Here is a 109387-nt window from a genome sequence, read left to right on the forward strand (position 1 = left end):
AAATAAGATACTATAAAAAAAGGAAAAAAATCCATTTTTTTTAAACAGAGGACTTAGGGTTCGTGAGCTCTGTATATGCCAAATAGGCACACACATGTCTGCATTTGCCATGTACTTCTATAGTAAATCTGTCATTGCGCCCCTTTCCTCCAGCCCCATCCCCTATTGTTTTGGGTTGTGAAGTCAGCTCTCGGTTTTCCAACTTATACTCAAAAAGGGAAACAAAGGCATACAGGAGACAGGAACTTGAGGTCCAAGAATTCCCCTCTTGCACTCCCTGGGCAAGCACTTGCTCTTCAGCAGGTACTTGTGCTGCGTCCTGCTTCCTGGAAGAGGGAGGGAGAAATTCTTATTTCCCCTTCACTGTATTTGGAAGTAAGTGAAAGGAAAACAATGACAAGGGAGCCCGGAAGTGAGCAAGAAAAAGATCGAGCTGGTGTGTCAACTCATTTTTTAGACCATATAGAGAGGTAGCTCTGTTGATAAGAGTCTGTCCCTCTTATTCTCAGTCAATCATCTGGAGATCCCTGAGTACATATACACTCCACAGTGAGGTGCCCTTTAGATGCCTTGAAACCAAAACCGATGCTTTGTAACCATCAAACTGGTGGACTAATCACGTTGAACAGAGACTTCTCTCAATCAACATCTTATTTGATTCCTCCCTGTTACATATTTTTGTCCCAGCAAATCAAAGTGGGGTGCTTTCAAGCATATTGGTCCAATCCCAATTCTGGATAGCACTTCGGCAACTTGGGGAAGCTTCAGCTGTTACCCTCTTTTTGTTTGCCTCCCCAGGGACTAGACACTAACAATATTCTTAAAATGACCCTGATACACACTTCTCGGACTCTCGCAATATTAATAGCCCTTTGTGAGGCCTCTCATAGCTGAAGAGCCCAGGGATTACGTATATCAAATTAATAAGCAAATTTTTTTTTTTTACAAAATGTCCATAGGTGCATGCCTACCTTGGTGTTTGTAGGAGCCATTCCAAGCCCAAAATAATTAGGAAAATAAAAAAAAGACAGCTAACAATGTAAATAAAAAGATAAGACAATTTTTAACCTAGATGCTCTTCCGAAATGTTTAAGGCTCTCCCTAAATGGATTTTGAACTTGGGGTCAATTGGAAATCAACCCTTCACCTTCAGGTAAAAACTAATTTCTCCCCATGGATCCCTACAACACTGACAGCAATACAAAATTAAACAAATGATCACTAAAGATATGTGGTGCTCCTGAAAAGAGTTTGGGCACTTGAAGGTAGATTGGAAATTAACCCTTCAGAGCCCAAATTAGCCACTTCACATAAGTTTCTGCATCTATAAAGGGGGTTGGGTTGATAGTCTCTAAGCTTCCTTCTAATGCTAAAATCTTATGATCTTTTTCCTCCTCTTCTTTTTTTTAATACATTCTTAGAAATGTCCCTTTGCTTTTCAGATCCATAGGGACTATGGACCTTGTTCAAGAAGTGAAATATGGGGATGGGGTTTGGATGGGAAAAGATGATGAGAGACCCCAGATGAGTATCAAACTGAGTTTTAAGGAGTGTCAAGAAAACCGTACCATCATCACATGTGTAGCAGAAGGGAAGGGGCCCATATATGTTGTGAGGGTTCCACGTGTGGGGTGGGGACTGCCAATTATGTGTAGTTCAAAAAGTTGTAACAGACATCTCTAGGCTCTTCTCCTCCCACCCTTCTCTAAGGGAGACTTTCATTCCTGCCAAAAGGGGAAGCAGGAAGTTGGGGCCAGAGGCCAACCACTCTGCTCTCCTCAGAGAGAGGGGGTACTGAGCTAGAATTGTATCTACCTGCTCCCTTAAATATTATTTGTCATAGCAGGGGTGCCCTCAAAGCCACAAGTCCTTTTGTTCTATGAAGTTTGGATTCAGTCAAAGGGCTGCACTTGAGGACCTAGAAGGCCACATATGGCCTCGAGGCTGCAGGTTCCCACCCCTGGTCTAGTAGATATGATCATATTCAATCTAACTTCTGATCCTTATGTAATTTTTGGGGGGAAGCAGGACCCCAAGCTCTATATTCAAGGCTTGACCACCTTCCCACCAAATAACAGTTCCACAATGAACATACATTGCAAATAGCCAAGAAACCCATTTATTCAATTCATAGCAAAACAGAAATCAGTGAAGATATACATAGGAAAATATATACCAGACAATTCAGCTCAATTAGGACAGTCCTAGATCTTGCCCAAGGGGAAACTCTCCATATTCTCTAGTGTGGCAAACTGGAGATAGGGACATGATAGAAACTGCAGCTCCTCCCATATCTTTTCTAGTCTTTTCTTAGTCTTCAAAGGAGCTTGGCTGGTTATGTCCCTCCTCCTCTCCTCTTTCTTCCTTCTTTGTCCTCTCAACTGGTGTTAGAATTATAGAAAAGCAGAAGAACTATAGATACTATAGATAGTTTGAAAGGACCTGTCCAGGGGACCTGAAACAAGAGATGAATTGTTTGATTGCTCTTGAAGGCCCTCAGCTACAGCATTAACATCATCTTTCATCTTTTTTAGTTGGTATCCTCTCTGTCCTGCCATCTCTTGGGTTTTTGGATTGTAGACAAAGCTATGTCTGTGCTGCCCACTGAAGATTTTGGACTCTATATGAGGAATTACACCTGGGTAGTTTAATCCAAGTATGACATATTTGGAGAAGTAGATTGAAATCTGGCATGAATATATGACTGATGTGATTTGATGTCCAAATAATGTCCCTTTCAAAGTAGCCCCCTTTGGAGGCCTTGATTTGCTGGGACTCCTCTCTAAGACTTTCCTTCAGAGACTGTAGTGAATGCTTCTGAATGTCCTCAATGGGGGCAAATCTTCATCCTTTTATGGTCAAAACCAAAATGTAATGAAATGGAGTATCTTATGTGATCCATAAGCTGGGTCATAGAGTCCAGGAATGTTGTATCATTACTCACTCACCTTTTCAAAGGGTGAACTTTAATTTTTTAATCAGCCTAAATAATATAGAGTCTTCATCTACTAGATTTTGCTTACATGGAGAGTTAAGCAGAGATCCTCCAGAAGAAATGCCAGGAGCAGAATGTCTGTACACAATGTTCGTCAATCTGACAAAGGCCTTTGATATTGTCAATCATGACGGCTTATGGAAGATCATGGCAAAATTTGGTTGCCCAGAGGAGTTCATCAGAATCATGTCAGTTTTACAGTGGCATGCTTGCATGGTTTCTGAATAAATCTAGTGCTCTCACACTTTCCCAGTCATCAATGGAGTGAAGCAGGAGTATGTGCTTACTCCCATGCTTTTTAGCATGATGTTTTCAGCAGTGTTGTCAGATGACTTCAATGAGGATGAAAATGGCATCAAGGTCAGCCTTCACACTGATGGTAAATTATTTAACTTGAAAAGGCTATAAGCCAAGACTAAAGTAGAGAGAGAGTTGGTATGAGACTTTTTTTGTTCAGAGATGATTGTGCACTTAATGCAGCCTCTGAAGCTGAGATGCAACAAAGCATGGATCAATTCTCTGAAACTTGTGCTAATTTTGGCCCAACAATTAACACCAAGGAAATAGAGGTTCCAGCACCACATCATCCATATGTGAAACCAATGGTTACAGCAAATGGAGATTTGAATGCTGTGGACAAGTTCATTTACCTTGGTAGTGTACTTTCCAGGGATGTTCACGTTGATAATGAGGTTGATGCATGCATTGCCAGATTTAGCTCAGTGTTTTGGAGGCTCCGAAGGAAGGTGTGAAACAGAAGAGATATTAGCCTGACTACCAAACTGAAGGTCTATAGTGTCATTGTGCTGACCTCATTGTTGTATGTCTGTGAAACCTGGACAGTATACTAGCGCCATACCAGGAAACTGAATTGCTTCCATTTGAATAGTCTTAGGAAGATTCTGAAGATCACCCGGCAGGATAAGATACCAGACACTGAGGTCCTTTCTCAAGCTGAATTATGAGCTACTTAAACTTTACTGCAGAGAGTACAATTCTGATAAGCCCATTTGTTTGAATGGCAAATATACATTTATCCAAAAGAGAACTCATACAAGGCAAGCCCTTACATAGAGGTCAGAAGAAGCAATACAAGGACACTCTCAAGGTCTCTCTGAAGAACTTTGGAATTAATTGTGAGACATGGGAGACACTGGCACAGAAGCCCCAAGCATGATGTGCCCGCATCAAGGAAAGTGCTATGCTCTATAAGTAAAGCAGAATTGCAGTAGCTAAAAGAAAATGTGAGATGTGCAAATTTAGAGACATCTTCACTTCACATGGACTATTTGTGCCTGATCTGTGGTAGAGCCTTCCAAGCTGGTATTGGTCTGATCAGCCACAGTCAGACACACTGTACCTTGACTCCAACATAGTGATGTCATTTGGGTCATCTTTAAGAACAAAGGACAACAACTCACAAACCAATCAGCTCTCATTTTCTTAAGACCAGAATACCCTAGAGATCGAAAAACAGAAGGAATGAAAAGAGAGATTTGAAACACCTGGCTGAACCAAGAGGCAGGACCTATCTATCCCAACCACTACTGCTCAGGTCTGGGCGCATTGTGGAAAATGGGGATTGATATTCACAATGAGGAGGGAAAGAGGTAACTACAAACTGGGAGGAATTCAATGGAGTAAAGTGTAGTCCGGGATGTGATTGGTTCTATCAGGATGTAAAAGAAACAAGACAGGTGCAGTTTGGGGGTTTTTTTGGCTAAGTTTAAAAGAAAGCAGGAAATATTTAAGGAAATTAGAGAGAAGAGGAAATGAGTAGAAAGTTAAGGAAAATCGTGTGGTATGAATGTTTTGGAGATTTGGAAAGAAGAGTGAGGAAAGGTTTTGATCTCATTCAGGTGAAGATAGAGGAAGCTTTATGTGATTATTCTTTCATACTCAGGTTAGAATTCCCACTCAGAAGCTAAGAAATGAGAACAGGAAGCTACTGCTTATCCTTATCTGCAAAGCTTTGGGGATATTACAGTAAAGAAGGCTGAGGACTAAGAGGAAAAGGTTATAGGGAGCTGGGAATTACCACCACATATCTTTTTTAAAAAATGAGTGTATTGGTAATGATGAATCCTCCTTTATGAAGTGCTACCATTAGTGATTATAAATCTGAACTTGATTGGATTTAGTTGAAATCTGTCCTAAAGAAAACCAGAATGTGATCTAAATGTGCTCCCCTATTAGGATTGTTGTAGTAAACCTGAACTTAATGTAAAAATACATTTACTATTTGGCATGAAAGTGTTAAACTGCTGGGAAAGGCATGGATCAGGAAAACCTGATTTAAAATCCAGTCTGAGTTTATTAGCTGTATGATTTCACTTTGTTTAAAGGGGAAAATGAAATAATATCACCCACCTCCCAGAGTTGTGAGGATCACAGGATTGTAAAGTGTTTAGCACAGTGCCTGGCATATGGCAAGCACTATCTAAATGTTCTTTATTATTGTTATTATTATTTCCTTAGCTGTATGTCATTACTCCATACTTGATAACTTTATACAGGTTTTGGCTGTGATAATTATACAATGCCAATGGTGATGAGATGAATGCTTTTCTATGGAAGGCAATTTGGTAGTGCATTCAACTGAATTGTGGTCACCTGACTGGTAATGGGTTTTGTTTCAAGTTTCAAATCCATAATATTGTTTATGATATTATGAAATTTGGCAAACTGTTGTATCAGATCTGCTGTTAGAAAAGCAACTTCTCTTATAATCTGGATGTTGTTAAATTATGAACTGAACTGGTAAAAGAAGGTAGAAAGTATGTTTGAAAACTGTTGTTATTTTATCAGCTCTGCTGATAAATATTCTGATGTACTATAATTTAAGAAACTGGAAACTCCCAGGTTTGCCTATGATGTGGAGGAAGTTTCAGCTAAAATTATTTGGCTGTCATTTATGAAAATTATGACATTGTTAAGTTATTTGGGGTTATTGTCATAATATTAAAACTTATCAAATATTTACATGGGTATATTTTTAAAGGGAAAATTCATAATTGATTACTGTGTGGGAAAAGGTACAAAGAAAAGACCTTGTAAATTCTCCTTTGTAAAACAAGATTTTGTGGGACCATCTCTGGTCATAAACTCGTTAACCCTGTATAAGAGTTTGCTGTGTTGTGGAATTCCTACTGAATAAATGAGGTACAAATACTCCTTGTACAAAATAGGGGTGAAAGTTTCAACTCGCTTAAAATGTAGAGTGAATTTCATCTAAGGTTATTTGCCTATCAGTTGTGGAGGTTGTGAAGTTATACCTGTAATAGTATATATATTAGTTATATCTTGAACCAACTTAGTCTTAAAAAACTCCAGTCCAAAAGAATAATTTTTCTTTCAGGGGTAAATATATAATACCCTAAGAGATGGATATATCTGTTAGTCTGGATGTTTATAGCAATTGGCCAGTATTGTTTTTCTAAGTTTTTGAATAAACTATCATACAGTGGATAGAGTGCCAGGCCTGAAGTCAGGAAGTCTCATCTTCTGGAGCTCAAATCTGGCCTCAGATACTTAATAGCTGTGTGACCCTGAGCAACTTACTTGACGCTGTTTGCCACCGTTTCCTCATCTGTAAAATGAGCTGGAGAAGGAAATGGCAAACCACTTCAGTATCTTTGCCAAGAAAACCCCAAATGGGGTCACAAAGAGGGACATGACTGAATTGACTGAACAACAACAATAACAAAATCATATATTCACTATCTGTGTGGGATATTTTCTTGATTTCTAGTGATAGATTTTATACCAGAGAGAGTTTAGATTCCAGGAAAAGAAGAAAAATAAGAACAAGAAAAAGATATTGGTCTTCTTCAAAAATGAAGAACAACCAAAAGAAATGCAGTCCCTGCCCTCAAGGAACTTGTAGTCAATGGAGGAAAACAACATATAAAGGAAACTGAAAAGTAGGAGGAGAAGGAAGGTACCTAGAATGGGAGTGTGATGGAAGAGTCCAAAAGCAATACAACTGGTAGGAAACAGGGAGACGACTCCCCTCCCCTCTACAGAGGTTTTGGAGCTCATGACTTTGCTCCACAGTCAGAGGGTCGAATCACAGTGATGTCGCAGAAGGCTCTGTCTTAGACTGTCTTCTTTCTCTACATTCTTTACCTTGGTGACAGCATTTGATCCCATAGTTTCAGTCATTCCCTCCATGCAGATGATTCCTAAATCTAGATTGAATAAAAATTAATCTCAACTCCTTAGTGTCAGTCCTTTATAGTGAATGAAGTCACCTATATGTTCCTTGGACATCTTAACTTCAATGTGTCCAAAAATGAAACTGCTTAGCTCCCTACCTCTTCTCCTCCCAATTCTCGGAGCTGGCTCTGTCATTTCCCTGAAGAAATCTGTTATTCCCCATTCAATAAACCCTACTACCTCTAGCATCCAATGTAATGTTGTTCAACATTTAAAGTTCTTCTTAACATGGTCCCTACTGACTTTTCCAGTCTTCTTATATTCTACACCCTTTCACACATTATAACACAACCATTCTGACCTAGTTGCTATTCTTCTTTTTCTTTTTTGTTTAGGCAGTGGGGTTAAGTGACTTGCCCAGGGTCACACAGCTAGTGTTATGTGCCTGAGGCCAAATTTGAACTCAGGTCCTCCTGAATCCAGGGCCGGTGCTCTATCCACTGTGCCACCTAGCTGCCCCGCTATTTGCTATTCTTCACACATACTACTCTGTCATCCCTATGCCTTTACACTGACTGTTCCACATTGCCTGAAGTGCTCTCCCTCCCGACCTCTGAACCTCAGAATTCTTAGCTTCCTTTAAGACTCAGTTCAAGTGCTGCCTACTCTAGAAGGCATTTCTACTCCTAGCTACTAGTACCATTCTATCTACTCTATGTTTATCCTGTAACTTCTGATTAATATATGTTGTCTCCCCTCCTCCCAATAGAATGTAACTGTTTTTGCTTTTTCTTTTTATCCCTAGTGATTAGCACAGTGCCAGGCACGGAGTATATATATTATAATGATGATGATAATAATATCTTGCTTTTATTTATTGCTTTAAGATTAGCAAAGCACTTCACATATGTGATCTCATTTAATCCTCAAAACAATCCTGTGAGGAAGATGCTATTATTCTCCTTATTTTACAGGTGAGGAAGTTGAGCCAGAGAGAGGTTGAGAGACTTAACACTTAACTGTGTGCCCAGGGTCACACAACTGATAAGTTATCTAAGGCAAGATTTAAACTCAGGTCTTTCTGGACTCCAAGGGCTGCACTCAACTCACTGTGCCACTTTCTTCTGAATAAATATTTGTTTGTTTATTTGTATATTTCTATAGGCCTTTATGTTTTTTAAACAATAATGATAGTATTTTATTTTTTCCAGTTACATGTAAAGACAATTCTTAACATTCATTTTTTAAAAATTTTAAGTTCCAAATTTTCTCTCTTCCTCTCTTCCCTTTCCCCTCTCTAAGATGGTAAGCATTTTGATATAGATTATATGTGTACAATAATATAAAACATATTTCCTTATTAGTCATGTTGTGAAAGAAGAAACAGTTTGCAAAAAATATATAGTTTGCAAAAGGAAAAAACCATGAAAGAAATAAAGTGAAAATAGTACACTTCGATCTGCATTCAGACTCCATCAGTTCTTTCTCTGGCTATGGACAGCATTTTCCATCATGAGTCCTTTGGAATTGTCTTGGATCCGAAGAGCTAAGTCAATCATAGTTGATCATCACACAATATTGCTGTTACTGTGTACAATGTTCTCCTGGCTCTGCTTACTTCACTGTAAGTCTTCATGTAAGTCTTTCCAGGTTTTTCTGAAATTTGCCTGCTCATCATTTCCTATAGCATAATAGTATTCCATTACATTCATATGCCACAACTTGTTCAGCCATTCTTCAACTGATGAGGATCCCTTCAATTTCCAATTCTTTGCTACCACAAAAAGAGCTGCTGTAAATATTTTTATACATATGTGTCGTTTTCCATTTTTTATGATTTCTTTGTATCTAGGGATACAGACCTAGTAGTGGTATTGCTAGATCAAAGGGTATACACAGTTTGATTGCCCTTTGGGTATAGTTCCAAATTGTTTTCCAGAATGGTTGGATCAGTTCATACCTCCATCAACAATGCATTAGTGTCCCAATTTTCCCACATCCTCTCCAACATTTATTATTTTCCTTTTCTGTCATATTAGTCAATCTGATAGGTGTGAGGTTAAAACAATTCAGAGTTGTTTTAATTTGCACTTCTGAAATTAATGATTTGGAACATTTTTATATGACTACAGATAGCTTTGATTTCTTCATCTGAAAACTGCCTGTTCATATCCTTTGACCATTTATCAACTGGGTAATGACTGTATTCTTATAAATTTGATTCAGTTCTCTATATATTTTGAGAAATGAGCCCTTTATCAGAGACAGTTGCTGTAAAAATTGTTTCTCAGCTTTTTGCTTTCCTTCTAATCTTGTTTGTATTGGTTTTGTTTATGCAAAACCTTTTAAATTTAATATAATCAAAATTATCCATTTTATATCTCATAATTTTATTTCTTGTTTGGTCATACATTCTTCCGTTCTCCATAGATCTGATAGGCAAACTATTCTTTGCCATTTTCTATCTCTATTCTTCTGTGATGAATAGCAATGTATTAATAATGTTTTGTAGAATTAGAATTTTAGAATACTTTGCAGAAAGGCTGTGGTTATAATACTAACATCATTACTGGTGTTACTGTGTTGTACACCTCCCTTGAAAGAAGAATGCACTGATTGAGCAGAAGTACTTTAGGTGACAGAAGTCTTGAAAGTTTGTACTGATAAAGCAGGTGATCAGGAGGGTAGGGTCAGGGTGGGATGGGAGAAAAAAGAGCCTTATCATGGTGGGAAAATCCTAGCCCCAGTCAAAGAACAATTGAGCTATAATTTTTTTTGCCATTCAATTTTATATTCAGTTCCAAATTCTCTCCTTCCCCCACCTCTTTCTTATCCATTGAAAAGGCAAGAAATACAAAACCCATTACAAATATGAAGTCATGCAAAACAAATTTCTTCATTAACCATATATTTATTAAAAAAGAGCGAGAAAATGTGCTTCAATCTGTACTTTGAGTCCCTTAGTTTTTTCTCTGAAGGTGGCTAGCATTCTTCATCGTGAGTCCTTTGGAACTGTGGTGGGCCACTGTGTTGATCAGAGTTACTAAGTCTTTCACAGTTTTACAATCTTTACAATATTGTTGTCACTGTGTAAATTGTTCTCTTAGTTCTGTTCATTTCACTTTGCATTAGTTCATATAAGTCTTCCTAGGTTTTTCTGAAACCACCCCTTTTATCATTTCTTCTAGCATAATAGTATTCCATCACATTCATATATCATAACTGTTTCAGCTATTTCTCAATGGATGGGTGAGCTATATTTCTCCATTAGCTCCTCCTCATATAAAACCCTTTGGCCCCAAAGAATGATAGAACACTTAATGTTGCATCATTGTCCCAGCTGGCTGAAATCCTCCTGCTTATCCCAGTTGGGAATCTTAGGATTCAGGCTAACTATAAAAGCTCATTTAGTTATGTCCTGATTTTGTGAACACTTGGAAAGAATTTTGCCCGAAACTTATAATCCTGAGTTCTGCACATGGTAATTTCCTAGGCCTCTATATTTTGTGGTACAGTGGGAAGCAGTATGATACAATGGAAACAGTGCCAGTTTCAGTCAGAGGACCTGGGTTCAATTCCCACTTCTGTTACTATTCTTGAGACTTTGAACAAATCACTTTAAAAACTCCACAAGTCTGTTTCCTTATTTGTAAAATGAAGGGGTTGTGCTAGATGGCTTCTGAGGTCTGCCATGCCAGCACTCCTCCTTGCCCCCGGACTGCCACCCAGGACTATGACCCAGATCCAAGCACGGGCAAAGCAAGAGAATCCTGCCTCAGCACCAGCAGAGAGATCCCCCCAATCCCCCTCTGGTCAGTCATATACTTCTGCTGCTGATAAGAAGTGTGGGAGTAGTCACTGTTTTGCTTAGCTTTTTAAAAAAATTAACTTTGTAAGGGAAGGTGCTTTAAGGGTTGTTAGGAAAGTGATCGTTGTATTAAAAACCCAAAATACATCAATAAAACTTCAAAAAAATGTATGTTTTGGTGAATTTTGTGACCTACCCTTATCCCAAGTGGACAAAGCCCAACATATTCTGTCTAGTTATGACTCAGTCTATCTGTATTATAAGTCTTCTCTTTGCATTTATTTAAGCTTTCACATGTTTACCTCTAATCTTTTTAATTTGGTTTTAAGTTCCTTGAGAACAGGGATGCTGCCTTATACTTCTTTATATCTATCATAGCACCTATAAAGCAACATTAGTAGCATGGATTGATTGAACTGTGCCTTTCCCAACAGAGACAATACTTAGCAAAGGGAATCCTTCAGTTATATTTTTTATTTTATGAATTTATTTTACACTTTCCTTCCAAAGACTAAAAATGCCATACAAAGAATTTCTGAATTTTCAGCAACCAACATCCCCAAACATTGTAATGCCAGAAAATCCTTGATGTGGGGAAGAAGAGGAGAAGCAGAACATCTCGAAATGGCAAATTTCAGGGTCCAAATCACTGCCCAGCAAATCTCTGAACACCAGCAGGGACCCCACCCTATATCCGGCAAAAGAAGGAGGGAAACTGATGTTTTCATCTTTCTTTCCAGACTAGCAGCACAGTCCTGCCCTCAGAACTGGGCTCAGCCTCCTCTTTTTATCCCTGCCTTCTCCAGTATCCACTGTCAACATTCCAACTAAAATGTGCCAGAAACCAGGAGATGTCTGGACTCAGAAAGGTTGTATGAACGATGAGCTGGTCTAGAAGATAGACTCCATGGGCTCCAAATTCATCTGCTCTCTCTCCAAGTTTGGGTCCTTGGGAATCACACGGGAAGATCTTAGACACTTAGTGTGAAAGAATTCCTTGTGGATGAGGATGAAGAGGATTGCTGGGGGAAAAAAGGCTAGAATAAAGCTTAGGTTATGGTAATCTAGCATCAAAGTTGGTGACTCACTATTAGAGGAGATGTCAGGACCCAGTGAAACCTATCTATTCCTAAAATGCACCACAGATTTACTCTTCTTTTCCAAGAAACTTTTCCATAATTACCTCCCTGAGCTTTTAACCCTCTACTCAGAATCATTACTTCAAGTTATTTCTGTTGGAATCTAATGGAGAGACATAATTAGGTTCAGAAACAAGGAGAAAGAAGTAACAGAGAAGGGGGGGAAAATTAGGAAAGACAAAAGGAAAGAAGCAGACAAAAAAGAGAATGAGGATAGTTGTACTCTCTACTTTCCATCTACAACTTTGCTTGGTTTGAACTCGAAGGAACAAGATGCCCCTTCCAGGATAAGCTGATCAACCTTGGATATCCAACACCTTCCAGCTCCCTCAGCCTCCCCTCTCCCCTCTGACTGGAGGACTGGAAGGTGGAGCACTGAACTTCTCCCACAGCTTTCCTTTATAGAGGTCAGGATCTGGACTTTCCAGCTCACTCTCCTGTAGCTTTGCTCAGTTTGAACTCCACAGCACAAGATGCCCCTGGTTATTTCCACTCCCCCTCCCCTTTCCAGCTAGCCTTGTAAGCTCCTTGAGGGCAAGGACTATTTCTTTTTCTTATTTGTGTCCTCATGCTCAGCAGTGCTTAATAAACGTTTATTGAATTGAACAGTCAGGTTTATTTAGTGTTTGCTTAAAGAGCAGGATCTTAGGTACCAATGGAAAAATAGAAAAGAAACAGAAGGTATAATTTCTGCCTTTGAAGGGCTTATAATTTAGTTGGAAAGATAATACATAGCTATGAAACAAATAATGTTATTAGGATGGAGTCAGTCCGATGAACACATATGGATATGTAGGAATATATACACATACACGTGGGGGAATAAAAGGAATAGTGGGTTAGGAGGGTGCCTTCTAATGGAAATTCTTTTGGAGAAAGTTTGATTAAGAAGAGAGGGATAGAGATAGGAACCAGCTCATAGTTCGGTTCAAATCTGGTCATGCCCATGGGTCTAGGGACACTCACCAGGATACAGGAACAATATGAAGCAGATAAACACGATGAAATAAGGCCATAAAAAGGTGATCCTTGGGTCTTTGTCTTTGAAACTCTTCATCTGTAGTGTATGCATTAGCAAACCAATGAATACAGTTATAGCTGTTACCCCCAAAAAACAAGAGGGTCGCTTAACCTCTGCAGGCCTGTTTCCTCATTCACATTTAACTACCAGGTGATGTTGGCAGCTATTCACTGGGGCTCTCCCATGCTCAGTTTGGCAGTTTGTACATACCTTGGTGGGGCAGAAGAATGAAGTCAGTGCTGAACTTTCTATCTTTACCAGACAGGTATCAAGTTTCTATCCCTCAACTCTCCTTCTCTGTGTGGGCAGCTCCTTGTCCATAGGCACTTGTCTAGCTAGGTGTGTGTGGGTCAGTAGATGTTTCCAACAACAACTCACTGACTTTTATTTTGATCAGAACTAAATTAGATGATGACTCTCAGCAATAGCCAACTATAAGCAAAGAGTGTCCTTCACCCTTCTGGGCCTGTTTCCTCATCTATAAAATAAGGGGATTAAGCCAGATGATCTTTCAGGTCTCTTCGAGTTCTAAATTATATGGTCCCTCTACTGAGGGTATCCCTGAAACTAATAGCTTTCCACTTAGGCAGTGCATATCTCATCATGCAATAAACTAGATAGTGTATTATAACCCTACCCTTCCCAGGCCACTATAGTCTCTTGGGCAGTCCTTCCTGACTCTCACCATTGCTTATGGCTGGAATTCTGTACATCAGTCCATGTGTATTTTGGTGCATGTCCTAAAGAGTGGCATATGCACGTAGGTGCCAAAATTGGCATCTATTAAAGCCAAAACTTAAGCTAATCACCTATGGAAAGAGGTGAGGTCTATTCAGCATCTGATGTTGACTCAGAGCTTTCTGAAATTATTCCAGCATATTTTAAAAAGCACCGAACCCATCAATCCCACCTAAACTCTTCTTGCTATCTCAGACCTCTGACAGAATTTAATTCCCTCTGCCCAAACACACTTCTAAATTACATTCATCCTTTCCCCTAGAATTCAACATCTATTTTTGCTTGACCTTGTTTCCCCACCCAAACTCATGTCTTATATTAACTCTATCTCTTAATCTCATTCCTTTCCTTGATTTGAACTCTTGGCTCAAATGCTCCCCAACTGACACCTATGGGACATTGACTCAAATTCAACCTCACTTAATCGAACTTCAAATGCAACACCCAACCCTTAGTCTTCCACCAAAGATCTCTTCTCTATTAGTCCAATCCTAGATCTCAAGGAACAGAATGAGTCTCAGCCATCTCTAACTTTGCCTAAAGGTTTAGTAAAAGCATACAAACAACACACCAAAAGGATAAAAGAGACAGATACTTCCACCATGCTCAGTTCACAGTCTTAGTTTGGAAATGAAGCTCGCATATATTGCTACCCAAGAAATCAGCTCTATCCAGAGTACAGCCTGTTTGGGAATGGTTTGATGGGGTAGGAGGTCTCTGCAATTTTATACTGAAGCAGACAAAAGCCTTTGACTAATGTACTAACTGAGGAGAAGCAGGTCCAAGGCCCCTTTGAATATATCAATCATGAATAGATCAGATAATGATAAAAGATAAACACGGTCTTTGGCAGAATTCCTTTAGTATGGAAACTGCACTAATGGGTTCATTAGTCGTTATCTGTCCACCTTACTTCTCCTAGGGGAAGTCTAACTAGTCTATAACACTTACCTCCCCCTGCCCAAACCCCCTTCCATTATTCAGTACCTACCCATTCACTAAAAAACTGAATTCACTGTCCATGAAGACTGACCTCCCTTTTCCACAAACACATCTCCTCAATTCACTTTACGTTTCCCACAAGTGCATTCTCCTGTAGATTACCCAACCTCTCCAAATCTCACTCTGCCAAATCTCACTCTCTCCCATCTAACTCTAACCCTAACCCTAACTTCAAAAGCTCTGTCTAGCCTCCTCCTTGCAATTTTATTCCCACTCCCATCTATATTTACTGCCAAATAGCCCACAAGGCACATATTTTAGAATGCCAGTTATATCTCTCCTTCCGAAGCTTAATAATAGAAAAAGCTGACAGACCTAGTTTCCAAAATGGGACAGGGAAATGAAATATACCTCTTCATGGACAACAGGCAATATTTCTATGACAGATGACTGGGAAGGGGAATGGAGTCTGATCTGCTGTACTGGGGTATCTCCCAAGAATTTGGGCATGTATGTTTTGGGTCCATGGAAAGAAACGTGTTCTGGCTGAAAGATTTGTGCTTGAAGAGGGCTATCCCTTATTGATCTCTGACTCTGGTATATATCAAAGATAATGGTGACTGAGACAGGAAGAGCCACCCACAAAGGAAGCTATAAAAGTAATTATGGAGAAACAACTTCCTCTCTCTTTATCACTTTTTGGAACACACTGCTTAGGATTCAGGCCTTTCACCTTTTAGCAAATGAGGGAGAGGACATAGCCTCTCCCCTTTACCACCAGCAGTTATGGCAGCTACAGTACATAGCAATCAGATAGATATCTAGGTGAGGGTGAGACTGGACCTCAAGTACTTGGCTGCCTTTTCTGCTTTGTATTTCTTTCCTTGAGCAAAAGTGACTGAACAAAGATTCTGAGACATATTAACTAATCTTGGCATGGACCTCATGAGCTAGAAAGCTGAGGAGTTTGAAAATCTGGTACTGATGACTAATGGGAGGTAATTCTTAAAACTGCAGTGCTGGTCAGAAGAGACTAACATCTTTGGGAGATTTGTGGGACTGCTGAAGAGATTTCACTTTCCTCTCAGCAGCAATTTAAGGTCCAAGGTCCAGATCTTCTAGCAAGAGCATGGCTTAGGCTTTAGCCCTTAAGCTACAGAATTCCAATGGCAATGTTCTCCTCTGAGAAATACTGCAGTTGGAGGAATCATTTTCCACTGACAGTCACACTTAACTCCAGAATTTTACAGCTCATGAGGTAGCTATGAAAGCTAGAACCTTCTATCTCAAGATCACTAATAAGTCATTCATGCTCAGGGAAATAAACACAAGCAGAAAACGCAGCTAGGGACTTGAGTGAGGTCCAGTCTTATCCCCATCTAGGCAAGCAAATATCCTCACTGCCACATGCCTATAACTGCCATATAATTGCAGGGTAGGAATAGTAGAGAAATTCCCTATCCCCTTGAGAAGTCCAAAGGAGAGACTGCCTGAATTCTAACTGACATGTAAAGAGAGTTGAAGAGAGAGAAGCTGTTCCTTCTTAAGTCTTATAATATACTGAATGGGTGGTTCTTCTTGGTGTCAGTCATAAATAATCCTTGACACAGTTCCACAGATCAACAAGAAAGTGCTATGTAATCCTAAAATACTAGTCCTCAGTGTGGAACTAGAGCATCTCTCCCCCCACTGAGATTATTCTCATGGTCGGCTCCATGCCCCACTTCCTTCCCCTGCCCCCCAGTAGTAAGCACTTAACAAATTCCTTCTTTCCATTCTTCTTTCCATTTTTCCTTCTTTGTAAGATACCCCAGTACAGCAGATAAGGGAAGATTCCCTTGATCATAACCCAGTTAACATTTCTTATTCAATCTGCCACCAATAGGCCCACCCCTTAAACTAGATACATTTCAAAGATAGGGGAACCAATTTTTCTCATCCCATACCTGTAATGCTGTCCATGATGGCAAAAATGAGACACTGCAGGGGAAAAGGGGAGCATAACTGGAAGAAGAAGCCTAGCAACATGAGGTTCAGGAAGAATGAGAAGACAACAGCGAAGACAATAAAGCACCGGCCATAAATCAAGTATCCTGTGGGGGGAAGTGAGAATCTGGGCTAGGGGTAATGGGGTCACTTCTCCCTCCCTCAACTTAACCCCAGACTTCAAAGAGAATAATAGCTAAAGGAGTAAGAGGTCAATGACTGGCCAGGGCTAAGAGAGGCAGGTTATAATAAGAACAGGGATAGAACTCCAAGTGACTAGGCCAGGAAAGGAGGTCTATGGAAGTGAGCATGACTGGGGATTGGGAAGGGATTGTGGGGGTGTTAACTGAGGGAGACAGCTCATCATGCTCTCCTAACATGTCAGCACTTGAGCTGCTTGTTTATATTGAACTTTGTTTTTCTTAGATCTCCTCCACCCCCAAACCACCGATTTATGCCACTTCGTCAATAGCCACTAGCCTCTTCAAGGGCTAAAGCCTATGGCAAAGTACAAACCACACCCTGTAAAGGACCCTGCTTACTACCTGCTGAGTCTCCTGGCTTCCAGCATGCTCCTTCGACACAGGTCTCCAAAAGGTTACTGAACACCATTTTGTCGGGGTATGAGATCTGTGTCCAGTGAGGGAAGACGGTGGCCCAGGTTAGCATAAGACTGCCCATGAGGTTGAAAGCCAGGGTCCCAACCTAACACAAGTTCTTTAGATCAGCGATCGAAAAGATAAATTCTCCCTAGTGAGGGAAAGAGATCATGATGGGACTTGTGCATACCTGCATGTATTCTTTTGCCACTCTCCCTCCCAGCCCAGGATTTGTTCTTCTATCTAGCTGAACTAGTAGTTTTGAGGCATAATGAGATTGGAGGTCTGTTTTCCCTCAAATTTTTTAAACAGGATCTGGCCCAGGGTGGTCCTTTACCCTTTATATAATCCTCATCCTGGCTTCCACCAAGTCTTTATCTAATAGTCCCACTCTCTAATAATATGCTCCTACTTCATTACTCCCTAACTTCTCTATACTTTGGCAAGATTAGTCAATATACAGTTCCCCATACCTCTCAACACACACACACACACACACACACACACACACACACACACACACACACACACACACACACACACAGAGTATTCATTTTCTCTTCCTTTTTTGCCACAGGTCATTTCCTATATCTTAAGTGCCCTCAACCATCCCTTCTAACAATCTATATCATTTGTAACCTGGTTCAAAATTTAAAGACTTTCCTGTCTGATCCCACAAGATCTCATGACATTCTATACTTCCTCAGATCTTAAGGGACCTCAGAGGTCATCCATGACAACCATCTACCCATTACTTCAGGAATCCCCTTTAATCACCATCGATGACAGTCAGTTAACTAACTTCTACTGTAGTAGAAAGAACAATGGATCTACAGCAGAAAACCAGGTTTCAAATCCTGCCACTGCTGATTACTGTGACCACAGACAAGTCACTTAACCTCTCTAGGTCTCAGGTTCCTTCTCTAAATGCCCCATGGTGGGGGTGAGGGGGAAGGTGGCAGGAAAAGTGGGAGTGGAGGGTTTATCATATACACATACAGTGAAAGGGCTGCAGTAGATGATCTCTAAGCTCTAACTCTTCCAGCTCTGAATCTCTGATCCTGTGACCTCTTGGGATGGGAACACATTACTTCATAAGGCATGCTATTTCACTTTTAGACAACTTGAACTGTTAGAAAATTCTTTCTTTTTTTTTTTGTTGAACTAAAATCTTCATCATAACTTTCATGCTTCACTCTCCAGGATCAAACTCTTAAGTCTAATACCTATTTGATACGGTAAAACTTCAAACACTTGAAGACAGGAATCAGTTTCTCTTTTCTGCCCACAAGTCTTTTCTTCCCCACTATATACTCAATCAATTATCATATGACATAGTTTTAAGTCTTGTGATATAAAGGCAGCATGGTACAGTGCCAAGAGCACTGGATTTGGAGTCAAAGCACTTGGGTTCAGATCCTGCCTCTGTAAATTGCTGTGTGACCCTGGGCAAATCACTCAATCCATTCGGGCCTTCACTTCTGCATCTGTAAATTGAGGGGTTTAAACGAGTTGGTCTGTAAGGTCCCTTTTATCTCTAAATCTGTGATCCTATATTGAAAATTTCTTCTCTGTACTGGTTACCTTTCTCTGGACATTTCTCAGTTTTTCCAGTCATTCCTAAAATGTGGCACTCAGAAATAAATACAATATTTTAGATATGGTCTGACCAGCACAAGGGTACAAGATGCAGTGGAACTACCACCTCCCTATTCCAAGCATTCTATTAATGCAGCCAAATATTGAATTACTTTCTTGAGAGCCACATTACATTATTAACTTATATTGAACCTGCATCAATTAAAAACCCTAACTCTTTTTCATATGAATTATTGGTTTTCTGTATTTGTATAATTATCTGAACCTAAGGGCAAAACTTTCCATTTATCCTCACTAAATTTAATTCACTATTCCAGCAAATCAAGAACTTTTTTGAATGTTGATTCTGTCATTCAATGAAGTGCATATTCTCCTTATCTTTTTGTTATCTACAAATTTGACAAGTCTTTATTCAGGCTCTTGATAGAAACATTGAACAGAAAAGGTTTGGGGACCTACAGTCCACCACTCTTACCTCCAGGCTGACTTTGAAATAACAATGTGGGTATGGTTATGTGGGTAACTCCCTCTGGTGGTATCAATGTCTTCTTATCCTATGCCTTTCTAATCTAAATTATTCTATAAATTCTCCACTGGGTGTACACCAAATGCTCTGGGGGGCTTCTTTTAGGTCTCTTGAGATTATGTTATTTCTCATATGTGTTATCTCTTACTCGCCATACATAACTAACCTGCCTCCTTTTCCAGTCATACATCTCTTTGATATATGTCCCTTATCTTGAACAATTTTTGGTTGGTAATATGCTTCTGACTTCTCATAACTATCTCTCCATTGCTCTGTGGGTTACTGTTGCTTTAAAGCCCCAGAACAATGAGAACTACAACATGGCAGCAAAAAGAACTCGATTAAAATAAGTGCTAGAAAAATAGTAAATAGGACCAGCAGCAATGAGAAGTCATGGCAAAGTCCCTGTGATGTAGTCATCAGTATTAGAAACTTCTAGCATCATAGTCTCCATCTGGGTATACGCTTCACTAAGCCAATTAGGACAGTCCTTTCTACATGAAACCAGGTTACACTGCCCTTATGTTTGCAACCTAGAGAATCATGTAGATCATGTAGGCAGCTGCAGAGTTAGATGACTGTTATTAGGAAGGAAACCAGCATTATTAAGCACTTACTATACGCCAGGCACTGTGCTAAGCTCTTTACAAATATTATCTCATATGATCCTCACAACAACCCTAGAAGGTTAAGTCTTATTATTATTATTCCCATTTTACAATTGAGGAAACTGAGGCAGACAGAGATTTAGTGACTTATCCAGGATGCACAAGTAGTAAGTGTTTTGAACTCAGGTCTTCCTAACTCCAGGCCCAGAACTCCATCCATTATGTCACTTAGCTGTCTAGGTTTGTCCAGTAGCTTGACATCTTGGATGTTACAAATAAGGGAATACTCCTTGATGGGTCAGATAGATCTTTCTACCTGGCAGAACAGCTGCTGTATACGTGGAAATACAGGGAACTGAGAAAGAGACCCTTTGTTCAGTCTGTCTTTCAATATAACGTTTTCAACAAATGATGATTTTTTACAGTGACCCACAATTTGGTTCTTGAGAGGTTATGATAGTTCATGACTCACAGTTTAGTTTCAGTGGAAGAATACTGAAAGGATGGTTTTTGTTCCTGGGAAAAGCTTAGGTCATAAAAAACCCTGTGGACTTACCAAATGCAATTCTGCCTGCTCTCTTCCTTTTACTGTGAAATATATGTACTGATAGACCAGTTCTATGGCCTGTTCACCCAACAGCATATCACAATCTAGAGAGTAAGAATTCTTTTTCCATGCGGTTCATACTGTACGAATAGTAAGGTTGAACTCCTGAGTTATTTTGGATCTCAGTAGATTCCTTCAATGTTCTGGAACTTTATGCAATCAGCATAATGTCATCTGCAAATAAGGACCCTCATGATTCACAGTAATCCCTCTTCCACTTAAACTGTGAATAGAACATTTTCTATGATAATTGCAAATACCTTCAGTAAGCATCTATCTCCCTCTTTTATGCTTTGCTTGAATTAATCACACGCTTTTCAACAAAATTATCTATTGTTGCGCCTGTCATGGAATCTTGCATGATTTTGACATACGATGAGAGATAGTTTATTGGATGACAGCCTTTACAGCTGTCCTTTGCTTAATCAAATGCTTTTTTAAAAAACAGTCAACAGTAGGATCTTGTATTTTCTGTATCTTTCAGTCAATTATGTGATTGTAAGGATATAGTGTGCTATAGAATATTGTTCACAAAACTCTACTTATTCCTTTCTTACATCTTCATACAAGATTCCCCCATTATATGTGTGAACTATCTTCATAAAGATGTTATAGAGAAGGATGAGCAGTCATGAATTAGTTCTGATTTTTAATTGCCATTTTTAGCAGTAATAATATACAAGAATTCCCCTCTTTTCCCCCACCAAACGTCTGGTATCCTTCCTTCTTTCACACGTAATTCAATTCAACATGCATTTTCTAAGCACCTACTGCATAGGAAGCACTGTGCTAGTCACTGGGGATTTAGACAAAAATAGTCCATGCCCTCAAGGAGCTTACCTTCTACTGGAATGAATCTGGCCAAGAGATGATGAGGGCCTGAGCTAGGTTTGAGTCCTGGTTCTTTCATTTATTGATTGTGTGTTCTTGTGCTATTCATTTAACTTCTTTAAACCACAGTTTCCCTATCTGTAAAATGGAGATAGTAATACTTGTACTATCTACCCACAGGGTTATTTTAGGAAGGAACTTTGTAAAGCACAATATAAATATAAACTATTACTGTCACTGATAATGATGCTATAATAATAAAGCCAAAAGCAATACTAATACTAATAACAAGAATAATGTTGAAAGAACGGGAGGAGAACGGCAGGGTGGTATCATATCTCAAACCACTCAAAGCTCTAAGGTCTTCTCCTAATTTCCTTGATTTCCATTCCAAATAGTCCCTTCTTAAGATTCTCTCTTACAACTGTCTTCTTGATTCTATTCTCTAAAACCACTCCTCCACACTTCAGATTTGACAACAGACTGGATATGCGAGGTGAGTGACTGAAAACCTGGGGTGACTACTGGATGATAGTGGTGATCTCAACAACAAAATAGAAATTCAGAAGAGAAAAGAGTTTTGGGGAAAAGATAATGAGTTCTGTTTGGGACAGAGTGGATTTGGACAGAGATACCTATGGGACACCCAGTTTGAGGTGACTGAAAAGCAGATGGTGATGAGAGATTAGAATTTAGGAGAGAAATTAGGGCTAGATATATAAATCTGGGAATCATCTGTTTAGCGATGATAGTTAATGGAATCAGAACTGATGAGCTCACCAAGCAATATAGTACAGAGAGAAAAGAGGGCCTAGGACAGTCTTGGGAAATACCCATAGTTAGTGGGTATGACTAAGGATCCAGCAAAGGAGATGGAGAAGGAGCATTCAGATAGATAAGAAGATAATCAGGGAAGAGGAACGACAAGAAAACCTAGAGAACAATGTCCAAGAGGACAGGGTGACAGTCAAAGGCCACAGAGAGGTCAAGAAGTATGAGGATTGAGAAAAGGCCATTAAATGTGGTAATTATGAGATTGCTGTGACTCTGGAAAGAGAAGTTTCAGTCGAATAGAAAGAACAATACCCAACTTCTGGGTCATGTGGGCAGTAAGGCTGTAGACTAGACATTTTCTATGATCCCCATGATCTCTTAGATGTCTCTAAAACAGAAATAATGCACCAAAGATAAAACAACTTCAGCCAGCTCCAGGACTTCCAGAATCCAAAAGACTACAAACAAACCCAGGAACCAAGGCTTACTGACCTTAAGCTCACCCAGCACCCCTAAAACCTACCCCCAAATCCCTCTCTCCCATCCGTTTTCCTCAGCTCCTGGTTATGGGAAATTTGCTCAGGGCTCTACAGCCAGGTTGGTCACATCCCTTCAGGAGCAAAAAAAAAAAAAAGCCTGTGGGGGCAGCAAGTTGCTTCTGCACCATAGCTGTAGAGTTCTGACCTGCTTGGAGCTGGGCCAGAGAACTGAGGGACAGAACATGGTGCAGAGCTAGGCACCCTGCTAAGGCCAGTTCTGACCACCCAAAAGTCAGTTAGGGCACAGACCTAAGCTGGAGAACCCTGAATCGTCCAGTGTGGGAAGAGGCTGAGACACTTTGAAATCTAGCCCCCAAGGAAAAAACATTACTCTGGGAGTCAAGAGAATTGGGTTTCATACTATGGTTAAGCCACTTGATAAGTGACCTTGGATAAATCATTTCATCTCTCCAGGGCCCAGATCTCCAAGATCCTTCCGAGCTCCAATATTCCAAGATTATGTGATCTACATGTTACAGGGATGATACAAAGATCTATGACTTAACCACATTCTTATTCTCCCTTTTCCTCCCTCCAAGCACCTCTGCCTACCACTTAAATGGTCCTAGCACTACATACCCAGGACATACTTTTAAAAGCCTTAAGAGTACACAGCCAATCAGTGCATGGAAACGTGGGAAGTATGCAAGCCTGTGTGTTTGTGGGGGGGGGGTAAGTGGGGGACAGGAGTTGCTAAAGGTCAGGTTTATTCCTGTAGAAAATGCTTGGGTGGTTTTAAGAAATGTTTGCCGCTGAACAGTAAGAATAAATCTTCACTTTTTTGGGGGGCGGTGGCTTATTTCACTCTTATGTGCAGCGCCCCGTGAGGACACCACCTCACCCCTAATCTCAGACAGCTGCAAGGAGCACCTGGAGGTGGAGTGATTCGCCCAGGGTCACAGAAGGGTCAGAGGAGGGCCGTGGCCAGTCTTCCTGACTCGGACGTCACCATTGCTGCCTCTCTACTTTTTTTCCTTTTAATTTTTAAACCACTCTGAAGGAGCTGTAGTCCCCTCTGTAATGCCTCACTGAGCCTAAGGCAGCCGTCGCGCTGTCGGGACACGACAAACCCCCACTGGAACCGGGAAGCAGCTAAGGCGTTCCTATCAACCGGTCTCTACAACCCCTCTGGTCACCTTTTCTAGATTCTCCAGCTCCTGAACCTCGTACTCTTCTTTCACTTCACGGCATCCGTCCATCCCCGGCGCCGCCGCCGCCCCCGTCTCAGTCCTTTTCCCGTCTTCCCGGCCTCGGGGGAGAAAAGCTGTGAACAATGGATACCGCAAATAGGATCGGCAGCGGTGGATGGTAGCATTCTCCCGGTAGTGAGATGGCGCAGAGGCAGGGACGACGACGGCTGACCCTACCGGTTACGGTCCTTCCTAGTCACCTGCCCTCAGGAGAGCCAGCTTCGAGCCCCAAGACAGACGCGCCCCCAGCCCGAGGGCTCCGCGAAAGCGAGGCGCAGCCTTTTCCCCTCATACTAGCATCCCCATTGGCCTAGAGCCTATGGAGGGGCGGGGTCGTGCGGCGAGGGGCGTGTCCAGCGGCCTCGGGCTGGAATCCTACGGGTCGGCTCTCTCCGGGCGCAGGTTGGGGGCGGGGCCATGCGGAACAAACGCAACCACTTCTTCTGGACAGTTAAACTGATGGGCGGGGGGAAGGAGAGGAGCGCTTCTGGAAGAGATGTCACTCTCTGTCTCCCCCTTTACCCCATGTCTGCCTTTCCCCGCCCCTCCCCTTAACCCCTCTGAATCCTTGAGGAAACACTGCAGAGCCTGGAAGGAGACAGAGATTACTCCCTTCTTAGCAGGAGGATCAAATGAAATACTTAAAAAGGCTAAGCCGAGCTGGAAGGAACCCCAGAGACCATGTACTCTAACTCCCCTCATTTTACAGATAAGGAAACTGAGGCCCAGGGAAGTTAAGTGACATTCATTGTTTTTCTCTCACTGAACAGTTTAATTGGGTTCAAATGTGTTGCTGGGTTGTTATCCCTGCGTAGCTGAGTTCATTAGCATATTATTTTTGAGAAAAGTACTACAGTCACATTGTGGAACATCTGCATTGCAAATACTGTGGAGGAGTGGGGAAATGAACCTATGTATCGTTGAGTTTGCACCGGAGGCAAAATGACTTCTGAGACGAAGGAAACAGCCTCTACCTCTTGAGATTTTCTGCCAATAAAGAGAAGACTAACCACAGAGAAATACATACATTTTCCACAGGAACAAACCTGACCTTTCCCAGCTCCTGTGACCCACACCCCAAAGTTTGCATTCTGCTGTGGAATGCTTTGAAGAGAAACTAATAAAGTATATGACCCAATCTATGCCATAGAAAAGAAGGTGCTCCTAGACCAAGCAGTGTACTAATAAATTTATTTCCTTTTTAGTCTGACTACTCACTTCTTGACTCCCAAGTCTCAAAAACCTTATGGTGGGAGAGAGAGTCTCCCTGGGCTCTCATGGGAGGCAATTTGGTGGGATGATTGAGACTCCACCAGAAAAGTGACTACCACCCATGACAAATAGAAAATGTAAGAGGTAAGATTTTAATAACTCATCTCTGGTGGTAACTGGTTTATTCTCCCGCTTCAAAGGGCAGGTAAGAATCATTTTCACTTTAACTTTGTGTTTGAGAAGCCAAACTGAAATCTGAGTTAACTTTTGTTTCTGTACGGCTTAATCCCTTTATCTCTTTGACCCAGGGACTAGAAACCTTAATCTTAGAAACCATTGCCTAAGGCTGAATAGCTACCTGGCGGCTGCACCTACTACCGGTATCTTAATCTCAGGGATAGTAGAGATCAAGTCATCTTTCAGTGGTAGGGACCCCTGACTCCACTGACTGCCACCCAGACTGGGCCTAAAACTTGCCCTGAACCCCATGTCCTGTAGTCTTTATTTTTCCTTTTGGACAAAGTAAGTAATATCTAATCAGACTTCTGTCTGATTATGTGAATATGTTGATATGACTGGATGGTCAGTAAGTGGTGATTGAAGGTTGAAAAGTTGCAAGATTGAACTCAGAGACTAACTCTACTGCTGTTTCTTTTCTCAAGTCCAAAGGAATATTGTGGAAAGACTTCCCAGGGGCTGAACCTCATCCTTAAGACACAATTCACTATAGTTTGGTCTCTGGCAATAGAGACTCTGATTTAGGATAGACTGGAAGCCAACAGAGGTCTAATCTGTTTTAAAGACAAATAGAACATGCAGGATATAAAATAAACCTGCATAAATCATCAGCATTTCTATATATTACTAACAAAGCCCAATGGCAAGAGATAGAAAGAGAAATTCCATTTAAAGTTACTGTAGACATTATAAAATATTTGGGAGTCTATCTGCCAAAACAAACCCAGGAACTATATTATATGAACAGAATTACAAAAGAGTTTTCACACAAATAAAGTCAAATCTAAATAATTGGAAAAACATCAGTTGCTCATGGGGAGTCTGAGCTAATATAATAAAAATGAAAATTCTACCTAAATTAATTTACTTATTCAGTGCCATACCAATCAAACTACCAAAAATTATTTTATAGAGCTAGAAAAAATAATAACAAAATTCATTTGGAAGAACGAAAGGTCCAGAATATCAAGGGAATTAATGAAAAGAAATGCTAGGGAAGGTGGCCTAGCCATATCAAATCTTAAATTGTATCATTAAGTAGCAATCATCAAAACTACTTGGTACTAGCTAAGAAATAGAGTGGTGGGTCAGTGGACTAGGTTAGGTACACAAGACACAGTAGTCAAATGACTGTAGTAATCTACTGTTTGATAAACCCAAAGACCTCAGCTTCTGGGATAAGAACTCACTATTTGACAAAAACTGCTGGGAAAACTGGAAACTGGGCATAGACCAATACCTTATACCATATACCAAAATAAAGTCAAAATGGGTACCTGACTTAGATATAAAGACTGATACTAAATGGGAGAGCAAGGAATAGTTTACCTTTCAGATTTATGAAGAACAAAAGAACTTATGACTAAACAAGAGATAGAGAACACTATGAAATGCAAAATGGATAACTTTGATTACATTAAATTGAAACGTTTTTGCACAAAGCCAATGCAACCAAGACTAGGAGACAAACAGAAAATTGGGGAAAATTTTTTACAACCAGTGCCTCTGATAAAGGCCTCATATCTAAACTATATAGACAACTGAATCAAATTTATAAGAATACAAGTCCTTCCCCAATTAATAAATGATCAAAGGATATGAATAGGCAGTTTTCAGATGAAGAAATTAAAGTTATCTATAATCATATGAAAAAATCTTCTAAATCACTATTGATTAGAAATATGCAAATCAAAACAACTCTGAAGTACCACATCACACCTACCAGATTGACCAACATGACAAAACAGGAAAATGATAAATGTTGGAGATGTGGGAAAATTGGAACGATAATGCATAACTGATCCAACCATTTTGGAGAGCAATTTGGAACTATGCTCAAAGGGCTACAAAAATGTGCATATCCTTTGACTCAGCAATACCACTTCTAGGTCTATATCCCAAAGAGTTCATACAAATGGGAAAAGGACCCACATGTATAAAAATATTTATAGCAGCTCTTTTTGCAGTGGCAAAGAATTGGAAATTGAGGGGATGCCCATCAACTGGGGAATGGTTGAACAAGTTGTAGTACATGAATGTAATGGAATACTATCATGCTATAAGAAATGATGAGGAAGTGGACTTCAGAAAAACCTGGAAAGATTTACATAAACTGATAGTGAGTAAAGCGAGCAGAATCAGGAAAACACTGTACACAATAACAGCCACATTGTATCTCTTGTCTCTTCTTAGCAATACAAGACTCTAAGACAATTCCAGAAGACTCATGATAGAAAATGCTATCCACATCCAGAGAAAGAACTATGGAGTCTGAATGCAGATTGAAACATACTATTTGGGAGCTCTCTCTCTCTCTCTCTCTCTCTCTCTCTCTCTCTCTCTCTCTCTCTCTCTCTCTCTGTTTTGTTACTTCTTTCTTGTGGTTCCTTCCATTTGTTCTAATTCTTCTTTACGCCACGACTAATGTGAAAATATGTTTAATGAGAATCTATATGTAGATCCTATATCAGATTGCATGCTGTCTTTGGGAGGGGAAAAGAGAGGGAGGGAGAGGGAGGAAATTTAAAACTCAAAAGCTTATAGAAGTGAATGTGGAAAACTAAAAATAAATAAATACATTTTTAAAATTAAAAAAGACAAATAGAATAGCATAAACAAAATCCCTAGGACTTCACTGGCAAAAATGATTTTTAAAAAAATAATACTTTTCAAGCTGTCCAGGAAGATTCTCTACAGGATTTTCCTTTAAAGTGCTTGATTTTTTTTTTAAGATCTCTTGAGTTGAAACAACTGCTTCTGCTGTCGAAATGGTACCCCTAAAAAAGGAGTTTTAGAACCACAGTAAAATATTTTTCTTCACTGAGACCCTTAGAGGTCGTCTAATCCAGTACCCTTACTTTACAAATGACAAATTGAGACTATATGTGTTAAATAAGTGGAAGAACCAGGATCTGAACCTGGGCTTTCTGACTCTAAATCTCTTCTGCTATACCAAACCATTTATTTTTTACACTGCAGCCCCTTCTTACCTAAGAAGTTAGAGTAAAGCTGAGATGTATTCCTGCAGGATGGGATAAAAATTATCAGACTATTCTTGTCCAAGAATCTTTGGGGGGCTGAGATCGCCTAGGAAAAGACAGTAAGCTTCTCCTCTCGTTCTGAAGAAATGGGAGAGCTGAAATCTCAGGAGAGGTAAGAAGTGTATAGGCCAAAGAGGGATGTTCAAGGAGCCTAGAGTAAATGTTGTTGCTGTTATTACCTCTACCTCTAGCCTAACCTGGCAACAAGATGCTAGGAAAGGAGAATTATCTAGCAGAATTGTGTGGGTCACCCATAGCAGAAAGCCTGGAGCTGTTCTTGTTTGCCCAGAAGATCACTCCTCTTCCTTTCCCCCTCTCCTATTTCCCTCTCTGATAATTATATAAGAGATCAAAAGCTAATCTCTATTTAAAATCTATTTTGTGTTTCTGTCTACCAAGTCTTTAAAAGCAGCTATTAAAACTATTTAACACAATGCTGGTCTATAGGCAATTCATTTGCTTAAAAGCAGCTGAAAAGGTAGGTATGAGGAGGGAGGGAGGGAGAGAGAGAGAGAGAGAGAGAGAGAGAGAGAGAGAGAGAGAGAGAGAGAGAGAGAGAGAGAACTTCAAATTTCTAAAAATATATGTTGGTTAGTTTTGTGTATTTTTCCCTCTATTTCTAAGGGATAGCCTTCTAAGACTGGGTGGAGGGAGGGATAAAGTAGAAAATGTTAACGATATAAAACCTATATAGATATATCTCAATTAAAATTTATGTTAAAAAGCTTCTATTTATACTTTATCTAAAACTAAGAAATTAAACTTTACTATCATTAATGAAGAACCTCACCCTAACTGCATTTTTGCTTTAAGATATTAGCTAATAATAGTATGAAACCATCACAATGAAAAAGACATTTAATAACTAAGCTTTTATTGCTAAAATGATGTCATCAGTAAAACCTTTAATATCTGCACACTTAAAAAATTTTGAAACAGAATTTTCTAACCTTTTAAAAAATCTTTCAAATAAAGAATTTAAGTGAGTTTTGGACTCATTTGCTAAAAGCACAAAAATGTTTGTAAGAACAATTAATTGGACATCAGGGACAGTGGAAATTTGCTAACCAAATTTCAACAAAAACCTCTGCATAATTGGTTGATGGGACAGCCAATGATATATTTCTTCCATTCGAATCTATGTATCTTTGTGAGGCATATTTTTCAGCTATGACAGCCATTAAAACTTAGCATTGAAATAAACTGAACTTAAAATCATATCTTCAAATTTCTATATTATAAAATATTAAGTCAAGATTTTAAAAAATAATGAAGCATATTTAATCACATTACCCTCACTAAATTATTATTAATATTACTAATTGTAAAGATGGTATAAAGTGTCAGTAATGATGCAGGGTATCTTTCAGGTTGACAACCATATTGAAGTGTCTGTTACTGGATTATATCCTTATTAATTTTCAGAAAGAAAATTGGGCTCAAGGGAGTATGCTTTAGTTTAGAATATTATTGGAAATTATCAGAATTGCAGGAACTCTGTCTAATAGGCTTGGCTACCATCCCAGAGAAAACCAAGGATTTTGCCATGATCAAGCTTCTCCTCTTTCAATATTTAACTACAAATAGGTTTAGATATAAATCACTGTAACTTATTAGCAGTATTAAATGACATAAAATGTAGGTAAATATTTAAACAAAGTCCATGTTCCACATGTGTTTTGTTCTCTCCCCTCAATTCTCCCTTCAGGTTCCCCAAACTTGTATGGAAATCCCTTTCTCAATGCCATTGGAACCTCCACATAAACAAAGTCCTCTCTAGTGCCTATGAATCCTCTAGTCTGAAGATTCTTAATCATTTCAAGAAGGTATTTGTGATCCTAGGGAAATTATCTAGTGTCCTTGTTACTAGTGTAAGAACAACTAACTACATTGCTATTGGGTCATGGAAGATACTTGGCCTCATCAAACAGACAAACCCAATTCAGTCCTTAACTTAAAGTTTAGATTTGACTCATGTCTAAGGTCTTCCCAAAAGGAGGGAGTAGAAAGTGTGATGGAAATAAAGAAAACAGTATACCAGTTTTTAAAATTGCAAGCAAGGGAGCTGCACAGAGAGATGATATCTTCGAGTACTAACTCAATGAAATTTTAATATAATTTTAAATTAATTAGTCTAATTTTAATCTAGTTAATTTTAATCAAATCTAAAAGCAACAAAATCAAAGAAAATGCTTACTCTACTTTGATTTATTAAATTTACACTAACAAGGTACAGGAAAACATGGGAATACAGAAAAACAAACTCAGGTAAGAAACATGGTTAAAAAGATATAAATGTTTTTAAAATGTTAAAAAGTTAAAAATTTAACATTAAACATTTAAACATGTTAAAATGCTTAAAATGTTAAAAAAAAGATATAAATGTTTTAAAAAGATATAAATGAAAGATATATGGTAGATCCAGTTAAGTATAGCCAAGGCATCTGTACAAAGAGGACATATGTGATATGTGGTACAGACAATTAACTTCAGCAAAGAAATATCTATTGGAAATGGACAAATAGTGCAGGATGTTTCTTCACATACGCAGTTTTACATTGTGCTTACTCAGTAAGCTACTGCAGTCCCGAATTTCTTAAATATGTAGTTACTTTGGTTTATAGTTAAATTCCATTTCAAAAAGTATTCAATGTAAAATGAAAATCAAGTATAGGACAACCATCTTCACACAAAAATGACATGAGGCTTTTAAGTGCACATTAACTTTAACTTTGACGAGTAGCAATAGCTTATAACTACTGTCATGCTCATAAGACTGAGACTTAAAACATCAAAACATGAACATTTTATGGGACTTTTTAATTGTCTTTTCACTTGGACGTCTCTCTACATTGTCCAAATAATTCCTTCTAGGTCCATGTTCTCTAACAGACCAGACCAGGGCTTTCACTCATTTCTCAGTCATATTCTCCAAGAAGGATGTAGTTGCAGAATACTTCACTTGCTGCCTATCAGCTTTAAATGAGGAATCCAAGATCCTCTGATCTCTCAAACTCATAAGGCTGCCTCATGGATGTGTCCTTCTCAAGACTGCTGTTCAGTTACATGAAAGGAAGCTGGGGACCAAGGCCCAGGCTTAGGCTCACCTGGGCAGAGCACGTGGTAGCAGCTACTATGCTTCCAGATTGGGAGAAGGTACTCACCCCTTCCTTTATTCCTAAAAGGACCTACTGGAGAAGGAATCTTCCATGCTGTACATTCTGAAGAGAAGAAAGACAAGAAAGAGGGTCAACACTATCTTTCCTTTTTAAACTGATGCTGTGCCCTGCCCTCCTCCAGCTGGGAGTGGGGGGAAGAGTAGGAGAGGAAAGAGACAGATTCTCTCTGTCAACCCCAAACTCCAGTCCCTTCGACTTTGAGTTACATTGTGTCTGGAAGCTGCCAGGGTAGCTTTGAGCATGTTCCATTGGCCGTCCCCATGCACTACAGGAGTTCTACAAAGTCTTTGTGATCCTGGTTAATTCGTTTTTGTATTATTTCTTGCATTATGATGTCAAGGTGTTTGACTTGTGTTCTTCTTGGAGATTCATAATCCTTAAGTTGCTTCTATGCATTCTGTCTTGAAATCAGGATGTCTTATTTGGCTAGTGAGTATATTTTCTTTCAATTTTTTTTTTGCTTTTCTTCTAGATTGTCCTTTATTTCTGTATATTTGCATTCCCAATTAATTGTTCTCTTTTGTTTCTCTGGTGAGACTTGCCATTGCAGATTCAAGTTTTTCTATTTTGCCCATTATTTTTGCTATGCAGACCATAAATTCTGCTCTCATAATTCTCATTTTTCTTTTAAACTACTCTGGAACAGTGTATTGTGATTCCATGTTCTTCTCAAATTCCACAGGGTTCTCTGTCTCATCAAGCGTTCAATTGTTTACCTTTGTTTTGAGATGCCTGAACTCTTTTACTAGATCAGGAGCCATACTTCCTTCTGTTCTTAATGTTGATTTATCTGCTCATGTTCAAGGTCTTTAAGTTTTCTTCCTCCTGAGAAATTTGATAATTTCAGTCTCCTCCCTCCTCTCCCCCCCCCCTCCATTGCTCATTTTCTGACTCCTTATCCTATAATAGTGGTTTCCCTCAGGGTTAGATTTCAAAGTTTCTCAGCCTTCTCTCATGGGAGGCAATTCATGGTTTGCTGGCCTAAGTCTCTGTCCCAAGTGACTTTGGGGTTCTAAAATTGGCCCCAACTAGCTACAGGGCTCTTTCTCTCAGGCTCAGTGGAGTGGCACACTGCCACTCCCTAGGTGCCCAAGGACATCTGTGGGCACACACTGTGACCTATCCTGATCTTTCTGTTCTTCAATTATGTTGCCTGACAGTGCTAATCACCCAGGGGTGATTTTTGTTATTTGGAGTTTGGTCTCCAAGCCTCTGAGAGAAGGGAGGGGTTGGGGTGTGGGGTTGAACTCTCTTTCAAGGTCAGAGACATTTCCTGCCTCTTTCCCTCTGTCTCCTGCAGAAATTTTTTGGTAGCACAGTGCCAACCAAGGCACTTGGCCACCAAGCAAACTTTCACAGCCTAGAGTTGGCTCCATGGCACTAGTAAGAGGGAGGGATGTGGGTTTGGGTTTTGTTGCAAACCTGAAGGTCAGACTGGCTAGTGCAGCCTTGCTACCAGAAACATAGTAACATAGGTGAGGAGGTACTGTGTGAGCTAAGGGTAGGTATCAGTTCATAGGGTGTTGTTTTGTTTTTTTTTTAACTTTCTTTTGGGTTCTGGGTGGGACCATGAAGACAGCTGTAGTTGCTTTATCTTTGATGCATAATTTCTGTTTTGGAGAGGTTTGAGAGATGTTGGGGATCAAAGAAAATACCTAGTCCTCCATCTCTTGTCATGTGACTGCCCTTCGCCTAATTTCTTAATTTTCCTGAGTCTCAGGAAAGGCTACATAATAATAATATTAGTAATTATGGTAATATGAGCAATATAGTACCCCAAGGCTACACAATAATTTTTCTAAAAAAAGATTTTTTGTACTATTAATAAGTAAAGTGAAAATGATTTAAATATTTTTATTTCATCTTTATTACACCCTTTTAAATTTCTACTTTTGTGTATGTTTTATAATATATAAAACAAGTAGCACATGAGTATAATTTATAGGTATTTGGGAGTGCATACTCAAAAAAATTTTAACTAGGACAACATAATCCCCAAATTTTGAATACCATTGTTCTAGTGACTCTCACCCAGAGTAGCATTATAAATTTAGATCACCATGTGGGTTCTTAAGGAAGGCATAAACCCACTGAAAAGTAGAGAAGAGGTGTCTGAATTGTTTATGAGTTCCAGGATGAGTTCTTTGCATTTTTTATCAGGTTAAAGGTTAATTTAAAAAATCCCTATATTTGATCACTATTAACCTGTGTGCTTTTGTAACACCATAATAAGAAGACCTCCTTGATTTGCTAGACTGAGGCATCTTCTATGGAGCTGGACATGTGCCATGGTCCCTTTTTAAAGGAGAACACATTGGGTTCCTCTGATTGGTCCCTAATGACTGGACCTGTCTTTTGCCTGAGGCCCAGGAGAAGGGACTCTTGTCAAGGAACATCTGCCCATCTCCTTCCTTCATGACTCTTCTCCAACACGTTCTCTTCCTGAGACTTCCAGAAAGCAGTGGGGTGAAGGTGAGGATGAGGGTGAGGTCGAAGGCATCTTTCCCTTCTCCCACCTCATTCCGTTGAAGCCATTGCAAAAAAACGGTCCAAAATAAAAGGAAATCTCATTATCCTGAGCCAATCATCAAGAAACAGCTCTACTCAACAGGGGCCAATCAAAGGACCTTCCCATGTCTTCCAAGTAAGGTTCCTATCCTCCAGCAAAGGACGATGGCACACGTCCAGCACCATGGTGGAGGTGCCCCAGGCCAGGATATCATGGCTTCCCTGGTCAATCCTGCTTCTTCTGAATGGGAACTGAGGACTGTTTTATGGAGGCGTAGAAACAGCCAGATTCCAGCGTGCCCATGCATGTAAACCCAGGGTGGAAGTAAAACTGGCCAAATTTTTATGTTACAAGGTGAAACCCGGGTGGGATCACAAGCCATATGATTGTGAAGCCTCCAAGATGGAATCTGGCCTGCTGGGAGCCCAGAACTTTGACAGAAATGTCATAGAGGAGTTGTAGATCTGCCCACTGCTGTTCACGAGCTGCACCAAACTGTGGCGAATGCGACTCGCGTCTGTTGAGCGGCTGGGAGGATCGAGTGGAAGACTACCGAGATGAGGAAGCCTCCGGGCATCCTAGAGCTGACAGACTCCGAGCAAGGGGCTGGTCTCCGCAGTTTACTTCCGGGGTCCTGGTTGTCAAGGGTTTCGGAGGCTCGTGGTCTGCGTCCAAGGGTCCCTCCCTCTCCAGGTCTGAATCTTCCCCAAACACCCCGGAAGCTCGCGGTGAGTGGGATAGTGTCCCTTTGGACCGTCCCAGGTCGGGGGTGCGGAGGACCCCCCTTCTCCTTCCGTCCCTCCCTCTGCAGCCGGAAGCGCTGCTGTTTCGGAGAAGAGGCTGAGCGGGCGGGGGCTGCGAGGATACCTGGGTGGGGCCGGGCGGGGGAGGGATCGGCGGCCCCCCTGGGGCTGAGGCGGACTACCCGCTCGAGCCTCCTGTCCTTCCTGTCGCCTGTGGCCGGGGAGGCCGGGCTGCGGGCCCCGGGCCCCGGGCACAGGCGTGGCGCCCCGGGACTTGGCGGAGCCTCGGTCTACTGTGGGCTTACTTTACGTTGTAAACAGGGCTAATTTGAATCAGTTTTTTTTCAAGCTAGTTTGAATGTAATTTAATAAAGTCCTACCTCGGCTACAGTTTTTATTATGATGCCTCATTGTAGCTTGGGGGTGTCTGGGTCTGGGGAAGGGTAGGGAGTGCCCGCAGAACACGAGCTGTTCAGGATTCTTCTCCTTGGCTTCAGTTGTGAGAAAATACTGAAATACTTAAGTATTTGTGTGTGTGAAGGACCAACCTAGCTAACTGAGGAGAGGTTACCCCCCGGAAATTATCCACCTGATGAGGAGTTTTTTCAACCATAGCAACTCAAAATGACCATTTCCTAAGATGGACAGAGATTTCCATCTCCATCAGTGGAGAAAAGAAACACCTGTGACATCAAGTATTCCAGATGTAGGAAGTAAATATTCATAAAATCACAGAGTGTAGGAGCTGGAATTTAGGTATTGTCTAGGGTCTAGGCCAGCTCCTTCAGTTGACAGATGGGAAAACACGGCAAAGAGGTTCGGTAAATTTATTTGCCCAAATTGATACAGTGTATTTGTAGTACAGGTAAGATTATAATCCTGGCCATTGATCCCCAGTCCAGTGTTCGATCTACTCCATCAGGGATTCTTTGGTTTTTGAATTTTTTTATCATAGTTTTTGTTTTTATGTCATATGCAGTTTCAAATATACTCCTTCCTCTTAGTGAACCTTTGCTTTGTAACAGCAATCAGCAAAACAAATGCATCCACTCCATTTCAAAAGGTATTCAGAGTAAAATGTAAATCAGGTATAGAATAACCATTTCCTCCACACAAAATAGATGCTTAACTGGAGATACTCACAAATGTACATTAAGGGAGATACTCACAAATGTACATTAACAAAGACCTTCAACAAGCAAGTATATGCAATATTCCACATCCATAGTTTCCCCGACTTTAATGAAAAAAGGTAAATTTTTTCAACTTTCCTCTGGGTCTAAACGTGGTCACTATAGTCGTGTAGTGCTATTAGTTATTATCTTTTGCATTTAATTCTTGATTTTTTCTTTTTTCCCCCAATTTTATTAATTTATTGATTTATCAACAATCACTTCCATATGCTTTTGAGTTGAAAATTTTTCTCCCACTCCCCCCCCCAAGAGGCACACAATCTGATATAGGCTTTACATTTACATTCCTATTAAACATATTTTCACATTAGTGAAGTTGTAAGTAAAAATTAAAACCAATAGGAGGAACCATCAGAAAGATGAAACAAAGCTCAACAGAAGGTAAAAATAAGTCATAGCGATTCGACTTCCATAGTTCTTTCCTTGGATGTGGACAGCATTTTCTATCCCGAGGCCTCTGGAGATGTGTTAGATACTAGTAATGCTGAGAAGGGTTCAGTTTAACAATATTAGTCACCACATAACATGGTTGTTATTGTGTACAAAGTCTTCTTGGTTCTGCTCACTTCAGTCAGCATCAGACCATATAGGTCTTTCCAGGTTTTTCTGAAGTCAGCCTGTTCATCATTTCTTATAGCACAATAGTATTCCATTACATTCATATACCGCAACTTGCTTAGCCATTCCCCAATTGATGGGCATCTTCTCAATTTAATTCTTCATTTTTTCCATCCTTTAATAACTAACTGGATTACCTCTGATCACAACCTGGTTCTCATTATTAATGAACAACTTCCCTTTGCTACTATGCATGGATGCTTATTCTCTTTTCAATCAGGTTAGGATTTAATAGTAAAGAAGATCCATAACTGAGTGCGTTTATGGCTCTGTTTTGGATCTACAAACCTACTCAAATATTTGAATTTTTTTGATGCTATATGTATACATATATGCATGTATGTGTGTATATATTCACCTACTACTGAATTAGGTGCTATGGGAGATGTAACAGTAGATGTTCATACTGTCTGGAGTTTATAGTCTAGTGGGGAGATGGTAATGGTAACCCACAATTATAGGACACGTTAAAGCTTTCTCCACTACAATCCTGACAAGTAGGTGGCAGATAAGTCATAAGAACAGAAAAATCAAATAATAATAAAGGTCTGTATCTGACTGATTATAAAATAGTAAGTTGTGGGAGTTCAAGTTAGGGCAATATCATTGTGGGCTGGAATAATTGGGGAAGTCTTCACAAAGAAGAACCTTGAGCCCAGCCTCACACATGAAGATGAGCAGGATATGGTTAAGTAGAGAGGAGGCAAACAGAATGAGCAAAAGTGGAGAGATACTTGGAAATAGAAGAGGACCCTAGGTATCGTCTAGTCCCATCATCTTATTTTACAGAGAAGGAAACTGAGGCCAAGAAAGGTTAAGTAACTTGCCCAAACTAGCTAATGGTTGATCTAGGTTCAGGACTAGAGCCTGAGTCTTTTAAGTCCTCTTTCAATATTCTTTACACTGCATTTTGCATGTTCAGGGAACAGCAAGGACACCACCGTGGCTAGGCTGAGAGCTCATTTATGGAAGTACTGGGGTAGCATCCCAGAAACAAAGATGGGGGCCATATTGTTAAGGACTTTGACTACCAAGCTGTATAGTTGTGGTTTTTTTTTGGTAGGCAATGGGGTTAAGTGACTTGCCCAGGGTCACACAGCTAGTAAGTGTTATGTGTTTGAGGCCGTATTTGAACTCAGGTCCTCCTGAATCCAGGGCTGGTGCTCAGTCCACTGTGCCACCTCACTGCCCCCAAGCTGTATAGTTTTGACTCCATAATCGTTAAACATTAAGGAGCTATTGAAAGTTCTTGAGCTGGAATTTGAATTGATAAGAGTATTTTTAGGTGTTTGTTGTTTTGCATTATTTGAAGTAACTCTGTTAGAGTTATGGTGAATATAAGAAGCTTCAGCTTGACTAGAGCTAGGGAAATTTAACTGTAGCTAAAATGTACATGTATTAAAATGTATTTTCTTGTGTAAAGAAATTTGTTAATTGTGTATCTGGTGGGTATGAGGTACACAGAGGCCAGGGATGTATTGATCTCTGGTAGACCATCTGTGATAGACCAAAAATAGTTGTAACTCAGGACTGCATGTAGCTTTTGGACATACTGTGAGTTTGGAGAGAAAAAAAATTAGAATGTTTTGGAAAGTCTTAGGTGACTGGTCTGCTAGAAAAGCTTTATGGACAAGAACAGGAATCATAGTTACAGAATTTGGTATTTGTAAGAGAATCCGGTGTACTTCTAGTCCAACTCATACCTGAAAGGAATCTGTACTATAACATCTATGCTCTGTTTGAAGACTTCATGGGAGAAATCCACCACCTTTAAAGGCAGCCCATTTTACCTTTGGACAGCTCAGATTATTACAGAGTTTTTTCCCTGACATCAAGCCTAAATTTGCCTTTCTGCAGCTTCTACTCATTTCTCCTGGTTCTGGCTGCTAGGGCCAAACAGAAGTCTAATCCTTCCTTCACATGACAGCTCTTCATATAGACCTCTTATGTCTCTCCTGAGCCTTCTCTAAGCTAAGTAACCCCATTTTTTTCTTTATTTTCTTCCCTGAGGTAATTGGGGTTAAATGACTTGCCCAGTGTTACACAGTTAGAAAATCTCACGTTTCTGAGATCGGATTTGAGTCCTCCTGACTCCAAAGTGGGTGCTCTATCTACTTTACCACCCAGCTGCCCCAACTCCAGTTCTTTCAACCAAACTTTCTATGACATGGATCCAAGTTCCTTCCTCATCCTGGTTGTCTTCCTCTGGATAATTTTCAGCATATCAATGTCTTTCTTAAACTGTGATGTCCAGAACTGAACATAGCATGCCTGGTGAAGTCTGACCAGGGCAGAATACAATGAAACTATTACTTTCTTATTCCTGAAAGCTATGCCTCTCTATGTAGCCCAAACCCTTATTAGTCTTTTTGGTTCCCACCGGTGACTCAGTCAGCAAGCACTGTATGTCAGACACTGTGCCGAGTGCTGGGGATAAAAAGACAAAAGTGAAGCTATCAGTGCCCTCAAAGAACTTATATTCTAATGAGGAAGACAACATGAATACATATACATATAAGAAATATAAAATGATTGCAAAGTAGTTTTGGGAGGGTAGTTAACTGGTAACTGTTTGGGGGGGTGGTGTTAGGAAGGGTTTCATTGTAGAAGATGATGCTTAGAAACAGCCAGTGCAAAGGCATGGATAGGTGGGAGACTGGAGTGTCATGTGTGCAGACCAGTGAATAGGCCAGTAAGGTCGGATCGTACAGTGTAAGGAGAGGAGCACTGTGTAACAAGAGTGAAAATGATAGGAATGGGTCAGGTTGTGAAGAGATTTAACTGTCAAAAAGAGGAAGTTAAATTTGATCTTATAAGTAAATAAGGGGTAGTACAATCAGAATTGTAGGAAAATTCCTTTGGAAGTAGTCTGGAAGATAGTTTTGGAATGGAGAGAGGCCTGAGAATGAATTGAGCTTGTCCATTAAAACCCTCAGATCTTTTCTAAACAAAATGATGTCTAACTATGCCTCCTCCAACTAGTACTTGAGAAGTTGAATTTTTGTACCCATTCAGCAGATTAGATTTTGCCCAGTGCTTCAGTCTATCAGGATATTTTTACATCCAGACTCTTGTCATCCAGTGTGCTAATCAACCAGATTTGTCTCTCTCCAGATTTGAAAAGCATGTGTGTCATCTGTGCTTTTATCCAAGTCATTGATGAAAATGTTAAACAGCACAGGGGCCACAGGGATCCCTGAGGTACTCTGCTGGAGACATCTTGCCATGTTGACATTTAACCATTAGGGCAAACCACTTCTCCTCTTTCAGCTTCAGATTCCTTATCTGTAAAATGGTATTCCCATGTAAATAATAGTACCTACCTTAGTTGTTGTGAGGATTAAATGGGATAATGTGGAAAGTGCTTTGCAAACTTTAAAGTGCCATATTAAAAAAAAAGTAAAAAACAAGACAAAAAAACCCCCTAAGATCTTGGAAACTGGTCCCATCACTTCCTAACAAAAAGAGAGAGAAGAAATGGAAACTATCAGATTTTATATTCTTGGGCCCAAAGATTACTGTGGACAGTGGCTGCAGCCTTGAAATGAAAAGACCTTTGCTCTTTGGAAAGAAAACTATGGCAAATTTGAACAGCATACTAAAAAGCATCACCTTGCCAGCAAAGGTCCATATATTCAAAGCCACAGTTTTTCCAATAGCAATGTATGGCTGTGAAAATTGAACTATAAGGAAAGCCGAATGCCATAAAATCGACACTTTCAAATTGTGGTGCTGGAAAAGACTTTTGAGGACAGCAAGAAGGTCAAATCAGTCAATACTTAAAGAAATTAATTTAGGCTATTCACTGGAAGTCAAATACTGAAACTGAAGTTTAAATACTTTGGCCACATAATGAGAAGATGGGAGTCATAGGAAATGACCCTGATGTTATGAAAGATTGAAGGCAAAAGGAAAAGGGGATGGCAGAGGATGAGATGGATAGATAGTATCATGGAAACAACAAACATGAACCTGGACAGACTTTGGGAGATAGTGGAGGATAGAAGGGCCTGGTGTGCTTGGGGTCGTGAAGAGTTGGACATGACTGAACAACTGAACAACGACAAATAAATGCTAGATGTTACTACTACTACTACTACTACTACTAATTATAATAATAATATTCTACCTAGCTATCTGCTTCTGAATTAATAGAATTTTATTATCATCTAGTCCATATCTTTCCATCTTCTTTACAAGAATAACATGGGATACTTTATCAAAATTTTAAAAAGAAAAAAAAACAGATCAAAAGAGAACTTAGGATATTCTGATGGAGTTCCCAACCTTATATCAAGGAATCTGAATTCTCATTAAGTGAACCCATATTCTCATTAAGTGAAAGGCATAATAAGTTTCCAAGGGATACCAGTTGAATTGGCAGATCAGATAGCTGTGAGGGGAATCTCTCCTTGAAGCCAAAGGAAGGTGAACCTCACTTCTTTAGATACTAAATAGGCTAAAAAAGGCTTGGAGGTAGAATTAAAGGTATGTAGACAATTCCCAAGAATAGCTTCCAGGACTAATTCCTTGGAAGAGCAGATTGTTGACCAAAAGAAAAGTAAATATATCATATACGAAAGTGTCAGTTTAATACTATAAATTAGAGGACCAACATCCTTATTTTAAAAATAAGGAAACAAGCCCACTAGAGAAGCTAAATGACTTCTCCAGGGTCACACATGTGGTACGTGTGGAGTGGGATTTGAACTCAGGTCCAGTAACTTTAAGTTAAATGCTTTTTTCCATTGCATCACTAATTAAGTACCTTGAAACTGCAGACAGCTAACTTACTTCAAATGCGTATAGTTTGTACTATTCAAATTCCCTCACACTATTAGAACTTGATTGTGTGCTGGACCTCTGAGCATACTGTCCTCCAGTGACCAGGGTGAAAGTTGGGCACTCCCAAAGAAGAAAAATTGGGGCAAGACTGTGAATTCTTTGGAGGAGAAATTCACCCCTTTCAGATCACCCTGCTGGTGGAAGCCTAAAGTTCACATCCCCAATTGTTACCTACCAGTTCCCAGGACATTCGCCCTCTTTTTACAGTAGGTTCAGCTCCTGGTTCATAGTTTCTCTCTCCATGCCAACTCTTTCTAGGGAATTTCAATGTAAATATTAAATATTGATGTTCTCTCAAATACCTTAACTTCCTGATTCCTTAATCTTCTCAACTCTCATGACCTACTTTTTCACTCCACTTCAGATTTCCATCCCACATACACAGGGTCAGTGAACCTTAGATCTTGCCATCACACAGAAGTGTTCCACTTTCATCAGTTGGTAAATCCACAGACATTTGTTATGTGCCAGCATTGTCCTAGGCACTGGAGATACAATACAAAGAATGAAACTCCCTATTTCCAGGGAACTTACATTAAATGGTCTTGATCTCTGAAATTTCTTTATTAAGTCATAAAATTTTGTATAAGTATGAAGAACTGTTACCATGTATCATAATAGTGGAGATATTAATACTCCTATTTAGAAAAGCTTTTATTTATCTCACAAAGTTAATATAAGTATCAAGTAAAATAATGAATATAAAATACTTTGTAACAATTAAATGCTATATAAATGTAAACTCTTGTTATACTTTTTTTTCTTTTTGGTGAGGCAATCAGGGTTAAGTGACTTGCCCAGGGTCACACAGCCAGTAAGTGTTAAGTGTCTGAGGCTGGATTTGAACTCAGGTCCTCCTGACTCCAGGGCCAGAGCTCTATTCACTTTGCCACCTAGCTGCCCCTTGTTATATTTTTTTTTCAAGATAGCCTTGAAGTTTGTCTTATTTTGTCATAGCCTCTTCTCTCCCAATAATGAATATAATGGAGAAGGTAGCATTAAGATATTCTTAATAATAATAAAGTATAATTAGTAAGTCATTTTTATTGACCTTTCTAGGCTCTTTTGTATCCTTGAATGAATTTACCTCCCCCAAAACAGCGAACATATCAAGAATGCCTTTGTCAGATTCGGTATGTTTATTGTCTCACAGAGTTCTGTCATGGGCCCTCTTCTCTCTTTATATTAATTTACTTAGCTGTCTCATGAATGTCATGAGAATTCCATAAAGGAAGAGTGGACTCCTTGGAGAAAACATGTAGCCATAGGACATACTCATAGTTCCAGGTTAGTGGAAATCCACTCTCCCTTGGAGAGATGTTACTATAACAACTCTCCTTGCTATAGCGGCTTAGAAGTCTTTTTAGAAGTTAATTAACTTTGATAATCAATGAAGAGTCCACCAGTAGGTGCTCATGACAGTTCTAGAAACCCTAGCGTCTTAGCTTTATCCCTAGAATCTTGAGGGGAGAAATATTCAGCTGCCCTCTGGGGACCAACCAGTCAGTGCAGTGATAGTTCAGGAATTACCTCCTGGACCACCTTAACCTCACCATGCCTTTTTGGAACTTCTACTCTGGGGTCTCACTGTCCTAATTAGTGATTACTCCAAGAATAGTTTTAGGAAAGCCCCAACAAGTGCTTCACTTTGCTCCTTCTTCGAACTATGAACTGTAATCAGATCAATTACTGTTTCCCCTGGAATAGAGTTTGTCAGTCTACTTCCCTGTGATTGTACTCATCATTCTGACTTTGACACCAAAACTCCTCTTCCTGGCTACCTCCCTATGTGTGTCTTTCTCCTATTAGAATGTAAGCTCCAGACAAGGCTTGTCTTTGTTTTTTTTTATTTGTATCCCCAGCTCTTAGCACAGTGCCTGACACACTGTAAGCACGTAATAGATGCTTTTTTATTTTCACTCATTCATCTAGTTTCTCAGAATCCTTCATATTTGTTATTTCCTATGCTACCATAATAATCCACTACATTCATATACTACTATTTGTCCAACCTTCCCTAATTCCCCAGCTTTGTTTCCACATCTTCCTAACTCAAAAAGTGTGGTTATGAATATTTTTGTACATATGCTAATCTTTCCTTTCTGTCTTACCTTGTCATTTATCTTGTATTACCTTCATCATACGAGTAACCATTAATCTTATACTCATTGTTTTTCCCTGATATTGAGGTTTATTTCTTTTAATGAATCATCCCAGTGTCTGCTTTTTATTAGACTGTTAGTATGTTTATACTTTCTCTATGTTAACAATTTATTTCTTAGATCCCTGGACTGCCCCCAAAGAAATGACCACGGGAAAATAATAAAAAAAGAACCACTACCACCCCCTCCTAGGAAGTGAACCTCTTAAACTCTACAGCCTTAAAATGGCAGCAGCTTTGACCCTTCCAGCGCCAGAGGAACAGGAGGAATTTCTGACAGTGAAGGTGGAGGAGGAGACTCATACATGGGGGCAGGAATCTGGACTACAGAGGAATGACCCTTATACTAGAGAGATCTTCCGGAGGCAGTTCAGGAGATTCTGTTACCAGGAGACCCCTGGGCCTCGTGAAGCTCTTCGAAGGCTGAGAGAACTTTGCCTTCAGTGGCTGAGACCAGAAGTGCACACAAAAGAGCAGATTCTGGACTTGCTGGTGCTCGAGCAATTTCTCAACATCCTCCCTGAGGAGCTCCAGACCTGGGTGTGGGAACATCGTCCCGTGAGTGGAGAGGAAGCAGTGACTGTGCTGGAGGATTTGGAGAGAGAGTTTGATGAGTCAGGAGAGCAGGTGGGAAATGGAGGTGTGAGCTGTTTTAGAAGAATAAGGGTTTGAACTAACTAGCAGGAAAAAAGAAAAACAGTGATAATTAGTAGGCATGGTTCAATTCTCTGTATTTTACTTTTTCTCCTATTTTTTGCTTCTCCAGGCCTCAAGGAATTAAATTAGACACTTGTTCTTCCTTTCCTGCCCTGTGCCCCTAGGGGAAAGTTCCTTGTGGTCTAGTTTCTGCTATATTTTTGCAAATTTTCATTTATTTATTTATTTGTTTTTTTTTTGTGAGGCAATCAGTGACTTACCCAAGGTCACACAGCTACTAAGTGTTGAGTGTCTGAGGTCAGATTTGAACTGAGGTCTCCTGACTCCAAGGCCATTCTATCCATTGCGCCACCTAGCTGCCCCTAGTTTCTAATATTTAAACTCTGGTTCTTGGTAATTGCTTCACAAACCTGACTGTATTTAATTGCCCCTAGGTTCCAACTCATGCTCATAAACAGGAAATGTTCTTGGAGGAGATAGTGCCTATGGAAGCAACACAGGAATCACAAAATATTCAGTTCCAGCCCTTGGAAACACAGATCCAATGTAAATCACAGGAGATGAATCCTGTTAAAGAAATTGGTGAGAAGCAAAATTTCATTTGGAAGCCCACTGCCCGCTAGAATTTGCCATTCTCTGGATATTTTTGTAGAAAACATTCTATAGAGACTCTGTCTATATAATATATATATGTGTGTGCACATTTTATATGTAGGGAAATTGAACAGAATAAACAAGATTTGATTTGCTAGACAAATGTTGTCTTTAACTTTGAAATATGCTACAGGTAAAATACCATTATAAAGACTGCCTGTATAACAAACAATGCTCTTCATGACCTAGTGGATGCTCATAGACAAGAATTGTTGCTCTGTTAACAATGAATGATCCTGTGGCATAATTGCCTTCTCTAGTTTGTCTCTATAGTAGTTTTTAAAAAATTATTTGTTTTAGTCAGCCAAAATCTTCCTTCTTCCTCTCCCTTTCAACTTTTCCCTCCTTTACCTCTACCTCCACCAGCCATGAACACACTACGAACTAACCCTATTACAAACATGTATAGTCAATACATTGTATACAATACATGTATAGTCAAAACAGATTTCTACATTGGTCATGTCCAAAAAGAATACTTATCTCATTCTTCATTTTAACTCCTTTATTTCTATATCAGGAAGTGGGTAGAATGTTTCATCATTAATCCTCTGGAATTGTGGTTGGTCATTACACTGATGAGAGTTCAGCACAATAATATTCCATCATATTCATATACCATAACTTTCCATTCCCCAGTTTATGGGCAGCCTCTGAGATTCCCATTCTTTGCCACCTTGGAAAGAACAGTAAATATTTTTTACATCCTTAGAGTTTGTTTTACTACTTTCTACTTTCCCTTTAATTCCCTCTCACCCCTTCTCCCTTTTCCTCCCTTTTCTCTGATGAGTGAAATGTATTTTTATACTCGCCTGAAAGTATGTGCGAGTGTGTGTGTGTTGTGTGTGAATTCTTTCCTCCTTTGACCAACATGAGCATGAGGTTCAAGTGTTAACCATTCCACCCCCATCCTTTCCCCTTTCTTTGTATAGATGTCTGTGTATGTACTGTAATTATGTGAGATAATTTTCCCTAATCCTCTTTTCCTTTCCCCTCTTCCAGTATATTCCTTTTCCTGTGTCTTTTCATTCTTCTCTTAAGATCATCAAGAATAACCATTTCTAGGCTTCCCTCAATTAGATTCCATCTATAATCCCTGATGATGATGATGGAATTCAGAGGGGGCACTTGTGTCGTCTCATATTTGAATGTAAGCAGTTTATCCTCATTTATTCATTTATCATTGTTCATTCATGTTTACTGTTTTATGTTTCTTTTCACTCCTGTGTTTGAACTTTAAAATTTCTACACAGCTCTGGTCTTTTCATCAGGAATTCTTGGAAGTCCTCTATTTCATTAAAGGTACATTTTTCCTTTATAGCTTTATACTCAATACTCTTGGCTTCTAGGTAATTGCTAAGTAATACAGGGTTAGAGTAACAGGTTAGTGAGAATTTGCTCAACTGTTATAATAGATGAATTATATTAATAGATACGAGGCTATTAGGTCAGTCATTCAAGAATTATTAAGTACTTACTTTGTGTCAGGTACTATGTTAAGTACTGGGGATATGAAGATTTGTGTATTAATTTCAAAAGATGAAAAGTCATTGAAGAATTGTAGAGGAATGGTTTGAAAGCAGGATTTGGGAAGATGGTGCCAAGATGGTAGAGTGATAGGAAATAATTCAGTAAGCTCCTCTCTACAAATTACTCCTAAAAGATCTAGAAAATGCATCAGGTTGAATTCTGTTGGGGAAATTCAGAAAAAGACGCAGTGAATCATTTGTCTAGCCAAACAGTATAGGGGGACAGACCGGAAAGTCAGCGGACAGTGACTTTTCCACAGTTGGACCGAGAGCATGCTGCATGAGTGGTGCACTCTAGCACCAAAGGAGAAGCTGTTCACCATGGCAAGAGAAAATCTCAGGACCTTATAAGTCACCCTGAGACCCTCCAGGGCACTTCAGTGGGGAGAGATACTATTTGGCAGCTTTGCTGGCTATTATCCAGTCCCGGTTAAAAATCCAGGGTTGAATGAGAAGGGGACTTGCAAGTCGGCAGTGGAGTTCCCTAAAGAGAGGCCCTGGGCTATGAGAAAGGAGGAAGATCAGAAGCTGATAGTAGCAGGAGCAACAGTAGTAGCAGTGAGAAATAATCCTGGTTAATTAAAACAAAATATTAAAAAAACCCCCCAAAACTTAGGAACCCTGATCGATACAATGACCAACCATAGTTCCTGAAAACTCATGGTGAAACATTGTCTACCTTTTGATAGAAGTGATGGACTCAGAGCACAGATTAAGACAAAACTTTTTTAGACAAGGCTAGAGAGAAATTTTGTTTTGCTTGACTATGTATGTTTGTGACGGGTTTTGTCATGTTTTCTCAATGATGGAGGAAGGGAATGGTGGTGCCAAGGGAAGTGGGAGGCAGAGAAGGCTGATCTTTGTTTGAAAGGAAAATTTAATTAAAATAAAACAGTAGTAGGAAACAAGGAATATGTCTACCTCTCTTCCTGGTCTTATGGGTGGAAGAGAATAGAAGTAGCTTCTAGTGAATTCATTAAACTATTCTAAATTACGCATGTTCTACTGTGATCATCTGTCAGGCTCTTCTTATTTTTGTCCTTTTTACCTGGCCTATTTATAGTACACATTACTATTTTTGCCATCCTACCTGAACCTCCTTTCTGTTTCTCCATCTAAGAACCTTTTGTAGTCATATTCAAATCATGTATTCTCAGTGAATTGGTTTCAGCTAAAATATCCTCTTTACCCCAACTCCCACCCTCGGGGGCCTTTCTTCAGGCCTAGAGAACAGCTGATATGTGTATAATCTGTTTTTTTAACTTTTAGATGGCAAGACCAGCATTGAGAATGGAGAGTTAGCTCCAGAGCAGGAAACTTCTACAGAAATGGATAGAATTGACAAACTGAATTGTGATATTCTCTGGGGTCCTGAATGTAGAGGAATGTGTGAACGAGAAGGCAAATCAGAAAGACAATGGGGGAACCCTGCAGTGGAAAGACCTTATGTATGTGGTGAATGTGGGAAAAATTTTACTCAGAATTCTATCCTCATTGAACATCAGAGAACCCACACTGGAGAGAAACCTTATGAATGTGATGAATGTGGGAGAGCCTTCAGCCAGAGGTCTGGCCTTTTCCAACATCAGAGACTCCACACAGGAGAGAAACGATATCAGTGTAGTGTATGTGGCAAAGCTTTCAGTCAGAATGCAGGGCTTTTTCATCATCTCAGAATCCACACTGGAGAAAAACCCTATCAGTGTAATCAATGTAATAAAAGTTTTAGCCGGCGCTCAGTCCTTATCAAACATCAGCGAATTCACACTGGAGAAAGACCTTATGAATGTGATGAGTGTGGCAAGAACTTCATTTATCATTGTAACCTTATTCAGCATCAGAAAATTCACGCACTGGCCGAGTCAAACTAGCTTCTTGTAGTAGAGACTAGGGCTAGATCTTCCATTTCTTTGGTACAGGGAACTCCCAGAAAAGGAGACCCTCTCTGTTGATAGAATTTGGCACTTCACAGTCTTAGAGTTAAGTAGGGGCACTGAGAGGTTAAAGGTCTTGTGAAGGGTTACAAAACAAGTGTGTGTCAGAAGTGGGACTTAAACCCAGGTCTTCCTGATTCCACGGTGAGCTCTCTTTCTGCTGTGCTGTGCAATAAGTGGGGCAAAATTTACAGATGCTAGAATTGTAGGCAGTTTTTCTGGGGAATCAGTTCTTTATTTTATCCTCCTTTGAACATGAGAATGAGAGGATGTTAACTGTGTTTAACTTTTTAGTATAATAATTTCCTTCCGGGGAAACCTAGTGGTGATGCCTAAACCATTCTCTGAGATAGGTGCTTATTTTAGACAATATATTAAATAGTGAAAGTAATTATTTTAATAATGTAATGAACTTTTAATTTAGAAGGAGCCACATTCTTGAGAGAATTCAAAATGCTACATTGATAACAGCTTTGTCAGGGTGCTGCTTCCAATACAGCTCAGTCATAGTGTATCCCTAATCAAAAATGGACATTAGTCAAATGTGCTTATCTGCTTGATACTGCAGCCATTAAGTTTCTCAGCCCATTTTTAATACTTCTGGATGTAGAAAATACCTTACAAATACAACCTGAGTCCAGTGTTTTGTCAGTTAATCTGCTTTGTTTAAAAAAAATGGAAAAACCAAAATACTTAGAAATAGCCTGATTCCATTCATATCTCCTAGTATAATGACATATCCTTAAAACTGCAGAAAGGAGAAAGCCACAACAGGCTATCCTTCATAGAACTAAATTAGTCAGCACTCCCAGAATTATAGAAAATATATTTTAGCAGTTCAGTGAGTAGTCATAACTTCTGCTGCATGTACTTACACAGATAACTTTTAGAATACCAATTTATACTTTGGTATTTCTGCAGATTCTTTCGGTGGGACTGTAGCTTACTCATAGTTTCATTTGTCATCACATTTAATCATTATGATGGTTTTTCATAAGCCCAGCTGTCATCAGTACTCCCTTTTTTTTTTAAATTTTATTAATTTATTTTGATTTATCAACAATCACTTCCATATGCTTTTGAGTTGAAAATTTTTCTCCCCCTTCCTCCCCCCCACCCTCCCCAATGCGGCACATAATCTGATATAGACTTTACATTCACATACCCATTGGGGCAGCTAGGTGGTGCAGTGGATAGAGCACCAGCCCTGAATTCAGGAGTATCTGAGTTCAAATCTGGCCTCAGACCAAACACTTGACACTTACTAGCTGTGTGACCCTGGGCAAGTCACTTAACCCCAATTGCCTAAAAAAAAAAACCACACATACATTTACATAGCCATTAAACATATTTTCACATTAGTGAAGTTGTAAGTAAAAATTAAAACCAATAGGAGGAACCATCAGAAAGATGAAACAAAACTCAACAGAAGGTAAAAATAAGTGATAGCGATTCGACTTCCATAGTTTTTTCTTTGGATATGGACAGCATTTTCCATCCCGAGGCCTCTGGAGATGTCTTAGATCCTCGTAATGCTGAGAAGGGTTCAGTTTAACAATATTAGTCATTGCATTACGTGTCTGTTATTGTGTACAAAGTCCTCTTGGTTCTGCTCACTTCACTCAGCATCAGACCATATAAGTCTTTCCAGGATCAGTACTCCCTTTTGAAACAATCACCAAGGTTCCCATGGAACAATCTGTTATATTCGCCCAAAGGTAAACTTTTTTTTTTTGTCAAACAGCATTGAATAACTGCAGTATACAAAGCCTTGTACTAGACACAATGAAGGGATAAAGCAATGTAAGACATCGTGGCAACCTCTGTGGAGCTGATAAGCTGGTTAGGAAGATGGAAAATAAAGAAAATGGCTTAAAACAGACTGCTGGAATTAGGAGGGAATTTAGAGATCATGTAGTCCAAGGATTCTTCACCTGCAGTCTATGAACTTCTTTTAAAAAAATATTTTGATAAGCATTTCCATGTAATTGGTTCCTTTTGTAATCCTGTGTATTTTATTTTGTGCATTTAAAAATATTCTGAGAAGGGGTCCATAGGCTTTGCCAAACAAAGTTAAGAACCCTTGATCTGGGGCCAAATGCCTCATTATAGAGAAGAGGTCAAACCTCTCTTTACCCGAAGTTACATATCTAATTTAAACTGAGACTAAACCTCAAGTATGTTAATTCTCAGCTTCTCCACTCTACCACACTAAAAATAAATCATCATCCAATGATAATTATAAGCATATCTTGTTAAAAGAAATGTGAAATGATTGAATTAAAAATCAAGAAATTATTTAAAATAATTTTATTATCAGATCATGTCAACTATGTTTCAATAAATATGCACTTTCTCTATCAATATTGTATGGTCCAATAAATGTCCTTCAAATTATTTCATTGCTGTATTTTAATTTGTTGCCTTTTCTATGTTTCTGTCTAATCCCCTCTTCAGCCTACATTATCCTCTTCATATTTAAAAGCTAGGAGCTTCCATAGCATGCCAGGAAATAGAACTTGAGCACCAACATTCATCCCACTATAGAAGAATGGAGTATTTAATAGATGTTGAGTAACTTTAGTCCAGTGTGTTGCATTGTTGTAGTGTCATTGTTTTTCTTTAGATTTGTTGTTCATTGTGATGATTTAAGGAGTTACTATTATCAGAAAAATACTAATTTTAATTTTTTATTATGGGACTATTTAAAAAATCTTAAATGTAATTTTTATTATGTGTTCACACCAAAAATTTTAATGGCAGAAATGAATAGAAAAATTCAATATAAAGCAACTTGATTTATGGACAATTTTTCAGGAACACATACTTTATAAAGTAAGAAGTATCTATAATATAATATGGACTGTGATAATAAATGTAAGTTTTACTCTTAAAGCAGCTAGGAATTTAGAAATCAGAATGCTGAAGCTGGATATTTGGTGCTTCCTTACATAATTTTTAATAGATTTTAAGTAAGTGAATCAAATTTTTCAAAAAGAAGAGTCTCATTCATGAGTGAGGGTTTTTAAAAATTATTGCTCAATATTTTATTAATCTTTTTCACATGGAATTGTACCATGTGACACAGAATTAGATGTGCACTATTCAAAATGCAATTGTTTTATTTGTTTTATGTTTTGTGCAATTGTTTTGTAATTTAAAATGACTCCTAGTTCACCAAACTAGTTTCCCTTATTGTCAAGGTATTGAACAGATTAAGAAAATTCTCCTATATGTTACTTCTTCCATTTGTGACACATTCCATATTAATAAGAAATAATCTTTGATTTGACTTATCACTGGTATAGAGATTGTTGTTAAACAATGCTTGCCTCTCATCACCTTTTTCTTCTGCTCTTATCTAAAAGCCTCAGGCAGTTTCTTTCTCCCCTCTCTACTCTTTTCTTAATCTTTGTTCACCTCTGCTCTTCATTATATAGTCTTTACTCCTTTCAGATTTTCCCTGGACCAATTTGACTCCTTCCTCTAATGAAAAAGACACAAAGCCACACACTGGCAAAGATTAAGAAGGGTTGTCTTAAATCCAATTAGAATGTGAGTTCGTTCGCTAACGCACTGTTAAATTTGTTGCGAACTGATCCAACCATTCTGGTGAGCAATTTGGAACCATGCCCAAAGGGCTATAAAATTGTGCATACTCTTTGATTTGTCAATACCATCGCTAAGTCTATATCCCAAAGATAGCCCAAAAAGGGAAAAGGACCTATTTGTACAAAAATATTTATAGCAGCTCTTTTTGTGGTGGCTAAGAATTGGAAATCAAAAGGATGCCCATCAGTTGGGGAATGGCTGAACAAGCTGTGGCATATGAATGTAATGGAATATTATTGTGCTATAAGAAATGACAAGCAGGATGATTTCAGGAAAGACTTACATGAACTGATGCATAATGAAGTAAACAGAACTAGAAGAATGTTGTACACAGTAACAGCGATATTGTTCAGTGAAGAATTGTGAGTGACTTAGCTGTTCTCAGCAATACAATAGTCCAAGATAATCCCAAAGGACTAATGATGAAGCATACTATCCACCTCCAGAGAAAGAAATTATATTGATTGAATACAGACTGAAGCATGGTATTTTTCGCTTTCTTTCATTCTTTTCTTTTATTTGAGTCTTCTTGTACAAAATGATTAATATGGAAATGTTTTACAAAATTGCACATGTATAACCTATATTTAATTGCTTACTGTCTTAGGAAAGGGGGAGGAGAAGGGGAGAGATAAAATTTGGAACTCAAAACTTTAAATAAAAGTGTTTTAAAAATTGGGGAGGGGGAAGAATGTGAACTCTTTGAGGGTAAGGATGGTGTTTTTGCCTTCGTATTATCAACACTTAGCATTGTGCCTGGAACATAGTAAGCACTGACTGACTGACTGACAATAGTTGCACTAGGTCTTTAAAGTCTATTCCCTAGAGCTCAAACAAAACATTGCTTGAATGTAGCAGGGCTGAGCAAGCTTGCTAATCTGTAGTCTTTATTTCTGCCAAGACTGCACTGTAGGTTTGGGTCCAAATTGCTTATCCATTGAATAATTTGAAGGTCAGTTCAGAAGTGCCATATTTCTATCAAAGAATGAAATAATTTCTTTTACACAGCATTTTCTATACAAGTAAAATCCACACTTGATTCTGAAAAAATATAAATATTGAAATGTTTAAAAGATGAAAAGTTATCTCTTATGCACTTTAAAATCCTAACTTCCTATTCTAATGCTTTATCATGACATGGAGATGACTCTGGGTGTCGGAAGGCTATGTCAGTGAAGCATAAACTCTATAAGGTTCCTCCTGAGCTGGAAAGGATTTCTAATAGAGTCCCAGCAATATTTTATTACTTTGCATTTTGTTGGCATATTAAAGTTTTCATAAAAGCTAAACAAAGGAAAAACAATAAATTACATTGCATTTTGTTATATAAAATATATACAGCCTATCAATTAAAATGATATATCTAAAATTTACTCCAGCTGTCAGCATCCGAAATATGCCATCAATACAAGTGAAGTCAACAAGCATTTTTAAAAGCACCTACTATATGTCAGATGTTATTCCAGTCCCTGCCCTCAAGGAGCTCACAATCTAATGGGGGGGGCAACATGCAAACAATTATGTACAAACAAGCTATATACAAGATAAATTATAGATAATTTCAAAGGGAAAGCATTAGCATTAAGGGGAACTAGTAAAGGCTTTTTTCAGAAGGTGAAATTTTAGTTGATATTTAAAGGAAATTATGAGGCAGAGACAAGGAGGGAGAGATTTCCAGACATAGGGACAGCCATTAAAAATACATGGAATAGGGAGATGCATCTTGTGGGAAGAAGAGCAAAGAGGCCAATGTCATTGTAAAGTATATGGAGGGGAATAAGATATAACAAATCTGTAAATGTAGAAAAAGGACAAGTTATGAAGGTCTTTTAAGAGACAAATAGAGAATTATGTATCTAATCCTTGAGGTAAGGGAGACAGTAGACTTTATTGAGGATGGTGGTGGTGAGGAAAAGGGTATGACATAGCGTTATGCTTTAGGAAGATCACTTTGATAGCTGAGTGGAGGATAGATTGTACCAGAGAGAGACAAAGTAGGGAGACCAACCAGTAGGCTATTGTAGTAATCCAAATGTGAAAGAATGAAGGCCTGCACTAGGGTAGTGGCAGTGTCAAAGGAGAGAAGGTTATGTACCTGAGAGATGTAACAAAGATAGAATCTACAGGATTGGCAAATGATTAAATGTGGGGGAGTTGAGTGTGACTGAGGTGTTAAGAATGATACATGGGTTGTGAACCTGTATGACTGGGAGAATGATGGTGACCTTCACAATAATAGGAAAGAGGAGAGAGTTTGGGGGGGAAAAGACGAGTTCAGTTTTGGACGTGATGGAATTAAGATGTCTATAGGACACTCAATTTGAGGTGTACAGCAGACAGTTGGAAAGGCAAGACTGGAGATGAGGGGAGAGGTTAGGATTGGATAAATATAGCTGAGAATCATCTGCAAAGGAATCTGTGTGATCTAATGAAATCACCAAATGAGACATTACAGAGAGAAGAGAAGAGGGCCCAGAACATAGCCTTGGAGGACATTCACAGTTAGCAGGCTGGTTGGTTGGCTGGCTGTTGTCATTCATTCCCGAAGAGGACCAAAATGATATCACTGTGCTAGAGTCAAGTTACAGTGTGTCTAGCTGTGGCTGATCGGACCAATAGGAGCTTGGAATGTTCTTCCACAGGTCAGGCACAAATAGTCCATATGAACATTTGGAGTGGATTCTCTAAATTTCTGCATCTTGCATTTCTTTTGAGCTGCTTCAATTCTGCTTTGCTCATAGAGCCCAGCATCTTCTCTGATGTGGGCACACCATGCTGAGCAGTCCAGTGCCAGTATCTCCCATGTCACACAATCAATTCCAAAGTTCTTCAGAGAGACCTTGAGAGTGTCCTTGTATCACTTCTGACCACCATATGAACACTTGCCCTGTGTAAGTTCTCCATAAAATAATCTTTTTGCCAAGCATACATTTTTGCGTTCAAACAACATGGCCAGCCCATGGGAGTTGTACTCTCTGAGGTAGAGTTTGAATGCTTGGCAGTTTAATTAGAGAAAGGACTTCACTGTCTGGTATCTTAACCTGCTAGATGATCTTCAGAATCTTCCTAAGGCTATTCAAATGGAAGTGATTCAGTTTCCTGGCATGGCACTAGTATACTGTCCAGTTTTCACAGGCATACAACAATGAGGTCAGCACAATGGCTCTGTAGACTTTCAGTTTGGTAGTCAGTCTAATACCTCTTCTGTCCCACACTTTCCGGAGCCTCCCAAACACTGAGCTAAATCTGGCAATGCATGCATCAACCTCATTATCAACGTATACATCCCTGGAAAGTACACTACCAAGGTAAATAAACTTATCCAAAGCATTCAAATCTCCATTTGCTGTAACTGAGGGTTCCATGTATGGATGGTGTTGTGGTGGCTGATGGAGCACCTGTCTTTTCTTGATGTTAATTGTTAGACCAAAATTAGCACAAGCTTCAGAGAACAGATCCATGTTTTGTTGCATATCAGCTTCAGAGGCTGGATTGAGTGCATAATCATCTGCAAACAGAAAATCATGCACCAACACTCCCTCTACTTTGGTTTTGGCGTGTAGCCTTTTCACTTTGAAGAATTTACCATCAGTATGGTAGCTGACCTTGATGTCATGTTTGTCCTCACTGAAGGCATTTGACAATGTGGCTGAAAACATCATGCTAAAAAGCATGGGAGCAAGCACACAGCTTTATTTCACTCCATCAGTGACTGGGAAAGCACAAGAGCATTGTCCATTATCCAGAACCTGGCAAACATGCTGTCATGAAATTGACATATGATACTGATGAACTTCTCGGGGCAACCAAATTTTGACAGTTTTCCATAAGTCCTCACAACTGACAGTGTCAAAGGCCTTGGTCAGATCTACAAATGTTGTGTACAGACCTCTGTTCTACTCCTGGCATTTCTCCTGGAGTTGTCAGGCAGCAATTACCATATTGACTGTTCCTCAACCCTTTCTGAAGCTACACTGGCTCTCAGGTAGATGACCATCTTCTAGGTGAAGGATCAACCTATTAAGGAGAATTCTGGCAAGAATCTTGCTAGCAATGACAAAGAGAGACCTGCTTGTGATTGTCAGAGGACAATGTTCCTTTACCTTTATAGAGATGGACAACGGAGGCATCCTTGAACTCCTGGAGGATAACCTCCTCTTGCCATATAACCTGGAAAATTTCAGTTAACTTTTGTATGAGCAATGGAGCCCCTATCTTGTAAATCTGAGCTGGAATAAAATCAGCACCAGGTTCTTTGCCACGTGAAAGGAGCCTGATGGCATTCAAAACCTCTTCTTAAGTTGGAACTTCAGCTAGGGAAAGATTGACTTCAACCTGAGGTAAACAGTCAATGGCTTCAGCATTGACTGATGAAGGTCTGTTGAGAACACTATGGAAATGTTCAGGCCATCTCTCTAGGTTCATGTCCTTTTCACAAATCAATGTGGCTCTATCAGCAATGAGTAGTTGAGATGCACCATAAGTCTTTGGCCCATAAATAGATTTCAGGGCATCATAAAAGCCCTTTGGATGGTTACTATCAGCATAAAACTAAATTTCATCTGCCTTCTTACTGAGCCAAGAAACCTGCATTTCTCTAAGCTTTGCTTGTACTTTACTTTTGATGGAATTAAATGCTGTCTTCTTAGAGATGGATGAACTATCCTGCTGGTAAACCCTGTGGAGTTCTTATTTTTCATTAAGCAGCTTCTGAATTTCCCCATCATTTTCATCAAACCAGTCTTGATGTTTGTGAGTGTTCTGACCCAGATGAGAAAATGCAGTGCTATACACCAAATCTCTGAAAGTTGCCCACTCCTTTTTTTCCTTTACTATTGCCTTTACTATTGCCTTTACTATTTGTTGGCTCAGCTTTCCATCCAAGTTAGCAACAAACTGTTCCCTCTCAGAGAAGAGCTCTAATCTGTTGACATTAATTCTTCTGGTAGTCATTTTGCCTTAGGGATGCTGCTTTTGTTGAATGTGAATATTTAGCTTGGAGAGGATAAGTCTATGATCAGTCCAGCACTCTGTGCCACTTATTGCCTTGATCATTCTGACATCCTGTCTCACATCTTTCTCCTTACAATGATATAGTCTATTAAATGCCAATGTTTGCTATTAGGGTGCATCCACAAAAATGCAATTGATAATGAGAAGGTCCAGAAAAAAATGTGTAATGGTAATGAGGCATACATGTAGCCAAGGAAACTCACATCTCAATTGTACTGAAGAGCCTGCAAATCCTTTCTCTCCTCAGGCTATCCAACTCTTGATTGCCAGGACTAGCTTTCTCTTGGATCCATAGCTGGCTGTCTTCTCAGCTGCTTGTGTCCCATTCCCCAAAGCTACTTCCTCCTTGGAATGACTGCCTCTCTGTATCTCTGATTAAAAAGAAAATTACAAAATTTTTTTGCAAAGATGATTTCACTCAACATTGGTACATGTGATGTGCACACACTTATGGACCACACAAAATCCAGTAGACCTGAAAGATGAATAGCTCTTGTGAGAGAACTCAGCATGTATCACATCCAAACAGTAAGCCTTAAGTCCAGTCAGAGCTGGACACACATTTTTTTCTGGAATGGATGCAGTGAAGAGGAGTGCCATGAAGCTAGTGTAGGTTTCACAATCAAAACTAATCAAAATCTAATCAACAAGCCTAGAACATGCTTCCAAAAAGGAATGAATGACAGGCTCATGACAATGAGATTGCCACTTGCCATGCCACCATCATCAGTGCATATGTTCCCACTATGACAAACCATAATGAGGTCAAAGAAAATGTTTATGAAGACCTGGAGACCCTCATCTTCAATGGGATGAAAGAGGACAAGCTTGTAATTGTGAGTGACTTTAATGGCAGAATAGACACAGACCATCAGACATGGCAGGGAGTCCTTGGGAGGAATGGAGTTGAAAATAGCAACAGCAAGAGTCACTTACTATTGAAGACTTGTGCAACCCATGACCTTCTCATTATCAATACTGTCTTCCATTTACCTAAATGCATTTTTGTGGATGCACCCTAATAGCAAACATTGGCATTTAATAGACTATATCATTGTAAGGAGAAAGATGTGAGACAGGATGTCAGAATGATCAAGGCAATAAGTGGCACAGAGTGTTCGACTGATCATAGATTTATCCTCTCCAAGCTAAATATTCACATTCAACAAAAGCGGTGTCCCCAAGGCAAAATGACTACCACAAGAATTAATGGCAACAGATTAGAGCTTTCCTCTGAGAGGGAACAGTTTGTTGCTAACTTGGATGGAAAGCTGAGCCAACAAATAGTTGGCAACAGTAGAGGAAAAAAGGAGTGGGCAACTTTCAGAGATTTGGTGTATAACACTGCATTTGCTCATCTGGGCCAGAATACTTGTAATCATTAAGATGAAAATGATGGGGAAATTCAGAATGTGTGTCCAAAACACAAGAACTCCACAGGGTTTTTCAGTAAACCCTGTGGTTTGTTCATCCATATCTAAGAAGGCAGCGTTTAACTCTGTCAAAAGTAAAGTGCAAGTGAAGCTTAGAGGATTCTTGGCTTAGTAAGAAGACAGATGAAATTCAGTTTTACACTGATAGTAACAATCCAAAGTGATTTTATGATGCCTTAAAGGCTACTTACGGGCTGAAGACCCATGGTGCATCTCAACTACTCAGCACTGATGGAGCTTCATAGATTAGTGAGGGTATATGATCCAGAGAGATGGGCTGAACACTTCCATAGTGTTCTCAACAAATCATCATTAATGCTGAAACCACTGATCATAAACCTCAGGTTGAAGTTAAACTTTCTCTAGACAAACTTCTAATTGAAGAAGAGGTATTGAATGCCATTAAGCTCCTCTTGTGTGGCAAAGTGCCTGGTGTTGATTCTAACCCAGCTGGAAATTTACAAGGTAGGGAGTCCACTACTCATACAAAAACTGATTGAAATCTTCTAGGTTGTATGGCAAGAGGAGGTTATCACCTAGAACTTCAAGGATGCCTCCACTGTCCATCTCTGTAAAGGAAAAAGGAATAGATTACCCTATGACAATCACTCTTAGTCACTGCCACCAAGATTCTTGCCAAACCCCTCCTTAATAGTCCGATCCTTCACCCGGAAGATAGTAATTTACCCAAGAGCCAGTGTGGCTTCAGAAAGGGCTAAGGAGCAACTAATATAGTGTTTGCTGTCTGACAACTTTGGGGAAAATGCCAGGAGCAGAATAGAGGTCTGTATACAATGTTCATGGATATAACCAAGGGCTTTGATAATGTCAGTTGTGAGGGATTGTTTTTGTCAAATAGTATTGCTTCCATGCTTTTTAGCATGATGTTTTCAGGAATGTCAGACTCCTTCAACAAGGATGAAAATAACATCAAGATCAGCTACCACACTGATGGTAAATTATTTAACTTTAAAAGGCTACAAGTCAAGACTGAAGTTAAGGAAGAGTTGGTACATGACTTTTGGTTTGCAGATGATTGTATACTCAATGCAGCCTCTCTGGCTGAGATACAACAAAATATGGATCAATTCTCCTCTGCTTGTGCTAATTTTTTTCCCCTAAATCTTGTGTTATCCTGATTGTGTTTCCACAATACTTGAATTGTTTTTTTCTGGCTGCTTGCAATATTTTCTCCTTGACCTGGGAACTCTGGAATTTGGCTACAATATTCCTAGGAGTTTTCCTTTGGGAATCTCTTTCAGGAGGTGATTGGTAGATTCTTTCCATTTCTATTTTGCCCTGGTTCTAAATATCAGGACGGTTTTCCTTAATAATTTCTTGAAAGATGATGTCTAGGCTTTTTTTTTTTTGATCCTGGCTTTCAGATAGTCCAATAAGTTTTAAATTATCTCTCCTGGATCTATTTTCCAGGTCAGTTGTTTTTCCAATGAGATATTTCACATTGTTTTCTATTTTTTCATTCTTTTGGTTTTGTTTTACAATATCTTGATTTCTCATAAAGTCACTAGCTGCCATTTGCTCCATTCTAATTTTTAATGAAGTATTTTCTTTAGTGAGCTTCTGGGCTTCATTTTTCCTTTTGGTCAATTCTGCTTTTGAAGGCATTCTTCTCCTCATTGACTTTTTGGACCTCTTTTGCCATTTGGGTTAGGCTATTTTTTAAGGTATTATTTTCTTCAGTATTTTTTGGGGTCTCTTTTAACAAGCTGTTGACTGGTTTTTCGTGATTTTCTTGCATCACTCTCATTTCTCTTCCCAGTTTTTCCTCTACTTCTCTTGTTTCTCCAAATCCTTTGAGCTCTTCCATGGCCTGGGACTGATTCATATTTTTCTTGGAGGCTTTGGATATAAGGAGCTTTGACTTTGTTGTCTTCTGGTGGTATGTTTTGATCTTGTCACCAAAGAGAGATTCTATGGTCTGACTTTTTTCGTGTGCAATTTGCTCATGATCCCAGCCAATTACTTGAGTTATAAACTCTTTGTTAAGGCAGAGGTCTGCTTCCAGTGTGGAGAATGTGCTATCCCAAGCTTTAGGGGTTTTGTGCAGCTGTTTTCAGAGATAATTCTAGGGCCCTGTAAATTTTCAGTTCTTCCAAGGTGGTATGATCACGGGCAAGGTGTTTGCTCCTTTCCTGGTCTGTGCTCTGCTCTGTGAGTGACCACAAGCACTATTTTCTGCCTTGGAACTGTGAGGAGGATTCTCTCTTCACCACCACTATAAGCTCCACCATGCCAGCACTCTTCCTCACCCCAGGACCACCACCCAGACCTGCAACCCAGATCTAAACATAGGCAAAGCAAGAGAATCTTGCCTCAGCACCAGCAAAGAGATCCCTGCAATCTCCCTCTGATCAGCCAGTGGATTCCCCCTCAGTCTGTGGGCAGGAAGCTCTCGAAGCAGCTCCCAGCCTGATTCAATAGAACTTTCCAATCAACCATCCAGGTTGTCTTGGGCTGGAAATTTGTTTCACTCTGTCTTTTTGTGGTTTCTGCTGCTTTAGAATTTGTTTGTAGCCATTTTTTACAGGTATTTGGCGGGCTTGGGGAGAACTCAAGCAAGTCATTGCTTTTACTGAGCCATCTTGGGTCCGCCCCACTGCTTTTGTTAATTTTGACCTAACAACTAACACAAAGGAAACAAAGGTTCTCCACCATCCAGAACCACACCCTCCATGTGTGGAACCACTGGAGAAATTTTGAATGCTGTGCATGAGTTCACTTATCTTGATAGTATACTTTCCAGGGATGTAGACATAGATGACAAGGTTGGTACATGTACTGTCTGAGTTAGCTCAGTGTGTGGGAGTCTCCAAAGGAAAATGTGGGAAAGAAGAGGTATTAGACTGCCCCCCAAACTGAAGGTTCACAGTGCCACTGTGCTGACCTCTGTTGTATGCCTATGAAACCTGGTAGTCTACCAGCACCATTCCAGGAAACTGAATTACTTCCATCTGAATTGTTTTAGGAAGATTCTGAAGACCATCTGTCAAGATAAGGTACTGGACTGTGAGGTCCTTTCTCAAATTGAATTGCCAAACATTCAAACTCTCAACTCCGATGGGCTGACCATATTGTTCAAATGCCAAAAGTACTTTTGCCTAAATAAAAGACCATTTTACAGAAAACTTACTAATACAAGGCAAGTGCTCACATGGAGGACAGAAGAAGTGATACGAGGACACTCTCAAGGTCTCTCTGAAGAACTTTGGAATTGAGGCCCACCCAGCATGGCATGCCTACATCAAAGAAGGCTTTGTGTTCTATGACCAAATCAGTATTGTAGTAGCTCAAAAGAAATATCAGATGTACACATTTGTAGATATCTCTGCTCCAAATGCTCATATGGACTATTTTTGTCCAACTTATGGTACTGCCTTCTGAGCTCATATTGGTTTGATCAGTCACAGTAGGACACACTGTACCTTGATCCCAACAGACTGATGTCATTTTGGTCCTTTTTGAGAAGAAAGGATAACAACCAGCCAAATCTGTCTATCTGGAGTGTCCCAACCCTGATGTAATATCTCCTATTTGAGTAGCCTTTGATATGTCAACTATGGAGTGGGGTGGGGGAGTACCAAATCCCCTCTCCCTTAGAGTTGTTATTTATATTTTTTCTCTCTGAATAATCAGACTAAAACAGGGAACCACAGAGTTCCAGATCCTCCAAAAAGCCTAGAACGCACCCGGAAGTGAGACTAAGAAACAAGCGCTTTGCTTTTTTGTTCTCCTCGGAGGAAATTGCCCACAATCCTCCGAAAGTAGACCCCTGGGACCCTCGCGTGTAGTGTGCGGGGTCACTCTTCTGCACCCCATCTGAGCCCCTATTGTTGGGCGGTGAGCCCGGCTAGGGTCCCCCTTAGCCCTGCGGGACTACCGTGCGGAGGGTCCCCCGCCCCTCTTCTGTATCCCCTGCCTGGGCTGCGGGGAGCGCGGGAGGTGGAGACCGGGGGAGCGGGAGCGGGACTGGGGCTGGGGAGTCTGCCGGTCTCTGCCCTGGGCTGCTACGGAGCAAGCGGGGCCCCTTCTTGGGGTCACTGAAAGAACCGAAAGAGAAGTGTGGGGGGTGGGAGTGGGGGTGGAACCTCCTAAACTCTTGTAGGTTAAAGGATGAGACCAAAATCTGTTCATACCTTCCTCTCTAACTCTGACTTATTCTGGCCCATCCCTCGAGCTTTTTCACTAATGATGCATTCGTTGGTGTAAACAAGGGGAGGATACTTGGCATAGTGTAAAGAGAAGTGCCCTTGTAGTCAGGCAGACCTGGGTTAATGTCCTGCCCCTGATATACCAGTGAATCTGGGCAAGTCACGTCATCCCTTCTTCTAACCCCTCCCAAGACTTCAGATTAACTGTGCAGGTGCACAGTTGCGTTACTAGAGGGAGTTTCTCACCAGGAGTTACATATGTTTCACAGGTCCCGTACTTTAAAAAAAAATAGAAATTTTTTTTTCTAACTCTCTTTGTGATTAAAATATTCTTTTAATTATCTTTATGTCAGGGTAAATGTACTATAGGTATTGATTTTTTTAGTTAATGTTTGCTACTAAATCTTACTCTTTCATCCCAAAGTAGATCAGAGAACCTAAATTACTGAATTTACTTCTATTTTTGTAGTCTCTCCATTTAAGGTAGCAAAATGTCTACACATTTTCCTATTTTCACAGAACTCTAATACTATTCAGTAATTTGTCCTAATCACTGGTCTTCATTAGTTATGATTTCATAACAATTAGCTTGTGGTTTCTCTGTCTTAAAAATGTTATTTCTCAAGAATTTCTGTATATAAGAGTTGTTGAAAGGGAATCTTCCTGAAGTTTAGGTAATAGATAGAACTTGTCATCTGTTTGGGCTTTTGAAGTTCAGAATGACTGAAGCTTCAGCTGCCCAGGCTTCCCAGGAGCTAGAGGGACTTTTAATAGTGAAGGTAGAAAAGGAAGATTGTGCCTGGGGGAAGGAATCTGACTCCCTTGGAAACAAAGCCTATATCCAAGAGATCTCCCGAAGGAACTTTAGGCATTTTTGCTACCAGGAGACTGGAGGTCCAAGGGATGCTCTGAACCGACTCCAGGAGCTTTGTCATCGGTGGTTGAGGCCTGAGGTACACACAAAGGAACAGATCCTGGAGCTCCTGGTGTTGGAGCAGTTCCTGACCATCCTGCCTGATTCACTGCAGACCTGGGTCCAAGATCGCCATCCAGAGAGTGGAGAAGAAGCTGTGACGTTGCTGGAGGATTTAGAGAGAAACCTTGATGAACCAGGAAAACAGGTGAGAAGAGGTCTGTCGTGGGAGATGAGGGGCTTTATGCTGTGGAGTCACAGCCTCGGGAGAGGTACTGCGAGCCTTCAAGATTCATTTGTCCCAGTGGAGCTACCAGTCTCTTTATCACTTTCCCTTTCCTGCTCCCTGCTGCCATTAAAGAACCAAATGACTTTTTTTTGGGCCTATTTTGCCTTTCCTACCGAAAGTTCATCGTAGTCACTTACCTGACATTTTATTTCCAAGACTCCATGATTGCTTTGCAAGCCCAAATGTATATAATTGTTCCCAGGTCCAAGCCTGTGCACGGGGACATGAAGTGCTTTTGGACAAGACTACATCTGTAGGAGTATCAGAGGATTTACATGAGGCCCAGTTCCATCTGGTGGAGACCCAGACTCCACATGAAAGAGGTAAGTATTTGAATTTCATCTGAGAAAGAGCGGGAGACTAGATCTTCTGACTTCCATCCCAGTGTATTTTCTACTATATTCTGGTCTGGGTTGCCTTCCATGTAAAAATTTATTTTCTGTGTATTTTAAGTTCTTTTCCAACTCTTGTCATTCAAATAAACTAATGTACCATTATCTAGATGGAATTGAAGCCTTGTTTTCATCTGTCACCAAAGCCACATTCCAGATAATCACAATGATAACTTCAAAAATAATCACAAACAAAACACTTTTCTCATAATAACCTTAGGAGATAATTAGTGCAAGTCATATTATCCCCATTTGATAGATTTGGGCTCTTGAGGCCCAGAAAAACTTTCTGACTTTTTTTAGATCAAAGGGTTTGTAAGTAACAGAGACAGAACCCAAATCCAGGCCTTCTGAGGCTAAGTCCAGTGTTCTTTCTCATATATATATTACCTGTTCTGTTCTTTTCCACTACAATAAACTCTTCACTAACTTTACTAAACTGTTGTAAGAAAGCACTCTATAGGGGGCAGCTAGGTGGTACAGTGGATAGAGCTCTGGTCTTGGATTCAGGAGGACCTGAGTCCAGATCCAGCCTTATACACATAACACTCACTAGCTGTGTGACCCTGGGCAAGTCACTTAACCCCGTTGACTAAACAAAAAAAAAAGGAAAGAAAAGACTCTATAAATTCTAAAGATTTTTACAAATGTGAGCTATTGTGATTATTGCCCTCAGTGTTTATTATTAAAAATCCATATACCACAGTATAAGCACTTGAAGTTTTAAAATACTCAAGGAATTTTGAAGCTAGAAGGGAATCTCAACTCTCCCATTTATAGATGCAGAAATCCAAGATTCAATAACTTGCCTAAGAAATAGAAAATAGGTAATTAGTGACAAAGCTGGAACTAAGATCATAGGATTTAGAGTTTTAATTTTTTTTGGTGAGGCAATCGGGGTTAAGTGACTTGCCCAGGGTCACACAGCTAGTAAGTGTCAAATGTCTGAGGTCAGAGTTGAACTAAGGTCCTTCTGACTCCAAGACTAGAGCTCTATCCATTGCACCACCTAGCTGCCCCAGATTTAGAGAGGAAATTAGAAATCATCTGGTCCACCTCTCCTCTTTTTTTTCAGGTAAAGAAACTGGGGGTCTAGAGTGAAATGACTTGCTCATGGTCACACTGCTTTTGAGCATTAGATCTTCTGATGGTTCATTCCATGGCCAGTATTCTTTCCCCTTCGCCACTCTGGGTCTCCCTACTCCTAGTCTAATTTACTTTACCCTGTGATATATTCACTTTGATTCATTTAGGCCCTCCTATGGTCTTAGTTGCCCTCCATGTAAATTTTACCACTTCTTCATTTTAAGTGCCTTTCTAAACCTTGTCACTCAAGAAACTAGTGTCTCATTCTTCTCTCCTTATACATTTTCTGCTTATCCCATGTTCCTGGCAGTTCCTTCCATTGCTACTCACTTTTCTCCTCCGTCTTACTGCTTACATTTAAAATTCTACAAACCTACTTCCTAGATAGTACCAGCTATTTTTAGAGAATTGGATTCTTTCACTTTAGTGCCTGTTTGTGTTATTTAAATCCTGAGAATGTAAATGGCCTGGGTACATTTCTTCTCAGAGAATAGATTGGGGAAGTTTTTGTTATTGGCTTGCCCATTACCAATATTCAGAATTCCAAAGGCCTTCCCCATTTTCCATCTTACCCAAGAAGAGGTAGATGGTGGCATTTGGAATCATTTTCCCCTAATCCAATGCCAAATGAAGTGTATTAAAATTCCTTGAGGCTAGGCTTAAATTTTTAAGGAACCAGGGATATCTTTAGGAGATAGTAGCTGAAACATTGGGAAAAGAACTAAAAGGACTATGTTAGGAGACACTGGATTTGAATATAACTACCAGAGAGCCGTGTTCCTCCTTGTAACTGATCTCCATTGAGAGGCGCCAGGAATTGCTTCTTGGACCCTATATAATCTAGGTTGCTGACGTACCTTTTACATAGGTGCTGAATACCTGGAAAGCCTCAGTCTCAACCTTATCTACACATTAGTTGTCTTTCCTTGAATTCCTTGGCTTTGAATAAAAGCCTTTGCTACACAGCTACAACCATAAATTCCTTCCTACTAACCTTAGCCTGCTTATTTATTCTGAATAAAACCATTTCTAATAATTGTTCTTAACCAGCAGTGTTAAACATACAGCCCCAGGCTACATATAACCCAACACTCCTGAGTGCAGCCTGCCTCTTAATAAAATATAATAGGGAATATTTAACAAAATTAATAAAAAACATAATAAAACACAGATAACAGTACATTTTAAAACTAAGTCAATATGCAGCCCACAGGTGGCCACTAATTTCTCTTGAGCTTGACACTACTGTTCTTAACTACCTTCTGGTTCTCATTTTTTATTCAGTTGCCTCTTCTGACATCTTCCAAAAATTCCACCCTCACACTTCCAGTGCCCCCTTTCTCTGACTTTCACATTACATCTCAGCCTTATTTCACCACTGAGAAGCCTCATAAAATCTCATAGTTGGAAGGGAGGCTGTTTAGTTCAGTTTGTACCTGAACAAGAACCTCCTCTAAAATATATTTTACAGATCGTCATTATGTAGTTGCTTTGAAATCCTCCAATAAAGAAGCACCCACTGATGCTTTAGGTGGCCTGTCCACTTTTTGATATCTCCAATTGTACGAAACTTTCCTGACATCAAGCCTAAATGTGCTGCTTACAATTTAGACCTGTTGCTCCATATTCTACCCTCAGGGGCCAAGGAGAACGAGTCTGATCCTTTTTCCACGTGATAGCCTTTCAAATACTTGAACACACCAATTTCTTGCCTCATTATCCTAGGTTTGCTTCACCATCCTGGTTGCCATTTTCTTGATTCCTTTTGGCTTATCAATGTCCTTCCTAAAGTGTGATGCCTAAGACTAAGCACCGTATTCCTTCACTTGCCTCTTTTCAAGATATTTTGTTTCTCTTAACGTCCCCCTAAGATTGCATTAGTTCTTTTGACTTCCATACCATATAATACTCATAATGATCTTACAATCCATTAAAACACTTAGCATTATTTTAGGGGAACTAAAACAATTCTAGCTACGCCTCCCCAGTTTGGTATTTGTGAAGTTGATTTTTTTGAATCTAAGTGTAAGAATTTACACGTATTTTTATTAAATTTAATCATGTTTGCTCTCTCATAATCTAGTACATGTATTTATATATATGACAGATAATAAGTTTCTGCCCATTCCTAGACATTCTCCCCTCCGTTACCTACTTATATGTGTATATTTCCTACTTAACCCTTTTGTAATATGAGTTACAGTTTCCCCCTAAAAATGTTTTTCCTCCTCTTGTGCCCTTCTCCCCCTTTTTGGCCCTTATTCAGTGACGTCACTGACACATAGAAACCATGGCTCAGAAAGCTGAGTCCATATTCTTTTCATCTTCTTCCTTATTCACATTGTCTGTGTATAGTTTCAGATGGTACCAGATGCAGTTCCACAAAGTTGTCTCCAAAGCAAGAACTTTTGAAAGAAGTGGAACCACATGAAGAGTTAACTTATAAATTTAATGGAGAAATTCCACAGGCTTCTAAAGATGGAGAAGCATGTGAACCAGGTGTCAGGTTAAAAAATCAATGGGGAAAGCCTACAGGCAAGGAACAACATAAACATGATGAATCAGAAACTAACTTCATCCAGAACTCAGTCGTTATTGAAAGTCAAAGGCGTCAAATAGGGGAGAAAGACTGTGAACGTGTTGAGCATGAGACAACCTTTAATCACAGTACAGATCTAGTGCAACATCAGAAGAACCATGTAGGAGACCAATCCTCTAGATGTGAAGAATGTGGGAAAACTTTTAGTTCAAATAATGGCCTAATTCGACACATGAGAATCCATACTGGAGAGAGACCCTATAAATGTAATGAGTGTGGAAAAGCCTTTTGTCAGAGATCAGTCCTTAATCAACACCAGAGACTTCACAGTGGAGAGAAGCACTATCATTGTAATGAGTGTGGCAAATCCTTCAGTCAGAATGCAGGGCTTTTTAATCATCTCAAAAAACACACTGGAGAAAAACGCTTTCACTGTAATCAGTGTAGTAAAAGCTTTACTCGACAGTCAATCCTTATACAGCATCAGGGAGTTCACACTGGAGAGAAACCTTATGAGTGTAATGAGTGTGGGAAAGCCTTTGTTTACAACTCATCCCTTTTTTCTCATCAGGAAATTCACCACAAAGAAAAACGTTTTAAATGTAACGAATGTGGGAAAGCTTTCTGCAGGAGGACAGGCCTTAATGAACATCAGAAAATCCATTATGTGGACAAATCCTGTGAAAATGATGAATGTGGGAAATCCTTCAGTCAGAATGGAAGCCTCATGGAACATCAGAATAACCACACGGGACAGAAACATTATGAACATGAGGAAGGTGAGAGCTCTTTTAGTCAAAGCACAGGCCTTGCTGAGCATCAAAACCATTCAGCAGAGAAACACTATGACCATGACATAAATGAAAAAGGTCATAGTCCAAGTACAGGTTTTACTCAACATCGAATGAAGAAACAGACTGGGGATAAGACAACCTATCGTCAGAGTACAAGCCTTATAGAACGTCAGACTATCCAGACTGGTAAGGAACAGTTTGAAGAAGATAAGGGTAGAAGAAGCTTTGATCATAGTACAAACATCGTTGAACATCAGAGATCCTACACTATAGAGCAACCATACAAATGTGAAGAATGTGGAAAAACCTTCAGTGACGAAGCTGGCCTTATTCGACATAAGAAAATTCATACTGGGGAAAAACCCTATAAATGTGAGGAGTGTGGGAAAGCTTTTTGCCAGTTGTCAGCCCTCAATCAACATCAGTCTGTCCACACTGGAGAGAAACGGTATAGATGTAATGAGTGTGGCAAAGCCTTCAGTCAGAACACAGGTCTTTTTTATCATCTCAGAGTCCATACTGGAGAAAAACCCTTTCAATGTAATTTATGTAGTAAAAAGTTTAGTCAGCGCTCAATACTTACTAAACATCAGAAAATTCACTGGAAGAGGGTTTTAGTAGCATGAAAAATAGAAAATTTGCCAACCTGTCTCTGCCTTATTGACATGTTATTCAGCACTAGGGAATTAAGTGTAATGACCAAGAAGACCAGGTAGCATTTCCAATGGAGTAAATTGACTCCTTAATCCTTTCATATCTGAACATGCTTTGGAACAAGATGCTTAAATTCACTTTGTTGTATCTAACAATGTTTCTGAGATTTAGTGATTGGGAGAATGTTTATCATGTACATCATACCTGGTTTTGAAATTGTGCCATAACTACTTGTGATAGAGTTGTATCTGGTGCCTAATTCCAATTATGTCAAACTACTTTGTTTCCTTGTGATTCTAAAGGTTGGTTGCTTTGCATTAAGCGTGATTAAATTTGTGTCTTAGAGCCAGAATTTTTCCATATAAATCTTAAATTTTATAATGAAAATGATCAGAAAATAGGGTTCAGAATACTGTGTAACTTAGCAGTTTTTTCAGTGTAGTAGTGTTCTTGGTAATAGTGTTTACTCTGGGATTTTGAAGGGTACCTTTGTGTTTCATACCCTTGTCCTAAACCTTGTAGGCTCTGCCTCAGTTTTATCACTATGCCAAGACTGATCAGTTTTGGGGGGACTGATTGACCATAACAATGCATGCAGAACTGACACTAATTAATTTGCAGTAGGAGATGTTGGTTCCAAGAATTGGAACTAGTCATTTCCAGAGGATATTTTCCCTAGTTGATTGACTTATACAGGAAATCAGATTGCTAACTAGAAATTTGCTTGTAAATAGAGAATTCAGAGCTGGGGAAGTTGAATGTACTCAAATTGTATTTTTGTTAAGCTACAGTAGTTCAGTAGAATACCCTTGTCTAGTCCAGGGTAGATGGGAAGGCTTATGAAAAATATTTTTTGAGTATTTTCCTTGTTTCCCTGTAAAACTGAGGAGCAAAGCAAAAGTTTCCCATTTTGGGGGGTTTTCTAGTACTTCACATCTCTGTGTATATGAACTAGTGATTCTATGATCAACCAAAGTTATACCTAAGACATTGTTATGTATTTTCATAAGTTTCTTTAAAATTTTAAATTTTAAAAAATGGCCTGTATTTCCATTTCTCCCCAAATGACAGTTTGTATACCTCATCCCACCCCAAGGGGTTTTAAATTTTACATTTCTCTCCAAAGAAGTAGATCTGAAATCTTTCCATTTTGTCTAGTGCTGGAGAAACTAGCAAATTCTTCTTTTTCTAGATCCAGAAACCTACTCTTTTTGATTTCCATGGTTCTACCTCTTTTCAGGACCTAGCAATTTTGCATTGTGTAGGTGTAGGTATTCAGTAGACTGATTTCTGATTGCCTCGTAGACAGGTTTTCTATAGCTGCTAATTTACTTTATGTTGTGGATTCCTTTAAGTCTTACCAAGGCTCTCCCTTTTCTGACCTTACCTGTTTTTACCTTTACTTTAATGCCCTTTTTGAGAGCCATCTTTTTCTTCTCTTGAATTTGGTGGTAAGGAAAACACCAATAAATTTCTCATGACAATCATAACCTCTTTGTTTTGATACCAGGATAAAAATACTTGACTTAAACTTGGCTATGATGTATTAATAATAAACGAAATTTCTTCAGAGGTAAACTTACCAGTTGTGTGTACTTTTTATGTCTGTGGTCTTAACTTCCCCCATGTTAACAGAGGACCTTTGCTTACTCAGCATTCAGAATTCTCTCTCTGCTTATATTCCCTTCATATTCTGAAGACTTTTTTCTTACCTGTTTTGCCTCTATGAGAACAGGCTTGTTGTTTTTGTACTTCACCTGGGTCTGTGGCCAATTCAATTATTCCCAGGTAAATGAATATCCTACCACATGAGACAAGTAGTAAGCTGTGCATCCTTATATCCCAACTGAAAGAAGCTCAAAGTGTTTGATAGTATATCAGCAGGTAATTTTTTTAAATGGCCCTATGATTTCATTAGCCTAGGGAACTCAGTGGGGGAAAATTCCTCTACCAATGCAAATTGACACCTACTATGTAGTTTATAGTTGTAGAGACTTGCTCTGGGGTTGCATAGCCAATATGTTTCAGAGGTAGGTTGGTGGTGATATTTTTATGGAATGATGAGTTTTAGAAGCGTTCACTCAAAGAAATGCATTTTCCTACATTCAGTTGCAAAAATTAAGCTCTTTTTATGGGCTAGGCATTATTCTAAACCTTGGGGATTAATGAAAAATGACATAATCTTCTCCCTAGGGGCATAATGGCTAGAATACTGGACTTGAGAGTCAGCAAGATCTGAATTTAAATCTCGACTCAAGTGTTGCTAACTGTGTGACCTTGGGCAAAGTTACTTAACCTCTCAGACTCAGTTTCCATATCTGCAAAATAGGGATAATAATAATTCCTAGGATCATTGTAAGGAACAAATGGGATAAAGCACTTTGCAAACCTTCAAGTGCTATATAAATTCTAGTTGTCATGACAGATGAAGCATGTACACAAGTCACCCTAATAAAGTTGGAGTGTGAATGCATAGGAGAGGTCAGACAGGCATTTGAGGAGATTAGGATCATTTCTAGCTAGAGTTATCAGAGGTAGCTTTTATGGAGGAAATGGGACTTGAGTTTGGGAGGAGGGGTGGTTATGTTGATAAATGGCATTCTACTTTGTTCTGGCATTTCTGATTTGGACAGTATTTTAGTGTAGTGGGAAGTATGCAGGATCTGGTGCCAGAAGTCCTGAGTTCAAATGCTGGCTCTCCTGTGTGTCACAGCCCCTCTAGACCTCAGTTTCCTTTTCTTTTTAGGGAGAGGGTCAGTAAGTCAATATTAACAATTTATTATGTGCCTGTATGTGTCAGGCACTGTGCTAAGCACTGGGGATCTAAAAAGAGGCAAAACTGTGCTGAGCACTGGGGTTCTAAAAAGAGGCAAAACACAGGCCCTACTCTCAAGGAGCTCACAATCTAGTGGGGGAGAACAAGAAAATAAATATGTACAAACAAGCTATACATGGGAAAATAGAGGGGCAGCTAGGTGGCCCAGTGGATAGAGCTCTGGCCTTGGAGTCAGGAGGACCTGAATTCAAATGTGGCTTCAGACACTTGATGCCCACTAACTGTGTGATCCTGGGCAAGTGACCCAACCCCATTGCCCAGCCCCAAAAAAACATTAAAAAAAAAAAAGAAGTAAATGGCCATTATAGTGGAATACATAAATTTAACATGGAAGTTCCTGGCTTTTGGTAGCTGTTGGTAGTTAATAGTAATTTGGTTCCAAATATCTTTCAGCAGTTTCACTTGTGACTGTCTTGAAGTACACTTTAGCAGCATGGTAAACTTCGAGTCATGTTAAAAACACAGATAACCATATAAATATATTTGTACATATATACTTATATATATATACTAGATGTGTGATTATCTATTCAGTGCTTTTTTTTTTACAGGTTGTTATTCATATTTATTTATTTTTAGTTTTTAACATTTACTTCCATAAGATTTTGAGTTCCAAATTTTCTCTCCATCTTGTCCCTCCCCCTACCCCAAGACAGCTTGCATTCTGAATACCCCTTCCCCTAATCTGCCCTCCCTTCTATCCCTCTCCTCCCAACCCCTCCCCCACCCCCTTATCCCCTTCTCTTTTCCTGTAGGGCAGGATAGATTTCTAGACTCCATCGCCTGTATTTCTTATTTCCCAGTTGCATGTGAAAACAATTTTTAGCATTTGTTTTTAAAGCTTTGGTTTCCAAATTCTCTCCCTTCCTCCTTCCCCACCCACCATCATTGAGAAGGCAAGTAACTCGATGCAGGTTATACATGTATACTCACGTAAAACACTTCCATATTAGTTATGTTGTGGAAAACTAACTATATTTCCCTTCATCCTATCCCACCCCTCATTTATTCTATTCTCTCTTTTGACCCTGTCCCTCCTCAGAAGTATTTGCTTCTGACTACCCCTTCCCCCAATCTGCCCTCCCCTCTATCATCCCTCCCCTCTCTTGTCTCCTTCCCCCCTATTTTCCTATAGGGTAAGATAGATTTCCATACCCAATGGAGTGTGTATGTTATTCACTCCTTAAGCCAAATCCTATGAGAATCCTCTCACCTTCTCCCACTTCCCATCCACTGTAAAAGCCTTTTCTTATCTGTTTTATGTGAGATAATTTACCCCATTCTACCTCTCCTTTTCTCCTGCTCCCAGTATAATTCTCTCTCACTGCTTAATTTTATTCTCCAGATATGACACCTTCATCTTCAACTCACCCTGTGCCATCCATCTATCCATACATACATATAATTTTTTCCCTCCAACTACCCTAATACTGACAAAGGTCTCATGAGTTACAAATATTATATTTCCATGTAGAAATGTAAACAGTTCAACCTTAATAAGTCCCTTATGATTTCTCTTTCCTGTTTACCTCTTCATGCTTCTCTTGAGTCTTGTATTTGAAAGTCAAATTTTCTATTCAGCCCTGGTCTTTTCATCGAGAATGCTTGAAAATCCTCTATTTCACTGAATAACCATTTTTTCCCCTGAAGGATTATACTCAGTTTTGCTGGGTAGGTGATTCTTGGTTATAATCCTATCTGCTTTGCCCTCTGGAATATTATATTCCATGCCCTCTGGTCCCTTAATGTAGAAGCTGCTAAATCTTGTATTATCCTGATTGTATTTCCACAGTACTTGAATTGTTTCTTTCTGGCTGCTTGCAATATTTTCTCTTTGACCTGGGAACCCTGGAATTTGGCTACAATATTCGTAGGAGTTTTCCTTTGGGGATCTCTTTCAGGAGGTGATTTGTAGATTCTTTCCATTTCTATTTTACCTTCTGGTTCTAAAATATCGGGGCAGTTTTCCTTGATAATTTCTTGAAAGATGATGTCTAGGCTTTTTTTTTGATCTTGGTTTTCAGATAGTCCAATAATTTGTAAATTATCTTTTCTGGATCTATTTTCCAGGTCAGTTGTTTTTCCAATGAGATGTTTCACATTGTCTTCTACTATTTCACTCTTTTGGTTTTGTTTTACTGTGTCTTGATTTCTCATAAAGTCACTAGCTGCCATTTGCTCCGTTCTAATTTTTTTTGAATTTATTTATTTTTAGTTTTCAACATTTACTTCCACAAGATTTTGAGGTCCAGTTTTTCACCCCATCTTGCCCCTCCCCCCTCCCCAAGATGGCATGCATTCTGAATATCCCTTCCCCTAGTCTGCCCTCCCTTCTCCCCCTCCCTTATCCCATTCCCCTTCTATTTTCCTGTAGGGCAGGATAGATTTCTGTACCCCATTTCCTGTATTTCTTATTTCTCAGTTGCGTGTGAAAACATTTTTTTTAAACATGTGTTTTTAAAACTTTGGGTTCCAAATTTCCTCCCTTCTTCCCTCCACACCTACCCTCATTGAAAAGGCAAACAACTGAATATATGTTATACATGTGCAGTTATGCATGACACTTCCATAGTAGTCATGTTGTGAAAAACTAACTCTATTTCCCTTAATCCTATCCCATCCCCCCCCCATTCTTTCTTTTGACCCTGTCCCTCCTCAGGAGTGTTTGCTTCTGATTACCCCCTTTCCCAATCTGCCATCCTTTCTATTATTCCCCTGCTCTCTTGTCCCCTTCTCCCCCTATTTTCCTATAGGGTAAGACAGATTTCCATACCCAATTGAGTGTGTATGTTATTCCCTCCTTAAGCCAAATCCTATGAGAATAAGATTCACTCATTCCCTCTCACCTCCCTCTGTTTCTCCTCCACTATAAGAGCCTTTTCTTTTCTATTTTTTGTGAGATAATTCACAGCATTCTACCTCTTCCTTTCTCCTTCTCCCAGTATAATCGTCTCTCACCCCTTAATTTTATTCTCTAGATATGACCCCTTCATCTTCAACTAACCCTATGCTATCTATCTATCTATCTATCTATCTATCTATCTATCTATCTATCTATATCTGTAGATATAATTTTTTCCCTGCAACTACCCTAATACTGAGAAAGGTCTCATGAGTTATAAATATCATCTTTCCATGCAGGAATGTAAACAGTTCAACCTTAATAAGTCTCTTATTTTATTTGAAAGTCAAATTTTCTATTCAGCTCTGGTCTTTTCATCAAGAATGCTTGAAAGTCCTCTATTTCACTGAATGACCATTTTTTCCCCTGAAGGATTATACTCAGTTTTACTGGGTAGGTGATTCTTGGTTGTAATCCTATCTGCTTTGCCCTCTGGAATATTATATTCCATGCCCTCTGGTCCCTTAATGTAGAAGCTGCTAAATCTTGTGTTATCTTGATTGTGTTTCCACAATACTTGAATTGTTTCTTTCTGGCTTGCAATATTTTCTCCTTGACCTGGGAACCCTGGAATTTGGCTACAATATTCCTAGGAGTTTTCCTTTGGGGATCTCTTTCAGGAGGTGATTGGTGATTCTTTCAATTTCTATTTTGCCCTCTGGTTCTAAAATATCAGGGCAGTTTTCCTTGATAATTTCTTGAAAGATGATGTCTAGGCTCTTTTTTTGATCATGGCTTTCAGATAGTCCAATATTTTTAAATTCTCTCTCCTGGATCTATTTTCCAGGTCAGTTTTTTTCCAATGAGATATTTCACATTGTTTTCTAATTTTTCATTCTTTTGGATTTGTTTTACAGTGTCTTGATTTCTCATAAAGTCACTAGCTTCCAATTGCTCTATTCTAATTTTTAAGGAAGTATTTTCTTCAGTAAGCTTTTGGACTTCCTTTTCCATTTGGCCAATTTTTCTTTTTAGGGCATTCTTCTCCTCATTGGCTTTTTGGACCTCTTTTGCCATTTGGGTTAGGCTATTTTTTAAGGTGTTATTTTCTTCAGTATTTTTTTGGGTCTTCTTTAGCAAGCTGTTGACTTGTTTTTCATGATTTTCTTGCATCACTTTCATTTCTCTTCCCAGTTTTTCCTCTACTTCTCTTGCTTGCTTCTCTAAATCCTTTTTGAGCCGTTCCTCTAAGGCCTGGGACTGATTCATATTTTCCTTGGAGGCTTTAGATGTAGGAACTTTGACTTTGTTGTCTTCTTCTGGTTGCATGTTTTGATCTTCTTTGTTACCAAAAAAAGACTCTATGTCTGACTTCTTGCGAGGTTTGCTCATGATCCCAGCCAATTACTTGAGTTTAAACTCTTTATTAAGGGAGAGGTCTGCTTCCAATGTGGAAAATGTACTGTCCCAAGTTTTGGGGTTTTGAACAGCTGTTTTCAGAGATACTTCTAGGGACCTGTAAATTTTCAGTTCTTCTAAGGTGGTATGATAAGGGGCTAGCTATTTACTCCTTTCCTGGCCTGTGCTCTGGTCTATGAGTGATTACAAGCACTCTTTTCTCTCTTGGAACTGTGAGGAAGATTTTCTCTTCACCATCACTACAAGCTCCACCACACTAGCTCTCCTCCTCATCCCAGCACCACCACCCAGAACTGTGACACAGATCCAAGCATGGGCAAAGCAAAATATTCCTGCCTCAGCACTGGCAAAGAGATCCCTGCAATCCCCCTCTGATCAGCCACTCGATTCCCCTCAGTGTATGGGCCAGAAGCACAGGAAGCAGCCACTGCCCTGGGGCCACACTTGCTAGGGAACTGGGGCTGAGACCTAGCTTCTCTCTCACTGTAGAAACAGACTTTTCCCACTGACTTTCTAAGTTGTCTTTGGCGTTCGTGGGTTGAGAGTTCTGGAAACTGCCACAGCTGCCTGTGATTCAGTCCTCTGGGGCCTGCTCCAGGTTCGCTGTGGCCTGGACACCTACACTGCACTGTGCTCCTCTCCCAGCCCAGCACAATATATCTTTCTGATCAACCATCCAGATTGTCTTGGGCTGGAAATTTGTTTCATTCTGTCTTTTTGTGGGTTCTGCTGCTTTAGAATTTGTTTAGAGCCATTTTTTATAGGTATTTGGAGGGGTTTGGAGGAGAGCTTAAGCAAGTCATTGCTTTCACTCTGCCATCTTGGCTCCGCCCCCTCCATTCTAATTTTGAAGGAAGTATTTTCTTCAGTGGGCTTTTGGACTTCCTTTTCCATTTGGCCAATTCTGCTTTAGAAGGCATTCTTCTCCTCATTGACTTTTTGGACCTCTTTTGCCATTTGTGTTAGGCTATTTTTTAAGGTATTATTTTCTTCAGTATTTTTTGGGGTCTCTTTTAACAAGCTGTTGACTAGTTTTTCATAATTTTCTTGCATCGCTCTCATTTCTCTTCCCAGTTTTTCCTCTACTTCTCTTACTTGTTTCTCCAAATCCTTTTTGAGCTCTTCCATGGCCTGGAGCTGATTCATATTTTTCTTGGAGGCTTTGGATGTAGGTTGTCTTCTGGTGGTATGTTTTGATCTTGTCACCAAAGAGAGATTCTATGGTCTGACTTTTTTCGTGTGCAATTTGCTCATGATCCCAGCCAATTACTTGAGTTATAAACTCTTTGTTAAGGTAGGGGTCTGCTTCCAGTGTGGAGAATGTGCTGTCCCAAGCTTCAGGGGTTTTGTGCAGCTGTTTTCAGAGATACTTCTAGTGACTTATAAATTTTCTGTTCTTCAAAGGTGAGGCGTTTACTTCTTTCCTAGCCTATGAGTGACCACAAGCACTCTTTTCTGCCTTGGAACTGTGAGGAAGATTCTTTCTCCACCACCACCACAAGCTCCACCATGCCAGCACTCTTCCTCACCCCAGGACCACCACCCAGAACTGAGACCCAGATCCAAGCACAGAGAAAGCAAGAGAATCCTGCCTCAGCACCAGCAAAGAGAGCCCTACAATCTGACTCTGATCAGCCACTCGATTCTTCCTCAATCTGTGGGCTGAACTCTGGAAGCAACCACTGTCTCAGGCCAGCACTGGGGCTGGGACCGAGATTCTCTCTCACCATGGTCACAGACTTTTCCTACTGTCCTCCTAAGTTGTCTTTGGTGTTTGTGGGTTGAGAAGTCTGGAAACTGCCATTGCTGCCCGTGATTCAGTCCCCTGAGGCCTGGTCTTTGCCTGTGCACCCACACTGAACTGTGTTCCTCTCCCAGCCTGGCACAATAGACCTTTCTAATCAACTATCAAGGTTGCCTTGGTCTGGAAATTTGTTTCACTCTGTCTTTTTGTGGGTTCTGCTGCTCTAGAATTTTTTAGAGCCATTTTTTACAAGTATTTGGAGGGCTTCGGAGAGAGCTCAAGCAAGTCATTGCTTTTACTCCACCATCTTGGCTCCACTCCCCATTTCTAGGACAATATTGAATAAGAGTGGTGATAATGAACATCTTTGCTTCACCCTTCATCTTAATGGAAAAGCTTCTAGCTTATCCTTATAAAAAATAATGCTCGTTCTTGATTTTATTTTATTTTTGAGTGAGGCAATGGGGTTAAGTGACTTGTCCAGAGTCACACAGCTAGTGAGTATTATGTGTCTGAGTCTGGAATTGAACTCAGGTCCTCCTGACTTCAGGGCCGGTACTCTATCTACCGCACCACCTAGTTGTGCCTGTTCTTGATTTTAGATAGATGCTACTTAGCATTTTAAGGAAAGTTTCATTTATTCATATCTTTTGTAGTGTGTTGTTGTTGTTGTTGTTGTTGTTTTTTACAGGAATGGGCATTGTGTTTTGTCAAATGTTTTTTTTCTGTTTCTACTGAAATACTCAAATGATTTCAGTTGGTTTTATTATTTATGTGGTCAATTGTGCTCAAAATTTTCCTAATATTGAACCAGTCCTGCATTTCTGGTGCAAATTCTTGTAGTCTCTTTGCTAATAGTTTATTTAATATTTCTGCATCAATATTCAATTGGTCTATAGTTTTCTCTCTCTGCTTTGAGTCTCAGTGGTTTAAGTATGAAGACTATATTTGTGTCATATAAGGAATTTGGTATAACTCTTTTTTCTTTTTTACCATTTTTTCCCAAACGTTGGAATTAATTTTTCTTCTTTTTTTTCTTTTAATTGGGTGGGGGGGTTGTTATTGTTGTTGTTCATCCTTCATCCTCTATCTTTTTTTTCCCCCTTAGGCAATGAGGGTTAAGTGACTTGCCCAGAGTCACACAGCTAGTAAGTGTCAAGTGTCTGAGGCCAGATTTGAACTCAGGTCCTCCTGACTCCAAGAAGAGAGTTCTATCCACTGTGCCACCTAGCTGCCCAAAATTAATTTTTCTTTAAATGTTTTATAGAACTCACTTGTAGATCCATCTAGTCCTGGGATTTTTTTCTTTGATAATTAATTTATGGCTTGTTCAATTTCTTTTTCAAAAATAGGGTCATTTAAATATTCTATTAACATGAGCAATTTATATTTTTGTAAATATTCCTCCATTTCATTTAGATTGTTCATTTTATTGGCATATAGTTGGGCAAAATAGTTCTTTATAAGTGCTTTCATTTCTTTTTCATTAGTTGTGAATTTACCTTTTTCATTTTTTATACAGATAATTTGGTTTTCTTCTTTCTTTTAATTTTCATCAAATTTGTAATAGTTTATATATTTTATTGTTTTTTAAAGCTCCTAGTTTTATTTATTGATTCAATTTTGTTTAAATTTCAAGTTTGTCAATCTCTTTTTTGATTTTTCAGAATTTGTTTTTTGGTGTTTAATTAGGGGTTTTAATTTGTTGGTTTTCTAGGTTTCTTTATTTCATATCCAATCCATTGAACTGCTCTTCATTTCTTTTTTTGGTTAAATAATTTAGAAGCATAAATTTTCCCTTAAATACTGCTTTGACTACATTCCATAAATCTTGGTATCCTGTCTCATTTTTTCATTATCTTTAATGAAATTATTGATTATTCTGTAATTTGTTCTTTGATATTATTTAGGATTTTTAGTTTTCAATTAATTTTTAATCTTTGCTTCATCTTTGCTTTTATTGAATGTTATTTATTTATTTATTTTACATTGTGGTTAGAAAAAGATGCATTCAATATTTATGCTTTTCTGCATTTGCTTATGAGATTTTCATACCCTGATTCATGGTCAATTTTTGTGAATGTGTCATATACATCTGAGAATAGATATATTCTTTTCTATTACCATTCAGTATTCTCTAGAAATCTAATATATCTAATTTTCTAAAATTTTATTTCGGTCCTTAACTTTATTCTTGTTTGTTCTTTTGATTTGATTAGTCTAGGTCTGGGATGGGTAAATTGAGGTCTCTCACTGTTATATTTTAATTGTCTAATTTCTTCCTGTAACTCATTTAACTTTTCCTTTAAGAATTTAGATACTATACCATTTGGTGCATATATGTTCAGTATTGATATTAATTAATTGTCTATGATACTTTTTAGTAAAATATAGTTTTGATTATTTATGCCTGCTTGCCTCAAGTCTCCTTATTCCAATCCATTCTCCATTCAACTACCAAAGTGATTTTCCTAAAGTACAGGTCTGACCATGTCACCCTCCTACTCAGTAAACTCCAGTCATTCCCTTCCTACAAAACCATCTGTTTGGCATTTAAAGCCCTTCATAACTTTAACCTCCTCCTACCTTTCCAGTTTTCTTGCAGCTTACTCTTCCACCCAGTGACACTGCCCTTCTGGCTGTTTGATGAACAAGATACTCCATCTTTCAGCTCTAGGCATTCTTTCTGGCTGTCCCTTATGCCTGGAATATTCTCCCTCTTCTGCTCCAACTGTTGACCTCCCTGGCTTCCTTTAAGTCTCAACTAAAATCTCACCTTCTATAAGAAGTCTTCCCCAACCTCTCTTCATTCCAGTGCCTTTCCTCTGTTAATTATATTCTATTTATCCTCCTTGTATATAGCTTGCCTTGTATATATTTGATTGCAAGTTGTTTTTCCTGTTAGATTGTAAGTTCCTTTAAGGCAAGAACTGTCTGTTGTCTCTTTTTGTATTCCCAGTGCTTAGCACAGTCTCTGCTACATACTGTAGTAGGTTCTTAATGACTGTTTATTGATTGATTGACAGTGTTCCTTCTCTAGGAACCAAGTGGCGCAGTAGATTAGTGTTGTGCCTAGAGTCAGGAAGACCTGAGTTCAAATCTAGCCTCAGACAGTTACTAGCTATGTGGCCTTCTTGAAGTCACTCAACCTCTGTTTGCCTCAGTTGTAAAATGGGGATAATAATGCCATCTACTTTCTTACATTGTTGTGAGGACCAAATGAAATAATATTTGTAATGTGCCTAGCACATAGTAGGTTCCATAGAAATGCTAGTTATTATTATAATATTATTAACTGTCAGGGTGAAGGCAGGTTTGGGTGAATGAGCCAATCCAGGGGTGGCTATGCCTTATGGGATTCTACACTGTGGGGGCTCATCTAAGATCTATTGTGGCCAGGGGTGCCATTTACATTGATTACTACTTGGTTCTGCTTTCTTCATTAGTTCATATAAGTGTTTCACTTTTTTCAAGGGCAAGCTAGAATGAAAAGAGAATATTATTGTAAACTTTTTAGGCCCCTTTACTAAATTCTTACTCAGATGCTTTGTCACAGTATGAAGATGATTTTGGGGGTTTTCAAAAGTTTGAATAATAAGATCCTGACTGTAGTAGGGAAGGCTTAGGGTACCCTGTAGCAGTGGACTATGCAATCGCCTGTCATCTGAGAACCATTCTACATTGAGACTCTTCACCAACAGTAGGTCATAAATTGTGTGTTGGAGTATGTTTTGGGGGAGGGGTTGGCCACATCAAAATCATTAACACATTTACTAAGATGTGAAAGTGGGATTTCTATGCTCTTTGGTGCAATGTCCACATCCATGAAGTGATGGATCCCTGAACTATCTGACCATAAACTTCATTCAAACAGTCTATGTCATATCCAAACTTTATATTTTTTGTAGTGCCTAGCAAACTCTTAGTAATTAACAAAAGTTTTAAAAATTTAACTGAACTGTTCCTAAAGCCTCCCTTTTACTTATCCTATTCTTTTGAATAACTTATATGCTTCCAATTACATTCCAGGTAAGGGTCTCATCCTACTAAGTCTTGGTGCTACCTATGAAGTCAAATCTGGCTCTTTTTATTAGGATCTTGCTTATTACTTATGCTATGTAGGTTAATTTTTTTTAGCAAACTGTAATATTTATTAAATTACAAATGCTCTAACAACAAAAAAGATGAAACATTAAGAAAAACATCAAACTTTAAGGACTAAACTAAGCAAAAAAGAAACTACGAAGTATTTTCTAATCAAGATTTCATAACAAAGGTTATTAACTATTTTCATTACATTTTCATTTTAAGAACTTTATGATTAAACTATTGCTGTTTGCCTGTTACTAGGTATGTGGCCCTCTTGAAGGCCACAAACATATGTAACAGGGGAATAGCTAATGAGTCTATAGACCTTTCAAGCAAGAACAAACATTCCAAGCTGCTGAAATAATGCTCATGTGGACCTTTGAGCATGTGGAAACATTTTGTAACTGATTCTAGTCCACTCACCAGGTGGTGAAGAATAGCTCTCTTCATTGTCTGGATAGTTAGAACTGAAGTGAGTTCAAAAGACACCATTTGACCAAAACCTGTTTCTCTTTGGTTTTTCTATCTGTCTGGTGGTCTTCTGGAGGGAGTAGAGGTATAATTCTATAAGAAAAAGGCCTTGGATCCTCCTCATCTGGGTTTGACATATATGGCCCAGGAGTACAGTGTTTACTCTTTAGTTTAGGTGAAGGAGGTTAGAGACCACATCCTTTTAAGTTTTGAGAAGTCAGGAAAACAAGCTACCAGGAGGTCCAAGATGGGAATCTATACTGCAGTTTCTTCAGCTTTGAGGCTTGAAGAGCAAACAGTTGACCTTCTAGACATAGCCTAGTAGTAACTGAGACATTATCCATCAGTGATGTAGCCTTTGGATGTAAACTTAATGGGAATAATGCTATGGAGAAAAATGCATTAAGTTTGAGCTCACTCTCCCCTAGGTCCAAGTTGGTATAGGGGAGAGTATGCTCCAAAAGTTTATGTAGAGGAGGGTATTTGAAACAAATATCCCTTTTCAAAAAGTTATTGATATCAATTCATAATATCTATGGCAGCTAAGAGTGGGGGGGTCTTGAGCCAATAATATTAGAGAAAAACACCCCTCAACCCCTCAAAAGAATCCTGAAGAAGAGATGTAACCAGTTTCACTCTGAGAACGAGACCAGAGTAATAGTTGGCACATATTTTCATATTAAATATCTTACTCATAATGCTGTCCAACATCTTATACTACTATCAGATTTAACGTTCTTTCTATATTTTGCTCCAATCAAAGAAATAAGGCCCAATTTAACAATCAGATAATGAAGACAGTTAGTGAACAGAGAATACACATTGGTCAAAAAGATTGAGGAGCTAAAACAAACAAAAAAAGCTACCAACCTCCCCTGCCCCCCTTTTTAAAAATGGCAAATGACTTTGTTACTGGCTCTTTTCTTGGATTTTTGTCTCTTTTGAACTTCTGGGTGCCTCTACTGTTATACTCCCCAAATTGTAGCTGCGATAGTATCTTGCTTGGTGGAATAGCATTGATTGTTTTCTTCCTCCTCATTCCTTTCCGAAAAGGTGGTAGTGGTAGTGAGTTTGTTATTACTTTGTTAGATAACTTGTTTGGGATAAATTAAATGGTAGACATTTATGATTTTATTGTTGTTGTTGCTTGCTTCTGTTTGAGTATTGAATTTGTTAGCTTTTGTCACACATTTATCATTTAAAATGCCGTTTATTTATTTTAAAGAATCCTAGGATCACCTCCAATTCCTAGAGAGAACCCGGAAGTGCACGGGAGTGGGCTGGGGTGGCGTGGTTTGTACTCTTCTGTTTTCCCCAAACCCGGGGAGACTCGCTGACACACTTCCGGTCTTTGTGGGTAACCTGGCGTGGGTGTGGGGGCGTCTTAACTGGTCTAGTGTCGCTTCCCCACCGCGCCCCTGAAAGTGAGCGGGGTTGCACGTCCCCGAAGCGCCCAGGAGGGCGGGCGCACCAGCTTCTTCTCCGCTGGGTAGTAGGGCAGAGCTTCGCCCGTGCCCGCCTGCCGGCCGGTCTCCTTTGGCGGCCGAGCCAAACCCTGCTCTGCGCCTGGGAATCTGGGGGCCCCGGGTCAGAGGTGCTCCTCTGATCACTTCGGAGCCCAAGAGAAGCCTGGTCACGGAAAGCGCCAAAGCCCCGGGCTGGGCTAGTAACCTTTGTCTCCCAGGGGGCTTGAACAGACTGGGATTTACCGCTCTGGTCAAAGATTGAGATTTATAAAGCTGAAAGGGATTGTAGGAGGGATAATCCAATACAAATACCCTATGAGGAAACGGGCCCGGAGACGTTAAATCTCCAATTAAGGGAATTCCCCCCTGTAATGTAATTTCACTTCCATCCCTTCTTTAATTTTCTCTTTTTATTCTTTAAATTCTTTAAAAAGAATGCTTTTCCTTTTAAAATATTCTTTCATTCATGATTATTTCTTATTTTTTAAGAGTTTCCTTATCTTCAGCGAATTGATGTTCATTAGTTAATGTTTAAATTTCTTCAGTATTTGTATCACTACTCATAAATGAATGAATCAGCAGAAACATTGTAACTGCCTAGAGTGGAACTTCAGCGCTCTTCAGGCGTAGAATGGCAACTCCCTGGGACACTGAGACTGCAGAAGACCACGAGAGAATTTTGAAAGTGAAAATTGAGCATGAGGGTTACAATTTCAGGCAAGATTCCACCCTGCCAAAGAAGCATCTCAATCCCAGGGAGTGTTTCCGGCAGTGCTTCCGGCAGTTTTGCTACCAAGAGACCTCTGGGCCTCGAGAGGCTCTGAGCAGACTCCGGGAGCTCTGCCACCAATGGCTCAGACCAGAGATACACACGAAGGAACAGATCTTGGAGCTTCTGGTATTGGAGCAATTTCTAACCATCCTGCCTGAGGAACTTCAGACCTGGGTGCGGAAACATCATCCACAGAGTGGAGAGGAGGCAGTAACTGTGCTGGAGGATTTGGAGAGAGAGCTTGATGAACCAGAACAGCAGGTGGGAAGTGAGATGTGTGGGAGGGTTTGGGTTGTTTTTTTTTTTGTGGGCCAGCAGGGGTGTGTATCTGCAGTCCTTTAAGGATCACCCACCAAAAGGTATTACTTTATATACTTTGGTGCATCCAAAATATATACTAAATGTATTGTGGCAAATTGCTGACCTGAACTGCCCCCTTGGCAGTTCCTGCCTCCATGGTTTTCTTTCTAAACTGAATAGCACTATTTACTGCCTCGACTTTTCTGTTTAGAAGTAAATACAGTTGTCATGGAGAAAAGATGTGAAACAGGCAGGGATGGGGTTCATATTGCTTCAGTGAAGAAATATAACTGTCATGAAAGGTCAAGGTCCTATTTTTGTACTGCCCCTGCAACTCTTAATTGATGGTATTCAGAACAGGAGTTACCATTGGAGAAATGAGATGGGGAAGCAGTGGTGAGAAGAGGGTAGGGTGGGAGAAGTTTCTTACTTACAGTACTTCTCCTAAGACCATTCCTATACTCTGTCCCTATCTCATATGATTAGTGGCAGTGATCCAGAAATGTTATTTCTTATATTACCAAGACCATAGGCCATAAAGTCCTAGAGCTGGAAGGCATCTTAGAAATCGACCTCTTTTACAAGTATAGCTCTTGAGTTGCTGAGCTGGGTGTAGAAGCCAGGCCTTCCAGGTCCTCATCTAGTGCTATCTCTGCTTCACTGTAGCTCTTTTCTTGTTCTATTGCTTCTCCCAGGTTTTTGATGGATAATGACACATCTTTTTGATTTTCAACTCCTCTTGCACTTCATTAAATTATTAATTAATTAAAATTCATTCATTATTTAATGCCTGCTCTTCATTTAGCACCATGGAAGATGTAAGTATTAAGCTGTGACTGTAAGCTCCTAGAGGGCAGTAATATTATCTTTTTTCCTTTATATCTCTAGTGCCCAGAACAATGACTTTCTTAATATTTATGGAAATGAATTGAGGAATTTACAATCTAATTCAAAAGATGAAACATAACTTATGAAAATTAACAAGCCAAGGCAACATATGATCAATGCCAATTAGTATAGACAATTTGTGCTAAAGACATTCAGAAGAACAAATGTTCAATGTGTCTGGAGTAGTCAGGGCTATACCAGAGGAGGAGGAACTTTCTTAAGGTCTTGAAGTTAGATGTAGCTAGAGAGATTATTCTACCACAGGGTAGAATACTGAGAGCAGCAAATATAATGATTTGTTTGGATTGTAAGTGTAATGGTAGGACATATGGGTAGATATCATCATCTCAGGCCAGATTGTAGAAGGCCTTGAATTTGAACTTTATTTAGTGACCCAATAGCTGTCTTTGAAGCCAGCTCTTTATCTACTATGCCACACTGTCTCTCATCCCTAAAAGAGAAGAATTTTACCTATTTTTAGAAAATGTTGTATTCAAGATGCAGGTGATTAATTTGGGACAAAAAAGGCCTCCCCCTGCCTCTCAAATCACCCTCTACTCAGTGGCAGACTTTGGCTATATTCATGCTTGATATAGGGGAAATATGAATCCATGTTGGAGGGAGATGAGACTTGCCTAAAAGAACCCAACTAATTTTATCTGTCCTTAGTAAGGGAATGGTTAAGAAGTTAAAGATGGGAAGGAAGGAAGGGAATGCATCTCAAGATGCCAGTATCTCTGGTCCCAAACTTTCACCACCAGCTTCCATACTTTGGAGCTTTCTTTCACTTTCTTTCACTTTCTTTCCCTAGCCATTGTATGGGCACTAATGGTCTCTGACAGCATTTTGATTACCTGCAATAAGCATGGTATTCAGTGAGAACTTGTAAAGATCTTCAGGTTTCTCATTCATTTCACTTCAACAAACATTTAGTGCTTATTACATCTAGGATGCTGCTCAAGGCACTGAGATACAAAAATGACTAAGATGTTGGCCCTGTCTTTAAGCGGGTTATAATCTGATTGCCTGCTCTTGCTCCAACTTGAGTTGAGCTCACTAGTATCTAGAGATAGGTGATGAGAAGGGGTAGAGAGAATGTTGATTGGTCTCCAGAGTTCCACTTCCCTATGTGGCCTAGAAAAGGCTCTGGACATAATCCTAGTTCTTTCCTGAGCTTGCCCAGAGGCTGCTTCAAGTTTTCATGACCCTTTTATACATCTTCAGTGACCCTAGTTTGGGTTGTAATCTGAGGTTTGGAATCAAGGCTATAAGGAGTGGGGAGCCATTGATTTTTTTTTAAGCAATGGAATGAATGACATTAAAAAATTTAGGAAATTAATTTGGCGGTATGTTGAAAAATTAATTGTAGAGACTGTTGGTAGGACTATCAGGTATAAGGTTATTGAAGAAATACATTTATAAATTGATGAACACCTAAAATGGGCAAGTGGCAATAAGGGGAGAGAAGAGAGACAGAGATTCATCCAAAGGACATTCTGAGTAAAGAACAATAGGACTTGATAAATTATATTATATATACATACAATTTACATATAATTATATATTACATATAATATATTTTAATATCGTTATCATCTATAATAAATTATAGATGACTTCAAATTTTTTTTTAGGCAGTCAGGGTTAAGTGACTTGCCCAGGGTCACACAGCTAGTAAATGTCTAAGGCTGGATTTCAGGTTCTCATGACTCCAGGGCTGGTGCTCTATCCACTGTGCCACCTAACTGTCCCAATGATTTAAAATCTTAATTGTTGCCCGCAACCAGATAGTACACCGAATGGAAAGGCACAAAATAACTGCAAGACGTGGGCCAGGTGGAGCAGTAGGAACTGACTCAGTTTATTCATCTAAGGGTACAGGATATATAGAGAAAACCCATCCTAACTTCAAAGAGTCCTCTCCGTGAGACACTCCCTGAAACATCTGCTAAGGATGTGATAACATACATTTCCTCCTTATCAGAGTTCCTAGATAGGGTTGTAAATTCCAAGGCTTTTTCCTGGCGCCTGTATAGAGGAGTGAATATGTAAATCTAAGGTTCAAAGAGTGGGAAGGAATGTCTCAGGAGCCTCCTAGCAGGGAGAGATTTGGAGAGCCCTGCTTCTTAATTATTGAGCCCTTTGGGTTAAAGCCTGGGCAAAGGTCAAACTCTGTCCTGGATCTTAAATCCATATCAGACTCTTAAGGCCAGCCCTCAACACTTAATGATTCCTTGATAAAAATAGAGAAGTCATTAGGGAAAGATGATGGTTTAGGTGTATTGGGAACATCAGTAAAATAGCCAGGGTATACCCAGTGGAATCCACAGCAAATCTTCTAGCCAATTTTCATGCAGTTAATTAGTATACCTCACTTCTTTAATAATAAGAAGCCAGGTGGTACATTAAATGGAATGCTGAACTTGGAGTCAGGAAGACCTGAGTCCAAATTCTGCTTCAGATATTTACTAGTTATAGCCTTACTATCTCGGCATATCACTTAACCTCTTATCCTCAATTTACTTATCTGTAAAATGGGGGTAATAATGGCACCTACTTTAGAGGGTTGTTTTGAGGATTAAGCAAGATAATTACTTATAAAACGCTTTGCAAACCTTAAAACATTATATAAAAGTCAGCTGTTATTATATTAACACATGCCTGGGATGAAATTCTGCTCAAGAAGTGAATGGATGGTGGAATCAATCAGCAGAAGTTGAGTAGTGAAATGAAGGGAAAAGATATGAGGGGTAGAAGGGTCAAATCTTATTTTTTCCTCTAAGATAAGGTACATATTTAAAGTCATGAAATAGAAAGGGAGGGAGGGAGAGAAAGAGAATATATAATTAAGGGGTCAAGGTCCCAAAAGAGGCAAAAGAGAATGAAATCGAGAGCATCAAAAGGAGAAGGCTATGTCCTCCTCAGAGCTAAGAGGAAAGATGGGTTATAGAGAGAAAAAATACTTTTGAAGTAGAGAGAAGGAGAAGATGTGAGACCTTGTGGCTCATGCCTTTAATCTCAGTTAGATTTTAAATTGGGTCGTAGACCTGTAGCTGGAAGGGATCTCAGGGATCATTTAATCCTGCTCCCCTCATTTTACAGATGTGGAAACTGAGGACCCAGGTTAAATGACTTGACCAAGGTCACATACTGGTAAATGTCAAGGGGTGGGATGTGAACCCAGATCTTCTGACTCCAGAACCAGTGATATCTTCAAAATAAGAGGTACAACCATCTACTAGGAATGACAGGGTGGATGTGGATTTGGGAATTGAAGTAAAGAAAGTTTGGAACATCTGTTGTGTAGAGTGTGCTAGACAAATTCTCTCCTTCAATTCTCTTCCTTCTTTCCCCATATGTTTTCCTCATTTCTCTGCATTCTCTCCTTTTTTTCTCTTCTCTTTTCTCAGCTTCTTCCTATCCTTTCTTCTCTCCCCTTTTCCCTTTTCTGTTACATTTTTCCCCTCTCATATCTTCTCTGTTGCTCCATCCCTCTTTATTTCTTTTCTCCTCTTTGTTCTTAATTCCTTTTTTCCCTCTTCTGTTTGAAATATATTCAAACACATATTTTCTTTTTTTAAATTTATTTTGGTTTATCAATAATCGCTTCCATAAACTTTTGAGTTTTAAATTTTTCTCCCCTTCCCTCCCCACCTCCTTCTCCAAAACCACGTGCAATCTCATATAGCTTATATATACTCATTCCTATTAAACATATTTTCACATTAGTTATGTCGAACACATATTTTTCAAAGGATGACTATTTCCTCTTCTCCATCCTCAATGTGCCCCTAGCAAATTTTGTGAAGGAGAAATATAATTTCACTGAGGTGCCATAAAATGAAACATTTTGAAAAGCACTAAGATCAGTGACAAAAGGAGAATTCAGTTTCAGGCTTCATTTGACCTGGATGAGACTATAGTTCCTGAATCTTTTACTCTTTGACTTTTGAGATTGAAGGAGACATTTAATATTCTGAATGACAGGATTTCAGATTTGAAAGGGCAAACTCAGAGGCAAACAGGTTTAACCTGTTCTAAACAAGACACCTTGATTCAACATCCCCCAAAGATCATCATCCAACTTTGCTTGAAGACCTTAAATGAGGAGAACCCCACCCCCCCACCTCCTAAGGCCACCCATTCTACTGGAGGATGGTACTAATTGTTAGAGAGCAAATCTGACTTTTTACCACTTCTTCTCATTGCTCTCAATTTTGCCCTCTGGGGTCAAGCAGAACAAGTTCAATCCCTTTCCCATCTGCTAGTGCTTTGATTACTTGGAATCAGTAATTGTACAGCTCCTAAGTCTTCTCCTGGTCTAAATCCCCAGTTCCTTCAATTGATGCACATAAGTCATGAATTTGAGGCCCTTGGCCATTCTGGCTTTCTTCCTCTGGATGTTCTTCAACAAGTATGTATTGCCTGGTTTTCTTTTTGAGTTTTTGTGGGTTTTTTTTGGCTAGGCAATAGGGTTAAGTGACTTGTACAAGGTCACACAGCTAGTAAGTGTTAAGTGTCTGAGGCTGGAACTCAGGTCTTCCTCACTCCAGGGCTGGTGCTCTATCCACTGTGCCACCTAGCTACCTCTCCTGTTCTCTTTAAGAGTCAGTGCAAGGCACCGTAGGGAGTACAAAGTACAAAGATGTAAAGCATGATCTCTAATGTTAAGGAGCTTATACTCTAGTAAGGGAAATAAGATATGTATGCAAATTGTAATACAACTCATAATACAATTCAGAATATGAGGAATGTTGTATTACAAGTAAAATGCTATAAACAGACAGAAAAGAGAGATATGGTCATTGTCAGGGAAAACTTTGTGGAGAGGTGACATTTGAACTTGGCCTTAAAAATGAGTAGGATTTTGGTAGAGGTGACAGGGAGGAAACATTCCAGGTTGGAGAAAATGGTATGAAAAGAAAAAGATGAGAAAGAACAGAGCATTGTTGCTTCTTTTCCCTGTTTTGGATAATGTGAAATTGTTGCTTTCTGTTCCCAGAATGATTGTCTCACAAACCCAACTAAACTTAACTGTCCCTAGGACTCAGCATGTACACAAGGACAGGAAATGTCTTTGAGGGAGGTGGCATCTGTAGAAAAAACACAACCTTTGAGTGTCTCTCTCTGGCCGGTGGCAGCCCTGTTCAAGTGTGAATCACCAGACCCCCAATCCCTACATGAGAGAGGTGAGGAAATTTGTATTTATTTACTTTGTATTTATTCACCTGTATACTTCTTTCTCCCCACTTTCCCCAAGTACAACCTAAGCTTTTAAAGGAAAGGGACTGTCTTTGAATCCCCAGTGCCTGTCATAGTATACCTAACACATGGTGACAACTTAATAAATGCTTATTGAATGGAGGACTAATTTATCTGTGGAGAACGGTGAGGAGAGTTACTAAATAGATAGTGTTCCCTTTCTCATTATGCTAAAAAAAGTCACTTTCCTGTTTCCTCAGGTCTCAGCCTTGCTGTGTACTCTTCATTCCCTTCATCCATTGCAACCTGTTGTAGTACGTAAGACTTGGAGGACACCTTGGACATCATCTAGTCCATCTTGCTCATTTTTATTTAAATATATATGTATATATATACATACATACATATATATTTATTTATTCATTTATTTATTTATCTATTTATTCATTTATTTATTTGGCTAGGCAATGGGGTTAAGTGACTTGCCCAGGATCACCCAGCTAGTAAGTGTTATGTATCTGAGGTCACATTTGAACTCAGGTCCTCCTGAATCCAGGGCTGATGCTCTATCCACTGTGCCACCTAGCTGCCCCTCATCTTGCTAATTTTAAAGGTAAGGAAACCAGCCCTGGGAAATCAAGTGACTCCCCCAAGGTCACACGTGGCAGAGCTCTGATTTGAATCCAGGTTCTCTAGTTTCAAATCCAGTGTTCTTTCATACTTCCCCCTTTACATTCAAAATGTCCCCAGGTTCTGCCACATTTTATCACATAGTTAAGCCCTTTCCTGATCATTAAACTCAGTGCTCCTACCTTCTATCCAAACAGGTCATGACTACCAGATCATGACATTGTTATGACATCTCTTTGACTTTGTCAAGGCTTCAAACGTTTTTCTTAACATATTTAACTACTTTTTGGTTTGATGGGTCATAGGATGGAAAGAGCGCTCGATGTGGAATTCAAATCCTAGTGCTGCTACTTAGTGCTTTTGTGAACTTGGGCAAATCACTGAGACCTGAGAATCAGTTTCTTTCTCTGTGAAACAAAGAGGAGCAGGCTTGATCCTGAAATCCTTCTAGCCTTAAATATATGATTCCATTGCTTCACTCAAGATGTTTCCTCAGTATTATTTTGTTTCCTCCCTTATTTCATATATGATTGGTAATTGTTTACCATTACCAGCCACGTTTTCCTTATTCACAGTCTTTACAGCTTTCTCTGGAGAGCTAATACTAAGTATTAAAGGTGGGAGAATGTGAAAATTTCCCTTGGTATATGTGTATTTTATATGCAGAAAGTGTAAATAGAATGAATTTTACTGCCATGTCTCCTTGCATTATAGGATGGGGATCACACATTAAATCATCTCAGTTGAACCTCCTTCTTCCCCTCCCCTTCACTTCTCATCTTCCTGCCTGGATAGTTTCCATGTTATAGCATGGAAAGAGTCATTTGGCATTCCTTGCTTTTAAATCACCTGCAACATTATTGAATAAATCACTTTTCTAGTACTTTCTGATTGACTTGCCTGTCTCATATTTTGAAGTAATTATTGCAGACAAGCCATAGATTCTGGTTCATGTTTATTGCATTAAGACCTGCTTTGGCAGAAGTTCACTTATTCAGTATTTCAGTGAAATCATAAGTCTACTTCCTGTCCATATCCTGTCCCATATTATTCCTCTCTTGCAATTTATTGCTTCCCAGCACAGGGGAAAAGTATCATTAACCACTTCCTTTTATAGTTTCAGATGACGAGACCAGAAGTGACCATGGAAAGTTGACTTCAAAGCTGGAAAACCTTGAAGAAATGGAAACAAGCAGAGAAATATCTGGCACACTTACTAAAGGAATTCCCACAGGTCCTGAGTGTGAAGAAACCTATGAACAGCAGGAGGGAAAGTTAGAAGATGCTTGCGGATATCCTCCAGGGGATAAGCAGTAGTCTAAGTGTGATGAAAATGGAATACACTTCACTAAGAGCCCAAGTGTTATTGAAAATAAGAGAATGTGTTCTGGGGAGAAACCTTATGAGTGTGATGAGTGTGGGAAAACCTTTAGTCAGAACTCTCGGCTTATTGAACATCAAAGAATCCATACTGGAGACAGACCCTACAAATGTGAAGAATGTGGAAAAGCTTTTCGTGGGAGAACCGTACTTATTCGACATAAAATAATCCATACTGGGGAGAAACCCTATAAATGTAATGAGTGTGGGAAAGCTTTTGGTCGGTGGTCAGCCCTTAATCAACATCAGAGACTTCATACTGGAGAGAAACATTATCACTGTAATGAATGTGGGAAAGCCTTCAGTCAGAAAGCAGGTCTTTTTCATCACCTCAAAATCCACACTAGAGACAAGCCCCATCAGTGCAGTCAGTGTAATAAAAGTTTTAGTCGCCGTTCAATCCTTGTTCAACATCAGGGAGTTCATACAGGGGAGAAACCCTATGAGTGCAGTGAGTGTGGAAAAGCCTTTGTTTACAATTCATCCCTTGTTTCACATCAAGAAATCCACCACAAAGAAAAATGCTATCAATGTAGTGAATGCGGGAAAGCCTTTAGTCAAAGTGGCCTTATTCAACATCAAAGAACCCACACTGGGGAGAAACCCTATAAATGTGACGTGTGTGGGAAAGCGTTCATTCAAAGGACAAGCCTTATAGAGCATCAGCGAATTCACACTGGAGAGAGACCCTATAAATGTGATCAGTGTGGGAAAGCTTTCACTCAAAGATCAGTCCTTACTGAACATCAAAGAATCCACACTGGAGAAAGACCTTACAAATGTGATGAGTGTGGGAATGCTTTCCGTGGCATCACTAGTCTTATTCAACACCAGAGAACACATACTGGGGAGAAGCCCTATCAATGTGATGAGTGTGGGAAAGCCTTCCGACAGAGGTCAGACCTTAGTAAACATCAGAGAATCCACATTAGAAGTAGCTCATATAAATGCAATGAATGTGGAAAGACTTTCAGTCATAACTCAACTCTTACTCAACATCAGTCTGTCCACAATGTAGAAAAATCTGTCTCTTTGTAATGGCTGTAGGAAAATTTCATCAAAGTTTAGCATTAGGGTAGCTACATTGGAGTGGTTCCCAAAACGTATTGGGATAAAGCTTCACTCACCATTCCTACAAACAATAAATATTTAATAATAGGTGCTTAGTGGATCAAGAAGTATGAGATATAGTCCCTTGTCCTTGATGATCTTACGGTCTCTTTGAAAAGATAAAACACACACCTGAAACAATATAAGAGTTTCAAAGTTTTAATTGCATGAGTAGGAAAAATAAATGCAACTGGAATTCAGAAGATGGAAAGAACATTGTGGTTGGAAGTGTTAGGAGTGGCTTCCTAGGGGAGGTGGGGCTTGAGCTGGATTTTAAAAGTTGAATAAGGTTTTAGATGGATGAAACTGAAGGGAGAACTACTATGCACAGGGGAAATTACATGAGCTAAATTGAAGAAACAGGATGCACACAAGGTGTTTGGGGACAGCAAGTATGCCAGTCTAACAAGCAGAAGCAAAGATTTGCCTTGGGCTGTCACTTCCCTGGGATTAGATTTAATTATAACGGCATGGAATAGGCCTTTTTGAAGTAATGACTCTCCACATAAGTGGTGTGTGGACTAGACTAATACAGTCACTAGGCTAGATTCTCTCATGCTACCATTTTTGATGGCACCCTACTGAATACAGCATAACATCCAAATTCCTTTGCCTGACATTGAAGGCTCTCTGCAACCTTACTCTAACCTAACATTAGTTAATTCTAACCCGGGGGAAATTGTAGCCCAACGTGTATCTCTTGAGTAAATGTCCTGTGGAGGTGGCGAGGGAAAGACATTACAGTTATCCCTTCCACATCTCGGCTTTCCCCATCATGATTTCAATATATCGTGGGTCGGCATAAGAAATGGGAATTTTTTGTGGAAGCCATAGATGACATGTGAAGGCCAGCACAGAAAAGTTTAGAAACTCAAATGCATAAAATATATGTATAGTATCATATATCAACATATTTTATCTTTTAATACCATAAATATACCCAAACTTCACACACTGTAAACACCCCATAAAAGAAAAGAAAAGAAAAAATTCACACTTCTTTGGAACAAAGGGAAGGCTAAAAAGTTTAACATGGATTTTCCAGATCGAAGGAGCACTATAACCTTAAACCCTTCTATGTGGAAAGGATAACTGTACTATTCTCTTACTTTTTTCCTGTTTAAAGTGCTTTTCAAATTTAAAGCACTATACAAATGTCATTTGTTTCCTCTTGAAGTCATTATCCTATTCCTTAATAATCTAAATACTGCTATTCAATAGTGCTTTGCAAACTTTTTCGAAATTTTCACATTTTATTTTTTCTAATTACATGTTAAAAGTTTTTAAACATTTTTTAATAAAATTTTGAGTTCCAAATTTTTCCCTCCCCCTTAAGAAGGCAAGCAGTTTGACATAGATTATAGTTATGTAGTCATGTAAAACATTTCCATATTAACCATGTTGCAGAAGACAACAGACTAAAGAAAACCAAGAAAAATAAAGTTAAGAAAAAAGCATGTGTCAGTCTTTTTCAATAGCACTTTTACAGTGCTAGGGCCACTTCAAAATGCAAGACTCTGGTGACTTTTGCCATTTGATTCTTGATACTAGACCAAAATTGAAAACAATATCAAAAAGGATGAATGGGTAGACTATTGATGTTGCTTTTGATGAAACACTAGTGAGAAATATCAATAAGCAATTATTCATGCTACAAACAAATGTATAAGAGTTCCTGACAACATATTTGTTACATACAAGTGAATTTTTAAAAAGCCCATTCCACTGCTGCCACTGGGGAGATTTGCCTCCCTTCTGTCACTCTCATGCTACAAACCATATTGCTGCCTGCATCTTCCCTACTATTCATAATCCCACACTCCATTGCTCAGCCTTCTTTGCCTTTTATTTTCCCATTGAGCCTCACTCCTTTGATGAAGTAAGTGTCCCTCTCGCATTGCTACCAATGTAAAGCTGCCATGTGTGAAAGTATTACTAAGCCTAACCCTCCCTTCTTTTAGAAATGTCAAGTCATGACATTATATCAGTTCTAGTCTGAAATACTTTTTGTAACATCCTTATTAGAGATCTAAATTACATCAAAGTTCTGGGACAAATTCTGATTTCCCTGCAGATGAGGATGGTGACTGGGCAAGGCTAGGAGCCTTTTAGATGAATCCAATTATAATCAGTACCTCTTTTTTTCCCACTTTTAACTAGATTAAATAGGTTTAGGAAAGTGGATTCTTTAGATTGTGCTGCAGTTGTTGCTTTTATACAGTTTGGGGAGTCAAAAACTCTTAAGCTAAATTTTGTACTCTAGTCCAATCTTGACTGTGGAATTTTGCCTCCTGCTCTTGAATTCCATAAGTTATAAATAGGACACGGCTTAGGTCAGAGAGGTTTTCAAAAGAAGAAGAAGATCTGTGTCCTTTTGGATCTCTCTAAGCAAAGATGCTCGGGTTTAGATGATTAATAAATTTGTTTTTGACAAACTTTTGCCAAATAAGCAGAGTGTTGAAATTTTCTTCTACAGTTAAGTAATTTTTGGACTCAGATTTAAGCATCTGTTAAGAGCTAGCATTCCTAGACAGCCCTGCTTTGAAAGACTTCCTCTGTCAACTAGATAGAGGTGAAGGACATTTTGACCCTTTGTAGGATTATTTTTCAGGATAGAGCTTCCCTGTCTTGCACACACCTCATGTAGGTCACAAAGTCTGTGACTGTTTTAAAGAAAGGCTTGTTAGATATAGTAAATATGTTAAACTGTTAGACATACTAAGAGGTATTTGTGTGTGTTTCTGTCTATGCTCAAGTTGGTGACTATCTTATATGCTCTATTGTAAACTTCAAGCCATTCCATGATTGTTTAGTACATGTAGACTTATTTTATATTGAGATATAGTAGACAAGTTATGGGTTTAAGGTTAACTAGAGAGCAAGCTGAAAAAGCCTGAAAAAATACAAAAGGACAGCAAAAAGAATTGCAGGAATAAGACCAGACACCTTGTCATTTGGGTGAGGCTTAGACCAGGTTCCTGCCAGACAGTAAAGTCTAGAATCAGATTCCTTCAATCAATGAGTTCTAAGGCCAGATTCCTTAGAAGAATGAGGCAGGAAGCAGGCCATAGTAGGTTAGTGGGCTTTGAGGACAATTTCCCCATTAACTCAGGTGAGGTCAGAATAGTGTCTGAGGAAAAAAAAAGTTGGTGGAACCTTCAGAATAGGATATAGAATGGCTCTGTTCTGGGAAAAAGAGCATTTTACATTTCACTCTATCTTGGCATGAAAACTTGCAAATTCTTAGGCAATTGGATTGGCAAAAGATATATTTAAACATGAAAAAGTTACTAGCTCAATGCAGAGAAAATTGTACTAATTTGCTAAGAGATAGATTAAGTGGAAAAAAGGAAGCTCAGTCTAACAAAACAACTGGAACACTTGAAATGTGATTTGTAAGCAGAGAATAAAATTAAAAGAGTGAAATCCGGAATCAATACAAACAGATGCGCAATTCTGTGATATGTATCAGCCTGTCTGGATTAATCAGAAACAGGAACTGGACAAAAGGAGTTCAAAGAAATTAAAGATAGTTAAAATGTCACAGTAGTCTGAAGCTCAATTAAGACATAATAAAGATGCTCTTGATGTTAGAAATTTAAAAGTGTAACTCTGAATACAGTATTAACTGATTTGGAGCCCTAACCAACGTCTTCAGTCCCTTTACCTCCTCACCCCAACTTAGGAAGGTAGAATTAGTGATTTTTCTCTTAAGTAGGAACCAACACAAGGGCCTCCATTTTGTGCTAGCTAAGGCAATTTCCAGCAAGGGCAAACTGAAAAGTGGCAAAAACCCAACCCAAATCAAACCAAAAGAAACCAAAAAAACAACACCTCCCCCCCCAAAAAAAAAACCAAACCAGAAAGTAGCAACACCAGTTTAACAAGTATTGGGTTTTTTTAAAAAAAAGACCTCATTTAAGTGAGTACTCCAGATTGAAAAAATGCTTTTTATAAATGTGGGATGCCTTACTAGAAAAAAAAATCTCCCTAGTAGAGAGAATACTGCACTTTCAAAAAATTCACATCGAATTCCAGACTCAAAAGGAAAATGGAGAAAATCTAGGACAGATTGAAAAGGATTAGACCAACAAATATAAGGAAATTTGCCATAAGAATAAACTTCCCACTTATCACACAGCCTTCATCCCAAAATCACTCTATTGAAAATGTATATAGGGGCAGCTAGGTGGCACAGTGGATAGAGCCCTGGCCTTGAAGTCAGGAGGACCTGATTTCAACTCCGGTCTCAGACACACAACACATACTAGCTGTGTAACCTTGGGCAAGTCACTTAACCCCAATTGCCTAGCAAAAAGCAAAAAAAAAAGTATATATACATGTATTGCATATATATACATGTATATATATGCAATACATGCCTTCCTATCCTCTCACTCCAACCTTCACCACAACTGAGAATACAACTATATAGTCAATCAAAGCAAGTTTCAGCATTGGCCATGTGTTCATTCTGTGTCCTTTGCCTTTCTATCAGGAGGCAAGTAGCATGTTTTGATCATTAGTCCTCTGAAATGGTAATTGGTCATTTTAATGATAAAGTTCAGCACAATAGTATTCCATCACATCTGAATATGTAAGATAATTTTTTCCCTCTAACCTTCCTTTCCCTTCCTCCCCAGTCTATTGCTATGACTTTCTATTTTCATTCTTTCCCCAAGATTATCAAGACATATGAGAATCACTCCTAGGCTTAATTGGATTTCCTTAAGATGATAGGGTTCAGAAGAGACATATAAATATATATATATATATATATATATATATATATATATATATATATATATATCATCTCCTCATATTTAAAAGAAAGCAGTTTATCCTTGTTTTGTCTTTTATCATTGTTCGTTCATGCTTTCTTTTTTGTTTCTCTGCACTCCTGCGTTTGTATTTCAAAGTGTCTACATAGATTTGGTCTTTTCATCAGAAACACTTAGATGTCCTCTATTTCATTAAAGGGCCATTCCCCGCCCCTCTCCCCCCCACCCCCGCATTATATTCTGTTTTGCTGGTTAAGTTATCCTTGGCTATAAGTCTATATCCTTTACCATTTGGAATATTATGTTCCAATTTCTTCTTTATAATGACAGTTGTTAAATCTTTTTAACTCCTTTATAATGACAGCTGTTAAATCTTGTGTGATTCTGACTTGGTACTTGAATTGTTTCTTTCTGGATTTTAGCTATGATGTGTCTGGGTATTTTCATTTGGAAGTCATCAGGGAGGTGACCAGGGTATTCCTTTTATTTCTGCTTTGCCTTCTAGTTCTAAGAGATGTGGGTATATGATGTCTTTTTTTTTTTTAGTCAGGCAATTCAGATAGTCTAATGATTCTTAAATTTTTTCTGCTTGACCTGTTTTCTAGGTAGTTTGTTTTTGCTATGAGATACCTTACATTTTCTCTGATTTTTTTCAGCCTTTTGACTTTGTTCTGTTTCTTGCTGCCCCATGGAGTCATTGGCTTCCATTTCATCAATTCTGATATTCCCTTTCCAATTATTTCTTCCATAGCTCTCATTTCTTTTCCATTTTTTTCCACTCAAGAACTCTCATTTCATTTATAAATAACATTTTAAATTCTTTTTTTTTTTAATCTTGCTTCATCTCTTTCAGGAATTCTAGTTGAATTTATGCCCAAGCTGTATTTTTCTCTGAGGTTTTGCTTATAGATGTTTGGAGACATTCTCTTTTCCTAGGTTTGTGTCTTGAGCTTCCCTAACACCATGATGGTGGGATTCTTTTTTGTTTCCTCATTCTTTCAGCCTACTTCTGATTTCATACTTGATGTTAAGACTGAGCTCTGCAGCACTTCTGGAGAAAAGATATAGGCTTATCATATGGCAGCTTTCTTGGGGTAGTAAGTATTTTATTTTAGGGACAGACAGGATCTGAAGGCTTTTCATCTTAGAGCCACTAGGTTTCTGCTTTCTATCAGCCAGCTGGGAAGCTCAGAGGTTCAGAGTGGCAAAGTTGTAGCCTCCCCTTAGGTTTGGGATTCCTGCCCTGGTTATTCCTCTGCTAACTAGGCTAGATGATGGAAATGGGACCCTGCTCTGCCCCTGTAGCCTGCACCACAGGGCTACTGCTGTTGGCTTCTGACTTCCTCTTGTCTTGGTACATTGCCCATGAGAACACCACACCTTTGCATAGGTTCTCTTCTCAGTCTGTGATCTAGACCTGGGTAGTGAGTGACAAAACTGCCAGTTTGCACCTGTCCCTATTTCCATGCATCTTTATGGATCTGGGGGTTCTCCAACGTGGGTCTGAGATCTCCTCTCCCTGGCTGCTGGAGTGCATCTCCAAAGCATGGTCTTGGCTCAACCCCATCCACAGTATCCACAGACTTCCCTTTCTATCTCCCTATGCCAAGCTGAGCTGGACAAATGACTCACTGTGACTTTTTTCTAGATCTTCCCATCAGGATTTGGTCTGATGCATTTTCTAGATCAGTTGGATGAATTTTATATTGTGAGAGCTTGTTGCACCTTCTTCTCCTCCTCCTGAAATCGATTTCTTTCTTTCTTCTTTCTTTCTTTCTTTTTTCTTTCTTCTTTCTTTCTTTCTTTCTTTCTTTCTTTCTTTCTTTCTTTCTTTCTTTCTTTCTCTCTTCTCTCTCTCTCTCTCTCTCTCTCTCTCTCTCTCTTCTCTCTCTCTCTTTCTTTCTGTGAGGCAATTGGGGTTAAGTGACTTGCCTAGAGTCACTCAGTTAGTGAATGTCATATGTCTGAGGCCAGATTTGAACTCAGGTCCTCCTGACTCCAAGGTTGGAACTCTATTCACTGCACCCCCTAGCTGCCCCTTGAAATCAATTTCAAACCAAACATCCATCTTCCCATCCTACAGAGAAGTGCCTGGTCACATAGACTGAGATGCTTTCCTTGAATGTGATCCAGGTGCTATTTTCATATGAGAAGGCACTGGACTCCAGCTTAGGCACAGAGATTGTCCTCAAATCCTCAATTGACATCCCTCAAGAAGAAACTCTACACACATTTCCCAAGACATATGAGAATGTAAGCATGGCTGAATTGGATCAGATCCCTAGATTCCCCCTATTGCATGCAGCCTTCCATCTCTAATGTACTGCTTGTGCGGCCAGACTAACTGAAGTGTTGGTTGGTTTTGCTAAGCAGTTCTTTTTGGCCTTTGATAATAATAATAATAGTTAGCATTTATATAGTACCTACTACATACCAGGCACTTGTGCTAAGCACGTTACATATATTATTTTGCTTGATCCTCATAACAATTCTGGGAGGTAGGTGCTATCATTTTCCCCATTTTTAGAGTGGAGAAAACAGAAGCAAACGGAAGTTAAGTAGCTTGCCCAGGGTCATATAATTAGGAAGTTTCTGAAGCTGGATTTGAACTCAGCTCTTCCTGAGTCCAGACCTGGTTCTCTAGCCACTGTGGCCCTGCAAGGAAAAACCAAGGGGAAAGAGAGGGAGAGCAATATACTCAGAAATTAATGAAGAAAATCAGCAAACTGCTCACTAGGTCCACTAAGAATTTGTGGTACATAATCTCAACTAAATCCTCACTACAGTATGGCAATCCTTTTACTACAGAGTAGCTGTCAAAGTTGTCTTCTGAATGTACAGATCTGACGTTTTACATTTCCTTAATTGACTCACTGTCCTAGTCACCACAGCAGCTTTTCCAAACCTTTTCAATCCTCTTCAAGTCTTCCATGGCTACCTTGCCTCCAATCCTTTTGGCTTAAAGCCTTGCCTCATATTTCACTGAAAAAATGGAGGCCATGAGCCCAAAACTTTCCTCTTCCTCCTCATCTTATATCACTAAGATGCCTTCTGATGCTTTCTCCTCCATTACCTGTCTTACATGAAGGAGTGACCTTTTACTTTGCCAAGGCAAACCCCTTTACATGCACAAATACTCCATTCTATCCTGTCTTCTCCAAAATATTGCCCCCTCTGTCATCCCCATTCTATCACCTCTCTTCAATCTCTCCCTGCCTACTGGCTTCTTCCCTACTGACTATAAATACATGTCTTCCAACCCTCAAAAAGAACATCCTGAACTGGATGTCTCCTAGACATCTTAAACTCAACATGTCCCAAACTGAACTCATTATCTTTCCCCCCAAATCCCTCCCCTCTTCTGAACTTACCTATTATTTTCAAGGGTACCACCATCTTCCCAGTCTCCCAAGCTCACAACCTAGGTGTCAATCTGAACTCCTCATTCTCCTCCACACCCCTATCCTATCAGTTGTCGAGTCCTGTCATTTCTGCCTTCATGTCATCCGTGTATATACTCCCTTCTCCCCTCAGACACTGCCACCATCCTGGTGCAGGCCCGTCATCATCTTACACCTAGATTATTGCAATAGATTGGCCTGTCTGCCTCTCCCCATTCCAATACATTCTCCAAGTAGCTGTCAAAGTTGTCTTCTGAAAGTGCAGATCTGACCCAGGCTTATCCTGTTCAATCAAATACTCTTGCCTCCAGAATCAAATACAAAACGTTCAGGTTGACTTATAAAACCCTCCATAACCTGGTCCCTTCATACCTCCAATCTTAAACCTTACACTACTCCCATGTACTCTTTGAAACACTAGCACTAGCCTCTGTGCTGTTCCTCAAACATAACACTCCACCTTTTGACACTGTACATTTTCACTGGCTGTCCACCCATGCCTGGAACTCTATTTCCTCGTCTCTTCTTCCTTCAAGTCTCAGCTAAAGTCTCACCTTCTGCAAGAAGCCTTTCCTGATTTGCCATCCTTCTGTTGATTATCTCAATTTATTCTACACGTATCTAATTGTACATAGTTTTCTGCATGCTGTCTCCCCATTAGACCATGAGCTCCTTGAGAGCAGAGTCTTGTCTTTTGCCTTTCTTTGTATCCCCAGCTCTCAGCACAGTATCTGGCATGTTATAAATGAGTTTAATAAATGCTAGCTGACTGACATGAAAGTGATGTTGATACAAAGGCATCAACACTTGAAAAAAAAAAAGAATCCCATCACAACCACTTCCTGTTGATATGACCCAGGTCAAGTGACATAAACTATCTGAACGTCTTTTGTAAAATGATAATCACATATATCTGAGGGTGTATACACACATATATGTATGTGTATATGCCACACATGTGTATATATATGTTATACCATCATATGTATATATGACACATTTATATATGATATATATTATATATGGTACATATGTGTATATGTATATGTGTGTATATATAAATATATATATATATATAAATATACATATATATATATATACACACACACACATATATATATATACACACATACACACATATAGCAGCTAGTTGGCTCAGTGGATAGAGTGCTGGCCTTAGAGTCAGGAGGACCTGAGTTCAAGTCCCACCTCAGGCACTAGCTGTGTGACCCTGGGCAAGTCACTTAACCCTGTTTGCCTCAGTTTCCCCACCTGGAAAGTGAGTTGGAGAAGTAAATGACAAATCACTCTGATATCTTTGCCAAGAAAACCCCAAATGGGGTCACAGAAAGTCAGACGTGACTGAAACAATTCAACAATAACATACATATTTGTATGCATATATATATCTGAACTTTACAAATATATTGTGCTCCCATAGAGCACAATATAAATTTATATATTCATATGGAAATATTTATCATATAGAAATATTTATATATTCACATACAAACCTTAGAGTATGATGTAAATTTTTGGTATTATTATTATTATTATTATTCCATGGGCTATGTAAAGAGCCACTAAAGAGTTTTGGACAAGGAAGTACCCCAGTCAGGCCTGTGCACTAGGAAGATTTGGGCAGCTTCGTAAATAATATTTTGGAGGTAGGAAGGACTAGATGCCAGAAACTAGTTAACAGGTAAATATTCCAGGGAACAGTTTAGTAATAAAGGCCTAAACTAAGAGTGAATAAACTAATAGTGTGAATGGTGATGAGGCAATGAGTTCCAGAGCTATTGCTAGGATAGAACTGTCAGGCAGTGATTGAAATGTGGGATGTGAGGAGAGTCAAGAGTGAAAAAATGACTCCAACATTTGAAGCCTGGGTGACAAGACTTCAAAAATAGAGAGGCAGGTTTTTAGAGGGAATGTGGTGAATTAAATTTTTGACATGTTGAATTCTAACTGCTGTCATTATATCATAGTCCTTTCTTTCATCTACATCTAATTTATCAGTACTGTAACAGTCTATTTTCTACTCTTTGATCTATTGCTTCTGATCCCATTGTTTCAAAAGATGTGTGGGAATAGAGACTTGAGCTAATTTTTTCTTAGGCAAGGCAAAGAATTCATTGTGTTTTACCTCACAGGACTGTAGACACTGAAGGGACTTTAGCAATCATCTAGTCCAATCCTTTCATTTTATAGATGAAGAAACTGAGGTCCAGAGTTTGACATGCCCAGGGTCATAAATGCAAATCCAGGATTTGAATCCAAGTGCTTTGACTCTTGACCCAGTAGTCTTACCACTGGTGCTGCGTTTCATTTCCTTTTCATGTACTTGAATCACTTTTTGTACTGTGAGATGGTCCTAGGAGTCCTCTAGCTGGCTTCCCTTCCCACTCGAGTGGTGACAGCTCTACACGGGGAATTACCAGTTCCCATCAGTCAAAGAGCCTTTGGAGAACAAAATATCAGTTTTTTGATTTCATATTCCTCATCTCTCAGCTTTCAAGACTTTTCTCTTCTCTCATCTCCACCTTCACCCTACCTCTTACTTTCACTGTCTTTCTAGGAGCTAGCCAGATTCAGGCCTGCTTGGAAGCAACCTGTCTGTGCAATAAAAAGTACTGTAAACAGAAAGCAGAGATATGCCTCCCACATGCTACAAAGCAGTGGAAGTAATTCCCTGGGCAAATGTTCTTTGCCTCCTTCTTTTTGTTATGTCTCATTTTTCAAAGATCTTGCTTCAGGTTTTGAAAGGAGAGAAATTCCCCAGAAGAGGCTGCCAGGTAACATGGAGACCCCCAGGGCTTCTGGCCCTTCTCAATTCTATGCAATGGAAAGGTTCCCCTTGGTGTATGATGTGCTCTGGGATCTCTCTACCAACTACCCTTCCCCCTTTGTACTGGTAGGTTGAGGGCCTAGAGTGGAGGTCTAGGGGTAACCCTGAGGGATTGGGGGTAATTTTCTAGTACTAAAGTTCACAAGTTCCCACTGATGTGCTATCCTCATTAATATTAATTAGCCAGCCAGATTTAATTAGCTTTTATGATACAGTTACCAGATTAGCAGTTGGTACAAAATATTGCTTCTTCCACGCCCCCCCCCACAAAAAAAAAGGAAAAAAAAAACCCTAACCAAACATAGCTCACTTTTCCACAAGTACAAATGGCGTCCAGAGGAAAGATTACTTAAACTTGGAATGCATTGTAGCAAAGGGTAACATAGCTCTCCTAGAAGACCTTTTGCTAGAAGGCTTTATTCCACTCCAGGGGGCTCTCCTGAAGTTCTCCTATGGTATGCTGTAGCTTTCTTACAAGCTCTTGTATAGTCTTTGGAGCTGCCTTTCCTCAGTGTCCAGTTTGTCTTAGGCTGAAATATAATGTCATTTCATTTCATCCAATGCATTTACTTTTGTTGTTGTGAAAAAGAACTGGAAATTAAAGAGATGTCCAGCAATTGGGGAATGGCTGAACAAATTATGATATAAAGATGGAATGGATTATTTCACCATAAAAAATTTATGAAAGGGATCAGTTCAGGGAAACCAGAGAAAACTTATATGAATTGATGTAGAGTGAAGTTGGAAGAACCAGGAAAACAATTTATACAGTAACTATAATGTTGCAAAGAAAAAGAACTTTTGAAAGACTTAAGGACTCTGATCAATGACCAACCACAACTCAAAGGGACCAATGATGAAGCATCAACACCACCCCCATCCCCTAGCCCTTGGGAGGTGATAGACTTGTCCACATTGAGACATATGTTTTGGGAAATGGGCAATGTGTGGATATGTTTTGTTTTGCTTGACTATGCTTATTTGTTACAAGGGAGGGTATTTTTAAGGGAGGAGGGGATTTTGTGGGACTAATTTATTAGTAATGCAAAAGAAAAAAATAGGGTCATTGAAGTAAATGTAAAGAAATGCACAGAAGAGAAGGAAGTTCAAAAAGAAAACCCAACAAACAGGACAACTTTGAAACAAATAGAATTTACTATATGCCAAAAACCTCTCAAGACATGTGTAATAGAGTTTCATATATTCTATAATAGTTTCATATATTCTCTTTTTCCATTCTCTTTTGTATTTGGAAAATTAATGTTTGTGAAGTTTAGAATAACAAAAAAATAAAATATTAATACAACTATCATTAATGTGACACGCATCCCCAAGTCTAGTAGAATGTAACTTCCTTGAGAGACAATTTTTTGCTCTTTGTATGTGCCTTGCATCTAGTTAATTCCATAGACTTTTTTAATTGAAGACTTCTCCAGAAAGCATACCTATTTCATTCAACCAGTTCTCGCAGCATGAATTCAAGGCTCTTTGCCATCTTGGTTCTTTCCTCCATATATCTTTATTAATATCACAAATCACCATTTGTGGTTATCAGTGGGCAAGGTTTTAGCCCACCAATTCCTGCTCCCCTGTGTTGAGTGGTAGAAGTAGTGAAGGACAAGGACATCTCCAGAGGATGGGAGGTAATTTGCTTTGAGAAACGGGTGTTTGCAACTTAATACATTTTCCTAAATACAGCTACCCCTCACATTTCTATCTTAAGTAAATTGTCCTCTTTTCACTATCAAGTTGTGCTGTGATTAATGTTGACTGGTCTGTGGGAATTCATAGAGGGACAAATGAGATCTCAGAGAATTAAATGGAGAACATATGAAGCCAACCGTGGTACATTGTGGAAACTGTTAAATCTAGTTAGATGACCACTATTAAAGGGTAATCCATTACCTCTTGACATGTTCATTTCTTTTTTCAGACAGCTTCAATTCTTTGCCTGTTGTCTTTACATAAAGCCTAAATCTGCCTCTCTGTAACTTCCATCTACTCCTCCTGGTTGTTCTCTGGGTGCTTACTTTTCTAATAAGCAGACCTACTTCCTTCAGCCTACCTGCACGTGGACTTTGAGCTGAATTAAATGAATAAACAGATTCTTAGATGGTATAATGATCATTGTTACCCATAATGGGAATGGGAAAGGAATAAGGAAATAAGCATTTGTAGTAGAGCTTACTATGTACCAGGCACTTCGCTAGGCACTTTTTTTTTAAACAAGCGTCTTATTTGATGTTCATAACAACCCTGTAAGGTAGGTGGTATCATTGGCCCCATTGCAAACAGAAGTTAAGTGATTTGCCTAGGATCACAAAGCTAGTAAGTGTCTGAGGTTGGAATTGAACTCAGATCTTCCTGACTTCAAGTTGTATTGCTCTGTTCATGCACCAGGTCTCCCACTGTATCCAGGACCATCGCCAGTCATCCCGACCTGTGTCTTGCCACTGGGTTCCAATGACTGGAAGAGAGAGTGAGGCTGCTGACTTTGAACAGCCCTGCCTTGCTTAAATCCAATTCACTTGCAAGTCAAGACATCACCCTCCTCAGTCCTCTTCAAGAACAGTCAAACAACCCCAGGCTGCTTCATAATGGAGTGTGATTGTCTCTATGGTATTAAAATTAAATAGGATCCCACACTTCAGATCTACCTAATTCACTTCAGGTTTTGGGAAGTGAGACCTAACATTGGACTAGAATAATGAAGGAAAAATAATCTAGTATTCACGGGATGAATATTTTTTTTCTGAATAGAACTATGGTAAGAGATAAAACCTGAGATTGGGAAAATAACAGTGATTAGACAAATGAATGACCATAAACTAAAATAATTGGCCTTAAATTAAAATGGTATTAACCAAAGAGGGAACTTGCCCAAAATCACAAACATAGTAAGTCATAAAATTGGGATTCAAATTTAGGTACCGTGACCTCCAAGTTCAACAATCTTCCCACTGTCCTATACTGCCTCTCACGTAATTTGATCATATTTAAAGCAATAACAATATTACTCATATTGAAAATATGTAACTGTGACAAAACAACATTATTCTTTTAAGGTAAACTCAGTTGATGAAGCTTGCAAGTTGGCAGGAAAAGCTAAAAGAAAAAAAGATATTTAAAGTTAATTGTCATTAACATTCAGTGGTGTTTTTTTTATGTCTCTATAGCATTTAAAAAGTGCTTTGCATGCTTTGCCAAATCTTTTACAGATCGTAGCTTTTACAGTGTCACAACACTTGGTACACAGCACGACAGTTGCCATCCTCTTACTTTAAACCAGTCATGAAAACTAGATCATGGCAGGTTGATGGCTTCTCAGAATAAACTGGAGGCACTGAGACTCAGAAGTATGTTCTATGTTAACTTGAAGGCCCTAAATAAGATTGAAATAAGACAGGATCAATCTTAACATCACTAAACAGAAGACAACTCCCATCTCTTCAGCAGGTAAGTTGCATTCAGGTGATCAAGGTCCAAAACACCATCAGTCCCTAGGATATTATTTCTTGACTTGCAGCAGTGGTCTCCAAAGTGGAGGCAGTGGTCTTTCCCAAGGAGATGCAAACAACTAATCTGGGCGTGGCAAACTGGATCACTTCCCACTCTCTCTTTCCTCCCACTTCCTTCTGCATGGAAACTACCAATCTTCAGTGGTTGAACTGAGCAGATACCATTGGGAAAATTCCCACCCATCCTCCGCAGTGTACCCAACCCCTATCCCCCTGCCCCATGT

General features: G+C 39.3%; 4 protein-coding genes across 7 annotated transcripts; 3 read left to right on the plus strand and 1 right to left on the minus strand.

The window, feature by feature from the left end:
* Positions 1-11417: 11417 nt before the first annotated feature.
* On the minus strand, positions 11418-24343 carry LOC144457668 (transmembrane protein 225B-like). Of its 2 annotated transcripts, XM_078155673.1 has the most exons (4): positions 17333-19167; positions 16748-16894; positions 13067-13198; positions 11418-11983 (listed from the first exon to the last, which is right to left on the minus strand). In XM_078155673.1, exons 1-4 carry the CDS (start codon positions 17466-17468, stop codon positions 11853-11855), a joined length of 546 nt encoding a protein of 181 aa, XP_078011799.1. In that variant the 5' UTR covers positions 17469-19167; the 3' UTR covers positions 11418-11852. The 2 variants fall into 2 exon arrangements, 1 of the variants encoding a protein (XP_078011799.1); XR_013487131.1 differs by lacking the exons at positions 13067-13198; positions 16748-16894; positions 17333-19167 and adding an exon at positions 24007-24343 and having other exon boundaries at positions 11899-11983.
* Positions 24344-34826: 10483 nt separating this feature from the next.
* Positions 34827-50982, plus strand: LOC110194346 (zinc finger and SCAN domain-containing protein 23-like). Of its 3 annotated transcripts, none has more exons than XM_020966594.2 (4): positions 34827-34966; positions 43920-44425; positions 44890-45037; positions 47908-50982. In XM_020966594.2, exons 2-4 carry the CDS (start codon positions 44024-44026, stop codon positions 48507-48509), a joined length of 1152 nt encoding a protein of 383 aa, XP_020822253.1. In that variant the 5' UTR covers positions 34827-34966; positions 43920-44023; the 3' UTR covers positions 48510-50982. The 3 variants fall into 3 exon arrangements, with proteins under 3 accessions (XP_020822253.1, XP_078011801.1, XP_078011802.1); XM_078155675.1 differs by having other exon boundaries at positions 34838-34931; XM_078155676.1 differs by lacking the exon at positions 34827-34966 and adding an exon at positions 42370-42770.
* Positions 50983-62720: 11738 nt separating this feature from the next.
* On the plus strand, positions 62721-71012 carry LOC110194345 (uncharacterized). The gene is made up of 3 exons (XM_020966593.2): positions 62721-63920; positions 64204-64324; positions 67835-71012. Exons 1-3 carry the CDS (start codon positions 63519-63521, stop codon positions 69436-69438), a joined length of 2127 nt encoding a protein of 708 aa, XP_020822252.1. The 5' UTR covers positions 62721-63518; the 3' UTR covers positions 69439-71012.
* Positions 71013-84211: 13199 nt separating this feature from the next.
* On the plus strand, positions 84212-95518 carry LOC110194459 (uncharacterized). Its single transcript, XM_078155679.1, is given in 4 exon segments — positions 84212-85366; positions 91338-91482; positions 91756-91809; positions 93243-95518. Coding segments are annotated over 4 exon segments (1902 nt in total). The 5' UTR covers positions 84212-84964; the 3' UTR covers positions 94544-95518.
* Positions 95519-109387: the final 13869 nt, after the last annotated feature.

Source organism: Phascolarctos cinereus, unplaced genomic scaffold, assembly GCF_003287225.1.
Source record: "Phascolarctos cinereus isolate Bilbo 61053 unplaced genomic scaffold, phaCin_HiC Scaffold_5;HRSCAF=322, whole genome shotgun sequence".
Lineage (NCBI taxonomy): Eukaryota > Metazoa > Chordata > Mammalia > Diprotodontia > Phascolarctidae > Phascolarctos > Phascolarctos cinereus.

What these genes read in the sequence shown, in the direction of transcription:
- LOC144457668 (XM_078155673.1), bottom strand. Translation starts at nt 17,468, where the DNA reads ATGGGCAGTCTTATGCTAACCTGGGCCACCGTCTTCCCTCACTGGACA. An exon ending in GAAGCCAGGAGACTCAGCAG is followed by an intron (nt 16,895 to 17,332) that starts GTAGTAAGCAGG and finishes TTCCCCCCACAG; the next exon opens with GATACTTGATTTATGGCCGG. An exon ending in CATCATGGACAGCATTACAG is followed by an intron (nt 13,199 to 16,747) that starts GTATGGGATGAG and finishes TGGGGGTAACAG; the next exon opens with CTATAACTGTATTCATTGGT.
- LOC110194346 (XM_020966594.2), top strand. Translation starts at nt 44,024, where the DNA reads ATGGCAGCAGCTTTGACCCTTCCAGCGCCAGAGGAACAGGAGGAATTT. An exon ending in TTGATGAGTCAGGAGAGCAG is followed by an intron (nt 44,426 to 44,889) that starts GTGGGAAATGGA and finishes AATTGCCCCTAG; the next exon opens with GTTCCAACTCATGCTCATAA. An exon ending in GAATCCTGTTAAAGAAATTG is followed by an intron (nt 45,038 to 47,907) that starts GTGAGAAGCAAA and finishes TTTAACTTTTAG; the next exon opens with ATGGCAAGACCAGCATTGAG.
- LOC110194345 (XM_020966593.2), top strand. Translation starts at nt 63,519, where the DNA reads ATGACTGAAGCTTCAGCTGCCCAGGCTTCCCAGGAGCTAGAGGGACTT. An exon ending in TTGATGAACCAGGAAAACAG is followed by an intron (nt 63,921 to 64,203) that starts GTGAGAAGAGGT and finishes AATTGTTCCCAG; the next exon opens with GTCCAAGCCTGTGCACGGGG. An exon ending in CCAGACTCCACATGAAAGAG is followed by an intron (nt 64,325 to 67,834) that starts GTAAGTATTTGA and finishes GTCTGTGTATAG; the next exon opens with TTTCAGATGGTACCAGATGC.